The following is a 144,179-nucleotide window of genomic DNA, read 5'->3' on the forward strand; positions in this document are numbered from 1 at the left end:
CGAGTAATGGGCATGAATAATTGACTTATACTTGCTCCTGTTTCTTCTAGTTCTCGTCTCAATTGTCACTGCTGTTGATTCTGCCAAGGCTTTTCCGAAAGATAAAAGAAGTAAGTTATTGTCTATGTGTGCCTCTGTGTCATGCCATATGCCTTTTTCCTCTCCCGATCAACTTAACATTAGAACTTCTCAGGGTTAAGGTAGAAAAGACCAATTATTCCTGGAATTGTGGGGTTCAAAGTTTTCATATTTTTAGTGACTGTCTCTCATCTGTCAGCATATTATATATATACACCTGTATGTATACAGACACGATCAAATACTGGGCATGGACAATTGGCTAATACTGGGTTTCATTTCTTCTAGTTGTCAGTGCTGCCGACTCTACAACAGCTTCCCCAACAGAGGAAAGTGGTGAGTTTTGGTGTATGCCTGCCTTCACGTCATGCTGTAGCAATTTCTTCCCTCCTGATCAACTTAACTTTGAACTTCTCAGTCTTAAAGTAGAAAAGACCAGTTATTCCTGGAATTGTGGGGTTCATAATTTCCATATTTTTAATGTTGTCTCTCCTGTGTGTCAGCAGATTATACATATATTATAAATATATACATATTTGATATTGTCTGCATGCATATAGGTATATATATTATATACAATATATATACATTTGATCGTGTCTTCATAGAGATATCTATCTATCTATCTATCTATCTCTCTATCTCTCTATCTATGCAGACACGATCAAATACTGGGCATGGACAATTGGCTAATACTGGGTTTCATTTCTTCTAGTTGTCAGTGCTGCCGACTCTACAACAGCTTCCCAAACAGAGGAAAGTGGTGAGTTTTGGTGTATGCCTGCCTTCACGTCATGCTGTAGCAATTTCTTCCCTCCTGATCAACTTAACTTTGAACTTCTCAGTCTTAAAGTAGAAAAGACCAGTTATTCCTGGAATTGTGGGGTTCATAATTTCCATATTTTTAATGTTGTCTCTCCTGTGTGTCAGCAGATTATACATATATTATAAATATATACATATTTGATATTGTCTGCATGCATATAGGTATATATATTATATACAATATATATACATTTGATCGTGTCTTCATAGAGATATCTATCTATCTATCTATCTATCTCTCTATCTCTCTATCTATGCAGACACGATCAAATACTGGGCATGGACAATTGGCTAATACTGGGTTTCATTTCTTCTAGTTGTCAGTGCTGCCGACTCTACAACAGCTTCCCCAACAGAGGAAAGTGGTGAGTTTTGGTGTATGCCTGCCTTCACGTCATGCTGTAGCAATTTCTTCCCTCCTGATCAACTTAACCTTTGAACTTCTCAGTCTTAAATTAGAAAAGACCACTTATTCCTGGAATTGTTGGACTCATAATTTCCATATTTTTAATGCTTGTCTCTTCTGTCTGTCAGCAGATTATATACACATATATATAATGTATATATATATTTGATAGTGTCTGCGTACATATAGGTATATATATTATATATAATATATATATACATTTGATAGTGTCTCTATGCAGACACGATCAAATAATGGGCATGGACAATTGACTAATACTCAGTCTCATTTCTCCTAGTTGTCACTACTACTGATTCTATAGCAGCTTCTCTGACAGAGGAAAGCGGTGAGTTTGTGTATATGCCTGCCTTCATGACATGCTATAGGCCTGATGAATTTTTTCCCCCCGATCAATTACTTTTGAGCATCCTTGTTCATAGGAGACAAGCCCAATTATTCCTGGAATGGTTGGGGTCATATTTTTAATGATATCTCTCCTGTCTCTCTGTTGACAAATTTTACATACATATCTGTGTATATGTTGTACATGCGTGTATATCCCTTGTCAAGTAATAGACATGAACAATTGACTAATACTTTCTCTCATTTCTTCTAGAGGCCACAGATATTAATTCTACCAAAGCTTGTCTGAAAGATGAAAGCAGTAAGTTTTTGTAGGTTTCCCTCTATGTCACGCTATAGCAATATTTTCTTCCTGTTCAGATTTTGAGCGCCCCTTACATATGGTAGAAAACTAGAATGGCTGTATGTTGAAAAGGGGAATGAGTGATAGCTTAAATCAATCCATCATTTCCTAGGAGTCACTTTAAGATAGCAAATGTTGGTTTGCGGATGAGACAACTGTAAATTAGAGTGTGCAGTGATAGGCTCTTGGAATTATTTCAACAATGGACTTCACACGATTGTGCATCTTTTGTTTCTGATGACCGAGGAAGACGTCATATCAAGTTGCTTCCAGATTTCTTTTGTGTGTGTGTGAGGAAGACTGGCCCTGAGCTAACATCTGTTGTCAATCTTCCTCTATTTTATGTGGGATGCAGCCACAACATGGCTTGAGGAGCAGTGCTAGGTTCACACCCAGGATCTGAAACTGCGAACCCCAGGCCACAGAGGTGGAGCATGAACTTAATCAGTACGCCACCAGGCCAGGACCTAGATTTTTTTTTTTAAGTATTTGGTCCTTGCTAGTAGCTAATAACATGAACTGACATGTACTGAGAGCTTCCATTGTTCTGGGTTCTACATGCATTTTCTTGTTTAAATCTCAAAATACTCCTATGAGGTGATATAATAATTTTTTCCCATTTATAAGAGGTCAATGAGCTAAAATTAATTAAAATTCCCTTGCACCATGTCACACAACTGGATCTGGGGTTTCAACCTGGCCATCTGACTCAAGAGTTTATACACTTACTCACTTCTCTCTTCCTCCTCTAAGATATAGTCCTAGAGCAAGAAACCCCAAAACCAAGGCCCTGAGCCACGATGGATGCATGGTGGGTGGTGGACTAGAGCATAGGCTTCACGATATCCCAGACTGGACTTGAACCCCAGTTCTTTTAATGATTAGCAGCATCAATATAGGAAAGGTACTTACGTTTTGTAAGCCACACTTTCCTCAACTGTCAACCAGGAATAATTAGACCTAACTAAGTTATTAAAGAGATAAGGTCACCTGTGTGGAATGTCTAGCATGGGGTGTCTCATTTAGCTGGCACAGGATCAGTACTAGTTTCTGGCACTTTCTACCCACATGTGTACAAAGAACGTGACTAAAAGCATTGGCTCTAGCCTTGCTGATATTTCCTCCATTTCCAATATCAAGGGTGCTCTGGACCCCAGCTAACACCTTACCTGGCCAAGGGCAAGGAGTTATGAGCACATTACCTCTGAGATCCCTTTCCACAACAAGTGCTAATGATTCTGAAATTTTGACTTTATGAAGATAAAACATGTAAAAGGGAAATTTCCACAGGAAGAGACTCAGCCTTGTGATTCATTGACTAGAAAGTCTGGCTCACCATCATGGTCATTAATAATTTCTGGACAATATATATTTCTTGAAAAACTTCAAAAGGTGTTAAGTGTAAATATCCTATAACATCATATCCAGAATGAGGGACATTTAGGAAGGACAGGTGAGTGAGCCAAGAAATCCTAAAGTTTCAGAGACTTTGGATTAACCATTCTCTTCCTTTTTGTATAATGCTCTTTTCACTCAAACCTCCCACCCACCCCTCTGTGAGCATGAACAAATTTCCATGGATTGTACTCTTCTTAGGAATCTCATTGAATACACAACGAATATAACTCAGATTTTTTAAATCAGAATTCACCTTTACATTTACTCTTGACCTTTTGATGTCTGGGGTATTTATTGCACTGGAGACACAGAATTACACAGTACCTGTGAGTGTGTTCTTTGAAGTCATGTTGCTGGGATTAAAATTTTGTTTCTAGTACTTCCTAAATGCATGACATCAGACAAATTACTTCTCTCTGTCCTTAGATTATTTGAAAAATGGGAGCAACAATAATAGTTTCATAGGTTATTTTTAAACTCAAATAAGATTAAAGCTTTGCATGTAAAGCTCTCTAAACAAGTGTTTGGCATTTCGTTAGTGGTTGATGAATATTATTTATTATTATCACTTAGAGACATAGTGGGGTGAAGAAATGCTAAAAGGTGTTTATCACAAATACTTTATTCTGTTCAACACATTCATTAAAAATGCAACCTTACTTTTCATATTTTGGAATGGTCTAAGTGAATTTAGCAGAGGCTGTTGGTCACATGACCTGTGAACTGAATTCTGAGTCATCTTGTTGTCTGTGGTGGTGGAGGGGGTAGATGTTTATTTTTGAGTTTTGATGGGGGGGGTGTCACTGCAATGCAGGTCATCAGAAATAGAGAACTGTGACCACCCTCCATGAATATGTCCCATCCTTTCAAAAGAACAGGTGAAACTAACCAAATGACTTCTCTCAGACCCCCTGCAGCTGCAGCTCAGCAACACCTCTGCCTATTACACCTACCTCCTTCTCCTCCTCGCGAGTGCCGTCTACTTTGCCATCATCAACTTCCGTCTGTTTAGGAGAACAGCAGACTGTGGCAATGGAAAGAGTTCGTAACAGATTTTGGCACAAAGAAGTCAACTTTACTCCATTGTTTAGTCTCCAAAAAGCGTCATGTTACTATAGCTGGGCTTTCTCTGGGTGTGGGTTATTTCAGTTCACATGTGTATTTTTCTGTTATGTCAGTATAAAAAATGTTGTTTTAAGCCAGTGGGCAAACAAAATTTTACTCTGTAACAACAGTGGGTTCTTCCATTACTCGGGGCAGGGCTCTGAGGTCGTCCCTTAGCACTCTCTCTCCCTGATTTCCATCAGCTCCTCCAGGACCCAAAGAAGCATGCCTTCTGAGTACAGACAGCATGCAGCTATAGTCATGTCCCTTAGGGCCATTTAACCAGAACTGCCTTGAAGCCTTCCATTTTTCACACCCTGAAGCAATTTCATTTTTACTGGAATTCTGTATGTTGTTTTTCATAATAGGCACAATAAAAAAAATCAAAAGTCTACAATTGTTTCTGTGTACTTTCATTTGATGAAATCTAAATGGAAGTCCAAGGTAAGAAACAGCATGACTCCTGAGCCATCAAATCCAGCATTGGCTGTGATGATGGTCAATACACAGTTCTAATTCTTTCCCTAAGACAGTGGTCATGATGCTGTCCTTGGGGCACTGGCTCCAAGAGGAGCCACAGTCACATGAAGGCACCCAGGTTACTTCTTTTTCAAAGGTCACCAGATTCACACTCATTTGGTTTGGGACATTCTGATGGTGTCAGTATAAGATCTAGCATGACTTGCACTGTGTGTGCTCAACTCTACACTAGTGTTTCACAAGCACCATGTTGCCTGGCCCTCACATGAACCCTCTGAGACCTGCACTCACACCAAGAGGCATCATGGTGGAAGGGTTGAGCCCCTGGACTCTGAACCATGAGCACCTGGATTAGAATCCTGGGTCTAGTATTAGCATCTGTGCTGCCTCAGGCAAGCTATTTGAACTCTCTGTGCCATAACTTCCTCATCTGTAGAATGGAGTTACAGCGCCCTGTCTCCTGGAGTTGTGCGGATTTAGATAAGTTAACAGTGCAACTCCTCAACAGCATTAGCATCCACTCTTGGCAGTTCTACTTTTGAATAGTAGATACTGCACAACACAGAAACACTGATAGTCCCCTCTAAACTTATTTCCCCACAGAGAGGTTAGATGTGAGTGGAATAGGGACTCTGAGTTTCGGCTATGAACCAGGCAACCTCCTAATTTTCTAGCAGCCCCCTGTAGGCAGGTACAATTATATACACAGTGTAGATATTGGAGAAATTACTTTCTTGCCTCAAGGTCACTATTTGGTAAATAATAGTCATTTAGAGTCGGATCTCTCTGAACTCAGAGCCAGTATTTTCTAACCTACAATCAGATGGCCTTTCCTTCACCCACTGTAAACTGGGAAAAACAAAACAAAGCAAAACCTACACTGCTTCTCTACTAAAGGCATCCTCCAAGGTGTCAGTGAGAATTTTCTTAAGGACTTGTGGGTGAATCTGTGTTTTCTCCTCATGCATATATTCTGTTATTACCATAATTGCTCCCTTTGTTATCAACACTATGGAAATCGTACTTTACCCTGTGAGTGTGTCCTAGATTTGCAACTGCTTTTTTGAGAACTGCTAATGAAACGGACTGAGGGTCTCAGGCAGAGCAGGCCCGTTGGTGGTGCTCTCTGGGCGCACCATTATGACACCCCAGCTCCTCCCCTAGACGGAATGGGCCTAGAGGTCCTCAGAGTCATCTGTGGAAGCCTCTGTTAGGTCCAGGTGCATTACTGAGGAAGGAGGTAGGTTATACATCCTTTTTGGTCATGTGCTTTCCCACCACAGCATGACTGCCATGTGGTGTGGTGAGAGAAACACTGGCCCAGAAGTCTCATTTCACACCCCATGCTTAGAGCATTGCCTCCTTGGTCTGGCTTTAAGTAGCCATGTCATTTGTTTTTAACCATGTCACATTGTCTAAATTTACCCAGTGTTAGGAGAAAGTGTTCAAGTTGTATCAGGTTTCTAGCGTGATTTAAAAATTCGATAACTAACATCTGAATGAAGTAATAATAGCAAATGCTGGGATAGTGTTTATGGTAGATTTCTAAGTACATGTTATTTATTTAACTCTCAAAAGAACCCTATGAGATATGTACGATTATCTCTTTTTTATAGATGGGGAAATGGAGGCAAAGAGAGGAAAAGAACGTCCCCTTAGTTAGATATCTAATAAGAAACAGAGCTGAGATTTGACCCCAAGCAGTCTGGCTGCACAAATTCTGCTCTTAAATTCTACCTTATTTGCTACTAGAGTAGAAACAGGCTACTTTAGTTTCAGTTAAAACAGGAAACTTTCTCTCTTTATTAGACTAAGAGCTGGTGGAGAGAACTGCCTCTTTGTCCACACTTCCTCTCCTTGCTTCTATGCTGTGCCCACAATTCGAGGGTCGTAGGCCAACCTGCCACAGAATTTGTCATGCTGGAAAGACTTTTATAGAATGAGCTCCACCCACCAACAGGACTTCTGTGATTAAACTCCACAGCACCTGGTTGGATAAAATGAATACCAGAAGAGCACGTTGCATCCGCAGGTGTGCAATGGAAAAACTAGGCAAAGATTTACACAATTCCATGTAAAAACACTCGAGTCTCAATGTCTTTATAGAGCTAGAGTCTCCATACACTTCTCAGCTGTAACAGAGGGAAACTTCAAGGCAAGAATTCTCAGAATTTCCCCGTTTGCATTGTCCCTAGTGTTTGGATTCTTTCCCGCAGAGACTTCATTTTTGAAGGCTTTCCATCAATCAAGCAGGTCACAATTAGCTAACATTGATCGTCCCTTCTATATTAATAAAAGTCCCATATAACTGCCAGTTAGAAAATCTGAGTAATGAGATAACCAGAGATGCTACAGCGACATGAGACAATTCATCCAAAAGGCTAGATATTCAACAAATTCATCAGCCATGAAATCTTATCTAGGTAAGTGCAAGATCTCTGTCATGTTCTGTTCTTCTATTTTTTGCTTGTTTGCTGTCTTTTGCTTTGTTTGAATAATGGCAAGCATCTACCACTTAGTGAGTATCAGGAATTCTGCTAGGCAGTTTGGGTGCCTTGTGTCTAATGCTCTCCGTGTGCTAGAGTATGGATATCACACTCATCTCACTGAAGAGAAGACTAGGTCCCAGAGAGGCTAAGAAATATGCCTGAGATTAAACATGGAGTAGTGTCCGAGTCCACATGAGTCCAGGTCTGCCTGACTTAAGACCTCCTTCTCTATCCATTATTCTAGTGTATCTCCTCCCGGGAGGCTTTAAAAACCACTGAGGCCCAGCCTTCCTCACAGGCCAGGCATTGGAGTTTCAAACCCCCCTTCAGTAATTCTGATGTGCACTGAGGTAGAGGTCATCATGTGACTGAAAGAGCTCCTGAGCTCCAAGGCTGCTGTCCCAAATCACACGCGGTGAGGTGCCATCACAGAGCCCATCAGACAATTGAGAACTTGTTGCCTCCAGGAAAGTGCTCTCACCATTCCTCCCATCGATTTCCTAAGGAAACAAAAAGTGTGTACTAAGATTTATGTGCAAGGATGTTCATTTACTGTGGCACCATTTATAGGAGCCCCAAGTTCACCAAATTCCCAATAAGAAACTAAAAAGTAAGCTAAGGGATGTCATATGATTGTCTACTATGCATCTTCAAAAAATGTAGATTGTTTAAAGAAGTAGAAAATTAATCAGAAAGCATTCTTGAGAAAATAATATGCATAACATGACCATATAAAAATTGTCAGATAATACCTTCACGTGGTTCAAATATCAAACACTCTAAAATATGCACTAAGACATTTTGCTTCAACCACTATCTCTCCCGCTCCCACTTCTACAGGTCATAGTCTTGTTTCTGGTGCATCCTTCCACTTTTTATATCTGAAAATATGAATGTACTTATATAAACATCTGTGCCTGTATATATATTCTCATTTCCTCCCTTCTTACACAGAGGTAGTAAACCATATACATTATTCTGCACTTCTCTTTTCCTTTAAACATGCTATAACTCTTTTCATGTCAGTGCAGATGGCTATATAATATTTCACTGGTGAATGCCAACACTTTATACAGTTGACTGTGATAGACTGTTGGCTCAATTTCAATCTTTTGCTACGATGAGAAACGCTGAAATTATAATAGTGCTTTCTGTCATCTTGTATGCAAGTGTTGGTCAATTTGATAGGTATTTCCAACTGGTCCATGATAGAGAGAGCACCATTTTGTACTTCTACCACAGTCTTAGTGAATGTCAAGAGTGTGTCTCAGGGGCCGGCCTGGTGGCGCAGCGGTTAAGTGTGCACGATCTGCTTCTCGGCGGCCCGGGGTTCGCCGGTTCTGATCCTGGGTGCAGACATGGCACCACTTGGCACGCTATGCTGTAGTAGGCGTCCCACATATAAAGTAGAGGAAGATGGGCACGGATGTTAGCTCAGGGCCAGGCTTCCTCCTCAAAAAAGAGGAGGACTGGCAGTAGTTAGCTCAGGGCTAATCTTCCTAAAAAAAAAAAAAACAAAAACAAAAACCACAAAAGAGTGTGCCTCAGGACTTTCTAATCTGACAGGGGAAAACAAATCTCATCACAGTTTTAATTTGTTTTTCTCTTACTATGAGTGATGAGAAGAATCTTTTCTTTTTTCTTTAAAGATTGGCACCTGAGCTAACATCTGTTGCCAGTCTTCTCTCTTTTTTTATTTCTTCTTCTTCTCCCAAAAGCCCGCAGAAGAATCTTTTCTTATATTGAAAGTCTATATTTCTTTTTCTGTGAAATATTTGTTTTCATCCTTTGACCATTTTTTTCTATTGAGTAATAATACCAACAGAAATGACACTCATTTGTATGTGTCTCTGTATTTCTACAATCGTAGGAATAAAACATCATGGTCAATGTACGATAGGAGGGGGAAAAATGATAAGAGATCGTATATTTTTCTATTTTCCCTAACTAATATTTTTTAAGGAAAATCATTTCAAAGTTAAAATTAAAAACTGTCTTGTTTAAAATTGGCAAAATTTTTGTTTGTTCTTTTATAATCAGCTTCAGTTTCTGTGAAGCATGTTTCTTTTGGAAACCAGGTAGACATTCCCATTTGGAAACAAAATAAGACCCACACGATACAGGAAAGATTAAATTTGATTTAGACTTTTCTCATTTATTCTTGTGAATTTGATCAGATTCTCTAGGCCCAATCCCTGGCTCTCTCCTTAGAGACCTGGAACTGTATCTACGTTGGGAAAGGATAGAGGCAAAGAGGGGAAACATACAAATCACTGAGAGCTTTGTGCAGGTGATGTCGCTGCCAGGCTCTATGAGGCAGTGTCTCCCGTGGTTTCCAACTTCTGAGCAACTTCCTTCCACACTGGGCCTGGGCTGCCCTGAACGAGGCGGCACAGAGAGGGAGAGCACAGGTGGTGGAGGGGACAGCCTGGGTGACAGGAGGGTGCTGGTGTGGCTGATGGTGTGTATTTTCTCAGCTTCTCTTGTGTACATACTCTGTCAAATGTGGTTGATTTGTGGAAATGCTCACAGTTAAACCAACCTGTATAGGTTTTGGTTGTGCAAACAGTGACTGGGGTGTCGTAAGATAAATTAAGGGCAGTTAAACCATAGCCAGTTTTACTCATTTTCAAAAGACCATAGCTAATGGGAGGAAAATATCCATCTACACACCTGTGATTGCTATCAAACACACTCTTAGGCTGTGGTCGGGTGTTCCGTCCTTTTTATACACAGAGTTTACTCCGGTTAGCTACAGTGTGAGTTGGGAATCTAATGCCCAGGACTGTTCAGATCCTTCATATTGGTCCACTCTCATGACCGTGTTCTGAAGGAAAGAGCAGAGAGGAAAATTTGGAGCATTGAGACAATCCTAACATTGCAAGTATCTGTGCTCTTCCATGGTATTTGACTTACTGAGGCTGGTATGTTTGGTTTCATTTTCTCAGTGTAGACAGCATGTTACAAGTCTGTGCTCATGAACCTGGTAGCATGGATGGACTGTAGATGTGGGCAACAGTGATGTGCTTTTTACCTCACAAGAACACAGACACACAGAGGCCCTGAGTTCAACCGTGTAATTGAATGTCATTTCCTGAATCATATAAATCCCTCTAACGAGTCAGTCAACCTGAGCAGGGCTCAATAGAGGACATTAACATCAGACAAAACGTGACTAGGATCAATTAGAAGAGGGTTCTTCAGAAACGTGAGCATAAAGAGCAAATGTCCCCACCCCCTCCCACCCCAGCATGATAGAGAGTGGGTTCCCAGGACCACGGACTCAATCTGTCTGTCCCCAGGGAAGTAAAGCTCTATTGTTGAGATCAAGGCTTTAGGCTTTCACAGCCTGACTTCATGGCACATTCAAATCATTCACTGCATTCTTCTTGGTCTGTGCTTTGAGAGCCAACTTATGGGTGAGTCTTGGCTTCTCCTGAGGATGGGCTGCATCTGCTGGTTGAGCCCAGCATGTGTGGATGAAACTCTTTCTCAGGTTAAATTAATACCCTGATTCCAGCTTAAGCATCATCTGTGGGCTTTGTGTATATGTGACTCATGAGTCCCGGCTCTGCCACTTCCTCTGTGTGTGACCGTGGACAAGTCACTCACCCACTCTAGAGTCACTTGCCTCAAGTGTGTGTGGAGACAATAATAGGACGACATCTCTTAGGACTGGAACCCTCACAGCACATGTAAGTTACGGTTTGTAAATAAAGAACGTCTGGCACAGAGACATTCTGCCCAAATCTACAATAATGGACTCATGCTCACTCTTTAGAACTTTTGGACTCTGAGATAGTTTTCATACTTCACAAATTCATAGCTTTGAAGAAAATGTTTAGAAATATAACATTAACAAAATGTAACTGATAAATTTGTGTAAATAGGACAAACCTGGCTATTCACTCACACTAACTTTTTTTTTTAATTTTACTTGAAATCTACTCAAAGAAAATGCTCCATGTTTAACTACTTTGTTGCTGCAGTTTCATTTTCAGACTTACTTTAACAAATCTAGCTCTCACAGTCACAAAAGTGGTTTTTCACTGTCCTGCTTTCCTTCAGCTTCTTCAGATCCTACACGGTAGGGAAGGGGGAGGAGAAAAAGCAACACACTCCACTGGAGTAATGAACGATTTCTTCAAAATTACAACATACATGCACAGCATTTTAAATGAGAGATGCATATGTTTAATCCTCAAGAGATTTATATTGAGAAGCTGTTACTGTAAAATAAAGTTTCACTTTATTTCTTGGTTGAGGAAGCTTTCAAATAGGACCTATCACTCACACTAAACTGCCAAAAGGAATTCACATAGGTACTTCTAAACGCATACAGATAAGAATTATGATCAACTGCTGTTTCTCCTCTACCACTTTACTGACAAGCTTGCATACACTATACAAGTGCAGATAAATTAGAGATTTGGTCCAAGTAATTTAATCTACGTTTTTCAGAAATTGCTGTCCCCAGTGACTGAGAGAGCTACAAGGGCTTCCTAATGCAAAGGGCGATGCCCCATGGTCACTCTCGTATGCTGTTGCCAGTGACCATTGCTACAACCACTGAGGGCCAATGTCCTGAGAGCCTTATCTTACTAATGCTTTTGACCCAGTCTTTCCGCTCTGTAATTATTTCCTTAGGACATATCCCTGTGGAAATAATACTGGTTTTATATTTTGTAGATTTTCCCTCTAAAAATTAGATACAAATCTAAATGTTTGAGAGTAGAAGAAAAGTAAAATGATTATATTATTTCCATGAAATGTCTTACATCCACTTAAAATTAAATTTATAGTTTAGAAGAACATGGAAAATGCATGTGGTATAAGGTAAAAGGAAATACGCAATAAATAAAACTGTGTGAGATAATATCTTAATTGATAAAAATAAAAAATATATATATATGAATGTTCAAATCAGAAAGACTAGAAGAAAATAAACAAGTGGCTTACATACATTTCTAGAGATTCCAAAATTTCTACAATAAACTGGATCTCACCTTTTAAATTTTAGACAGGGCATAAATAATATGGGCGGTTTGACCACAATTGGCTTAATTACAATCACAAACTAGAAGGAAAGAAACTAAACTGTCACACTGATGTTGCTGAGTCATATGAAAGACAGGGGATCTTTTATTTTTGTCTTTCAAAATTTTTACAATAAGCTTGCGGTACTCTCACAATCAGGGAAGGGAATAAAAAGGAGTGGTGAGAAGACCCAGGCAGAAGGTCAGGGATGTGACCTCCTCACACTCAGAAGCAGCCTGCCTCCCGTGCTGTCCTCGAGTCACATAACACATTTCAAGAGGGACGTGTTTTCTTATGAGAATGTCTACCCAGACTATAGTGAAGAGCAAACATGGTACAGGAGAAAGAACGACTGAGGATCCTAAGAGAAGATCCTGTCCCACATCTTGACCTCATCAATGTCACACAGTCCAGTTTACATTTGTGGTGAAATAAATAGAGAAAGATGTAGGGGTTGGAAGACTTCACTTTCCAGCCATTAAACTGCAGTAAACTGGAGAAACACTGGGGTGGTTTAACCGCCTTCTCCCTTTGAAAGGAGTCTGAGGAAGATGGTCAGACCAAATGTTCCTGTTTCTGGGCTCACTTTCCACCTGTCAGGCTAACGGCGTTGGAGCCACAATGAGCTGACACGTCTTCAAATTATTTGTGAGTCCTAAATAAAGCCAAACTTTTAATTAAAACATAATAATATGTATGCTTTATGTACCATAAAAGCAAATGATAGGAAGGCCTTCTGGCTCTGGTCAAGTGAGGAGGTCAGTAAACTCTCTTTTTGGAAAGCAATTATAACAGTGGACTAGATGAACAATCTCAGCACTGAGGAAATGACCACAGGTATACAGCAGTCTGAGAAGTGCTTATGCTTGAAAAACTGCAGAGTTCAGGCAACAACAGTGGTGTTCTTGCTTAGAGCTGCTAGTTTCATCCCCCACCTCCCAACACCCAGCTCGATGAGCACAAAGGTGCTTTGAGTTAGGGTAGGCCATGAGGACTGGGAGAAAAATTACACAGTTGAAGGGACCTCACATAATCTGGGGTGGGAAGTTATGTGATGGTGACCCGACAAACTCAGCAGTGTGCAAGCAGGAAGGGCCAGAGGCTCTGCAGGTTTGAAGTTGTGGTTCTGGCTGCAGCAAGCACATGCTTGGCTGAAGCTGTGGGCATGCTGAGCAGAGACCCAAAGAGCATGAACTAGCCAAACACTCTTGGTCAACTCTGAGAATGTGAGCACATGCAGAGGAGATGTGAACAGATGCATAAAATGTGCAACTGGGGGAAAACCCAAAATAGCCTGAAATTTGACTGGCTACCCAATTCACACACATATCAACTTGGCAGATCTTGGGAGCCTTAATCGACATGATTGAGCACAATCTCTGTCCAATCGCTGGTCACCACTAAGCCATGTAGACACAGGGCTGATTCCTAGGAAGTTAGTTAAAAATGTAAGTGAATTAAATAGAAAAAAAAAAAGAGACAAAGCTGACAAGAGATATGAGCTGCCAAATACCACAAAGGATATAATTTCACAGATTTAGCTCAGGTAATTTTCTATGCAAATAAAAAGCAATAACAGCAACCTTACAAGGGAAAAATCAGAATCTAGAGTTGCTACAATACATTTTCAACAAATTAATTTCAATAAAAAGACAGGTAACGAATCAGAAAAGCGAAAACCAAACAGAAACTACAATACAATACAAACCGTCTCTGAGTGTATCAAGTTATTTTCTTTAGCAAAGACTTCAAAGCAGGTATTAAAAATATGTTCAAAGAAATGTGGAAAACTGTGTTTCAAGAATGAAAGCAAAGTATGACAACAATACATCAACACATAGGGATTCTCTGGAGGGAGACAAATTGCAAAATGAAAAAATTAAAAAAAAGAAAATCCAGAGTAGAAAATTATAATAACTGAAGGAAAATATTCACTAGAGGTGGTTAAGAGAACATTTAACTTGGCAGACGACACAACCTGTAAACTTGAACAGAGAGCCGTAGAAGTTCCCCAAGCTGAATAATAGCGAGATGAAGAATGAAAAATAGTTGAACAGAGCTCAGAGACCTATGAGAGAACTTCAAACGTACCAACATATGTGTATCACAGACCGGACTTGAACCTCAGATATTTTAATGATTAGTTGCAACAACATAGGAAAATGACTTACCTTTTCTGAGCAACATTTTCCTCATCTGCCAACAGGGAATACATACACCTAACTCAGTTATTGAAGAGATAATGTCACCCATGCTGAATGTCTAGCATAAAGTATCTCATTTAGCTGGCACACAATTCATACTAGTTTCTGGCCCTTTCTCCCAAAATATGTACAAAGAAATTGCCTAGTAGCATTGGCTCTAGCCATGCTGATCTTTCCCCCATTTCCAATATCAAGGGGGCTCTGACCTCAGCTAACACCTTACCTGATCAAAGACAAGGAGTTAAGAGCACATCACTTTGAGATCCCTTTCCACACCAACTGCTAATGATTCTGGAGCATGTAAAAGGGAAAACTTCACAGGAAGAGACTCAGCCTGTGGTTCATTGAATAGCTAGTTTGACTCACCATCATTGTCCTTAATTATTTCTTCACACCATATATTTCTTCCAAAACTTCAAAGGATATTAAGTGCAATTATCCTATAACATCATAGCCACAATGAGAGACATTTAGGAAGGACAGGTGAGTGAGTCATGAACTCCTGAAGTTTCAGGGAATTTGGATTAACCACTCTCTTCCAATTTATATAATGCCCTTTTACTAAAACCTCTCACCCATCGCATTACACACACCACCAAATATCCGTGGATTGTACCCTTAGTAGTAATCTCATTGTATGCACAACATGTAATGGTTTAGATGATTCTAAATCAGAATTCAGCTTTATCTTTATGCTTAACCTTTTCATGTCTGGGGTATTTATTGCACTGGAGATGCAGAATTACAGGGTACCTAAGCGTGTGTTCTTTAAAGTCATGGTGCTGGGATTAAAGTCTGGTTGCTGGTGCTTCCTAAATGCATGATATCAGGCAAATTACTTCTCTCCGTCCTTGGGTGATTTTTAAAGTGGAAATTACAATAATAATCTCATAGTTTATTGGAAAAATTAAATTAGCTTAAAGGTTTGTATGCAAAACTCTCAGAACAAGTGTTTGGCATTTGGTTAGCGGTTAACAAGTATTTGCTATTATTATTACCTAGAGGCATGGTGGGAGTGAGAAAATGCTAAAAGCTATTTATCACAAATACTTTCACCCATTGGACTCATTCACTGAATATGAAACATTATTCTTGTTATTTTGGAACATTCTAAGTGAATTTAGCAGAGGTTGTTGATTGACATGACCTGTAAACTGAGTTCTGAGCCGACTTCTTGTTGTCTCTGGTTGGGGGGTTAGATGTCTATGTCTTGGTTTTGGTGGTGCAGGTATGTCACTGCAATGAAGTTCATCAGAAATGGATAACTGTGACCACACTCCATTAAGATGTCCTATTCTTTCAAAAGAACCGATGAAGCTAATCAAACAACTTCTCTGAGACACGTTGAAGCTGTAGACACCAACACCTTTGCTTGTTGTACGTCCTCCTCCTCCTCAAGAGCGCCATCTCCTTTGCCATCATCACCTTCTGTCTATTTAGGAGAACAACAGACTCTGACAACAGAAACAGTTTGTAGCTGTTGGTGACAGAACGAAGTCAACTTGTCTTCATCATTTGTTTTCCCTAAAAGTATCTGCTGTGGATCTAGCTGGGCTTTTTCTCTGCATTTGGGTTATTTCAGTTCACATGCGTACTTTTCTGTTATGTCATTATTGTGTAATGGTTTTTCAGACCACTAGGCAAATGGAAAATCTTAATCTATAACAAAATGAATTCAGCCGTTACTCAAGGGCAGGGCCACAGCGTAGTCCTTTAGTACCACTCTCTCCGTGATCTCCATCAGTTCCTCCAGAAACCCGAATGACCATGCCTTTAGAGCACAGACAGCACGCAGCTCTAGTCACATCCCTTAGGGCCATTTAACAAGAACTGCCTTGAAGCCTTCCATTTTACACATCCTGAACCCAACATCTTTGCTACTTGACTACTGTGCTTAGCTTTTCATAATAAGCACAATGAAAAAAAATAAAAATTCTACACTTATCTGTGTGTACTTAATTTGATGAAATCTAACTGAAAGTCCAGGGTAAGAAACAGCCTGACACCTGAGCCATCAAATCCAGCTTGGGCTGTGATGAGAGTCAATACTATACTTCTAATTATTTCCCTGACTTAGTGGTCATGATTCTTTCTTTGGGGCACTGGCTCCACAAGGAGCCACAGTCAAATGAAGGCACCCAGGTTTCTTCTCTTTCAAAGGTCACCAGGTTCACAGTCTTTTGGTTTGGGACATTCTGATGGTGTCAGTATAACATCTAGCATGACCTGCACAGTGTGTGTTCACCTCTGCAGTAGTGTTTCATGAGCATCCTGTTTCCTTCTCCTCAGAATAATCCCATGAGACTTGGGCTAACTTTAGGAGGCATTATGGTGGAAGGGTGAAGCCCCTGGACTCTGAGCCCCGAGTCACTGGGTTTGAATCCTGGGTCTAGTATCAGCATTTACGTGATATCAGGCAAGCTATTTGAACTCTCTGTGCCATAACTCCCTCATCTGTAGAATGGAGTTAGAGTGCCCTACCTCCTGGAGATGTGTGGATTAGATGAGTTAATAATGCCTGTTATGTGCAGGTCCTCAACAACATTAGTATCCACTCTTGGCAGATCTACTTTCGAAAAGTAGACACTACGCAACACAAAAACACTGACAGTCATCTTTAATCTTATTTCCCTGTAGAGAGATTATATATGGATGGAACAGGGACTCAGTGACTTTACTCTCTGCTCCAGGTAACCCCGTTAATCCTCTAAGAACCCCCTGAGGTCGGTTTAATTATAGTTCACAGTGTATTGATTGGAAAGATTAATTTCCAAGCTCAATGTCACTATTTTGTAAGTGATAGTCGTTGAAACTGAGTCTCTATGAACTCAGACTCAGTATTTTGTTATCCAATATCATGTGGCGTTCCTTTCAGCCAGTTTCCTTTGGGAAAAACAAAACAAATGAAACTTCCATTGCTTCTTTACTAAAGGCATCATCCAAGGGGTCAGTGAGAATTTTCCTAAGGACTTGTGGGTGCATCTGTGTTTTCTCCTCACGCATATACTGTTATTACCATAATTGCGCCCTTTGTTGTCAACACTATGGAAATCCTACTTTGTTCTGTGACTGTGTGTCCTGGATTAGTAACTGCTATTTTGGGGGCTGCTAATGAAATGGACTGAGAGTCTCAGGCTGAGCAGGCCCATTGGTAGTGCTCTCTGGGTGCACCATTCTGACACCCCATGTCCTCCCCTAGATGGAATGGGCCCAGAGGTCCTCAGAATCTCCTGTGGAAGCCCCTGGTAGGTCCATGTGCATTTCTGATTTAGGAGTAGATTATACCTCCTTTTTGGTCTGATACTTTTCCACCACAGCATGACTGCCATGAGGCATGGAAGGAGAAACACTGGCCCAGAGGTCATACTTCATACCTCATAGTTAGAGCCTCGCTCCTTGATCTGGTTCTAACTAGCTGTGTCATTTGTTCTTGACCATGTCACATTGCCTAAGTTTACCCAGTTTTAGAGGAAAGCGCTCCAATTAAATAATTTCAGGATTCTAGTGCAATTTACAAATTCAGTCATTACCATCCTGTTGAAATAATAATAGCAAATGCTGATATGGTGCTTCCTGGTACTGGTCTTAGTACATGTTGACTTATTTTACTCTCAGAAGACTCCTGTGAGATATGTACAATTATCTCTGTTTTATAGATGGAGAAACAAGCAGAGGGGGTAAAGATGTTCCCTTAGTTAGACGACTGATAAGAAACAGAGCTGGGATTTGAAACCAGCAGCCTGGCTTCAGGAGCTCTGCTCTTAACTTCTATATTATTTGCTACTAGAGTAGAAACAGGTTACTTTAGTTTCATTTAAAACAGGAAAATTTCCCTCCTTATTAGGACAAGAGCTGGTGGAGAAAACTGCCTCTTCAGCTGTCCACACCTCCTCTCCTTTCCCCGATGTGGTTGGGACAATTTGAGGGTCATAGGCCAACCTGACACACAATTTTTATGCTGGGAGGACTTTTATACACTGACTTCTATCCATCCATTGGACTTCTGTGATTAAAGTCCACGGCACTGTGTTGGATAAAATGAATACCAGAATAACAGCTTACATCTGCAAGTGTGCAATGGAAAACTACGCAAAGATTTACACAATTCCACATGAAAACACTCGTGTCTCAATAGTCTTCATAGAGCTAGAGTCTCCATCCACTTCTCAACTGTAACCAATGGAAACCTCAAGGCAGCCACTCTAAAAATTTCCTGACAATGAATTCTCTCTACAGTTTGGAATTCTTTTCCTCAGAGACTTCATTTTTGAAGGCTGTCTTACTGTCAAACAAGCCACAATTAAGTACTATTTGATTTGCCCCTTTATATTACAAGGAGGCCTATGTAACTGCCAGTTAGAAATTTGACTAATAAGAGATAGCCAGAGATACGCTAGCAACATGCTACAATCCACACAAAGAGTAGAAACTCAATATTTTCATTAGTCATGAAATCTTATGTCAGTACATGCAGGGTCTCCCTCACGTTCTGTTATTCTTTTTGGCTTGTTTGCGGTCTTTGCTTTTGTTGAATAGTGGTGACCACCTGGCACTTAGTGAGCATCAGGAATTCTGCTAGGCAGTTTGGGTGCTTTATCTCTAATGCTGTCACTGTACCAAATACGGGTATTATGCTCATGTCACTGATGAGAAGACTAGGTCCCAGAGAGGCTAAGAAGTATGCCCAATGTTAAGCCTTGTAGTGCATGAGTCCACCTGAGTGGAGCTCTGCCTGAATTTAGACCTGCAGCTCTACCCGTTATACCAGAGAAGAGAAGGCTCTTCTCTTGCGAGCCTTAAAAATCCCCTGAGGCCCAGACTTCATCACAGGCCAGGCACTGGACTTTAAAAACCTCCTTCAGTAATTCTAATGTGCACCAGGGTGGAGGCCAGCAAGTGACGGAAAGAGCTCCTGAGCTCCAGCACTGCTGTCCCAGATCACACGTGGTAAGGAGCTGTCACAAAGCCCAGCACACAAGGGAGAACTTGTGGAAACTGGAAAGTGTTCTTATCATTAGACACACCAATATTCTAAGGAAATGAATGGTATGTACTAAGATTTATATGCAAGGATTAACATTTACTGTAGCATCATTTATAGCAGCTGCAAGTTAAACAAATGTCCAATAAGAAACTCAAATTAAACTAAAGGATGCCACATGACTGTATTATATACATATCCAAAATGTGTACAATGTTTAAAGAAATGTAAAATCAATCAGAAAGTGTTGTTGAAAAAATAATATGCATAGCATGACCTTATAAAGACGGTCAGATAATACTTTCACGTGGTTCATAAATCAAAACACTCTAAAAAAATGCAATAAGAGATCTTGCTTCAAACACTGTGCCTACCTCCCCCACTTGCAGATTGTACTTGTCTTTCTTGTGCATCCTTCCAGTTTTTATTTTGCAAATATGAATGCACATATATAAATACATATGCCTGTCTATATGTTCTCATTTCCTCCCTTCTTACAGAGAGGTAGTAAATAATACACATTATTCAACACTTCTCTTTTCTCTTAAACATCTTAGAGCTCTTTTCATGACAGGTTAGAGGGACACAGACGGCTGCATGAAATGTCACTGCTGAATGGACAACACTTTATAAAGTCACTTCCCTGTGATAGACCATTGGTCCGTTTCCAATCTTCTGCTCTTATAAGAAATGCTGAAATTATAACATTGTCTTCTCTCATTTTGAATGTGTGTGTTGGGTATTTTGATAGCTATTTCCAAGTCACCCATGATAGAGAGAGCACTATTTTGTGCTTCTACCACAGTGTCAGTGAATGCCAACAGTGTGCCTCAGGACTTTCTGATCTAACAGGTGAAAAATATTCTCTCATACAGTTTTAATTTGCTTGTCTCTTACTATGAGTGAGAAGCATATTTTCATACATTGAAAGTCTATATTTCTTTTTCTGCAAAACATTTGCTCGTGGCCTTTGAGCATTTCTTCTACTGAGTTATAATATCAACAGTCATGACACTCATTTATATGCGTCTCTGTACTTCTAGAATCATAGGCATAAAACAACATGCCGAATGTATGGTAGGAGAGTATAAAAATGATGAGAGATCCTATATTTTTCTGTTTTCGCTAATTAATCTCTTTAAAGTTAAAATTATTTTACATTAAATTTAAAACAATGTCTTGTTCAAACGTTTTGTTTCTTTCCTGACAATCAGCTTCAGTTTCTGTGAAATGCATTTTTTTGGAAAGCAAGTAGAAGTTCCCCTTTGGAAATAAATGAGACCTACCAGATCCAACAAAGATTAAATTTAATTGGATCTACTCCTTGATTCTTATGAATTTTATCAGATTCTCTAGTCCAAATCCCTGGCCCTCTCCTTAGACACCTGGAACGATATCTACGTTGGGAAAGAGTAGAAGCAAAGAGGGGAAACTTGTAAATCACTGAAAGCTTTGTGCAGCTGACGTCACTGCCAGGCACTACTAGGCAGTGTCTCCTGTGGTTTCCAACTTCTTAGCTACTTCTTTCTGCACTGGGCCTGGGCTGCCCTGAACGAGGCGGCACAGAGAGGGAGAGCACGGGTGGTGGTGGTGGCAACAGCCTGGGGTGGCGGGAGGGCACTAGTGTGGCTGATGGTGTGTTATTTTCTCAGGTTTCTTTTGTGTACATGCTCTGTCACATGTGGTTGATTCCGGGAAAATGCTCACACTCAAACCGACCCCTGCTGTTTGGGGTTTTGCAAGCAGTGGCTAGGGTGTCATAAAATAAATTAAAGACAGTTAAACCACAACCAACCATGCTCACTTTCAAAAGTCCACAGCTACTGGGAGGAAAATATCAATCTACACACACATGTGATTGCTGTCAAACATACTCTTAGGCTGTGGTCAGGGGTTCCCTGCTTTTTATATATAAAGTCAACTCCAATTAACTAAAGTGTGAATTGGCAATCTTATGCCCAGGGCTGTTCAGATACTGCATCTCAGTCCACTCTCACAACCCCATTCTGAAGGAAAAATCAGACAGGACACCTTGGAGCACTAAGATCATCCTAACAGTCCACCAGGCAACCATGCTCTTCCATGGTATTTGATTTACTGAGGCAGGTACTTTTGGTTTCATTTTCTCAGTGTGGACAGGGTGACACAGATCTGTGCTTGTGAAGCCAGTAGCATGGATGAATTTTAGATGTGGGCAGCAGTGATGTGCTTTTTCCCTCATAAGAACATAGAGATACAGAGGCCATGAGTTCAACGGTTTAATTGATTGTCATATACTGAATCATATAAATCCCTCTAATGAGTCAGAGTCAACCTCACCAAGACATAATAGAGGATATTAATATCAGATAGAAATGTGATTGGGCTCAATTAGAAGATGCTCTTCAGCAATGGGAGCTTAAAGAGCAAATGTCCTCACCAACACCCACCAAAGCATAGTAGAGAGTGGGTGCCCAGACCCACGGACTCAAACTGTCCATCCCAGGGGAAGTAGAGCTCTATTGTTGAGATCAATGCTTTAGGCTTTCACAGCCTGACCTCATAGAACATTAAAATCTTACACTTTACTCCTCTTGGTCTGTACTCTGAGAAAAAACTTCCAGGTGAGCCTTGGCTTCCTATGAGGATTGGCTGTGCCTGCTCATTGAGTCCAGCATGTCTGGATGAGAGCTTTTCCTCAGGTTAAATTAATACTCTGATGTCCAGCATAGGCATCGTCTGTGGGCATTATGTTATGCAATTCCACTCCTGAGACAGGACAGTCTCACTGAGATAACACCATTGAATTCCTGAGGTTTTACTCCCAATGGAGATCCTGGAGCTTCTCCAAGTCCCTTTCTCCTCCATGGGAAGCTCTTCTGGTTAGGACCCAGCCTCTCAGTGAAACTCCCAGTTGTATTTCTCTCATTTGGCCCATTCTTAGTCAAACACAGATACAGTTGATGTGATTGGCACAAATGACCATTTTCCACCCAAACCAGCACCATTCCCACTACACACAATTGAGTTTTTCTTGAATGAGTCAACGAATAATGAAAGAAAACTAAGAGACAAGTTGCTTTCCTATGAAGCATTGAGGTGAATATTCACGTTTGAAAAAGTAATTCACCATATGATTTAGTTCATTTTAATTCAAATTAGCTTAACACAAAGGGAAAATGGGCAAGGATTTCATAGGTAGGTTCAAAATAGGAGTACTCAGACTGTTTCAGAACCACACTTTGGGCTAAAGATACTATTTCATGATAGAAAATGCCTGGTGACATTTACATGTATTCAGAACCCCGCTTGCCCTCCTTTTGTAATTCTGCCTCTTTTGGCCAGACATACAATGCAAAAAATGAAAAATAAAGGTAATATTTTTGATATGTTTGATTTTATTATTTTCAGATTGTACAAAGAGTGCATGTCTATGAGTTAAAAAAAAAAGAGAAATGCATGGTGTTGAAAACTAAATACAGAAGAAATCTGAGACATGAAACAAAAATATGCCATTCTATGACTCAAAATAAAAAGATACATTGCTTAGTAAAACAGTTTTACTCCAATATATTAGGGAGTCTTTTGATTAGGAATGAAGTACAAGTCTTTTCTGCAATGATTCATTAACAGATTAGACTCAGTCTCACTGAATACAAGAGGGATCATTCTTTTATCTTACTAGCCACAGGCAGGCTACTAAATGTATGAGGATATGGTGCAGTGTATGTGAAGTATTACAATAAATAAATTCTTTATTATCTGTTCAGTGAAGACAGCAGTGGATGTCACCATGTCCACCTTGAATAGGGAGACCCCATCTCCTGTCCCTTTTTTCCATTGGTGACGTTCAACTAGGGTTTTTCACACTCAGGAAGAGAGAACACAAAATATCTGAGATGTAGTATAAAGGGAAAATGCTACATTGGAGAACCTAGAAAACATTTTAGGAAGGAATATTAAATCCACAGGAAAATATTAGGAAATTGAATTCAGAAACATACACAATGTATTATAAATATGACCAATTGCGATTTATCCTACACATCAACAGTTGATTTAGCATGCAAAAATCAATAAATGTCATATGCCATATTAACTGAACATAGGATAACAACCAGATGATCATCTCAACAGATACATACAAAGAATTTGAAAAATTCAATTTCTATTCATGATAAAAACTGTCCACACACTAGGACTAAAATGGAACTTCCTCAACCTGATAGAGGGCATCTGTGAAAACCCACAGCTACCATCACACTGCATGTTGAAAGACTGACTGCTTTTGCCTAACTACCAGGCACAAGACAAGGATGTCTGCTCTTGCCACTTCTGTTCAACATTGTATTGGAGGATCTACATTCTGCAACAAGAAAAAAATGAAACTAAAGGTATCCAGTGATTGTAAAAGAAAAGGTAAAATATTCTTTGTCCACGCACAAGTTGATCCTGTAGGTAGAAAATTCCATGGAATCCACACACGTGTAAAACCAAAACTCGAACTAATAAGCAAGTTTAGTAAAGCCACTCCTTCTAGTTTTCTCTATGTGGGATGCAGCCTCAGCATGGCTTGATGAGCAGTGCTAGTTCCATGCCCAGGATCCAAACCTGTGAAACCCCAAGACACTGAAGGAGAGTGCATGAACTTAACCACTTGTCCATGGGGCCAGCCCCTAGAAACTCAGTTTTGAATGTTGACAGCATGAAATACAATTTACTTTCATAAGACAATAGATGGTTGTGGATTTTGTCCCCCAAAGTAATGTTTTCTTAATGGTGAATATCTAGGAACATGTGCAACCAGAAGGACCTACAGCTAGAATATACAACTATGCACTGTGGGGCTTTAGGGAGAAGAAAAAACAAATTTGGCAATAGAGAAAAATAGAAAGACAACAGTTCACCAGATTTCTCACTACCAAATTGTTCACTGTTTATATTGAGTCTCTTTTCCCCTGTCCTTTTGCCTTGCAGATGTCACCACAGTTGTCACTTTGTTTCCACTTAACATTTACCAAAGCTTTGTTAGACACCTGCAGAAGGTATAACTGATAGCCCTGGAATGCTCTTTTAGCAAAGAATTCTATTGCTTTATATTGGCCAACACCTCATCAACTCAGCACACCCAAAAAACCTGTGATGGGGTTCAGTGCGGAACTCCCCAAGATGTTCCACTCTGGCATGGGGAATATTTTGAGTTGAAGATAGTCAAGGCTCAGAAGACTCAGAAAGAATATTTGGCCTTCCCCCAAAGTGCCTAAAAGAATTTAAGATAGAAGGGTCTGTTCCAGGAAGGAGCTAATACCATAGATATTTCTAGGTGTAGAAGACAAGAGGGCATCCAGCAAGGGTCCTTTTATCAAAAGACATCTTTGGGACCCCATTGGTTACTAAGTGTTAACTCTTTTCATCTTCCTGTAAATTGTCTTCTCCCCATTTGAAGTCTCAGGCTCCTATCTCTCTCTCCTTACTCCAGAAAGACATATACACCTCATTTTGTGTGATTGTCTTTGGAATTCTTCATGCTTATGTGAATTCCCTGTGTACACATATTAAACTTTGTTGGATGTTCTCCTGTTACCCTGTCTTATGTAATTTTAATTATTTGATTATGTGACCAGCCAAAGAAACCAGAAGGGGAAAAAGGCAGTAGGGGAGGGGTTCTTCCTCTCCCCTCACACAAGCATGTTGAGACACTTGAGCCTTGAGTGTTGGTTATAGATGAGCAGGTCTGACTTTTAGTTTTTACTATAGAAGAGGAGCTCAGGAACTGGTACTAGGTGTGGAAGGGCCCACAACTTCATTCCCCATCCAAAATACATTTTCCTCTTGGCCATCAGGGTATAATTAACATAACTAATGAGCATAATAATATCCAGGAGGCCCTGGTTATAATTAGCATAACTGGAAAGGAGCCTTCCTTGAAGTTGGAAGTCTAGGCTACTTCTGTTTCTCAAAGGTTCATTTCAGATGCGTTCCTCAGCTGATCCTTCACAATGTCCTCTCTTACAATTTCTGAGGATTTGGTTCTGAAACAGGAGCACCTGATCCTGCCCTCTGGCTCTCCCTGCCCCGTGGTTGAATTTAGGCTTTGGCCACACACACAGACATACACAAGTAAACATACACCCATGATTGTCCAAAACTGTAATATTATGTATAATTTCTACTTTATGTGGACCCCACAGATCATCTATTGCAATTTATCCAGTTTCAAGTTGAAAAAATAATCCCACCATGTCCTGAACATTTCTGTGCATCTGGGACTGGGCTACAAGATTTGCTCTCATCATCCTGTTTACTCTCCAGGCAACCCCCTGAAGTCCCTTTTTACAGATGAGGAAAAGGAGATGACATAACTCACCAAGACTACAGAGTTTTCATGTTATTTTAAGGCGTTTAAAATCCCCTTCTGATGGGACTCCTGGGTGAAATGCTCCAAGGCTGGCTCAGATAGTGGGTGTGGGTTTCTGGCAGGGATTGCTGTTCTGTGCTTGTCTCTCCCTCCCAAGCAAGCAGTACACTCATTGCTCTATTAGTGTCAAGAGATTAATGATGAGAGTGAGATCAGCAATGTGGAGGAGTGAACTCTTCCTCGCGCTTCTCCCCTTTTTGAACTACAACTAAACAGACATACGTTGACCAACAGAGGAATCCCACACAGTACAGCAGGACATCTGAGACTCACATAGAGCTATACCTCTGAGGGTGGATTGACTAGCCTTCTTAGAAGTGGTGGTGATAGGTGAGCACTCCCTGCCCTCCCCCAAAAGCCCTGTGCATGTGCACAAATGCTTTCCAGTCTGGTGTGAGCACCCCAAAAGTGAAACATGACCCAGGATGACTTTAGGAAGAGGTGGTGGCAGTCCTTTGCCTGCTCATAAAAACCTTCTGAGCAGAGGAGGGAGAGACCACCATGCCACTGTGGCCCCAAGGAGTGGTTCTAGTGTCTTGGTCCAGTGAGGAAGCCCTGCCCACCAAGACATTGGCTGGTGGGATCACAAGTAGAGACAGTAGCAGATCCACAAGCCAGGGCAAACGCAATCCAGATGTGCACTAGTACCCGTAGTACTGCTGAACCCCAAAGAGAGATTATGCCCAGGCTGACCATAGGAAGCAGTGGTAACAACCCTCAGCCCCCTTCTGATTGCTTTCTTGGTGGTGTGGGAATACACTATGCTCCCGAGGCCCCAAGGAGCAGCTCTGGCTCAGACCCTACCAGGAAGGCATGATGACAGAGCACAGTCCACACAAGCACCTGAACACTCTCCAGGCTGATTCAAGTTCCCATAGTACTCCCACAGCTTCCAGCATACCAGGTGGGACCAGAAAGTCTGCTCCTGCTTCCGCATAGTAGTAGCAGGTGGAATCTTCAACTTAATACTACCACAAATACTCTATCAAAAGATGAGTTCATAAAACACTATAAGAAACTGCAGGTACAACTCAGACCAGAAGGAAAATGACAATTTTCCAGAAACCAACAAGAAGGCACGCATATTTACATGTTAAAGGACAGAGAATTCAAAATAGCTGTCATAAAGTTACAAGAGAACACAGAAAGTCAGGACAATGAGCTCAGGAATAAAATGAATCTTTGCACCAAAGAGGTTGAAACTATGAAAAAACTAAAGCAGAAATTCTGGATATGTAAAACACAATTAATGAAATAAAAAATAATCTAGAATCTTTAAGAAATAGAGTTGATGTTATGGAGGAAGGAATTAGTGATTTAGAGGATAAAAAATATAGACATTCTTAACCATTAGTGCTGGTTGTTATTATTTGTGCCCTGGGCCCTGTGTAAAGAGGGTGTAGATAAGACACAGAGAGGAGGCCACTATGATGCGTTTTCCTGCCAGGAGACTCTTGGAGCTCAGAAGTTTGAAAGACCAAACCACAGTCTTGGCTGAGATGGCCACATTATGCTCTGCTTCCTCTATGGCTGCAGGGAGGAACTGGCATGGCCTGAGGCCTGTTTTTAGTGAGAAATCTGGTATTCAGAGAGAGACTGTAGCATCCAAGATCACATAGCCATTGCTAGCAGCAGAGGAGGGATTTGAAGCCGACTATAAATGTCCTTAAAACTTATGTTTTTCTCACCATACCACACAGATCCAGGAAGAACAGGAATAAAGGAAAAAAAAGAGGAGAGAAGGGACAGGCTGCTCTGTATATTCAGGAAGATGAAGAATATGTTCCTAAAAATGTACCCAAGAGGGAATTCGGTCCTGTACAAAAAGGGTTGAAACAGAGAATTCTAATTTATTGGATGAAACATCATTAATCAATCAAACAGAATATTTGAGTAAATAATGATTGGACTAGCATTATGCTATTTGCTATGTATGAACCTCAAAGGAAATAAAACATTAAACTAAAGATTCCTTGATTTCATGAAATGTATTGTGTTCTGAGAAGTAGAAATTAATGGATCATTGAGAAAGCTTCATGGAACCAGAAGATTCAAGTAAAGATATTGCCAAATAAGAGAAGGAGAAATTCTACTTTTGTCATATACAGCCTTGTTGAAACAGTGAGAAGGATTAGTAAAATACCTTTTGTAATCAAGTTTTCTGACAGTGAAAGGACATATCTTGGGAAAAATGGCACCCCAAAATTTCAAATATGTTGTTATTTATAGATCTCTATTATGTTTTTATTGTTATTTTGAAGATTGGCACTTGAGCTAACATCTGTTGTCAATCTTTTTTTTTCTTCCTTTTTTCTCCAAAGCTCCCAAGTACATAGTTGTATTCTAGTTGTAGGTCCTTCCAGTTGTGGTACGTGGGATGCCGCCTCAGCATGGCTTAATGAGTCATGCTATGTCCACATCCAGAATCCGAACCGGCGAAAGCGTGGGCCCCCGAAGCAGAGCGCATGAACTTAACCACTTGGCCATGGGGCCAGCCTCGGATCTTGATTATTTTTTGAATTAAACTCTCCCATCATTAATTTTCACTAATACTTTGGGTACAGGAAAAATAGGCCATTTGTAGCCAGTTCCCTCCTTGCCCATGTTTGCCGTGAGTGGGGATGTGGGGGATCTCTCTGAAGGAGGGATGAGTGTGGCTGCTTCACAGCCTTGGTCATGCAGCTCCACCCCACAGAGCATCTTCTAGGAGGGCAGGGTTGAGACCCCATAGCACCTCATGCTGGGGAGTTCTTCAATCTGGAGATGCCATTGATATCATTCAAGTCAAGGAACTAAGAGCATACCCCAAATCCCAAATAGGCCTCCCAACAGCAGATCTGTGCTCAGCCTGCTTCAACAGAGGCAGAGAGGAGAGGAAAGAGGTGAAGGTCATGGGTCCACTGAACTCTGGCGTCACGCCAGTGGTTGTACTATGTACCTTCCTTAAACTGATGCTGAGAGATAGGCTAGCTTATTTCATTTACATAGTTGAAGAAGCTAAGTGTTAAATGGCAAATAAATCAAGGTGATAACGAGCAGAATTGGAATGAAAAGCAGCACTGAATGATTTCTATAGCACACTGTGTGGGTTTGATATAAAAGAAATAAGTCTGAGTTCTAGTTCTACCATTTTGTACCTGAGAGGGCTTACTTTACACCCTCATGCCCTCTGGGACTTGCTTCCTGCCTCAAAATATCATCATTTAGCTAAAGTAAGGTAATAGATGTAAATGATTTGGAAATTGTAGACATTATATGAAAGTGAAGAATTATAGTTTTGGGACCGGCCCCGTGGCTGAGTGGTTAAGTTCGCGCGCTCCACTGCAGGCGGCCCACGGTTTCGCTGGTTCAGATCCTGGGCGCGGACATGGCGCCGCTCATCAAGCCATGCGGAGGCGGCATCCCACATGCCACAACTAGAGGGACCCACAACTAAGAATATACAACTATGTACTGGGGGCTTTGGGGAGAAAAAGGAGAAAAAAAAATTAAAAAAAAAGAATTATAGTTTCATTTTAACGTCTTTCATCCATTCCAATGAGATCTATAATATGAATTATCTCAATGATAACCAATATTTAAGGAGCACTCATGTAGGGAATGTACCACGCTTTATGCCATAGGGGAATCACACAATGACTAAAACATGTGGCTGGTGTAGAAGAATGAAATTTAGCACAGAATATATGAAAGTAACAGGTAGCAACTGGTCAAGCAAGGCAGCAGTGCCAGCTGCTAACTAAGTGATAGTTAGTTGCTGTTTTATGGACTCAGATGAGGGAGAGAAATCCCTAAGACAAGAAAAAATGCTAAAGACATTAAATGATATTGCTCAGGAGTGAATAGAATTTCTGTGTTCTGGATGTTTAATGAGTGTTTCATTTTGCCCCAATCTTGGCTGAGCCCAAAGTGTTAGGCAATAGTCATAATGTGTGCCTGCATGCATAACAGAAGGGACCAGATCAGTGATTCTTGCTGGGAGCAATCCTCCCTCCAGGGGATGTTTGCAATGTCTGAAGACATTTCATTGTCATTATGGGTTGGGGGTGCTACTGGTATCTAGTGAGTAGAGGACAGGGATGCTGATGAATATCCTACAAAGCACAGGAGCCCCCCAAGTCAAAGAAGTATTGAGCCCAAAATGTCAGTAATATCAAAATTGAAAAACACGGGGCTAGCTGAAAAGACTTTTCTGAAAGATTTGCTGTAAGGTGGCCAGAATGGATAACTCCAAACTTTGGTCATGAACTACATCCAGCCTGGATCCAAAAGGAGTTTAGAGCATCCTTGAGGACACTGATTCTGCACAGACTTTCTCTAAAGAGAGCTGTTGGAAGTGTCACGGTAACCTCTTTCTTCTCCCAAGGAGGAGGTGAGCAGGCAGCTCTCCCACGTCCACACCAAGCAAGGGGACTCCCCAGGCCCTGGGCCACTGTGAGTCCAGAGCAGAGGTCTGTGCAAGGGGTCATGGAGATGTTTGACCTGTGTCCTGAGGGCTGGTGGGCAGACAGACCAGTGATGACTCTCACCTGGAAAAGTCAAAAGGTGTCTTTCAGGTCACAGCAGACTGGGTAACTTGGACCAACTTTCCTAGTGAAATCAACAAAATAATCTTGATGAAATAGTGATAATAATAAGGAATCTTCCTAAAAGGTTCTAAGACCTAATAATACAAAAAAGCATGAATAACTTTTAGCTTAGTAAATGGAGTGCTTATTTTGTTGTCATATAGTTATGGGTCAAACTTCCAAATGGTGCTGATCAATTAGCAACCTCAGAAATGGCTGATCAGGGCTGAGGGCTCTAAGCCACACATTTCCTCTGCTACCACTTTGGAAGTCTCCCTCCTTCTCCTGTTCCAGCTTCCCTATCTCTTCAGTCTTCTTTTTGGGCACACAGCCTGGGCAGACAGGATGTTGTGGCTAAAAATATTTATCTTATTTTCACTCCTTGAATGTAAAGTTGTTCTTCTGTTTCTCAGATTGGTTGAAGGGTTTAAAAATGTAGTGTTTTATTTCTTGAAAATTTTGGTTTTGGCGGAAATGTTATTCTTTTGTTTACAGTTCAATTTGGATAGATAAAATTGAAGCACCTGAAAATATTTATTTCAATAGTGGAAAGAAAGAGCTTTTATAACTCCAGGTACAACTTTTCATACACACAGAGGTGCTGACAAACACCAAACCAGGCTTTTGAAAATCAAATATTTACTGGAAGAAAAACCCCATGTTTAAGGTCAGTTACAGGCAAAGAACTGCAATAATGAGGTGCAAAAAATTCTGTCTGCTCCTCTTTAGTCTTTAATATAAAATTCACAGAAGAAGACATGATGACCTAATATATTGGGCCCTGGGAGCCTACAGTATCATTGGAGCCAAGATAACAAGCACACACACCCCTTATCATGACTGTGACCAAATCCTTCCCAACATACAAGCTCAGTCCTGAGTCAAGACCTCAGCCCTGGCTAAAAATCAGCATCAGCCTTCAGTGGTTCCTGTGTTTCTCATGCTGATCTCAGTATCAGAGGAATGAGGAAGGGGACTCTAATGGCCATCAATGGTACCTCCGCAGATGCCAATAACTGTACCCCCAAATGTCTGGTTTGACATAATTTCCTATTGCTGTGGGCCCCTACTTAAAGACTTTTTATGTTGAAATGGCCTGATTATCTCAGAGAGAAGGTAACATCCATTATTTCATTTCCTAGGGATTTCCAGTAATTGTCAAAAGCTCCGGCTGAAGGTGCTGGCAATGAATAAATTGGAATTCATATGCATTTAGCTCCCAGTGGCTGTGAAACAATGTGCTAAATATTGTATGTGTTCAGAAGCCCACGTGATCATTATCAAAACTCTGCAAATAAACTGATTTCATGGAAGACAGAATTGATGCTTAGAGAGGGCCAGTCATCTGTCTAAACAAAAAGTCCATGTTGTTTCAATTATACTTTTGGGCCACTTTGAATACCCTTAGTGTTTATTAACTTTATGAGAATACACTCTGGCATCTGTGGACAAAGATGGGTTTTGTAGACCTGCTGCCCAGCCCTGCAGATCCTGGTCAGGACCAAATGAATAGTTACACAAGAACGGCGTAATGGTCACCTTAGACACACATCTGGTAGAGTTCTCTTTCTGGACCATCTGCCCTAGAAGCCTTGTCCCTAGTGGAGGGGAAAGGCTATGAAAATCGCCTATCTTCTCTGTTTTGTGAACTTGCTTTAGCAGGAAATATCATGGGTGGGGCACACCACTGGGAGGCCTTGAAACCTCATGGCCTGGACTTAAGTAGACTATCAAAATGTGCAATGAGCACAATGCTTTTGAAATTTGTAGCCAGCATATTTTTATTCTTCCACATGTCGTGTCCCGTGTAGCCCTTCCTCCACTTAGGCAAACTATGAGATTTACCACCCGTGGGAGGAGATGGTGGCTGTGCCCAGAACAAGCTCACTTTTTGACTTAATCATGTGATCATAGGCTTGAAAGACAATTTAGCCAAAAAAGGAAGGGATGTTCTAAATTTCCAAATTTCCTGTGTGTAGGTCAAAAGGAAAGCCTCACAAACTAGGAACAAAAATGTTACTAGTGGTGCTATACACAGAAAACTAGGGGTGTGATGTCAGCAAATTTAGCATCCACCCCAAGAGTGAGGGGTAGCACTTCTGGCTGTGATTTGTTGTGAGATGGTGGGGAGACAGCAGCTGAAGGGACTTCTGGTTGCTTTGTCTCTGAAGGTCTTAATCAAGAAGTTTAGAAACTTCAACAGAAACCGAAAACAAATGGAGGGAGAATCTGCGAACATCTGGCTGATATTGGTTTTCCCCAATATTGCCATGGTAGAACAATGGAAGGTATTTGCAAAGATGAGCCTGAGTCAGCTCTGATTTTCCCCACAGGCTTCACATGTAGGAGATGCAAAGGCCTCTCAGGGTCTCTAAGAAGGTGAGAGATGCTGAGGCGACCAGTGCACGCAGTGGACACAGGATGGGGATGAGAAGCTGCAGGGTGGGAACTTCATATCCCAAGGCATGGTGTCACTGGTGGTGGTTCAGGTCTGGTTATTGCACCAGCCAATTCAGAGGAAGAGGCCAAATCTCAGAGACCAGCAGGGTAAAGGGCTGGAAGTCAGTGAGGACCCAGAGGGTGGCAGAGTGAGACCACAAGAACTAACCCTCCTCCCATGTGTAGTGACGTTATCTGGGGATGAGAGGAGGAAGAGAGGAACAGAAAAGATGAAGGTTGTATCAAAGAGACTGAGCTAGCCAGAAAGAGACTGTTCCAAATTGGAAGAAACCATTTTAAATCTGTAAGTTTAGCGCCTCCTTCCAATGTCAGAATGAGGAAGAGATGAGATGTATCATTTACATATAGTCACGACACTCCCCTGCAGCACACACTGAGTTGTAGCGTGTGTCTGTTCTACCACGTGCCCTGCTCAAGGGTGCCTGGGTGAGGGGGCACCAGTGGGGACAAAAATCCCATCCCTTGCCCACTGCCTTCTACGCTCGGGAGCAGGGCTGAGGCAGCCTAGAGAAAGAGTGCCTTTTTCTAATTATTCTGCCTTGGGGTGTGTCTTTTTTAATCAGTAAAAAGGCGTCTTATGTGCTATGTGAAGCCGTATTTAGGAGGTAATAAGTACATATAGTTATGTAGACAAGATACAGGGTTTTAAGTAAATTGAATCCATGAAGCTTCTTGGCCCTAAAGAAAGACAGAACTAGTCTAGATAAAGAGAATGATCAAAGAACCAAGAAAAATAGTATTGTTTGAATCCAGTAATTAGACTTTAAAATCCAGAGCCTTGAGAGAAACTGACAATCATGACATGTATATGGGGGAAAAAAGGCCATTCCATAGACCACAAAATCAAGGAGGCCAAACTCTGGAGTCAGAGGACAGGAGTGGACTTGAGCGTCTCCAGCAACGTGAGACCCACTCCAGTGACTGTTGTGAGAATTATGAGATGATGATTCAAAAATGCTTAGCATCAAGACTCGAATAGAGTAAGGACTCAGTGAGATTAATTATTAGTACCTGTAATTAAATTTCACTTTTGTCTTTATCCCCTTGTATGAAATAATTGGGACAATTAGTCAAGAAAAGCCTTCCTTCAAGGACATTGCCAATGTTGCTCTCTCCACTAGATACACCTATCTCTATCTCTGTGTCTCTCTCTGTCTCCCTCCACATCTCCATTGCCATCTCCATCTCCGTCACTATATCTATTTCTACCTGTCTGTCTATTTATCCAAATATCTGGAAATGAACTTGCTGTTTTGTTGTTGCGTAAGCTGACAAATGTTCTCCAGATAAACCATGCACCTCAGAAATGTCATGGATGGTGACTTCTGTTTGACCCACTTATTTCCTTCCCTGAAACCAACAGACACACACATGTCACTGACCTGAGGCTTCTGGCCATCAGCATCCTGAATTCTCTACCTCATCCTTGGAGGCAAAGCCTGGGTAGACAAGATGTCCAGTTACAAGCAATCATCTGCCCTTTTCTCTGGGCTAGTGAGTTTGTCCGTCCTTCTGTTCAGATTATGTGAGAACCTAAACAAATTGTTTAATGCTGCCTCTGAGTATTTCAGAGAAAAATCTGTTTTATTCTCTCTCTCTTTCTAGTTAACAGTCAAAATGGTACTACTAGAAATATCTGTCGACGGTAGAAAAAAGGGTAAATATATTCATGTACAGTACTCAACATTGCATGTGTTACCTTAGTCATACATCGATGCCAACAAAATGAACCAGGCTCTGGAGCATCTGATAAACATTTCGTCTATTAAAACACCTGCTCATAAGCATTGACCCAGGGTGAGCATCAGTACACGTCCCCTCCTCCTTCTGCTGCCCCTGTGCAGAGGAAGTTCTGGTTCTTCTAGTTTCAGGGTCACTGCCCTCTGCTCCTCGACATTCAGTTTCTCAGTGTTGATCACCTCAGAAATGGTGTTTGTTGGAAAAGAGGGAAAATAGGGCAGCTGCCTCTGGGAAGAACCCAGCCACCGAGTCAGCTTCTTTCTCTCTTTTCTCCTCAGGAGAACCCAAGCCAGTCTGTGTTCACGTTGATCCCACACGATATGTGACAGAGCTGGACATAAGTTTTGGGGAAGAGCCCTGCCAAGGCTTAAAGGAGCTCTAACACACACAAGTTTTTCCAGAGAAAACCATATGGAAATCATAAAAGGCAAGTGAAGAAACTTAGCTGAAGGAAGGTAAAAAGAAAAATAGGTAAAAAATTCTCTAAATGTGGAAAAATGAAATGCTAATAATATTTGACTGCTTTCTAAGGTTTCTAATTCCAAATGGTCACCAAAGCATTTAACAATGAAAGCTGGGGAAACATGAAATGGTTGACAGCATGGGGAAGTTAAATTAAAAAAATGTTGTTAGCAGTGATAATATCTAACAATTACTGAAAATTTGTTATATGCTAGAGAGTATACTAGATACTTCAGGTGACTTAATCTTCACAAACTTTTGAGATGGGTATAATTATTGCATCCATTTTCAGATGAAGGATTTGAGGCACAAAGATTAATAAATTTGCACAGAGTCGGGCAGCTTCTAAGTGATAGAGATGAATAGGGAATAGCAGCATTAAAAAAATGCTTCAAAGATGTGGGAAATTTCTCAGAATATAGTATGAACTGAAAGAAGAATAATGCAAAATGCTATACGTATTGCACATGTAATTTATAAATATATTTACAGTCAACAGAATCATATTAATATCCATATATATACAAAGAAGAGATCTAGAAGTTAAATATCATAATGATAATAGTTGTGGGTCTTAGTGACATGATCATGAGTATATTTATTTTCATCTTTATCCTGTTTCTCTGAGTTTCTTCAATGAGTAACTTCACCAGTATCCCCCACCTATAACCTATGTGACTTTCATTGAGTGACATCACTCCTCTGTACCTTATTTTCCTGATCTATAAAACGAAAACTACAAATATTCCTATCATATGATTGCTTTGAAGATTAAAAAAGTACAAAACATTTTCTTTTAGAAAAACAGCCTAACAGATAGAAAATGCTCGTTAAATGTTTGAGATTATAAAAGTTAATATTTATTAAACAAGCGATGTTTTAAAATATGCTGAGAAAAAGTGCTCATAAAAATAGCTCTTAGACAAGTAGAAACCCTTCCCATTTCCACAGCAATAAATCCGCCTCCATGGCCACCTCACCTTCACCCCAAGAGCCCTAAGGAGACCATTAGCCCATTCCTGAGATCAGCAGGGCATGAGGCCCACAGAAATCAGTAACCTCAGGCCTGCAGCCAGCACTAAAGGCCAAGGTCCCATCTGACCCACCACTTCCTTCCCCCTCCCCAGTTCAGGCCACGCCCACTTGCCACTGACCTGAGGCATCCAGTCATCAGGTCCCCACTTTCCTGCCTTCTCCTTGAGGACACAGCCTGGCAGACAGGATGTCACTGCTGGAAGCATTCACCTTCTTGTCCTTCTGGGCTGGTGAGTCACATTCCCTGACCATTGCATTCTACGTGAGTGAGCAAAGAAATTCTTTAACGTTTCTTATATTGTCGGAAGTTCACTGGAAATTCTCTTCTTCTGCTTACAGTTGGACTTGGGTTAACAAAAGTGGAGCAGTCCCAGATATCCATTTCCGCAGAAGTAAAGAAAAGTATCAACATACATTGCAAGATAACGAGCTCAGATTTTGCAGGGGAATACATTCACTGGTACCGGCAGAAACCTAACGAGGCTTTGGAGCATCTGATTACTGTGAGCTCGACAAAATCCCCAGCTCGAGCTAACCTAGGTGGGAAGAAAAATAAACTTGAAGCAAGGAAGGATTCTCAAACTTCCACTGCAATCCTTACGGTAAATTTCATAGAAAAAGAAGATGTGGCCATTTACTACTGTGCAGGATGGGCACCACAGTACTAGATCTGTTGAGAAAACCCACACAAGATCCCCTCCTTGGGTCTGTGCCCAACCACATCCTTCCCAACTGTGGCAACCACAACCAGGCCCAGCTGAGCTCCTGGCCTCAGCCGCTCCTTCTCTGCAGCACTTCCGGAGCTTTCCAGGAAGCCATTTGGATTAGGCTTGCTCATTAGCTTCCAGCTGACCCCAGGAATTGTGCCTCCAAAGCTTTATTTAACACTATTTCCCAACAAATTAAAGTCCTGTCTGGGGACTGAGAGCAAGACGGCTGTGCCACTGTCCATCATCTCACCACCCAGAGACTCTCCGTAAGTGGCAAGGTTCAGACTGAGAGAGGAAATCCTCATGAGCCGTTATTAGCATATATTCACGAGACAATCTCTCTGCAATAGAACTATTATTGGTCCATTTTACGACTAAAGAAATTAAAGCTTAGAGAATTGAGGCTTAGACAAGAAGTCCGTGCTTTTTGAACTGGACTGTGAGAGCATACTGAATAGTTTAAGGATTGCAGTTCTGTAGGTGAACACTAGGGGATCTGGGGTAAATTAGAGATGCAGCAAAGCCCTTTTTCAGGGAGGTGTGGTGAGAAGGATTATGCCCATATAATGTCATCAGAACAGAGCTCAAATTCATTGAGACCCTTAGATGAGCCCACAATATTGTGCGACCCTTGATCTGCCCGTGAAAGAGGAGAAAGACTCTCCCAAGACCAGAAGAACTAGCACTGTGTGTGCGTGTGTGTGTGTGCGTGTGTGTGTGTGTGTGTGTGTGTGTGTGTGTGTGTGTAAGTCCTCTATCCAAGGTCTCAATTCCTTGAATATATCAGCTCCTTTAACCCTCACTACCTACAAGGTCTGTTCCATTGTCATCAATCATATTTGACTCACGAGGTAAGTGGGCACCAAGTGGTTCAGTCACTCGTCAAGTCACACAGCTGGCACGTGGCTAGTTGGGAGAGTAGGGTAGGGACCCAGATAATCTGGCTCTTCTTGCCTCTCACACTAACCACTTCTTTACTGCAGGACAATAAGGGAAACAATGCCCTCTTCCCCTCTCCACAGAGGAGAGAAAACTAACTATTATGGAACATTAACTGATAAAAATTATTATTACGTGCTGGAGCACATGCCCAGGATTTGAATGTTTGGGCATCTTCACAGAATGAATAAAATGCCACTAAATTGTCACTGACTTTTCAATATAAAACAATAGTAAGGTCCTTGTTTTCTATTTCTAACAGTGGTATCTCAGTGGGGTTTTGGTAGGAATATAGATATCTCCTTGCAAGTTTCCTATATGTAGTGTACACCTTAATTAAAAATTCTCCAAATAACACCACATATTTATGCTCTCTAGCCCATATTTCAAGGATCCATATTCTATTGTTCAAATGTGAGATGTATTAGAAGAAAAAAGGAGGCATTTCTAGGTCACGCTGACACGCGAGATGGAATTAGACATATGATCCTTCAGACCTTCTTCTCCCACCTCTGGTGGCTCATATTTCTTTGATTTACATACTGTCTTACACTCTTTATGACCATGATGGTTTCTTAGTGGGGGGACAATTGTCTTTTTGAGGTGAAACACAACCTTCCTAGTCTCCTATATTTTTTATGTAAGCAAATTAGAGACCAGAACCTGAGTGGAACACATCAATTGTGAGAAGAGGAGCCTTTTCCAGAAGGAATGCATGGAAAGTGTGCATTAAGCTTGTCAAAATATCTTTGCTGAATTATTTGTCTAGATTTTCTCGTATACTGTACGGAAGAGCAGTGGACCTGGTGATATAGTGTCTTCAGAGGAACAGAACTCAGGAGACGAAAGTGATGTCAGCTTTTCCACATGACTCCTAAAAAATTAGTGACAAATTCAATGATGAACAAAGGGAAAAAAAAGCAAATTTATGTTGCACTCAAATGATAGAATATTAATGAATCTATTAAAATGACATTTTTGAAGATTTATTAACAAAAGTGAAAAAGTTTACATTCAAATATTGAAAAGTCACATAAAGTATGAATGAGTATATATTAAATCTCAAATATATAAATGTGTACGTTGGTAGAGAAACAAAATAAAAGGAAATATTTGAGTTTTATGATAATATTTTTTCTGATAGAGTGGATAGGTTATTTTCTTGTTTATACTTTTAATGATTTTCTAAATTTTCAAAAAATGGACTACATAAATTTTTACAAATTAAATATTATTTAACAAGACAATTTCCACTTGTTTTTCAATGATAATAACAGTATAAATCGAAAACATCGTAAAGGGCTTATTTTGTGTCAAGCACTATTACTGCTACTTTATTTTCATTATTATTTTAAGTGGGATAATGTAACTTCCTCAAGGCTATGAAAGATATTGATTTAAGCAGTTATAGATGTAGAAACTGAGACACAGAGATTATATAACTCAGCCAACCTCAGAAGGGGTAGGTATGTAGTATAGGAGGATGGTTATCTTAAACGTTCATTGATAATGAAATTCATGTAAACTTTTTTAGGGACCTGAGATATTTTCAAAAATATAAATTTAGCTAAAAGAACAGACTAAGAAACTGTGTGTGTAAAGCCCATTTAAAATTAAAAGAACTGTGTGTGTATTGATCTAAGCAAACATGCTCCTATGTATAAATGTGTGGCAATAACATTTAAAAGTAAATGATGTTGCGTTTTATTGTGTCACTTCATAACACCTTTACTCAGATTTTCTTCAAGGAGCATCTGTTACTTATCCAAGCTCCCACATCTACCAGCTTTGTGGCTTGGGATCAGTCACCTTTGCCCCATGTTCTCGTCTGCTGAAGGGAGACAATAGTACCACTTACTCTCAAGATTGAGAAGTGTAAGTGAAAGAAGGCAGGAAAACACTTAGAACAGTGCTAGCACATCCTCAATACATATTAGACTTAATACTAATTTTAAAGGCTAATTGTTACATGTAAAAATGAACACTAATTAAAAATAACCCTCTCTGTGACATAATGTTCAAGAGACATTTCCACGGAGCAAGTCTAGTGGTCGCCGGTCCCATTCCCATGGATTATCTGATATTCCTTTAAGCAATTTCAATCCCAGCTCTTTTTGAAGGGCACCCAGATTTCAAGTGAAATTTGATTTCTCTGTGTTATAATCTGTACAGTGATTTCCCAAATAATCATAAAACAAAATGCCCCATTGTATTTCAAAGCAAAATGTGTATGGCTTTTAAAATGAGGTATGAACAATGTCAATTTGAAACTTTGGTGTGCCTTTTATTTATAGTGTAAAATACTGTCCATGTTTCATACTCCTGACTGCGGAATCCAAAGAAATTAGTAACGGAACTAATTGTAATTTTTTGACTCAAAAGCCATATCCTCACATCACTGGAGTAATGTTTCTGTGTGTGAAAATTAAGGAGGCAAGAGGAAAGTTTGAAATTATTAGGTCAACTCCAGAACTGCCTCCATTTGCCTCACAGACACATTCCTATCCAGATGGTGAACCCTATTCCCCATCAGTGGACCACCAGTGGGTCAACAGAACTGCCAAATATGCTCAGGTCTGTAGCAGGTCCTGAAGGGCCCCCTAGGACCACCTAACCCCCCACTTCCTCCTCTTACACCACGTCACACCTCACCCTCCTCTCACTGACCTGGCCCCTCCGAGGACCAGGGTCCTCACTTTCCTGTCTTCTCCTTGGTGACACGGTCTGGAAGATTGGAGGACAGTGCTGGAAATATTCATAATTTTATCCCTCTGGGCTTCTGAGTTGCTCCTCCATTATTCCAACATAGATGAGAGATGAAAGAGATTCTTTATTGTTTTCTTTTTCTGTGTTAGGTGTTTATGGGAATTTCCCTATTTTGTTCCCAGTTGGACAAGGGCCATTAAAGGTGGAGCAACCTGAAATGTCAACCTCCAGCCGACGGAGAGAGAGCTCACATGTCTTGTATGGTGCCCACAGCAGACACTGAAAATACAGTTATAAACTGGTATGGGCAGAAACCAAACCTAATTGTGGCATGTCCCACATCTATCACCTCAGTAAAAAACCCAGCTCCAGTTCACTTAAGTGAGAGAAATGGCAGTGAAAGACTCAGGCTCATGGAGAGAATCATTGTGCACCAGCACTCCTAGATACAGTACATATATATTGCCACATATAATTATCACAACACCCCTGCAATATAACTATTACTTGCCCATTTTATAGATAAAGAAATTATGGCTCAGAGAGTCAAAATGTTTGGTCCATTAAATGGGCCATGATGCTACCCTGAAAATTGAAAGATCATAATTCTACAATATACAGAATACTTGAGGTAAATTTGGGACGGAGCAAGTGTCCTTTTTCTGAGGGAGGAGGAAGACGGTTCCTGACTTCAGATTCAGGCAGTGCCAGCACGATGTCATCAGAATAGAATTCTGAGTTGCTGGGGCCATTAGGTGAGCCCACCATATTGTGAATAACCCTTGGTTCCGTCTGTGGAAGAAGAGAGAGAGTGGACCAAGAGAAGAACAGCTAACAATTTTGCATGTGAGCGAGTTCTCTGCTAGTGTTCTCAACTCTTTGTGCATATGAGCTCCTTTAACCCTCATAGTGACCTCTGAGGTCACTTCTGTTATCATGAAGCCCATGTGACCTGTGAGGAGAGTGACATACTGTGAGTCTGAGGAACGTGTTGAAGTCACACAGCAGAAATGGGTTGGACCCAGGTAATCGAGCTCCAGAGCCTGTCTTTTTGATCATTGAGGAGAGAAAAAAGTGCTATGCATTGTTCCTCCCCCACGGATAAAAGAAACCTAAACTTTCTGGAACATTCACTGTCACAATTTATCATTTTGTACTAAATAATGTGACCAGAATTTGAGTAATTAAGAGTCTTCACAGAATACGTGAAATGCCAATAAATTAGCAATATTTACTTTCCAAAATATAAAATAATAAACATTCTATTGTTTATGATGCCACCTCTGAAATAATTGTGAAATAAATGAAGATTACCTTTTAATCCATGCATCCTTCTCATACAGCTCATCCTGAGTACCTCATGGAAGAATATTCCCTTGCATCTGTGTCACACATATTCCCTCATTTGTTCAGTAATTTCCAAGGTCGTGGCAACATACTCATCCCCATCATCCCCTCCTCTAAGGACCCTGATTCTATTTCTCAATTCAAGGAGGTCATTGAAAGAAAGGAAGGAGAGTCACAGGAAAGGGGGACATAGAGTCAGTCTGTCTACCTTTCTCCTCTGACGCTCGCAAGCTCCTTTGATTGCATCTGTCCCTGTAATTCCTGGTGACAGTTGGTTTCTCGAACCCATATAGGAACTTACTAGTTACCGAGACTTTTAATAGAATCTCGGGTGGAGAGCGAGACCTGAGAGAAAGGCAAATAATCTGAGAACGTGAGCCCTGTCCAGACAGGAGGGCACAGACAAGCTTGTCAATATACCTCTGCTACCCTCCCTACATAGCTGTCACATCTGGACTCAGAAGAGCCTCACAGAGCAGTAATGCATGTCCACAGTGAGACACCTGTGCTCAGAGGAAAACACTCTGGCAGCTTTTTATGTATCAGACTAAACGATGACTAACAGGGAAAGAGACACCTGATGTATATTGTATGCAAAGGATAGAATACAATGCAGACATTGAAAACAGTGTTCTGTGGATTTATTACTGAAATGTAAAAATATTCACAATACGTAGAAAGAAAAATTCATTAGTATATAATAACCTATTAAAATATAAATGCTTATATTGATAGGAAAATTTTAAAAAAGGGGGAAGGGAATTGTTTAAAATTTTAGCAACGGATAATCCCGAAGGAACACATGGTTTTATTTCTTCCATGTGCTTTGATGAACTTGACATATTTTCCTATATTGGGTACTATAGTTTTACTGTAAAAAATATTTAACAATGTAATTTTCTCATTTGATAATCATAGTAATAAAAAGACTTCATAACATTATTGAAGACTCATGATGCACCAGGTACTAATATCTGAGCATTGTGTGCATTACCTTCATGAAATCTAATAACACAAGACTCTTAATACCTCTAAAAGATATATATGTAGGCGAGGTACACATGTGGAAAGCGAGGCACAAGAAGCTTAAATAACTCAGCCAGTGTCAGATGGGGTTAGGTGACATAGGAAGGTGTCATTGATCATTAAAAATAATATTCACATAGATTACTTAAAGACCTGAATATTTCTCATAATAACCAAAAGCAGGCAAATAAAGCCACATATGCAAACCTCATTAAAAATTGTATATGCACATGTATATATATGCACATATGTGTAACTAGGCAATCCTATTTCTATCTGTAAATATAAAAAGAAAATTTCAAAGTAAAAATAAATACTGACTGTCTTTCATTGTCATTTTTCATACCTCATTTTACTCTGATTCTCTTTAATGAACACCTGTTACTTATCTGTGTTGTCACATGTATTGGCTCTGTGTCTTTGAATGAGTCACTTCTCATTGTCACTATCCTCATTTTTCAAATGGAGATTTATCATAATGGCTACGTAAAGACATCTACAGATGCAGTGCAATCCCTGTCAAAGTTCCAGCCCCATTTTTCACAGAAATAGAACAAATAATCCTAAAATTTATGTAGAACAACAAAAGACCCTGAATAGCCAAAGCAAAACCTAAGAGAAAATGAACAAAGCTGGAGGTATCACTCTCCCTGATATCAAAATATACTACAAAGCTATACTAATCAAAACAACATGGTATTGGCAGAAAAACAGACTCACTGATCAATGGAACAGAATCGAGAGCCCAGAAATGAACCCTCACATCTATGAAAGCTAATTTTCAACAAGGGAGACAAGAACATACAACGGAGAAAGGAAAATCTCTTCAATAAACTGTGTTGGTAAAACTGGACAGCCACATGTAAAAGAATGAAAGTAGACCGTTATCTTATACCATACACAAAAATTAACTGAAACTGGACTAAAAACTTAAATGTGAGACCTGAAACTATAAAAGTCCCAGAAGAAAACATAAGCAGTACTCTTGTTGACATGGATCTTAGCAGCATATTTTCAAATATAGTGTCTGACGAGGTAAGGGAAGCAAAACAAAAAATAAACAAATAGGTCTACAACAAACTCAAAATCTCCTGTGCAGCAAAGATAATCATCAACGAAATGAGAAGACAACCTAACAATTAGGAGCGTATATTTGAAAATCATGTATCTGATAAGGAGTTAATATCCAAAATTTTTAAAGAACTCACACATCTCAACAAGAAACAAACAACTCAATTAAAAAACGGGTGAAAGATCTGAATAGACATTTTTCTAAAGAAGATATGCAGATGGCCAAAAGGCACATGAAAAGATGTTCAACATCGTTGATTATTAGGGAAATGCAAATAAAAACTACAATGAGATATCACCTCTCACACATCAGAAGGCCTATAATTACCAAGACAGGGAAAAAATGTGTCGGAGAGGACGTGGGGAAAAGGGAACTCTCATACCCTGATGGTGGGAATGCAAGTTGGAGCAGCCACTATAGAAAACAGTATGGAGATTCCTCAAAAAATTAAGAATAGAACTCCCATATAATCCAGCTTTTCTACTGCTGGGTATTTATCCAACAAACATGAATGAGTACAGACACATGCACTCCTATGTTCATTGTGGCATTATTCACAACAGCCAAGACTTGGAAACAACCGAAGTACCCATCTTGGATGAATGGATAAAGAAGACGTGGTATATATGCACAATGAAATACTACTCATCTATAAAAAATCATGAAATCTTGCCATTTGAGACAACATGGATGGGCCTTGTGGGTATTATGCTAAGTGAAATAAGTCAGATGGAGAAAGTCAAATACTGTATCATCTCACTCATAAGTAGAAGATAGAAACAACAACAATAAGCAAACACATAGATACAGAGATTAGATTGGTGGTTACCAGGGGGGAATTGGGGAGGGAGGAGGGTGAAAGAGGTGACACGGGCCATGTGTATGGTGATGGATGCTAATTAGTCTTTGGGTGGTGACCATGATGTAGTCTATATAGAAACTGAAATACAATGATGTACGCCTGAAATTTATGTAATGTTATAAACCATTGTTACCTCAATAAAAAAATTGTAAATAAAATGATATAAGAATACGTTTAGAATAATGCCTGACAAATAGCAAGTTCTCAATGGATATTAGATAGTATATTAATTTTAAAGCTTATGCTTACATAGTAAACCTAGCATGCTTTGAAAACATTCCTGCCTGTGGCGTAATGCTCAGGAGTCAGCTCCACGTTCCAGGTGAGCAGAAGCTGACTCCCACAGGTTGCTCTGTCTCATATATCAGCCAGCATCACAGTCTAGTCCCTTCTTGAGGCACCCAGATTATAAATGAATTTAAAAAAACACAAAAATATTCCAGTATCAGTACATATGGCATACATATTAAATAGTGTTGATGAGATGTTTCAGTGTCTGATTGTTGTTTTGTTTTGTTGTTTTACAGAGAAATAAAGGTCAGGTTTCATAGTCGAGTCCTGAATCAACAGCAAATCACAGAAAGATAGACGTAGGATCTGAATACAGCACTCATGCCTTAATATTTCTGGAGCAATGTGTCTCCAGTATGGAATTCCAGGGGGGATGGCTGTGTGGGTATGAGAACCGTCCCTGCCCCGACTCCCAGTTGGACACATTCATCCCAGGATTTCTTTCCAGACCAGGAACCCTGCTACTGGACTCGTGCAGTGGTCATGGGGAGCAGGAAGCCCCGGAACTGCTCATTTCCCCAGCAGTTCAGGAAGAACCCAGGGAACCGTCTGACCCACCACTTCTCCTGAGACACCAGAACCAGCCCTGCCCTGATGCCACTGGCCTGAGACCTCCTGCCGACAGGAGTCTGAGCGTGGAAAGAATCCCAGAGGCTTTTGTTCTCTAAGTGAGACCTCCTGCTGCAGCTTGGCCCTGAATCAGGGAGCCATCTAGTCGGAGGGACCTTTCTAAAGCTTGTCCAGTTCAGTGTTTCTGAAGCATTCAGAGGAGGATCTGTGCTGCTAAATCCAGCAGCTACCAGCCACATGAGGCTAATGAGACTTGAAATGCAGCCAAGCTGAGATGGACTGCATGTGTAAAATACAAACTATATTTTGAAGTTAAGATAAGAAAAGTGAAATATCCCATTAAGAATTTTTGTATTGATTGAATGTTGAAATGATATTTTGAATATCTTGGACTAAATGAAAAAATCCTAAACTTATTTTTACCTGTTTCTTTTCCTGCTTTTTTTTATAAATGGTTTTCATGGGGTTTTTTGGTTTGGAAGATGCACTCTGAGCTAACAGCTGTGCCAATCTTCCTCTTTTTGGTACTTGGGTCCCTACAGCATGGCTTGATGAGTGGCGTAGGTCCAAGCCTGAGATCTGAAATTGCAAACCTGGGACACTAAAGCAGAGTGTGCTGAGCTTAACCACTATACCACAGGGATGGCCCTTTTGTAATTTCTTTTAATGCAGCAGCTAAAAATAATAATTTGCAAATTGAATTTTTGAACACACTTATTACCATTGGATAGCACACTTACTGAGGAACAATTTAAGAACCTGACCATCTCCCATGGAGAATGCCTAAATGAAATATTTTGCAAATAATTTCAGGGGTAAAGGACTCTGGAGATTGACCACAAAATGATTGAAAGGTGAAACTGGAAGTCAATTCCTAACTCCAGTTTCTAACTTGCTGCCCCACCATCCATCAATCATTCTGCAGCAGAGGAGTCAGCATTTGGATGCACAGGAGAAAACACTGCCGCCTTCTTGGCGCCCTGGTCCGTTAGCAGTCCTGCCACTCAGATGGTGGTGGTAGATGACAATCCTCACGCAGGGCGATGCAGTCAGCCCCGGGGAGTCATTGGGCCCTCCACCTTCCACTTCTCCCCTAACGCCACCCCATATGGGAATTTGCATGGATCTCCAGCTGCTCTGCACCTCTGTTCTCTCAGCTGTAAAATGATGTGGTTTAACTGCGGAAATTATGTGATTCTGATTTGTGTATTAAAGCAAAATGATAAAAAAGATCTAACTATATTTACTGCTTTCTTATAAGGACAGTAAACTTCTTGAAAAGGAAAGAAAGGAAAAGAAAACCTGTGCTACTCATCCTCCAGCCCCAAACAGGAAACTTCTCTGCAGATAAATGTGTTGGAAAAAAAAATTTTTTTGAGATCAAGGTTTAATTAATACATTTTCAATTGAAAAATCAAAGTTTATGTACAGTTTAGTGGCATTGTTAAAAGTGATTAATGAAAGGCAAGACCAAATGATCTGAAGAAAATTGGTCCCTCAGATTATTAACTCAGCGTCTATCTCTCTCAGCTTCTCTTTTTGTGATTAGAAATTTATCATTAAGTTCTGCCTGCGTGAGAAAGAGCCCAGCACCCCCATCTTCTACTGAAGGGCTGGGTCATAACTAAGACCTCCCAGTATGTACAAGCAAGGGTCGGGGCAGAGAGGGTTGGAACTTACTGTTGCTCTCTTTTCAAGTTGTTCCTTCATTTCCTCTTCCCCATTGTCCCAATAACACAGAACCCTTTCTTCTTTCTGCCCCTACCTCAGTGCCTGACTCCATGACGAGTGAGCTCTGTGAACTGATGTTAATGAGGGTGTGGCCAACAGGGGAACAAGCTCCTCACTCATCTCCTTACAGAACAGCATCATCTACATTCCCCAGAGGAGCTGCCCAGTGCTCTGCTGTGAACCTCCACACCACCCTACGCCCCATCATCCCTCACAGACTCTTCCTTTGCCCTTTACAAGCTCTGTTACCTTGAGCAAGGTCTTAACTCTTCTTAAAGGGCAGAATTGAGGCTGACACTCATGTTCCTGGCTTGAACAAAGTGGGTATCAAAGCCCTTCATTGACACAGGAAGAAGAGGTGGGTTGGAGAGAGGTAATGAGTTCACCCTGGGCCATGTACAATGTCACTTTGAGCTCCTACATCACACATATTTGAGCATGCCCAGTAGTCAGCTGGATATGTGTGTATGGAGCTCAGAAGAAGGTGTGGGATGGAGATGGACCTGTAATTTCCTCCTATCATCACTTTATTCATTCCTTCAAGATAATTAAAGCCAAGAATGGGAAAATATCCCTCAGGAGGAGTAGGTAAAGTGAGAAGAGAAATGTGGAAAACAACAAGTTTTGGTGGATTGGGGAAGTGCAATCTGTAAATATATCCTAAGACAGATGGAATGTCTTGGGTTAGAGAAAGAAAAACAGACAAAAAGGAAACTCAGAAGTCCAGAAAGAGGAAGCCCAGTTTCATAGAGGAGAAGCTGGGGTTTAGTAGAGATATATCTTTCAGATGGTTGGTGACAGGCTATAAACCTGAACCTTAAACAGAAGCCAAGAAAACAGAACAGAGTTTTCAACCTCTGAAGCTGGCCAGTACCACTCTAAGCTTCAGGGTGTGTGGGTAGCTGAGTAGATGGAAGCAGACTGAGGAAATAAACCCTCTCCAGCTGGTTGCAGAACTTTTCTGTGGGCCCAGTGATGCAGAACATGGCAGAGACCACCCTTTCTTTTTCCCACCAACTCTGGTCTGACAACTCAGTGGAGTTATTGATGATTTATTCCATGAAATGCTGTTGGAGAAATGAGAGGAGACCAACACCATAGCATTAAGTCATAGTGCTCTCCCCTTAGACAGCTCTCCAAGGTTAGGTGCTGTATCATTGCATCTTTATTACACCCAAAGAACTTAACATGATGCCTTGCTCATAGTGGGAGCTTCATGAATACTGTTGGGACTGAGTCCTCTCAGAGTTCTGTGGTGGCTGTCTGTACCATGTGGTCTGATCTAAGGTGGAGGACCTTGCTCTGCTGTCTTCACATAGAGTGGATGTGCTAACAATGGTGAGGACGCTCCTTCACAATGAGGCTGGGGAGCTGTGTTCACCCTCCCCAATGGGAGGTTTGACTTGGTGGACTCAGCCAAGCCACATGGTCTGAGACTATTCTCAGCAGGGGTTGCAGGCTGCCCTGGAGGAGAGGGCAGTTCATCTAGACATGCTGTCACTCTTCCAAGCATTACCTCTCCCAGTCCTTGGAGCTTTTAAGTTGTTTTCCTCCATCACTTCCCTTTGACAGATATTTGCTATTTTTGTAATTTTTAAAAATTTTAAATTTTGCTCATTAGTCTCCTCTCTCCCTTGTTTTTCAGTGTGTGTGTATGGTGCAGGGCATCTAGAGCAACCTCAACTTTCCAGTACTGACAAGCTGTCAAAAACAGCCCCCTGGATTGTGTGGTATCTGGTGTAACAATTTCCACGACGTCCCTATATTGGTATCAGGAAAGCCCTGGTCAATCCCTGCAGCCCCTGCAGCACCTTCCATCTGACAACACAGTCAGGATGGAGTCAGGTGTTCCAATGGGCAAATTTGAGGTAGACAAGATACCTGAACCGTCTACGTCTACCCACACCATTCACAATGTAGGGAAAGAAGACTCGGACGCCTACCGTTGTGCCTTCTGGGAGGTGCACAGAGGCAAACATTAGAGCCACGTCAGTCAGTAAATGTTCAGTGGTTCTTCATTCACTGTTATGACCTAGGGAAGCACAGTGACCACCTGTATGCTCTCATGCAGTTTTCTAGATAAATGATGATACAGGCAACCGTGTACGAAGTTGCCAAACTGTGTATTTTATCAAAGGTGAAGCTTTGCATGAATAGGTGCAAATGATCACCCTACTCTTTTAAGGAATCTCCTCTCTCCCCAACAGGCTTTCCCATGGCACCTGTGTTGATTCATCTGGATCAACCTCCCCCACTCACTTTATTTTATTTTATGCCGAGATATGTGTGTCACATCATATCTGTAACTTCTTTTGTACTAATCATTTTACATTACATTAGCTTTTTCTGATCCACCTATATCCTTTGATTAAAAAAATAGATATTGGGTTAAAAGCATTCATTTTTCTAGAGGCTAAAATGTAACAAACACAGCATAATCTTACCACAAGCAGGGCAGGCAGAATGATAATATATCAGACTCATGCCCTGGGGTGGCAATATTTGATTTTGCACAAAACTTATAAACACTGCTACTTAATGAGTCTTAATCAATGTCTACTTTGGATCAGAGTTTGAGGAGTAGTTCATTGTGTGCCTTAAGATTCCATTCCTCCAACAGTAATTGTTTGACTGACTCCTCTGAGCCAGCACTGTCACAGCAGACATTGCAAATCTCATCTGCTCTGTCAAGGCTGCAGGTTGCTCCTGCAGAGCCTCTTTCTCCTGCTGCGCCGCCATTATCTGGCTACACATATGGTAAAGAAAAGTAGTTAGGACCCAGGCCTCTGGTATAGAGAGCTCCAGGTCTGACCCGGGCTCTGACACTTACTAGCTGTGTGTCAGGCCGATAGCTTCTCTAGCCCATCTCCTCATCTGTAAAACAGAGGTCCTGTAGTTGCCTCGTGGGTTGTTCTGAGGGTTCCTGAGATGGTGCAGAGTAAGGGCTTGGTCCAGTGCATGGCACACTGTGAGAGCTCAGTAATGTTAGCTGATAAAAAACAAACAAAACAACAACTAGCATACACGTATACACGGGAACACACACACACAGGACCCATACTCCTTTGTATACCAGGGCTTAGCACCACATCTGTCGTAGTGTGGCTGACTATTATAGTTTAGTTAAAGAGAGATTAGCTAGATATGAGGAGACTCTCATGAGTAGTCATCTCAAATCAATTTAAATCTAAGATTTCAATCATGGTTCGATAGTCCCTTTGTCTTACACACTTTGGTGAGGACAGTGGCCTTGGGCTTAGAGAAAATCACCTTTATTGGGGGAAAAACAGGTCCCTGTTTGGAGTCACTTCCTCCTCCTGCCTTTCTCCTTGAGGCTGAGGTAGCTTCCCCAAGGACACTTTGACCACACACACCAAAGGCAAACCAGCCAGAGGAAACCAGCCCCGTCATAAGTGAATGTTTGCCAGTTGAATGGTGGTTTAAATTGCTGATTCATAGAAACACTGAAAGCATCTACTAGAATGTACAACACCAGGTAATATCTGTGGAGTTGAGATGAATATGTTGATTATTATTGTGGTGCTCACATTACCCAGTGGGTGGGGATTTGTGTACTTGGATGCCTGACAGATCCTGATGATTTTGGCTCAACTTATTTTCCTTCAGACCTGAGGTGGGTGAGACACAATGACTCTGAATAATAGAAGCAGCCTTATATGATCTAATGAATGCTGCAGAAAATCCAAGAAATTCTTCTGAATCACTATTTTCACATATCATATCTATCACCCACCTCCCCACACATCCTAGTACTGTGGGGAACTCCTGTTTGTATCCCAGGAGTCGTCTTTTAAAAATCACAATTCAAACAATTGCAAGACCCCCTGAAATCCATGTTGACTGCTTTGTCTTGGGGGCTCTTATTTCAGCCTTGAGAACGGGTTCAGAGGAAAGGTCATAGCTCTGGAGTGGTCATCTCTGGACCTTAGGGTCACGGATATTCTTTTCTGTCATTTCTGTAGTCCTAAAATTGTCTAATAGAATACATATATGACTTTTGAATTTTGTTTTAGAAATGGAATCACATATTTCAAAATTTAAAACTGTCTGCATGCTATCCAGCACTTAGAGACCACATGCGAAATTTTGCGACTAAAAAGGCTTGTAATGGGCTCTGTCTTGACTACTTTTTCTCCCCTTTTCTTTAAGAATTTTTTCCTTCTTTACAAAGCAAATCTGTTTTCTCTCCTGATTCCTACTGATCCCATCTGCAAGTTAGTGACAAAGTTCATGCTTTGGTGCTCAGGGTGGCTTATTGGGCTTGAAAATCTGTTTTTTCCCTAGGTTGTAGAGATATGTGGTATTATGAAAAGCAGTAAAAATACTCAGTTATTTTTTTGTTTTGGCCGTTTACTGAGATTAATTTATTTTTATGTTCATTATTTTATTGAGGTCACATTGGTTTATAACTGTATAAATTTCAGCTGCACATCATTATATTTCAGCTTTTACATAGACTGAATCGCATTCATCCCCAAACATTTAGTTTTCATCTGTCACTGTAGTTATGTGCCCCTTAACCCCTTTTGCCCTTTCCCCCACCCATTCTCCTCTGGTAACCACCAATCTGTTCTTCTTATCTACTTCTTTGTTTGCTTATCTTGAACTTATGAGTGAAATCATACAGTGTTTGTCTTTCTCTGACTTACTTCACTTAGGATAATACCCTCAAGGTACATCCATTTTGTCACAAGTGGCATGATTTCATCCTTTTTGGGGCCGAATACTATCCCATTGTATATATATGTATGTATATGTATATATATATAGATGTCTATATACATACGCATATATATGCACCACATCTTCTTTATCCATTCATCTGTTGATGGGCATTTGGGTTGCTTCTAAGTCTTGGCTATTGTAAATAATGCTGCAGTGAACATAGGGATGCATATATCTTCTTCAATTAGTGTTTCTGTGTTCTTTGGATAAATAGTCAAAAGTGGAATAGATGACTCATGGGGTATTTTTATTTTTAATTTTTTAGAAAACTCCATACTGTATTCAGAACTGACTGCCCCAGTTTACATTCTCTCCGGCAGTTTATGAGGGTTTCCTTTGTCCACATCCCCTTCAAAACTTATCTGTTGTGATTTTAATAGCCATTCTGGTGAGTGTGAGATTATATCACATTGCAGGTTTGATTTGCATTTCCCTAATAATTAGTAATGTTAAACATGTTTTAATGTGCCTATTGGCCATCTGTAAATTTTGTTTGGAAAAATGTTTGTTCATATCCTCAGCCCAGTTTTTTTTTTTTTTTGAGGAAGATTAGCCCTGAGCCAACATCCACTGCCAATCTCCTCTTTTTGCTGAGGAAGACTGGCCCTGAGCTAACATCCGTGCCCGTCTTCCTCTACTCTTTACATAGATGCATGGCTTGATGAGTGGTGCAGTTGCATGTGGTTGTCCAGTTTCCTCAATTCCACATATTGAAGAGACTTTCCTTTCTCCATTGTATGTTCCTGGCTTGTTTGTTGAAGATTAGCTCTCCATTGATATGTTGTTTTATTTTTGGGCTTCAAATTCTATTCCACTGATCTGTGTATCTGTTTTTCTGCCAGTACATTATTGTTATGATTACTATATCTTTGTAATATATTTTGAATTCAGGAGTGTGATACATCCAGTTTTGCTCTTTTTTCTCAGAATTGCTTTCCCTACTCGGGGTCTTTTTTCATTCCATATAAGTTTTAGGATTCTTTGTTTTATTTCCATGAAAAAAGTCACTGGGATTCTAATTGAGATTGCACTGAATCCATAGACTGCTTTAGATAATATGGACATTTGGAGTATGTTAATTCTCCAATGCATGAGCACAGAATATCTTGCCATTTCTTTGTGCCTTCCTCAATTTCTTTCAACATTGTCTTACAGTATTCAACGTACAGGTCTTTCACCCCCTTGGTTAAATTTATTCCTAGGTCTTTTAATCTTTTTGTTGAAGTTATAAATAGAATTGTATTCTTGATTTCTGTCTGCTAGTTCTTTGTTAGTGTATAGAAACACAACTGATTTTTATATGTTGAGTTTGTACCCTACAACTTTGCTCTTTTCATTTATTGTTTCTGATAGTTTTCTAGTGGATTCTTTAGAGCTTTTTATATAGAAAATGATGTTATTCAGAAATAGTGACAATTTTACTTCTTCCTTTCCAATTTGGATACCACTTATTTCTTTTTCTTGCCTAATCATTCTTGCTAGGATTTCTAATACCATGATGAATAAGAGTGACAAAAGTGTGCATCTTGTCCTCCTCCTGTGCTTGGGGAATAGTTTTCAGTTTTTCACGAATGACTGTGGGTTTTACTTATATGGCCTTTATTATATTGAGGTATTTTCTTTCTATACCCATTTAACTGAGAGTTTTTATCACAAATGGATGCTGAATCTTGTCAAATGATTTCTCTGTATCTATTGAGATGATCATGTGATTTCGTTCTTCATTTAGTTAATGTGGTGTAACACACTGATTGATTTATGGATGTTGAACCATACTTGCAACTCTGGAAGAAATCCCAGATTTCTTGTATTGTTGTATCCAACTTGCTAAAATTCTGTTGAGAATTTTTGCGTCTATGTTTATCAGCGATATCGGCCTGTAATTTTCTTTTTTTGTGTCTTTGTTTCTGGTATCAGGGTCATGTTGAACTTGTAAAATGAGTCAGAAAATGTCCACTTCTCTTCAATACTTTGGAAAAGTTTGAGCAAGATGAGTGTTAAATCTTCTTTGAATGTTTGGTAGAATTCACCAGAGAAGTCATCTGGTCCTGGAGTTTTATACTTTCTGAGGTTTTTGATAATGGTATTAGTTTTCTTGCAAATGATTGGTCTATTCAGATTATTTGTTTCATCTTGATTCAATTTGGGAATGTTGTATGATTCTAGGAATTTATCCACTTCTTCTAGTTTATCCAATCTGTGTGCATACGTTTTTTCACAGTATTCTCTTGTAATCCTTTGTAGTTCTGTGATATTTGATGTAATTTCTCCTCTTTCATTTTTGATTTTGTTTATTTAAACCTTCTCTTTTTTTTCTTAGAGCCTAGTAAAGTTTTATCCATTTTGTTTATCTTTTCAAAGAACCAGCTTCGTTTCATTGATCCTTTCCATTTTCATTTTAGTCTCTATTTCATTAACTTCCAGTGGGATTTTTATCATATCCTTCCTTCTACTGATTTTGGGCTTCATTTATGTTTCTTTTTCTAGTTCCTTTAGGTATAACGTTAAAGCATTTATTTGAGATTTTTCTTGTTTTTAGAAATACGCCTGTATTACTATAAACATTCCTCTTAGTAGCACATTTACTCCATCCCATATATTTTGGTATGTTGAGTTTCATATTCATTTTCATTTAGATTTTTTTAAATTTCTGTTTTGATTTCTTCCTTGATCCAATAGTTATTCAGTATCATATTTGTGACTGTGACAGCTTTCTTCTCTAGTTGATTTCTTGTTTCACATCATGTGAGCAGAAAAGATGCTTGGTGTCATTTCAAATTTACGTTCAAATAGAGAATCTAATATTTCATAGGACATAAAAGTATATAAATTTCTTCTTTTATTCGAGGAAAAGTAATGTCATCACAGAAATCAATTTCATATTTGGCATTGCTGGGTAAGGAATCATATTGACACATGGTAAACGTGGCTTTACTAAAAATGAAGAAATTTGTTCACATTTCTCAAGTATATTTGTATTGGCGTATTTTCATTTCAGTTACTGAAGAGTTTCTTCCTTTTAGAAATACATCCCCAAATGGCTAACAAAGCAACCCTAGTGTTTGTTAGAATAAAAGGGCCTTTCCTTTGATGTAATGTCTGAGCAGTTTCAACACAATTGAACACCTGAAAATTAAAAAGAACATCTTAATTCTCTGAATGCGTTTCCTAATGATTTAGAAAAGCAGTTGGTTGACCAGCTGGGCCTGATCTCTTGTTTTTCTTCTGTTATTCTTTCCATTTTCTATCAATGATTTTCAATGATTAATCCCTTGGTGGAAAACAGATGTTTGGGTTGACTTATCTGGGGAAAACTTATGAAATATCTGACACCGCAAAACTTGTATTCAAGGGCTTCCAAAGGAACCCAGAAGATGAAATTGCCAGGACACAGTTTTTTAATTGTCAGTTACATCATGAAACTTAGGAAGAGGTTGAGTTTTTGTAGAAGCTGTAAGCAGTGTGATGGCTCAGGTTGGATCAAGAAATTTGGAGAAGGGACTAAGCTCATCGTGATTCCCTCTGGTAAGTAACTTTTCTCTATTTTTCCCCTAGTAATGAACAACTGATAGATACTTTTTAGAAAACACAAGTTAGAATCACCCTTATCCGACTGCCACATACTTGACCTCAGCATATGAACAACAAGTTTGTGGTTACTGGTCACTGTATAGGAAAACAAAACTACTCTGTAAATGGTTTGTTCATGTCCCTGCTTGTAAGCTCATTGAGATTCTACTTTTAGAATGCACACTCAAAAAGTGATAGACTCAGGCTAGCAATTTAAAAGTTTTTTGGACCATATCTCTAAACCATTGTTATAAGTTATTGGTGCAAGACAATTTTCTTGTAGACCAATTTTTCAGTGAGAGACACTTTTATTAATTAACTCTTCTCTATAGTTTGGGATAAAACATGGTGCTTCTTTCTCACAATAACCTGCAAAACCTGTTATTAGTTTTCATCTCATCCCTAACAGCAGTGCAAAACGTTAATTCTTAATGTAAATGACTAGAGAACATCAAGAAATCTCACTTGATATTACTGTAGCTTCTTAGAGGGGGGCTGAGATCAGTCAAAATTTATGTTATCACAACTCTTGTCGAATTAGCTAGAGATGGCCCATTTTAAGGGAATTTGTAAGCTCAATAAGCCGTTTCATCTCCAAAGTCCATGAAAAGGTCTACATGCTTTTACATCTCATTTGCTCATTCATTCTGTCAGCAAACACGCATTGAAAACAGTTTTGGTGTCTATTACTGGAGATAAATTGGGGAAGAAGATAAAGCCACAAAAAGTCCCAATATTCCAAAAACTTTTAGTCTAGTGGGTAAATATTCTAATTCCAATCAGGTCCTTGGACTCTGCTCTTGGCCTGATGTACCAAGGAGGACATTAACAAGGAGTTAAGTAGTTAGAACAATTGTGAGTCCCTAAGAGGTGGAGATGTGAGGTCCATGTGGTATTTCTGTATTGAAACATTTGTACTGAAGTTTACATATTTTATTTATTTGATATTTTATTCCCAAGCAATATTACCAAATTTGAGTTCAATTTATTTATTTTCTTTCACCAGTGTTAGCTCCAAAACTAGCATTAATTGAGCTCATTTGAGGTGGAGATCTTCTCCAAGTAGTATTTTTTGTTCACAGTAGAGTATTAGAAGAGTATTTTTTAATATGAGAGGTTGCACAAGGACTTAAACATGAGGCGACTTCTGTTTTGCAATGGATTGTTTGGGCAAAGAGAGCTTCACCTTGTGTTCTAGCACTTTCAGTCTGTTTGAATTCTGCCTGTTTTGTGTCTATATCACTGAGCTAGGATCTGTAAACATATTCTCCCAACTCTCATGTCATATTTGAGTTAGACCTTACTAGACTATCAACCACAGGGGCAGAAAAAGAAATAAGTTATAATGCACAAACTATTCATGATCTATTTCAAGTGTCTATTTCCAAAATCTATTTGAGAAGAGCGAAAATAAATCCACAAGCACAGACATACCTTATTTTATTGCACTCTGCTTTATTGCACTTCACAGATATTGCATTTTATAAAAATTGAAGGTGTGTTGCAACTCTGAGGCAAGCTAGTGTATCAGCACCATTTTTCCAACAGCATTGGCCCTCTTCATTTCTCTCATCACATTTTGGAAATTCTCACAATATTTCACATCTTTTCATTGTTATTACATTTGTTGTGGTGATCTATGATCACTGATCTCTGATCACTGATGTTACAATTGTAATTGTTTTGGGGCACCATAAATCAGGCCCATATAAGATAGTGAAGTTAATTGTTAAATGTTTGTCTTCCGAATGTTCCACTGACTCCCCCCATCTCTCTCCCTCTCCTTGGGCTTCCCTGTTCCCTGAGATCCAACAACATGGAAAATGGCCAGCTAATAACCCTACAATGGCCTCTAAGTGTTCAAGTGAAAGAAAGAGCTGCATGTATCTCATTTTAAATTAAAGGCTAGAAACGAACAAGCCTACTGAGGAAGGCATACCGAAAACTGACATAAGCCAAAAGATAGGCCTCTTGTGCCAGTTACCCAAGTTGTGACTGCAAAGGAAAAGTTCTTGAAGGAAATGAAAAGTGCTACTCCAGTGAACACAGACATGAGAAGAAAGGAAAACAGCCTTACTGCTGATATGGATTAAATTTTAGCAGTCTGGATAGATCAAAACAGCTATAACATCCCCTTAACTCAAAGGCTAATCCAGATCAAGCCCCTGACTCTCTTTAATTCTATGAAAGATGAGAGAAGTGACGAAGCTACAGTGGAAACATTTGATGCTAAGAGAGGTTGATTCATTTGGTTTGAGGAAAGAAGCCATCTCCATAACATAAAAGTGCAAAATGAAGCAGAAAGTGCTGACGTAGAAAGTGTAGAAAGTTATCCAGAAGGTCTAGCTAAGGTAATTCCTGAAGGTGGCTACACTACATGACACACTTTCAATGTAGATGCAACAGCTTTATGTTGGAAGAAGATGCCATCTTGGACATTCATAACTAGAGAGGAGAATTCAATGCCGGGCTTCAAGTTTCAAAGGACAGGCTGACTCTCTGGTTAGGAGTTAATGCAGCTGATGACTTTATGTTGAGGCCAACATTCACTTACCACTCTGAAAATCCTAGGGCCCTTAAGAATTATGCACTAAATCTACTCTCCCTTTGCTTCCTAAATGAAATAGCAAAACTTGGGTGACAGCACATCTGTTTACATCATGGTTTAATGAATATTTTAAGCCCACACTTGAGACCTACTGTTCAGAACAGAACATCTCTTTGAAAGTATTAGTGCTCATTGATGGTACACCTGGTCACCCAAGAGCTCTGATGGAGATGCACAACGAGATTCATGTTGTTTTCATTCCTGCTAACATAACATACATTCGGCAGTCCATGGATCAAGGAGGAACTTTGAATTCCAAGTCATTATTTAAGACTTATTTAAGACATTATTTATTTTATTTTATTTATTATTTATTATTATTATTTAAGACATTATCTTTCATAAGGCTATAGCTGCCATAGATAATGATTCCTCTGATGGATCTGGGCAAAGTAAATTGAAAACCTTCTAGAAAGGATTCACCATTCTAGATGTTATTAAGAACATTCATGATTCATTGAAAGTGGTCAAATATCAACTTTAAGAGAAGTTTGGAAGAGGTTGTTTCCAACCGTCATGGATGACTTTGAGGGGTTCAAGACTTCAGTGGAGGAAGTGCCTGCAGATGTGGTGGAAATAGAGAACAAGAATTAGAAGTGGAGCCTGAATTGTGACTGAATTGCTGAAATCTCTGACAAAGTTTAATGATTGAGGAGTTGCTTCTTATGGAGGATCAAAGAAACTGGTTTCTTGAGATGGAATCTCTTCCTGGGGAAGACACCGGAGACCGTGAAATGACAACGAGCATTTAAAACATTACATAAACTTAGTTGATAAAGCAGCAGCAGGGTTGAGAGAATTGACTCTAATTTTGAAAGAAGAACTACTGTGGGTAAAATTCTATTAAACAGCATCACGTGCTACAGAGAAATTGTCTGTAAAAGGAGGAGTCAACCAGAATATGACAAAGTGTTATTTGGGCCAAAGAGCATAAATAACAAAATTCATGGGATGGGAAAAGGGAAGTACTTTAGCAAGGACCAGACATTCTCACGTGTAGAGAGATCATCAAAGTTACTTGATCTCCTCCCCCATTCCCGCCACCTACCCAGTCACCTTCAAAACATCCTCCACAGTGATGGAACAAAAGAGAATTAGAAAAATACATGTGTTCATCAATGTTAGAAGCTTTGGCATGGGACAGCTAAAAGTCATACCCTATTTTAGCATGTGGAGAAAGAATAAAGGCCAAGTTGAGATCCAGGCTCTGCCAAAAATCAGCCATGACGTCAGGCAAGTTACATGACCTCTGGAACCTCTTTCCCCACTGAAAATAACAATAAATACCTCCCAGTCTATGGTGGATGAAAGGCCATGGTAAGCACTAATTTAAGGGCAGCTTTTCCTCCTTTTACTATGCTCTGGGTTGTTCCTAACCACACAGTGTTTGCGCTTTTCTGATGATTCTCTTTCATTGCTGTTCCATTTTCCTGCACAGATATACATCTTCCTGTAGACATTTTCCCCAAACCAATTGTTTTTTTTCCTTCCATTGCTGAGATAAACCTCCATAAGACTGGGACATATTTTTGTCTTCTTGATAAATTCTTCCCTGATGTTATCAAGGTATATTGGAAAGAAAAGAATGGCAATACAATTCTGGTTTCCCAGCAGGGAAATACCATGAAGACTAATGACACGTATATGAAATTCAGCTGGCTGACTGTAACCGAAAATTCAATGGACAAAGAACACAAATGTATCATCAAACATGAGAACAATAAAGGAGGGGTTGACCAAGAGATTCTTTTTCCTTCAGTGATTCAAGGTGTGTATATGTAAGTGTAACCTCCAAGAACAATTTTTTGCAAAGGTAAGCTTCCCAGCTTCTCTCTCAAGTATTAATGAAAAATGAAGAAATATAAATGTTTCCTAAATCTTGTTCCATGTATTGGTAGCATAAACGTCCCTCTACTTCCCCATAGAATTAAAATAGTTAAAGCTTTGGAACATAAAAGAGTAAAAGAAAACTTTCCTTAACTTTTCTCAACCTCAGTTTAATAAACCAAAATATTAAGGTCTCAGTGGTATTTTTTTAGGGTAGTTGGAAGGATTAAATGAAACAAGATATGTGAAAGCACCTAAGAAGTCAGAACACAAGAAATTCTCAAACGAGATTCCCCTTTTGATGATCTTATTTGATCAGGAAATAAGTACAATTATATGTCTTTCAGGAATATTCTCCTCAGCTTTCATCTTGCTATACTCAGAGTACAAACTCAAAATATAGCTATTATGTGAAAAAATGGTGTCCATTTGATGGAGCCAATTCGTGGCTCAACAGAAAGTCAAGTAATTTGGTGATTGCAGGTTTATTATGGTCTTAGTGTTTCCAGATATGTATTTTATATACCATTGCGAAGTAATGTTTAATAATTAGAGATTGAGTGAGGCTAATATGTACATACATTCTTCCATTCTATACAATGAATGTTATTTCTTGCCATTGGTAAATGCAGCTCAAAAAACATTTATTGGACAACTGGCCTGTGGAGGCCTGGAGCGGATGTGTGGATTAGCACACTGGAATGACTTACTGTCCCAAGGAGGATGCACTCTTGTAAGAGAATGCATTCTTTTCCTAATCACTCAGGGTCATTCATGAGTCAGGCATGATGTCCAAAGGAGTCCCTTTGAGGCAGATGCTGTACATATTTAGACAGTGTGGGCAGAGAGCTGAATGGGCCTTGTTCCAGACAGTGGTCCAGTAAGTCTCTAGATCCAGGATATAAGGTCTAAATACGATCACAACAGACCAAAGGCCTCAGAGCACCTATAAATAAGAAGGAATCAGTTTGTACTTTTCCCTGTGGTTAACAAGCCCTTTGGAAGCAGTGGGGAACAAGCACGGAACAAAATGTGTAAAGACCATTCCTGTGTACCAGTCCGAATTTCTGAAGTCAGTCTTCATCTCTCAGATCTGTAGTTTCATCAGTGGCCAAATTATGTTCAAACACTTGCGTTGACTTTCTCCTGGTGCCATGAAGAAGAGCAAATGAAATAATGTCAGTGGAAACACTTGCTTTTGAAAACCTAACATGGGTGTGTTTATTTATGTATTTATAGCATTTTTTAATATCCTTTCCCCAAACTCACTAATGTAAGATTTTAAAAACAGCCCTGATTTACTATTTCTACAGCTAAGAAACAGAGGGGAAGAGGATATGCCAAGCACAAGTTTAATATATCCACTGAACAGAAGAGTCCTGTTAGGTTGTGATTTTTCTAGTGATCAGGGGAAAATGAGAAGTACGGTAAGTTCCGTGGTGATGATTATCATAGAGAAGTTCCAGTTCAGAATGTGTTTACTTGGTGCCTAATTTCTGAAGCAAATGTCTTCCATTTGCTTCTCAGGGCAACAAAGCTGATGAGGACATTTCTGTTAATGCCATCCTATGGCAAATTTCTAATGCAATTTCTTGGAAATTTTTGTTTTTGCTAAGAACTAAGAATATAACTTGGAATCGTAAATCAATAAAGGAATTTTGAAGAACATAAAACTAGTCTGGTCCAAGATTTTAACCAAGCTTGGTTGACAGAGAGAACTTAGGATACATACATAGATTTTATTATGAAAAAGTGTTATTTTATTGTTTTACCTCAATCAATGCATGGTGATGAAAGAGTTTTATTTATCTTTTGATGAATAAGTCACCCTTGAGGAAAAGGAGGAGAATTTTAAGACACATTAAATTCAGTCCTTGAAGAAATTTTAACACCTAAACATGATTATGTTAGCATTTTCCTTCTTGGAATTTATTCCAAATCTTAGACCTCAAACCCATTTTTCTAGCCTCAAAGAAATGAGCTCATTGAGTGCATAAAATTTCATACCAGAACCCTATTCATATAGGTAACAACACATCAGTTAGAAAAAGGATAAACCAAAACAGTTCTTTCAACTCTATTTTCTTCCATCCAACAGTCAATTATCTTTAAAATAATTTTATCTTTGCATATTTGCCTTCTTGGTTCTTTTTACATTGTACATAAGTTTCACCTCGTGTTTTATATAATATGACTTGGCCTATCCTTCTACCTTAGGAAAGAATTACACTTCAATGCTGAGCTCATGTAATACAAAAGGTCATTTTCTAAGAATAATCGAGATATTGGGAAGGGAAGACGTTTTTCGTGTCCACAATGGTGGAATTATGTTGTTTCTATATAGATTATGTTCTATTTCTATGGCTTATTATTTATTTCTTATTTTTGCAGGGAAAAATTCTCCCTGAGCTAACATCTGTTGCCAGTCTTCTTCTTTTTTTTTTTTTGCCTCTCCAAAGCCCCAGTAAATAGTTGTATATGCTAGTTGTAAGTTGTTCTAGTTCTTCTGTGTCAGCCACGGCCACCTCACGGCAACTGTCCCACAGGTGATATGGTTCCTTGGCCAGGAAGTGAAGCTGGGCTGCCAGAGCCCTGAGCACTGAACTTTAACCGCTAGGCCATCAGGGCTGACCCTCTATGGTTTATTTTTACAAAGTAATTTCCACATGCTCTATCTCACTTGATTCTCCACAGGATCCTTTGAATGTTGGCTCTGCCATCACGGGGATGACTCTCGGCAAGTCAGTTACATTCTCAAACTTATTCCCTCCTTTGTGACAAGGAGGCCTCCAAAATAAAACTCACTTCAACGTGACTGCAGCGTTAAACGAGGTAATGTGTGTGAAGCATTTAACTCAGTGCCTGGCACAGTAATAATCACTCAATAGCTATTAGCTCTTATTTACATTGTTGTCACGTCCATAGACATCACAACTGCAGAAAATCATGTGCATGAGTTGGAAATATGGGGATAGGCATGCTTGGAAAGCTGTGGATGCTTTCCATGGTTTCAATGGGATATTTGCCCAAACCCGATTCTTGCAACCATGAGATTCTGTTGCCGATTCTAAGATTTGATGAATTGATTTTGGTAGCCACTCTTCATGTCAGCAGCATGTGCTGAAGACAGCCGTGTAGCCACATTTTCTGTTTATTTTTCCATCTGACAAGTGTTTCTTCAACACCTCCTTTATAGGAGGCACAGTGCTAGGAGCTTTGAACTCAGAAAGAAAATAGTCTTGGATATTACCTTCCAGTTGTGATAAAGCAGAAACGGAACATGTTCTTCATGGAGGTCAACATATTCCTGTGCAGAAACGTAATACATGAATCAGATCTACTGAATTATGTAGAAGCAGATGAACTATTCCTGGAATCGTAGGGCTCATATATTTAAGGATGGTCTCTCTGTCAGTGGATTGTGTGTGTGTGTGTGTGTGTGGGTCTGTGTGGGTTTGTGCATTAACACATACTCATCTAAACAGATGCGCACACTGTTGAATAATGGGCATGAATAATTGACTAATACATGTTCCTGTTTCTTCTACTTCTTGTCTCAACTGTCACTGCTATTGAGTTGGCCAAGGCTTTCCGGAAAGATAGAAGAAACTTACTGTCAATGTGTGCCTCTATGTCATGCCATAGGTCATTTCCCCCTCCTGATCAACTTAACATTAGAACTTCTCAGGCTTAAGGTAGAAAAGACCAATTATTCCTGGAATTGTGGGGCTCATAGTTTTCATATTTTTAGTGACTGTCTCTCATCTGTCAGCATATTATATATATACACCTGTATGTATACAGACACCATCAAATATTGGGCATGAACAACTGACTAATATTTGCTCTCATTTCCTCTAGTTGTCACTGCTTCTGATTCTACAACAGCTTCCCCAACAGAGGGAAGTGGTGAGTTTTGGTGTATGCCTGCCTTCACGTCATGCTGTAGCAATTTCTTTCCTCCTGATCAACTTAACTTTGAACTTCTCAGTCTTAATGTAGAAAAGATCAGCTATTCCTGCAATTGTGGGGCTCATAATTTTCATATTTTTAATGCTTGTCTCTTCTGTCAGCAGATTACACATATATGTATATTATATATATTATATATATATATACACATTTGATAGTGTCTGCATACATATAGGTATATATATATTATATGTAATATATACAGATTTGATAGTGTCTGCATAGATATGTGTCTATATCTATGCAGACACTATGAAATAATGGACATGGAGAATTGACTAATATTCGCTCTCATTTCTCCTAGTTGTCACTGCTTCTGATTCCACAACAGCTTCCCCAACAGAGGAAAGTGGTGAGTTTTGTTATATGCCTGCCTTCACATCATGCTACAGCAATTTTTTCCCTCCTGATCAACTCAACCTTTAAACTTCTCAGTCTTAACGTAGAAAAGATTAGTTATTCCTGGAATTGTGGAGCTCATAATTATCATATTTTTAATGCTTGTCTCTTATGTCTGTCAGCAGTTTATATATATATATACACACATATATATATTTGATAGTGTCTGCGTACATATAGGTATATATATATTATATATAACATGTATACATTTGATAGTGTCTGCATAGATATGTATCTATATCTATGCAGACACTATGAAATAATGGACACGGAGAATTGACTAATATTTGCTCTCATTTCCTCTAGTTGTCAGTGCTTCTGATTCTACAACAGCTTCCCCAACAGAGGAAAGTGGTGGGTTTTGGTGTATGCCTGCCTTCACGTCATGCTGTAGCAAGTTTTTCCCCTCCTGCTCAACTTAACGTTTGAACTTCTCAGTCTTAAAGTAGAAAAGACCAGTGATTCCTTGAATTGTGGGGCTCATAATTTTCCTATTTTAATGCTTGTCTCTCCTGTCTCTCAGCAGGTTATACATATATTATATATACATATACATATTTGATATTGTCTGGGTACATATAGGTATATATTATATACTGTATATGCATTTGATCGTGTCTGCATAGATATGTATAGATATGTATATATCTATGCAGACATGATCAAATAATGGTCATGGACAATTGACTAATACTCGGTTTCATTTCTCCTAGTGGTCAGTACTAATGGTTCTACGACAGCTTCCCCAACAGAGGAAAGTGGTGAGTTTTGGTGTATGCCTGCCTTCACATCACGCTGTAGCAATTTCTTCCCTCCTGATCAACTTAACCTTTGAACTTCTCAGTCTTAAAGTAGAAAAGACCAGTTATTCCTGGAATTGTAGGGCTCACAATTTTCATATTTTTAATGCTTGTCTCTTCTGTCTGTCAGATTATATATATATACATATATAATATATATATTATATATATGTTTGATAGTGTCTGCTTACATATAGGTATATATACATATGCAGACACTATCAAATAATGGGCATAGACAATGGACTAATATTTGACTCATTTCTTCTAGTTTCACTGCTTCTGATTCCACAACAGCTTCCCCAACAGAGGAAAGTGGTGAGTTTTGGTGTATGCCTGCCTTCACATCATGCTATGACAAATTTTTCCCTCCTGGTCAACTCAACTTTTGAACTTCTCAGTCTTAATGTAGAAAGACCAGTTATTCCCAGATTTGTGGGGCTCATAATTTTCATATTTTATGCTTGTCTCTTCTGTCTGTCAGAAGATTATACATATATTATATATATATATATATATACATATATATATATGTTAGATAGCGTCTGCGTACATATAGGTATATATATCTATGCAGACACTATGAAATAATGGCCATGGAGAGTTGACTAATATTTGCTCTCATTTCTTCTAGTTGTCACTGCTTCTGATTCTACAGCAGCTTCCCCAACAGGGGAAAATGGTAAGTTTGTGTATATGCCTGCCTTTATGTTGTGCTATAGAGATTTTTCCCTCCTGGTCAAATTACCTTTTGGACATCCTGGTTCATAGGAGACAAGCCCAATTATTCCTGGAATGGTTGGGGTCATATTTTTAATGATATCTCTCCTGTCTCTCTGTTGACAAATTTTACATACATATCTGTGTATATGTTGTACATGCGTGTATATCCCTTGTCAAATAATAGACATGAACAATTGACTAATACTTTCTCTCATTTCTTCTAGAGGCCACAGATATTAATTCTACCAAAGCTTGTCTGAAAGATGAAAGCAGTAAGTTTTTGTAGGTTTCCCTCTATGTCACGCTATAGCAATATTTTCTTCCTGTTCAGATTTTGAGCGCCCCTTACATATGGTAGAAAACTAGAATGGCTGCATGTTGAAGAGTAGAATGAGTGATAGCTTAAATCAATCCATCATTTCCTAGGAGTCACTTTAAGATAGCAAATGGTGATTTGCGGATGACATGACTGTAAATTAGAGTGTACCATGATAGGCTCTCTGAATTATTTCAACAATGGACTTCATGCGTTTGTGCATCTTTTGTTTCTGATGACCGAGGAAGACGTCATATCAAAGTGCTTACAGATTTTTTCTATGTGTGTGTGAGGAAGACTGGCCCTGAGCTAACATCTGTTGTCAATCTTCCTCTATTTTATGTGGGATGCAGCCACAACATGGCTTGAGGAGCAGTGCTAGGTCCGCACCCAGGATCTGAAACTGCGAACCCCAGGCCACAGAGGTGGAGCATGAACTTAATCAGTACGCCACCAGGCCAGGACCTGGATTTTTTTTTTTTTTAAGTATTTGGTCCTTGCTAGTAGCCAATAACATGAACTGACATGTACTGAGAGCTTCCATTGTTCTGGGTTCTACATGCATTTTCTTGTTTAAATCTCAAAATACTCCTATGAGGTGATATAATATTTTCCCCCATTTATAAGAGGTCAGTGAGCTAAAATTAATTAAGTGCCTTGCACCATGTCACACAACTGGATCTGGGGTTTCAACCTGGCCATCTGACTCAAGACTTTATACACTTACTCACTTCTCTCTTCCTCATCTAAGATACAGTCCTAGAGCAAGAAACCCCAAAACCAAGGCCCTGAGCCACGATGGACGCATGGTGGGTGGTGGATAAGAGCATAGGCTTCACGATATCCCAGGCTGGACTTGACCCCAGTTCTTTTAATGATTAGTAGCATCGATATAGGAAAGTTACTTATGTTTTACAAGGCACACTTTCCTCAACTGCCAACCAGGAATAATTAGACCTAACTCAGTTATTAAAGAGATAAGGTCACCTATGTGGAATTTCTAGCATGGGGTGTCTCATTTAGCTGGCACAGGATCAGTACTAGTTTCTGGCACTTTCTCCTACATGTGTACAAAGAACGTGACTAGAAGCTTTGCCTCTAGCCCTGATGATATTTCCTCCATTTCCAATATCAAGGGTGCTCTGGATCCCAGCTAACACCTTACCTGGCCAAGGGCAAGGAGTTATGAGCACATTGCCTCTGGGATCCCTTTCCACAACAAGTGCTAATGATTCTGAAATTTTGACTTTATGAAAATAAAACGTATAAAAGGGAAATTTCCACTGGAAGAGACTCAGCCTTGTGGTTCATTGAATTGCACGTCTGGCTCACCATCACGGTCTTTAATTATTTCTGGACAATATATATTTCTTGCAAAACTTCAAAAGGTGTTAAGTGTAAATATCCTATAACATCATATCCAGAATGAGGGACATTTAGGAAGGACAGGTGAGTGAGCCAAGAAATCCTAAAGTTTCAGAGACTTTAGATTACCCACTCTCTTCCTTTTTATGTAATGCTGTTTTTACTCAAACCTCCCACCCACCCCTCTGTGAGCATGAACAAATTTTCATGGATTGTACTCTTCTTAGGAATCTCATTGAATACACAACGAATATAACTCAGATTTTTCTAAATCAGAATTCACCTTTACATTTACTCTTGACCTTTTGATGTCTGGGGTATTTATTGCACTGGAGACACAGAATTACACAGTACCTGTGAGTGTGTTCTTTAAAGTGAGATTGTTGGGATTGACAGTAATAATCTCATAGGTTATATTTAAACTTAAATAAAATTAAAACTTTCCATGTAAATTTCTCTGAACAAGTGTTTGGCATTTTGTTAGTGGTTAATGAATATTAGTTATTATCATCACTTAGACACATAATGGGAGTGAAGAAAGGCTAAAAGCTACTTATCACAAATAATTTATTCCTGTTGGACACATTCTTTAAAAACGCAACCTTACTTTTCATATTTTGGAATGATGTGAGTGAATTTAGCAGAGGCTGTTGGTCACGTGACCTGTGAACTGGATTCTGAGTCGTCTTGTTGTCGTCTGTGGTGGTGGAGGGGGTAGATGTTTACTTTTGGGTTTTGATGGGGGGATGTCACTGCAATGTAGGTCATCAGAAATAGAGAACTGTGACAGCCCTCCATGAATATGTCCCATCCTTTCAAAAGACCAGGTGAAACTAACCAAATGACTTCTCTCAGACCCCCTGCAGCTGCAGCTCACCAGCACCTCTGCCTATTACACCTACCTCCTTCTCCTCGCGAGTGCCGTGTGCTTTACCATCATCAACTTCCGTCTGTGTAGGAGAACAGTGGACTGTGGCAATGGAAAGAGTTCGTAACAGATTTTGGCATAAAGAAGTCAACTTTTCTCCATTGTTTATTCTCCCAAAAGTGTCGTGTGAATATAGCTGGGCTTTCTCTCTGGGTTTGGGTTATTTCAATTCACACGTGTATTTTTCTATATCAGTAATAAAAAATGTCTTTTTAAGCCACTGGACAAACAGAAAATTTTGCTCTGTAACAACGAGTTCTTCCATTGTTCAGGGACAGGGCTGTGGGGTCATCCTTTAGCACTCTCTCTCCATGATCTCCATCAGCTCCTCCAAGACCCAAAGAAGCATGCCTTCTTAGTACAGGCAGCATACAGCTCTGTTCATGTCTATTAGGGCCATTTAACCGGAACTGCCTTGAAGGCTTCCAGTTTTCACACCCTGAAGCAATTTCATTTTTACTGGAATTCTGTATGTTGTTTTTCATAATAGGCACAATGAAAAAATCAAAAGTCTACATTGTCTCTGTGTATTTTAATTTGATGAAATCTAACTGGAAGTCCAAGGTAAGGAACAGAATGACACCTGAGCCATGAAATCCAGCATTGGCTGTGATGATGGTCAATACACAGTTCTAATTCTTTCCCTGAGACAGTGGTTATGATGCTGTTCTTGGGGCACTGGCTCCAAGAGGAGCCACAGTCACATGATGGCACCCAGGTTACTTCTCCTTCAAAAGTCACTAGATTCACATTCATTTAGTTTGGGACATTCTGATGGCATCAATATAAGATCTAACATGACTTACACTGTGTGTGCTCAGCTCTACACTAGCGTTTACAAGCACCATGTTTCCTGGTCCTCACACTAACCCCATAAGACCTGCACTCACACCAAGAGGCATCATGGTGGAAGGGTTGAGCCCCTGGACTCTGAACCATGAGCACCTGGATTGGAATCATGGGTCTAGTATTAACATCTGCGCTGCCTCAGGCAAGCTATTTGAACTCGCTGTGCCATAACTTCCTCTTTCATAGAATGGAGTTACAGCGCCCTGTCTCCTGGAGTTGTGTGGATTTAGATAACAGTGCAACTCCTCAACAGCATTAGCATCCACTCTCGGCAGTTCCACCTTTGAATAGTAGATACTGCACAACACAGAAACACTGACAGTCCCCTCTAACCTTATTTCCCCACAGAGAGGTTAGGTGTGGGTGGAATACGGACTCTGGGTTTCGGCTATGAACCAGGCAACCTCCTTAATTCTCTAGGAGCCCCCTGTAGGTAGGCACAATTATAGTATACAGTGTAGATATTGGAGAAATTACTTTCTTGCCTCAAGGTCCCTATTTTGTAAATAATAGTCATTTAGAGTCAGGTCTCTCTGAACTCACAGCCAGTATTTTCTAACCTACAATCAGGTGGCCTTTCCTTCACCCACTGTCAACTGGGAAAAACAAAACAAAGCAAAACCTACACTGCTTCTCTACTAAAGGCCTCCTCCAAGGCGTCAGTGAGAATTTTCTTAAGGACCTGTGGGTGCATCTGTCTTTTCTCCTCATGTATGGACTCTGTTATTCCCATAGTTGCTCCCTTTGTTATCAACACTATGGAAATTGTACTTTACCCTGTGAGTGTGTCCTAGATTTGCAACTGCTTTTTTGAGGTCTGCTAATGCACTGAGAGTCTTGGGCAGAGCAGGCCCGTTGGTGGTGCTCTCTGGGGGCACCATTCTGACACCCCAGCTCCTCCCCTAGACAGAATGGGCCTGAGGGTCCCCAGAGTCACCTGTGGAATCCTCTGTTAGAGCCAGGTGCATTTCTGAGGAAGGAGGTAGGTTATACATTCTTTTTTCGTCGTGTGCTTTTCCTCCACAGCATGTCTGCCATGTGGTGTGGTGAGAGAAACACTGTCCCAGAAGTCTCATTTCACTCCCCATAGTTAGAGCATTGCCTCCTTGGTCTGGCTTTAAGTAGCTGTGACGTTTGTTCTTAACCATGTCACATTGTCTAAATTTACCCAGTGTTAGAAGAAAGCATTCAAGTTGTATCAGGTTTCTAGCGTGATTTAAAAATTCCGTAACTAACATCTGAATGAAGTAATAATAGCAAATGCTGGGATAGTGTTTATGGTAGATTTCTAAGTACATGTTATTTATTTAACTCTCAAAAGAACCCTATGAGATATGTACGATTGTCTCTTTTTTATAGATGGGGAAATGGAGGCAAAGAGAGGAAAAGAACGTCCCCTGAGTTAGATATCTAATAAGAAACAGAGCTGAGGTTTGAACCCAATCAGCCTGGCTGCACAAGTTCTGCTCTCACTTTCTACATTATTTGCTACTAGAGTACAAACAGGTTACTTTAGCTTCAATTAAAACAGGAAACTTTCTCTCATTATTAGACTAAGAGCTGGTGGAGGGAACTGCCTCTTCGCCTGTCCACACTTACTCTCCTTGCTCCTATGCTGCTCCCACAATTCGAGGGTCGTAGGCCAACATGTGACATAATTTTTCATGCTGGAAAGACTTTTATAGAATGAGCTCCACCCACCAACAGGACTTCTGTGGTTAAAGTCCACAGCATCTGGTTGGATAAATGAATATCAGAACAACAGGTTGCATCTACAGGTGTGCAATGGAAAAACTAGGCAAATATTTACACAATTCCACATAAAACACTCGAGTCTCAATATACTTATAGAGCTAGAGTCTCCATAAACTTCTCAACTGTAACAAAGGGAAACCTCAGGGCAAGAATTCTCAGAATTTCCCCGTTTGAATTGTCCCTAGTGTTTGGATTCTTTCCCTCAGAGACTTCATTTTTGAAGGCTTTCCGTCACTCAAGCAGGTCACAATTAAGTAATATTTGATTGTTCCTTCTATATTAATACAAATCCCATATAACTGCCTATTAGAAAATCTGAGTAATGAGATAACCAGAGATGCTACACCGACATGAGACAATTCATCCAAAATGCTAGATATTCAACATATTCATTGGCCGTGAAATCTTATCTAGGTAAGTGCATGGTCTCTATCAGGCTCTGTTCTTTTATTTTTTGCTTGTTTGCTGTCTTTTGCTTTGTTTGAATAATAGCAAGCATCTACCACTTAGTGAGCATCAGGAATTCTGCTAGGCAGTTTGGGTGCCTTGTGTCTAATGCTCTCAGTGTGCTACAGTATGGATATCACACTCATCTCACTGATGAGAAGACTAGGTCCTAGAGAGGCTAAGAAATATGCCTGATATTAGACATGGAGTAGTGCCCGAGCCCACATGACTCCAGGTCTGCCTGACTTAAGACCTCCTTCTCTATCCATTACTCTAGTGGCTGTGCTCCTGGGAGCCTTTAAAAGCCACTGAGGCCCAGCCTACCTCATAGGCCAGACATTGGACTTTCAAAAAACTCCTTCAGCAATTCTCATGCGCACTGGGGTGGAAGCCAGCAAGTGACTGAAAGAGCTCCTGAGCTCCAGCGCTGCTGTCCCAGATCTCACACAGTGAGGAGCCATCACAGAGCCCAGCACACAAGTGAGAATGTGCTGCAGCCAGGAAAGTTTTCTCACTATTCCACCCATCGATTCCTAAGGAAACGAAAAGAACGTACTAAGATTTATGTGCAAGGATGTTCATTAGCCCTGCAGCATTCATTTATAGCACCCCCTGGTTAACCCAAATTCCCGAGAAGAAACTAAAAAGTAAGCTAAAGGATGTCATATGATTGTCTACTATGCAATTCAAAAAATGTAGGTTGTTTAAAGAAGTGGAAAATTAATCAGAAATCATTGTTGAGAAAATAATATGCATAGCATGACCCTATAACAATTGTCAGGTAATGCCTTCATGTGGTTCAAATATCAAGTACTCTAAAATATGCATGAAGACACTTTGCTTCAACCACTGTCTCTCCCGCTCCCACTTCTACAGGTCAGACTCTTGTTTCTGGGGCATCCTTCCACTTTTTATATCTGCAAATATGAATGTACTTACATAAACATCTGTGCCTGTATATATTCTCATTTCCTCCCTTCTTACACAGAGGTAGTAAACCATATACATTATTCTGCATGGCTCTTTTCCCCTAAATATCCTATAACTCTTTCCTTGTCAGTGTAGAGGGACACTTACATGGCTGTATGATATTTCACTGGTGAATGTAGAACACTTTATAACATCAGTTTGCTGTCATAGACCAGTGGCTCATTTTCAATCTTTTGCTACTATGAGAAATGCTGAAATATATTACAATAGTGTTTTCCGTCATTTTGTATGCAAGTGTTGGTGAATTTGATAGGTATTTCCAACTCGTCCACGACAGAGAGCACCATTTTGCACTTCTACCACAGTGTCAGTGAATGTCAAGAGTGTGCCTCAGGACTTTCTAATCTGACAGGTGAAAAAGAACCTCATCACACTTTTAATGTGTTTTCCTCTTACTATGAGTGATGAGAAGAATCTTTTCTTTTTTCTTTAAAGATTGGCACCTGAGCTAACATCTGTTGCCAATCTTCTCTCTTTTTTATTTCTTCTTCTTCTCCCCGAAGCCTGCAGAAGAATTTTTCTTATATTGAAAGTCTATATTTCCTTTTTCTGTGAAATATTTGTTTACATCCTTTGACCATTTTTTCTATTGAGTAATAATACCAACAGATATGACACTCGTTTACATGTGTCTCTGTATTTCTACAATCGTAGGAATAAAACATCGTGGTCAATGTATGGTAGGAGGGTGCAAAAATGGTAAGAGATCGTATATTTTTCTATTTTCCCTAACTAATATTTTTTAAGTAAAATCATTTTAAAATTAAAATTAAAAAGTATCTTGTTTAAAATTGGCAAAATTTTTGTTCGTTCTCTTATAATCAGCTTCAGTTTCTGTGAAGCATGTTTCTTTTGGAAACCAGGTAGACATTCCCATTTGAAAACAAAATAAGACCCACATGATACAGGAAAGATTAAATTTGATTTAGACTTTTCTCATTTATTCTTGTGAATTCGATCAGATTCTCTAGGCCCAATCCCTGGCCCTCTCCTTGGAGACCTGGAACTATATCTACGTTGGAAAGAGTAGAAGCAAAGAGGGGAAGATTGTAAATCACTGAAAGCATTGCACAGCTGACATCACCACCAGGCACTACTTGGCAGTGTCTCCTGTGACTTCCAACTTCTTGGCAACTCCCTTCCTCACTGGGCCTGGGCTGCCCTGAAGGAGGTGGCACAGAGAGGGAGAGCGCAGGTGGTGGAGGGGACAGCCTGGGTGACAGGAGGGGGCTGGTGTGGCTGATCGCCTGTTATTTTCTCAGGGTTCTTTTGTGTACATGATCTATCTAATGTGGTTGATTCGTGGAAATGCTCAAAGTTAAACCAACCCCTATAGGTTGTGTTGTGCAAGCAGTGACTAGGGTGTCGTAAGATAAATTGAGGGCAGTTAAACCATAGCCAGTTTTACTCATTTTCAAAAGACCATAGCTAATGGGAGGAAAATATCCATCTACACAGTCCTGTGATTGCTATCAAACATACTCTTAGGCTGTGGTGGGGGCTTCCCTGCTTTTTATATACAGAGTTTACTCCGATTAGCTACAGAGTGAGATGGGAATCCAATGCACAGGACTGTTCAGATGCTACAAATCGGTCCACTCTAGTGACCCTATTCTGAAGGAAAGAGCAGACAGGAAAACTTGGAGCACTGAGACGATCTTAACATTGCAAGTATCTGTGCTCTTCCATGGTATTTGACTTACTGAGGCTGGTATGTTTGGTTTCATTCTCTCAGTGTAGACAGCATGTTACAAATCTGTGCTCATGAACCTGGTAGCATGGATGGACTGTCGACGTGGGCAACAGTGATGTGCTTTGTACCTCACAAGAACACAGAGACACAGAGGCCCTGAGTTCAACCACGTAATTGAATGTCATTTCCTGAATCATATAAACCCCTCTAATGAGTCAGTCAACCTGAGCAAGGCTCAATAGAGGACATTAACATCAGAAAAAAGTGCGACTAGGATCAATTAGAAGAGGGCTGTTCAGAAACGTGAGCATAAAGAGCAAACGTCCCCACCCCCTCCCACTCAAGCATGATAGAGAGTGGGTGCCCAGGACCACGGACTCAATCTGTCCGTCCCCAGGGAAGTAAAGCTCTATTGTTGAGGTCAATGCTTTAGGCTTTCACAGCCTGACTTCATGGCACAGTCAAATCATTCACTTCATTTTTCTTGGTCTGTGCTCTGAGAGTCAACTTATGGGTGAGCCTTGGCTTCCTCTGAGGATGGGCTGCATCCTGCTGGTTGAGCCCAGCATGTGTGGATGAAACTCTTTCTCAGGTTAAATTAATACCCTGATCCCGGCTTAAGCATCATCTGTGGGCTTTGTGTATATTCGACTCATGAGTCCTGGCTCTGCCACTTCCTCCCTGTGTGACCGTGGACAAGTCACTCACTCACTCTAGAGTCACTTGCCTCAAGTGTGTGTGGAGACAATAACAGGACGACATCTCATAGGACTGGAACCCTCACAGCACATGTAGGTTACGGTTTGTAAATAAAGAATATCTGGCACAGAGACATTCTGCCTGAATCTACAATAATGGACTCATGCTCGTTCTTTAGAAATTTTGGACTCTGCGATAGTTTTCATACTTCACAAATTCATACCTTTGCAGAAAATATTTAGAAATATAACATTAACAAAATGTGACTGATAAATTCGTGTAAAAAGGACAAATCTGGCTATTCACTGACACTTGTATTCTTTGAATTCTACTTGGAATCTACTCAAAGAAAATGCTCCGTGTTTCACTGCTTTGTTGTTACAGTTTCATTTTCAAAGACTCACTTTAAAAAAAGTAGTGCTCATAGTCATAAAAGTGGTTTTTCACTGTCCTGCTTCTCTTCAGCTTCTTCAGATCCTGCACGGTAGGGAAAGGGGAGGAGAAAAAGCAAGACACTCCACTGAAGTAAAGAAAGGTTTCTTCAAAATTACAACATACATACACAACATTTTAAATGAGAGATGCATATGTTTAATCCTCAAGTGATTTAGGTTAAGAAGCTGTAACTGTGAAATAAAGTTTTACTTGATTTCTTGGTCGAGAAAAGCCTTTCAAATAGGACCTATCACCCACAGTAATCTGACAAAGGGAATTCACATAGGTACTTCTAAACACATTCACATAGATCAAGAATTATGATCAACTGCTATTTCTCCTCTACCACTTTACTGACAAGCTTGCAAACACAATACAAGCGCAGATAAACTACAGATCTGGTACAAGTAATTTAATCTATATTTTTCAGAAATTGCTGTCTCCAGTGACTGAGAGGGCTTCCTAATGCAAAGGGTATTGCCCCATGGTCACTCTCGTATGCTGTTGCCAGTGACCACTGCTACAGCCACTGAGGGCCAATGTCCTGAGAGCCTTATCTTATTAGTGCTTTTGACCCAGTCATTCCACTCTGTAATTATTTCCTGAGGATATATCCCTGTGGAAATAATATTGGTTTTATATTTTGTAGATTTTCCCTCTAAAAATTAGACACAAATCTAAATGTTTGAGAGTAGAAGAAAAGTAAAATGATTATATTATTTCCATGAGATGACTTATATCCACTTAAAATTAAATTTATAGTTTTTAACAACATGGAAAATGCATGTGGTATAAGGTAAAAGGAAATATGCAATAAATAAAACTGTATGAGGTAAGACCTTAACTGATAAAAATAAAAAAATATATATATATAAATGTTCAAATCAGAAAGACTAGAAGAAAATAAACAGGTGGGGCTTACATACATTTCTAGAGATTCCAAAATTTCTACAATAAACTGGATCTCATCTTTTAAATTTTAGATGGGGCATAAATAATATAGACAGTTTGACCACAATTGGCTTAATTACAAACACAAACTAGAAAGAAAGAAACTCAACTGTCACACTGATGTTGCTGAGTCATATGAAAGACAGGGGATCTTTTATTTTTGTCTTTCAAAATTTTTATAAAAAGCTTGCATTACTCTCACAATCAGAGAAGTGAATAAGAAGGAGCGGTAAGAAGACCCAGGCAGCATGTCAGGGATGTGACCTCCTCACACTCAGAAGCAGCCTACCTCCCATGCTTTCCTTGTGTCAGAGAACACACTTCAAGAGGGACATGTTTTCTTATGAGAATGTCTACTTGGATTACACCCAAGAACAAACCTGCTACAGGAGAAAGAATGGCTGAGGATCCTAAGAAGATCCTGTCCCACATCTTACCTCATCAATGTCACACAGTTCAGGTTACATTTGTGGTGAAATAAATAGAGAAAGGTATAGGGGTTGGAAGGCTCCACGTCCCAGCCTGTTAAACTGCAGTAAATTGTAGAGACATTGGGGTGGTTTAACTGCCTTTTCACTTTGAAAGAAGTCTGAGGAAAACAGTCAGACCAAGTGTTCCTGTTTCTGGGCTCACTTTCCACCTGTCAGGCTAACGGCATTAGAGCCACAATGAGCTGACATGTCTTGGAATTATTTGTAGGTCCTAAATAAAGCCAATTTTTTAATTAAAACATTATAATATATATCCTTTACGTACCATAAAAGCAAATGCTAGGAAGGCCTTCTGGCTCTGGTCAAGTGAGGAGGTCAGTAAACTCTCTTCTTGGAAAGCAATTATAACACCAGACTAGATCGAAAACTAACCATTTCAGCCCTAAGGAAATGATCAGAGGCATACAACATTCTGAGAAGTGCTTATGTTGAAAAACTGCAGAATTCAGGCAACAACAGTGGTTTTCTTGCTTGGAGCTGTTGCTTTTATCCCCCCCCCGCCCCCCAACACCCAGCTCAATGAGCACGAAGGTGCTTTGAGTTAGGGTAGGCCATGAGGACTGGGAGAAAAAGTACACAATTGAAGGGACCTCATATAATCTGGGGTGGGAAGTTATGTGATGGTGACCTGACAAACTCAGCAGTGTGCAAGCAGGAAGGGCCAGAGGCTCTGCAGGTTTGAAGTTGTGGTTGCGGCTGCAGCAAGCACATGCTTGGCTGAAGCTGTGGGCATGCTGAGCAGAGACCCAAAGAGCATGAACTAGCCAAACACTCTTGGTCAACCCTGAGAATATGAGCATATGCAGAGGAGACGTGAACAGATGCACAAAATGTACAATTGGGGGAAAACCCAAAATAGCCTGAAATTTGACTGGCTACCCAATACATACGCATATCAACTTGGCAGATCTTGGGAGCCTTAATCGTGGTGATTGAGCACAATCTCTGTCCAATCACTGGCTACCACTAAGCTATGTAGACACAGGGGTGATTCCTAGGAAGTTAGTTAAAAATAAGTGAATTAAATAGAAAAAGAAAAAGAGACAACACTGACAAGAGATATGAGCTGCCACATACCACAAAGGACATAATTTCACAGATTTAGCTCAGGTAATTTTCTAAGCAAACAAAAAGCAATAACAGCAACCTTATGGGGGAAAATCAGAATCTAGAGTTGCTACAATACATTTTCAACAAAATAATTTCAATAAAAAGACAGGTAACGAATCAGAAAAGTGAAAACCAAACAGAAACTACAATACAATACAAACTGTCTCTGAGTGTATCAAATTATTTTATTTAGCAAAGACTTCAAAGCAGGTATTAAAAATATGTTCAAAGAAATGTGGAAAAGTGTGTTTAAAGAATGAAAGGAAAGTATGACAACAATAAATCAACACATGGGGTTTCTCTGGAGGAAGACAAATTACAAAATGAAAACATGAAAAAAATAAAATCTGGAGTAGAAAAATATAATAACCGAAGGGAACTATTCACTAGAGGAGGTTAAGAGAACATTTAAGTTGGCAGACGACACAACCTGTAAACTTGAACAGAGAGCAGTAGAAGTTCCCCAAGCTGAATAATAGCGAGATGAAGAATGAAAAATAATTGAACAGAGCTCAGAGACCTATGAAATTACTTCAAATGCACCAGCATACATGTAACAAGACTCCCAGAATAAGAGAAGAGGAAAAAAAGAATATGGAAAAATGCTTGGAGAAATAATGGTCAAAACTCCCCAAATTTATTGAGAATTATTAATCTACAATCTAATAAGCTAGATAAACACTTATTAGGATATATAAAAAGAGATCCGCATGTAGACACATCATAGGCAATCTACTGAAAACCAAGGAATTCATGAAAACACAATACTTCAAAATTTATAAGATGTCACTAAAGCAATACCTAGGGGAAATTTTATGGCTTTACCTGTCTGTATAAAAAGGAAAAAAGATATAAAATCCATCATGAAAAAGAAAAACAAGCTAAACCCAGTCTAAGCAGAGTAAGAGAAATAATACAGATTCAAATTGAAATAGTTGAAATGGAAATCAGAAAGCCAGAGAGAAAAAACAATGAAAACAAAGATAAGTTCCCTGAATATATCAACAAATTTGACAAACCTCAAGCTGGAATTACCAAGAAGAAATGAGAGAAGATTCAATTTATCAAAATCAAGAAAATAGGAAGAACATTATTCTGGAAGAACATACCAATCTTACAGAAATTATAAAAGATTATAAGGAGATAGAATAAATAATTTATGTCAACAAACTAGGTAACCTAGAAAAAATAGACGAATTCCCAGAAAGGCATAAATTACCAAAATGGACACAAAAAGAACCATAAAATCTGAAAAGACCTATATATAGTTAGTAGAGGAATTGAATTAGTAAAGTCTTCTCACAAGGAAAATTCCTGGCCCTGATGGTTTCATAGGAAATGTATCAAACATTTAAAGAAGGAATAACATTGATCTTTCACAAAAAGGATTCTTTCTGAAAGTAGAGGAGTTGGGAACAATTCTCAATGGATTTATGAGGCAACACTCTGTAATATTGAAGTCAAAGACATGATAAAAAATCCACAGACCAGTAGGTATAAAAATTATGAACATAGGTAGAAAAATCTTAAAGAAAATATTATCAAATTGAATGCAGAAATGTTCACAATAGATTATAAACATGACCAAGTGGGATTTATCCCAGATATAAACAGTTGATTTCACATCCAAAAAGCAATTAATATCATAACCATATTAAATGAACATAGGATAAAAACCATATGATCATTTTGTTAGATATGTACAGAGCATTTGAAAAATCCAATGCCCATTCATGATAAAAACTCTCCACACACTAGGAATAAAATGGAAATTCCTCAACCCGCTAGAGGGCATGTGTGAAACCCCACAGCTACCATCACACTTCATGTTGAAAGACTGAATGCTTTTCCCCCAAGACCGGAAACAAAACAAGGATGGCTGCTGTTGCCACTTCTGTTCAACGTTGTGTTGGAAGTTATAGATACCACTACAAGAAAAAAAAAAAAAAACACTAAAGATATCCAGCAGATTAAAAAGGAAAAAGTAAAACAGTCAGTATCCACAGATGACATGATCCTGTGTGTAGAAAATTCCATGGTATTTACACACACATAAAACCAAACTCAAACTAATAAACAAGTTTAGCAAAGAGACAAGCTACGAATATTTGATATACAAAACACTAGATTTTTCTAAATATGCGAGCAGTAAACAATTTGAAAACGGAAGTAAAAGAACAATCACATTCACGATAAGGCCAAAAAAGCATAAAACACTTAGGAATTAGTTTAGCAAAAGAAGAAAAACACTTGTATGCTGAAAATTACAAAACAATGCCAGGAAACATTAAAGAACATCTAAATAAATGCAGAGAGAGTCCTTGTTCAAGGATTAGAAGATTCAGTGTTGTCATGATGCCAGTTCTTCCCAAGGGGCTCTATAAATTCAATGCGGCAGGTTTTTAGGGCAAAAATTAACAAGCTCATCCTAAAACTGAAATGAAAACCCGAAAGACTTAGAATAGCCAAAATAATTTTGACAAAGAACAAAGTTGGAGGACTGTTATGGTCACCCTGCAAAAGCAGAGCGGGGAGGGAGCCCACAAAATGTGATTTGAATGTTGAAACTGATTATGACTTTTTTGATGATTACAGAAAAAGTAATTTTTTTTCATAACTTGGAAAATTGAGCTCTCTGGGGACAGCAAGGAAAGCCTTCATGCAAGGCTTTACAGTACTTGATGTCAAAATTACATAAAAATAAAATCACACTCATCAGATTGGTGTGCTCCTGTGAAAAGGACAGAACACAGGTCAATGGAGACAACTGAGAGTCCAGAAATAAACCATTTTACAGACAACAGATTTTTGAGAAATGTGCCCATTTAATTCAATGGGAAAAGGATAATCTTTTGAACAGATGGTGCTGCGACAACTGGACATCCATGTACAAAAGAAGAAATTTAGCTCCTTGCCTCCTCCATACACAAAAATGAATTCAAAACAGCCCAGAGAGGGTGCTAGAAGGTAGTGTAAGTAACTAAATGCAATCAAAATACTGTACTTTTTAAGCAGAAAGCAGGGAATTGAAAACAAATAGGAAGTTATAACAACTCACGTTTTGCATTCAAATGCAATGGCCAAATGAAGACAGAAATTAATCTCTGAATCACAAACAGTCAAGCGGGTTACTTAGGGCACAGGCCCTGGAGATGGGCAGGCTTGGTTTGAATTCTTGGTGTGCTCTTTATTAGCTAGACAATCACAAGTTAAGTTGCTTAACCTCCCTAATCCTCTCTTTCATCTGAAAAATGGGGATAGGTAACACTTACTTTATGCTTGCAAGGAGGGAATAAATGTGTACAATATTTGACATTCAGTAAGGGTATATGTTATTATAACTCAACTCAAAGGAAGTAGAGCTAGAAGAAATTTCTACTACCTTTTGAGGTCCACCACTGTTAATTTAATGACTGCTCTTCAAAAGTATCTTATGCTCTTTGCGTACTGGCATGTAAGAGTTATTCTTGAGTTTCTGCAATCTTTCTGGAATTTTCTTCATGGTCCGTTACACTTTATACTTCGAAAAGATTCTATATACAAATATTGGATTCTATATGTATTGAATGGACAGTGGCATGGGGTTTGGAATTTCTTAGATGTGGGTTTGAATCCAGGCTCAATGACTTGCTTCTTGAGTGATCCTGAGCAAGTGAAACTTTTTAAGATTCTGATGATCTCACCTGTCAAAGGTGGTTGATTATAAATACTTTGAAGTGTTATTATAAGAATTAAACTATTATAAGGATTAAATTGTTCTCAATTTACATAGTACATATTTTTAAAACAAATAACTTAGCACAATCCCTGGCACATGGTGGATGACAAATCCAGAGGAAGCTTTATTATTCCCACTTACAGAGACTTTCCCAAGACATATCCTACAAGTGGCCATGCTCGGACTGGAGCTGTCATGCTGTCTTTTTCAAAGCAATACATCCTCACAGAATGAGAAGGTCTCACATCAAGTTCTCCAAGGCGACACTTCTTTGCAGCTCTGTCTTGAGAAGGACCACTGCCCCTCAACTCACTGTATTGATTACATCATCAGCTACCCAGGGAGCTGGGCTCCCAGGCTGAGCCCCATGAGTGGACCATTCACGGGGAAAGGAACTCTGGAAGGCTGGCACCACATGGGTTGGATCAGAACCTGCAGTTCCCTGAAGATCGCATGCACCTGGCAGTCACAGAGCCTGTGGGAAGAGCAGGCAGGATGCGAAGCTTTGGTTGAGGTTTCTGGGATAATCAGCTTCCCTGGAAACTGTGCCTGCCCAGCCCTGCCCCAGCACTGGCAGGAGATGCTGCTGCTTTCTGGGAAGCTCCAGGGTGGCGTAGAGCAGTACAGGGCCCAGGAACAGGAACTGGGCCCCTTTGCCCATCTATTGTGACTTCCTCTCTTCTCCACTGTTAACTCTATTTTTAGTGCTGTGTGATGATGAATGATTTGCATTAGAGTCAATAATTTCCGTCTATGTCCTAGCCTGACTGATATGACAATGTTCACCAGCAGCTTCTTTTAATCTTCTATGGAAAGAACATACAATGTATAATTTAGTGTCACTGGCACTCTTATAAGAATCTTCCAGAACACACACATGGTACTTTTTCCCATAAATATATATTAAATACCCAGACTTTTCTCCAAATGCTCTTGATACAGAGGTATGTGTGCTTATGACACTCATTGCAAACACTATTGACCTGCCTCACTATGGTCACAAAAGAGTATAGAGAGGACAGACATCCATTCAAGATCAGGAAATTATAGGAAACTCTAATAATTTGTGATAAACTATTATTATAGACTATTTCGCATATTGTTGCTAGATAACACCTCATGGCCCGCTAAAACAGGAATATAAGTGATAGTCTATATGCTATACCCTTCTCCCCGAGGTGGCCAGGTTTTGACAGCTCTTCTATTATCACCATAATAATTCTGATCTCTTGATACATGACAGATACAATTATCAGCAGAAGCCCACGCAGTAAATTTATATTTGTGAGCTTGAACTCATTCTCCCATAATAGCGTGCTGACTGGACCCACTGCCTACATGCTACAGGACTCCAGGATACAAGAGAAGAGGAAGAGTTAGAAAGAAAGGAAAAGAAGGAAGAGAGTGGTCAATATGAGAGAGGGGGAGGGAGCTATAGAGACACTGATAGCACAGAGATTAGTGATAGAAGCCTAGAGAAGGAGGGATGCAGAGGTGAGAGGGAGCAAAAGAAAAAGAGAGAATGACTGAGACAGTAGAACACAGAGATAAAAAGAGTAAGTGACAGAGAGAGAACTATACACAGAGAAGGACAGATCGCTGTAATGGTCAGAGACACATAATAACTGAGAGACACAGAAATGAAAAGACAGAGAGGGAGAGCAACAGGCACAGAGGGATGTAGGATGCAAGTAGAGAGAGGCAGAGAGGGAGGGAAGATGGATATAAAGTAAAAAAGAACAGAGAGTAGAGATAGATTTTGATACAAATATAGTGATAGAGAAGAAGAGAAAGAGGGGTAGACATACAGAGACAGAGATAGAGAAATAGGGAAAGATAGAGTAAGAGAGAATTAGAGATAGAGGGAGAGAGAGAGAATGACAGAGCTATAGAGATAAAGAATATATGTGGCCATATCAAGTGCAATAGAGTTAGGAAGACCAAGATAGATATACTGAAACAGAGGTAGATATTGACAGAGAAAATTAGAGGTATATGCACATTTATATACATATTGTTATAAATTTTATGTTTATATATTGTTATACATTTATTTATAGATGTATATATATTTTATATATCATATAAATCTCTAACTTTCTTTTTCTCTTATATATTATTCTCCTTATATTTGCCTATATCTACCTATCTCTTTGTCTATGTTAAGAAGAAGGACCCAGCCACTTACTTCGAAAAACTTGGCCATGAAAACCTTATGAATAGCAGAGGAAGATTGTCTGATATAGTGCTGGAAGATGAGAGGATGACACAAAAGGACCCAGCAGGGTTCTACTCAGCTGTACACAGGATCCCTAGGAATTGGAATTGGCTCCAAGGTACCATCAATAAACATATCTATCTATCTATCTATCTACCTATCTATCATAGATCGATCGATTGATCTATCTACCTACCTATACAGTTCCACAAAATTGCTGTATAGCAAACACCTCAAAACAACATGGCTTCAAACAAAATTACTTATTGTTTCTCACAAGCCCATTGATCAGCTAGGCTTTTCTGCTGATCTGGGTCAGGCTCAGTTGATCTCTGGTGGAATGGGTCACATGTTAGTCAGCCGATGGGTTGGGTGGGGGCTGGCTGGTCAAGGCGGCCTGGACTGGAATGAACCAGCTATATCCCATGCAGTATTTCATCCTCCAGCAGTCAAGCATGAACTTGTTCTCACGACAATGATGAAGATCCAAGAGACCCAGCTGAAGTGCATTAGGACTCTTGAGGCCTAGATTCAGAACTGGAACCTCATAGTTTGCTCCCATATTCACAAATGGGAAAATAGGGCCAACTTGATGTCAGGGTGGTTAAGTTCAACACGCCCCAATTCGGTGGCCTGGGTTCACAGGTTCAGATCCTGGGTGTGGACCTAAACCACTAATCAGCCATGGTGTGGTGGTGACTCACATGTAAATTAGAGGAAGATTGGCACAGATGTTAGCTCAAGGCTAATATTCCTCAGCAAAAAATAAAATTAAAAAAATATATATATAGTTTGGATTCTCTGGGGTTGAGGGGAAGAAAAGGAGAATAAACTGCACCTTTTGATTGAGGAGCTGTGATTTCATATTGCAAGCAGTGAGCTCCAAGACTGGAAAATTTGCAGTGAGCACATTAGGCCCTGTGTCTCTCATTGAATGCAACTATAGCCTCTGCTCTGAGGACTCTGAGCATGGAAAGAATCCTAGTGGCTTTTCTCCTCTCTTTATTCTCTCCCTGCTTGGCCCTGAAGACAGACACAGTTTCAGGAAATGCACAGCAGAGCAAGAATGCTAAAGCCCCACTTATCTGGCCAGAGGAGGGGAAGGGGGCGCCTGTGAATTGGAAAGTGTTGTAGAGATTGCAGAGAGGAGAGAGTTTGAGAAAGAAATCTCATATGATGGTGTTTGAACAACTGGGTTTACCCCTAGCCTCACAGGCGTAGATATGACCCTACAGAGTCTGCTATTGGTTTTGCAAACTGATCTAGGGGTAAACCATGACCCAGGTCCTAGACTGGCCACTGGGAGGCGCTCACACAGGACCGATCTGAGTAGCACTGCAAAGGCTTTGAAACCTGCAGTGATTGGAACTGCCCACCGAAAGTAGGTGGGAACTTGCAACCCTTAACTGGGTAAATGGCCTGCAAATAAAACACTCAGCATCTCCATAGTATGTAAGCACTGCCTAGAGCCCCTAACATAATATTCAAAATGTGCAGGATACGATCCAAAATTATTCAGTACATGGAGAACCAGGAAGATCTCAACATCTCACAATGAAAAAGTCATTAATAGATGTCAATCCTGAAATATCACAGATCTTGGGATAACAGAAAATTTAAAGTAGCTGTTATGACCATGGGAGGAAGTGGAAAGAGAAGTAGAGATGGAGAGCGAATGTAACATACATAAGAGAGATCTAAATAGCGAATTAGAAAAAGAAAGATAGGTGGTAGAGATAGGTATACAGAGAGATACTGAGAGACAAATATAAAGAGATAAGGAACGAGATAGTGAGAAAGAAGAGAGATCAAGAAAAGTAGAGAAGAATAGGGAGACAGAGCTGGAAAGGGAGATAGAAAAGCAGAGAGGGATGGAGAACCACAGGAAAGAGAGAAAAAGAGAGTGTGGACCTAGAGATGGGGAGATGGAGGGATACGAAGAGTGATGGAGACAGCAGGGGGGAGACAGAGACATAGAATGGTGGAGAGAGAGCCAGTGCAGGAGGCAGAGCTGTACGGCCATTGATGGTGGTCGTCTAGTCCAGGACATCGTTAGGGTTGCAGGATGGTAATTGCCTAATTTAATACTTCTGCATTTATTGGTTTAATACTGCCCTAAATTTAAAGTTTCATTCAAAAGCTCTGTGGTATCCTGAAGTACAGTTTGTACAGAAATGGCAATGTAAATGTATGAGTCATTTTTCATTTCTGTTTTATTGTTTTATTTCCGTTCTTTTAGTGAGAAATGGTATTTGATTCCACAATATGGATTCTAAGAGAGCTCATTAGGTTTGGCTTCTTATTACTTTCTATTTTTTCGGTAGATAGTTAACAAAACAAGTATTTTTTTAGAAAAAAACAGATTCAAATTATAGACCATAGGATTTACAGTAAAATTCCAAAATTTTATGTTTTTATTTTCCCTCATACTAAAAACTTGATTCTATTAGGAATCAAGCAAGATATCAACATAAATATACAAAAACATAAAGGTATACATATTATAATTACCACTAACAACAGTACACCCAGAAAATGCAACTGGAGATCTTTTTTCATTTTTCTTTCTCCCTTCCTTCCTTTCTTTCTTTCTCTTTCTCTCGGGATAGGTTATGTTCCATGAATATATTCTTGTGCCGGTAGTGCACTCTTTCCATTACTGTAGCTCTAAATTTTTTACATGCTGGTCGAGTAATATTCTCTTATTACTTTTAAAAATATTCTATTCACTCTAGTGTGATGGCATTTTCTCCTCTCTTAGCTGTAAACCACGATTCTGTCCAGCAGGGCTGTGCTGGGACTCTGTGGCACTGAACTGCTTCCTGCATAGTGACCTGGAATGGTTTCTTGCAGAGCTGCTGCTGCGACACCTCATGTCCCTGCACGTGTGGTCCCGGAGGCAGAAGGAAGAGCAGCCTGAGTCCCCTCTCTTCCTCCTTTCCTAACTGTCCGTCAGGATGGCAGAAACGAACCACCTGAGAGAGAGGCCAGAACAATGATGGAGAGGGTATTTTCCTACATTCTACTGTGAATACTGTAAACATGTGTCCAAACACATTTATAAAAGTGAGTGTGAAAATCTGCGCACACCACTCAATTCTCCCATGAATTCACTCTTCTTCTTTGATCACCTATCTACCCATCTGTGGATCCAAGTAAATCGCAGATATGGGCACACTTCCTGAGGGGGGGGCTGCCTAATAATACACAGGATGCCCAAGGAAATCACTTGGAATTTCAGATGAACAACACACAAATTTTTAGTTTAAGTGTGCTGCACATATCGCCTAGCAATCAGCACATTTGTTTTTCGGTCCACTAAATCTGGCAACCCTATGTGAGGCGGCCTTTTTACTTGAGAATGAACAGAAATCCTCTACCAATTGTTTTGCTGCCCCCACAGAGATGTATACACACACACCCATTTAACTTTTAGGAGAGTCAAACATAGACCAACATAATTGATCCAATTTCTTTTACTAAAGCGGGTTCAGTGCTTATCAGCTTTGCTGTGGGTGCCTCACAGCTTGCTGACAGCTGTGAAAGGAAGGCGGTTCAGGGCGAGAATACAGAAGCTGTATCGCAGGACAAGCCCATGGCAGCAGCGTGAACACTGAACCCTGAGTTGCAGGGAAGTCCCCCAACTCAGGACCGCTCCCTGCACCAGGGGACATGGAGCTGCATCCATGGCTCTCCTGCCCCCTCCATGGGCTCAGGGGGTCCCTCCCTTTGCTCTGTGCTCTCAGGGCTCCTGGCTCCTCCTCTTCTGCAGAGGGCCTGCTCTCAGCCTGCCCCAGGAGGCTCTCAGGAAATTGGCTGAGCAGAGAGGCAGGGCTCCTCCCCAGGCATTCCCCAGTCCCACCCACTCTGGGTCATCAGCTGGGTGGTCTTCCAGGAGAGCCCCTCAGTCTCTGCCCACCTGTGACAGCTGTCCAGAGCTGGCTCTGACTCCCTCCTTGTGTCCTGGGCTCCCTGTCTTTGGAGCAGGTCTGGAGTGTGAGAGGGTGTCTGCCCCTCCTGTCATCTGTCCCTGTCCTTCTAAGGCCTGAGGAGGAAGGCATGCTGTGGGCTCTCGCCCTCCTTCTAGCTTTCCTGGCTCCTGGTAAGTGTGCTGCCTGGATGCTCCTGGGACTTTTCTTTTTTGTGTTAATGGGAGGCCACACTAAGGAATTAGTCACCTATTCTCTTTACTTTTTGTTGTTCCCCTTGCAGCCACTCAGGTATATTCTAACTTGGAAGGGCCACCGATATCAGTCACCAAGCGGGCTAGGTCATCTGTTGTAATCACTTGTGATATTAAGCAAAGCAGCGACTATGTCCACTGGTACCGATACCAGGAGGGGACGGCCCCACAACGCCTTCTCTACTACCAGTTCTCCAGTGCAAAGTTTGTGGTGGACTCAGGGATCAGTTCAGAGAAATACCATGCTTTTGAAGACACAGGGAGGACTTGTAAACTTTTCATCAAAATTCTGGAAGAAAGGGATTCTGCCGTGTATTACTGTGCTGCGTGGGAGAGGCACAGTGATTAAGACCTCCCCTATTCTGCACTAAAAATATTGCTTGTGGCTGCTAAGAGCAGTCTTGGCAAACAGGATATACCAGCCCCTGCGTCATTTCCTGCCCTGACTTGACTGTGCTCTGAACAAAGAGAGACCCTGAGCTCAGTGCCTAACCCCCAACCTCATATCCCACTGGCCTCCTCCTCCCCAATGGGTCATAGCAGGTTCCTAATGACCCAGCCCCCGTCTCCAGGTCCTAGACAAGCAGTTTGCAGACAGCACATTCTTTCAGCTCTCCTAGGAGCCTGTGGAGTCCATTCTATGTGCTTCCAGGGACAGACCGGGTCACCTAAAGTTGATGTCTTAGGGGAGACATTTAGCAGAGCAATATGGGAAGGCTAGTGGTACTTAATCATTTATGCAATCATTACACAGAGAAATGGCTGGGAAAGGAGCCCCTGCCATACTCAGGAGAATGAGAAATGATGGAGTGACGACCTTGGACTTCATGAAGACCTCAAGCTGTATCTGATTTATCTGTTGGACAAACTGATAGCTCCCTCACCATAATCAATAAGGGCGCTGTTGAGACAGTGAAAGTGTAGGACTAAAGTGATTGTTGTAGAGATGCCAATATTGTATTCTACTCACAGCTTCTTTTGATGTTGAGCCTCAGTTAGAACTGTTCTGTCTTAAACAAGTAAAGCCAAAGCTCCTTTCCAATCCTCCCCCAACATTGACAAGGCCAAGTCCTAAACTGGAATGAGTCTATCAGATTATTTTTTTCTCAATAATTAAAATTAAGGGACAGTTTGGGTGTACACAAATGCTAGATTCATGTGTGCATGGTCTCTTATGTACTGGATCCTTCAATTTTCTGCCAAACTCTCAATCTTGACTCTAGCTTAGACTTTAAGCTCCTGGAACAGTGTTTCTCAGACTGTGGTCCGTGGACCACCTGCATCATCTTTCTGAGAAGCTTTGAAGAAAAGTACAGGTTCTGGGTATCATCCCAAAAAATAAATCAGAATTTTAGTATGAAACATGTATGTACATTAATACATGTGTGTAATATACATTAGTATGAAAATGTGTATTTTTCAATGACCTCCACACTGATTCTTATTCCAATTGGTTTTTAAGTACTACTGTCCCAGCAGTACCAGATAGAGTGATCTTTCCCCCTCTGAAATCGTCCACTTCCCAGACTGACACAAGAATGCATTCTAGAAAGGTGATCCTGGGCTTCCTCCCAACACACAAATCCTTCCTACTTATCGTATCCTGGATGCTGCTGCTCTAACAGGTCATCACATTTCTCCATAATTCCACCAGAACCACAAGTGGAAATTTCAGTCCCTTCTCACTTCTGTGACCCCAGGCAAGAAGAATTCTATGCTACATGAACCAGCTTTAACTTGCTTACTGCACCAGGGACCATTATTTCAAGTATTTCTCAGCTTTACGAAAGTTTATCCCTTACCTTAAAATGTAAACATAACCTCATTTACATTTTTCTAATAGTGTTAAGGCTTTGTTCTGCACATTTATTTCTTTGATCTGCCTTTCAGTCAAATATTTGTGTATGGGGATAGGGTAGGAATCTGTGGAAATCCAGTTTCTTCCCCAAGTTACTGACTACTCTATCATTACTCCCACTGTTTTTCATCAACACCCCTGTGACAACTAAGATTTCAGAGGATCACACAGCCCTTCCTACTCTCTCTTTTCTTTTCACTGTATGTGTCCACTTACACGAGCCACTTTCTCTAAGGAAACAGCTAGAGGTGGAGTGACTGTGTATGCACAACTTCACCTTTACAAATGGGGTCAAATCTCAATTTTGCCTATTCCTGTACCAGGAACAGAGTATTCTAATTAGTATAGCTTTATAATAATTCCTGCTTTTGGTGAGCAAGTTTTTTTGCTTTCTTTTTTTCAAAATTTTCTCAGCTTTATTTTATGCATAAATAAACCCTCAATATGTGTACATGTATTTATTTATTAAGTAAAAAGTCACAGGAACTATGGAAGAAATGCATGTGTGTATTATAAAACATAAACAAAAACAGACAATTTGAAAATATGTGATAAAAAGAAACAGCAAGTGTAGTTCTAACACTTTCTTTCCACACACCAATGTATTGTCTTACGCACCCCACTTTGTAAACCACAGCATCACCAACACTGATGCCAATAACATATTTCATTCTAAATTCTTCCTATTTCCTGACATAGCACACATCCCTAAGACATCATACTCAATGTCTTCTTTTTTTCTCCAAACCAAATTCTCATAATCCCTTTATAATACACCTTTGTTTCATTCTCTGAAGTCTTTCTGGGCTTGCAAATGGACACTTGATGGTGTCTTTTAATGTTCTTGAAAAGGAGGTACCCCCAAACCTGATAAATCTTGGAGTTGGTCCACTCTTTAAAGAGACCTTTGTGAGGACCATCCAGGGAGGCTGACTGTTATCCTCTGTTGACTGAGAATACTAGCGTGGCCTTGAAGGGAAATGGAGTCACTATGGACAATTAGACCGGAGCAGTTTCCCCGGCAGACGTGACTCAGCGTGTCTGCTGCAGACAGTGCATGCACCAAACCGTGTATGTAAACATATATTTTGTGACCTGCATACTGGCTGTCTGCCACTTTTTTGTGGAAGTCATATAAAAGCTGATGGAGAAACCACAGGGGGCTCCATCCCCCGTTGGTTGAAGAGAATAAAGGATGTCTACATTGCCATCAGCTCCACACATCTTTTTTCATCTCCTAGAGCCCTGTGGTCCAGTCCTCAGCCATTCTCCTCCTGAATACGCTTGACATAGTGGGCAGGATTCCGAGGTGATGGACCTACAGCTCCTGAGGCAGACGGGACAGGCATGCGGCCACTCATTGCTATGTGGTTTCTGGTGGCGGAGGTCCTGTCGAATTGGGCTCCTGTGGAAGGGTGGGAGTCCATGGATGTTACCCCTGTCAGCATTGAGACGGCTCTGCATAGCCTGTGGGAGCAGGTGCCAGAAAAGGTCCAGCCCACCATGGGGTGGGAGGGTTCATTGTTTTTGACAGCCCTACTCCACAACATGGATTCTGTCCTCTGGGATGCAGCCCAAATAGGGGAGCCCAAGAAGGAAGCCCTGGAGGCGTGGATGCAGCAGTTGGAACACGACCTGCAAATGACACCTCTCAGTGAGATTGTGGAGGACGCTGAGGACGGGGATGTGGAGGAAGCACGCCCTCTCTATGGTTGGCTAGTAATCCAGCAAAAGATAAAGCATGAGCAGCCCCTGGGCCCAGGAGGTGTCATGCAGGGAGCCCCAATTGTGATAGAGTTCACAGTGTATACCCGCTATATGCCAACAGAAATGCGGTACCTCTGTAAGCAGTGCAGGCAATGGCTGAGTGAGCCCATACTGGCCTGGCTCCTGTGGCTATGGGATGAGGGGGCGAATAGTATAATCTGTACCCCCAAGGAGATGGAGAAGCTGGCCTCCATCACGTTGCATCCTTCCCTTCGGCAGGCAGCAGCTACAGAATAGCCGCGGCTAGCCCAAAGGCAGGGAAATCACTCCATGATGGAGCAGATGATGGCTGCCACCTTACCAGTGTGGGATAACGCTGGGGAGCTTCCAGAGACTGTAAGCCCGTGGCAGACCTATGTGGAACTGGTCCAAGTTAACCGTGAATTGGGAATGCGGCAAGCCATTTTTAACCTTCATACCTGGGGCCTGATGGTGAGTGTTTTACATCGGGGATGAAGGACCTGGTTCTTAACACAGCCCTGTATAATTCTTTTGGGTCCTTGGTGGCCATTTTGGCATCTTATGTGACGCGCTTGATGCATGAAGTAACTACTGCCATGGTCACATTCGGGGAAGAAGAAGGCAGAAGGAGGGAGAGAACTGTGCATGTAGCATGCAGGTGGTGCCCAAGCCAACAACAGGCTCTGCAGAGAAAGGGCCCAAGCCAGTCACCTGCATGCAGATGTGGATAGACCTGCTAGCCGCAGGCGTTGATCAGGTGAAAATAGACTGACAACCGAACGCTGTCTCAGCGGTACCGTGGCACCAGTTGAAGCCTGAGCAACAAGTCCAAAACACAGCAGGAGCGGGGAAGAATCCTGGTAAGAGCTGACAGGTGAGCCTCCAGGACTTCATGCAGCCCTCAGGAGGAAAGTCCGCATATCTCTTTGACTAGGGGGAAGGCCAAGGTGCCTGGCTTGGGGGATCCCCACAGGACCAGAGGCCACATGTGGAGCTTCCGATTTACTGGTCCCCCAACAATGTGCAGCGTGTGCTGGCACTGGTAGATACTGGAGCCAATTGCAGTTTGATTTAGGGCAACCCAGATAAGTTTCCAGGGAAGCCAGCATGTGTTGGTGGATATGGGGGCCATATGGTGAAGGTGAAACCAGTGTCCCTGCCCTTTGGTGTTGGTTGCTTGCCACCCCGGGTGTGTACAGTCTATGTGTCCCCTATGCCTGAGTATGTTCTGGGGGTGGACGTCTTGCAAGGACTGTGCCTACAGACCACCATGGACGAATTTCACTTGTGGGTGCGTGTCGTCAAGGCTCTTGTCTGGGGGCATATGCACTACCTGCTGCAGGTGCTGCTGGTGCCGTGGCCTGTGTTGGCCACCCAACAGTATCACGTTCCAGGTGGACATGAGGAGATCACACAGACCATTGCAAAACTAGAAGAGACTGGGATCATGCGACCCACCCACAGTCCCTATAACTCCCCCGTTTGGCCTGTGAGGAAGCCCAATGGCACATGACATATGACTGTGGACTACCAAGAATTGAACAAAGTGACTCCTCCGTTGCATGCTGCTGTACCCTCGGTACATGATAGAATGGATCAACTGACAGTCTGGCTGGGACAATACCACTATGTTGTGGACCTTGCTAATGCCTTCTTTTCTATCTACATTGCCACTGAAAGCCAAGGCCAGTTTGCTTTCACCTGGAATGGCAGACAATGGACTTTTGGCGTCTTGCCACAAGGATACCTACACAGTGCCACTATTTGTCATGGGGTTATTGCTTAGAACTTGGCTGCCTGCGCTCACAGTGATGCAGTGCTTGTATTTCACTACATTGATCATGTTATGTTAACCTCTGACTCTCTTGCAGATCTAGAGCAGACTGTTGACTCCCTGCAGAGACATCTGACAACATGTGGGTTGGCCGTAAATGACACCAAAGTCCTGGGGCCTGGCTTATCTGTCAAATTCTTAGGGGTTGTCTGGTAGGGTAAGACAAGGGTGATACCTGAAGCGATCATTGATAAAATACAGGCGTGCCCCCTTCCAATGACTGTAACCTAATGGCAAACATTTCTGGGCCTGCTGGGGTATTGGCGGGTGTTTATCCCTTATTTAGCACAGGTGGTATGCTATGGTAAAGAAAGGAGTCCCTTGGGACTGGACAGACACCTCGGACCAAGTATTTAAAGCTGCCAAGCGTGCTGTGCAGCAAGCACAAGCCTTACAGGTTGGGGACCCAGGATGACCATATGAATTGGAAGTCCATGTTACCCAAGAGGGTTATGGCTGGGTCCTATGGCAGTGGCATGACAGGATATGATCCCCTATTGGGTTTTGGTCCCAACTGTGGAAAGGGGCGGAAATACAATATTCTCTAGTGGAGAAACAGTTGGCAGCCACTTATGCTGCCCTAATAGCGTGTGAGACCATCATATGAATGGCTCAGCTTAGAAACACGTACCCTATTCAAGGATGGCTGTGGTCATGGGCTACCCATCCACGGTCTGGTACGGCCCAGACCCCTACCTTGTCAAAGTGGGGGGCTCATTTAGAACAAAGGAGCTTGGTGAGCTCCAGCCCCCTGAGTGTGGAGTTACAGTAAGTTTTAGAGCAGGTTGAGTTCCTTGCTGTGGGAGAAAAGACCCCAATGGCTCCTCTAGAGATAGAGCCCACACCCTCCAGACTCACCATGAGGGCTGAGAGGGAAGGCCCTGGCTGCTCCGTGTCCTGAACAAGAGTTTTCCTCAATTGTTTTTTAAACGTTTCTCTTTTGGATGAGTATAACCTTTCAGTGGCCCTGAGAGAGGAGGGCAGACACAGCACACCAGGAAGAGAAGTAGAGGAAAGGAGAACAAATGTCACCTGTTGAAATTACCTTCTAGTCAGAAGATGGAGCCATTCCTGCCCAGGGTGTCAGGTCAGCAGATCAGAACTTAGATAACTTTCCCGTGCCTGTAAATATTCTGCTTGTTCCGAAACACAGTGTATCCAGCCAGCCAGTCCCCACCTGCAAAGAATCTGTGATGATTTCCCTGTTGTAAATAAGGGCAGATACGCAAGCCCTGCCAATCACCTTAAACCAAACCCTCTTTCCTTATTCACTGATTGACCTGCTGGCCTTACAATGAAATCCTTGACCTCCTAGGTAATCCTGCCTGTGTCTGAATTGCTACTTCTAAGGCTCCATAGAGCTTCTCTTGCCCAGAATCGCTGGGCCGAGGGCTTCTCCACTTGTGAGGCGCTGTTCTTCCCGGTCCATGGATAGTGTTCCCTTGAATAAAGGCATCAATCATATTACTAAATTATATTATTTTTGTAATTTGACACTGTGAAAATGGTATATGGCTGGAGACTGGGACAGACTTCATTAAAATCTATGGCTGGTTATTGTCAACAGTTATTGAGCCTTAAATTTGAGCAGTAATTGAATAAAAATGTTTATAATAATTGAGAGAAATATAGTTTTTGATGTTGACAATGTGAAATAAAATTGTTTTTTCATGAACCAGTAAGTGGTTGTGGATTTTGTCCTCCAAAGCAATGTTTTCTTATTGTTGAAAATCTAGAATATATAGAAAAATAGAATGAAAACAGTTCATCCATTTTCTCACCACCCAGTTGCTCACTGACTATATTAAAACTCTGTCCACCTGTCCGTTTGCTATGCAGGTGTCACCACAATTGTCACTTTCTTTTCCACTTAACATTTTACCACAAATAGGCTAGTTATCAGCAGAAGGTATGAATAAGAGCCCTGGAATATTCTTTTACCGAAGTAGATTCTATTGCTTTACATTTGGCTGACATCTCACCAACTCAGCATGACCCAAAAGCCTACATCTGGGGACACTGGACACTTGACTGTTGGTTACAATTGAGGAGGTCTGATTCTCAGTTTTTACTGTAGAAGAGCAGCTCAGGAACTGGGTCTGGTGGTGTATGCTGAAGGACCCACAACTTCCCTCCCCAGGCCAAGTGCCCTTTCCAGTTGCTTTCTCTTCTTGGCCATCAGGGCATAATTAGCATAACTAATGCCTCTATTTCTGGAAGCTTCGTTTAAAATGCATCCCTCTCTGATCCTTCACAATGCCCTGTCTTGACATTTCTGAGGATATGGTGCTGCAACAAGAGGACCTGGTCCTGACCCCTGGCTCTCCCTGCCCCTTAGTTCAATCTAGGCTTCTTCCTTTGGCTACACACACACACACCCCTGATTTTCCAAAATGATAATATTCCCAATCATTTCTACTTTAAGTGGACCCCAGAGATCATCTACTGCAATCTCTCCAATTTCAAGGTGAACAATAATCCCACTGTGTCCTGGGCATTTCTGTTCACCTGGGACTGGGCTACACACTTTGCTCACATCTTCCTGTTCACTCTCCAGGCACCCTCATGCGCTCCCTTTTTACAGACGAGGAAAAGCTGGTGACATAACTTTCTAAGACTACAGAGCTATCACGCTATTTTAGGGCATTTAAAATCCTCTTTGATGGGACCTCTGGGTTGATAAATAAATGATAAGCAATACAATATATTGGACTATACTCAGAAGCCATTTGGTGTAAAAATAATTCTTCCTGACCTTGTTTTTCTAAAAGGGTCTGACATGGCTGTTGAGCACGCATTTTATATCTGCTTTAAGCATTTGCTACGTCCCAAAGACAAGAACACTTAAGATGCAACTTCTCCCACATTGGCATTTCCTTAAGGATACGCATCTCTTCCTAGGCTGGGAAGTGATTTCTGGGCCCACCCTGTGACCACCCAGGAGACAAGAGACCTGCTACCTGCTTTGTGAATCACTGTGCCAGCTAGCCAATCGAGTGACTATTGTAAAAGGGACCTTCCAATCATATGTTATACATGCACTTTGATGATATATTCTCACTCTATATGCCCCACTTCTTAGGTGCCCTTCCTCCCTTAAAAGGAAGAAAGCTCTGAGCTAGTCCTCAGATCTGGCTCATAATTAACTCACCCCAATTTTGATTAATAGATTGGTTACGGATTATTTGCATCGGCAGGGTGAAATGCTCCAATGCAGTGAGGGGGTATACATGTTCTTCCTGGTAGGGATTGCTCTTCTTTGCTTGTCCCTCCCTCCCATGCAAGCAGCACACACATTGATTTATTGCTATCGACAGGTAAATGAAGTATGACATTTGTCTCTAGGCAGACCTGGCTCCATATACCCACCTCATTCTCTGTAGGTGTTTTCAACCTATAAAAATAAAAACGAGTTTGAGTGCAAAGGCTTTATTTGGGATCAAAAATGGCAATTCAGGGAACGCAGAGTTATGCAGAAACCCAAATAGTGCCCCATTTACAGGAGAGGGGCTCAAAGTTTTTAAAGGAACAAGGGAGGAAGATGAGGTAAGTTGTATTAAAGAAGAGTTCATTGGTGCTAGATGAGGCAAGGTTAAGATTGTATTTCATAGATTGGTTTGAGATTCTATCATCAGGCAAAATCCTAGACTTGTGCTTCATTGATTGGCTAACAATTCAGTCATCAGCAAAGTCCAATTTCATCAGTTCTTACAAACAGGACTTTTTGGTTCTTACTGACTACTTGGAATGTCAGCAGTTTGGTCCAAATTGGAAAATAAAGAAAAGAAGATGAGCAAGGCAATTCCTCTGAAATGACAGCTCTAGCTCTGTTTTAATACAACTCCACTCATGTCGTCTTTCACAGTGTGCAGCTTTTGGAAAGTGATGTAAAATACCAGCCCCAGTTTCCCTATTTCTAAGCAGAGTCTAATAACATTTCTCCCACAGGGCTATTTTCAGGATTTAATGAAACAATGAACATAAACCAATTAGTGCAGTGCCAGAGCGGAGTCAATGTCCAATCAAAGACTGCTTTTATTGCTGTTATCATTCCACCAACATTCTCTAGGCTTCTCAGAACTCTCAGCATTCATCATCCCCCCTTTCACCTTGTGTTCAGACTTCTGTCTCTTCTCTCTAGACCCCTCCCTCCCTCATTTCCCTCACCACTCACCTCCTTGTGCCACCAGGGTAGTTGCAGCATAGGCCCTAACCTGGCCTCCACCATCCACCAAGGTGTGGCTCCTCTCTCAAGGTCACTCTGGGATTCTTTCCACAAGGGCAGCACGCAGGGCCATGCTGGGCTCCTGGCCATCCTGTGGACTCTCCTGTTCCTGGTAAGTCCGACCCCTTTTCTGGTGTGGGGTGCATACGAAGATTCTAAGGTTCTTGCCACCCCTACTTCACTGCTGTCTTGCTCACAGGTGAAGAGGCAGCAGTCAGGCTGGAGCAGCTGGCCTCAGTGGTAGTGTGCACGATCACCCAGGCTCAGCCAGGCCATTGTGCCATGCATGCCCACACCACGGTCAGCTCCATCCAGCTGGTACCACTGCTACTGAACCAAAATGAGTTCACTCCCTGGTGAGTTAAAATCAGACTGTCTACCAGAAGTAGTTGACACACAAAGTAAAGTATGTTTGCAGCAAATAGGAGACCGTGCAGAAACATTTCCAAAGTCCTGGTGCTCCCCAAGCAAATGGAAGCGGGTCTTTTTATTTTGGGTGAGGAATGAATATTTAAAAGGGAAGTTTGTCATTACATGTAGAGATGGGTATTAGCCGGCAGGGGTGCAGTGGATAACATGCTTTCAATACATTGCATGTTATGCTACTGAGCCTAAGCTCCTCCTACAGTGGAGATTATAGTATTAAGATTCGGAAGAAGAGCATTTTCTAGTCATGTTCGTGTCATTTGCCAGGCACTCCTCTTGCCGTGGGGATCAATCTGTGTCAGGAAAGATGACCCTGGTATCTCCTCCATGGTAGCTATAAAAAACATCCTTGAGGGAGTGTTAAGCACCTTTAAATTTCCTTCACTTGCTTAGGGAATGCACCTGTGACTCCGCAGTCACTGGATGGCAGGAACCCTGAGAGACTCCTCGGACTGGCCATGTTCAGACAGATGTGCAGTGAGATTCAGTCCTAAAAGCAGATAAAGTCACCACGATGGAGGTCAAGGATAGCATCAGCCATATCCTGTTGATGCTGAGGGGAGAGAAGCACGATGCAGGCATGGGCTACTGCGCTGCCTGGAATCAGCACAGCTAATTGAGCCACCCTGACCCCGTGCAACAAACACACGATCTCTGTACTCTGTCCTGGCCTGGCAACTTCCACTACCTCTGTGTCCCTTTGCTTACCCTGGGGTCAACCCTCATCTTCCTGGACTCTCCTGGATAGCACATTTACAAGTCCACTGCAGGTAACGGATAGAAAAAGAGCTGCTAGTTCACAGGCTGATGCAGACTCAGGGAGTCCTCTAGTCAGAAGGGGCCTTTCTAAAGGTCACCCAGTTCAGTGTTTCTGAGTAGTTGGAGGAGGATCGGGCTGGTAAATCCAGTAGCCACCAGCCACATGTGGCTATTGAGCACTTGAAATGTAGCCAGACCAATACTCCAAGCTAAGATGGACCAGATGTGTAAAATATAAACCATATTTTGAAGTTAAGGAAAGTGAAATATCTCATTAATATTTTCTATATTGATTACATGTTGAAATGACATTTTGGATACCTTGGACTACATAAAAATAGTCCTATAATTAATTTTGCCTATTTCTTTTCACTTTTTTAAATGCAGTAGCTGAAAAAAAATTAATTTGTGGCTTTAATTGGTCACTCACATTTATTTCTATTGCACTGTTACAGACTAACAATTTAAGAATTTGACCATCTCCCCTGAAGAATGCACAAATAAAATATTTTGCAAGGAATCTCAAGGGTGAAGGACTGTCTGGAGATTTACCACAAAATGGCTAAAAGCTGAGACTAGAAGTCAATTCTTAAATCCAGTTTCTAAGTTGCTGCCCCACCATCCATCAATCACTTTGTAGCAGAGGAGTCAGCGGTTAGATGCACAGGAGACAATATTGCCACTTTCTCAGCGCCCTCGTCCCTTAGCAGGGCCACCGCTCAGATCATGCTGGTAGATAGCAATCCTCATGCAAGGTGATGCAGTCAGCCCTGGGGAGACATCGGGCCCTCCGCCTTCCACTTCCCCCTAGCGCCAGCCCATATGAGAATTAGGGTGGCTCTCCAGCTGCTCTGGATCTCTGTTCTCTCATCTGTAAGATGATGTCATTTAGCTCCAGAAATTATGTGGCTCCAATATATATTATAACACACAGTCATAAGAAAAGATATAACTATATTCAGTACTTTGTCATAAAGCCAGTCAAATTCTTGAAAATAAAAGAATAGGAAAGAAAGGAAAACAGAAGTAAAGCAAAGAAAACTTGTGTTACTGATCCTCCAGCCGAAAACAGGAAACTCCATTGGTGCCATATGTTGGGGGACAAAAAGCTCTTTGAGATCTAAGCTGAACTGATGCATTTTCAACTGAAAATTCAAAGTTTATGTACAGTTTAATAGCATTGCTACAAATGATTAATGAAAGGAAAGTCTAAATGATCTGAAGGAAATCACTTCCTCAGATTTATTAACTCGTTGTCTGTCTCCCTTAGCTTCTGTTTTTATGGTTAGAAATTTATAACTAAGACATGCCTCTTGTGAAACAGCCAGCACCCGCACCCTGTACTGAGGGCCTAGGTCAAGGCTAAGATCTCCCAGTATGTGTGAGACGGGGTCGAGTTAAGGGGCTGAAACTTAATTTCAATCTGTTTTCAGGTTGTTACTTCATTTCGTCTTCCCCATTGTCCTAATAACACAGAACCCTTTCTTCCTATCTCTTCCTGCCCCTATCTAGGTGCCTGACACCATGGAGGAGGGAGCTCCGTGAACTGCTGATAATGAGGGGTGTGGTCAACAGGGGGAACAAGATCCTCACTCATCTCCTTACAGAACAGGATCATCCACATTCCCCAGAGGAGCTGCCCAGTGCCTTGCTGTGAGCCTCCACACCGCCCTACACCCCATCTTCACCCCTCACTGACTCCTGCTTTGCCATTTCTGAGCTCCGTGACTATGAGTGAGGTCTTAACTCTGCTTAAAGGAGAGAACTGAGGCTGACACTCAGGTTCCTGGCTTGGACAAAGTGGGTAGCAAAGACCTTCACTGAGACAAGAAGAGATGGGTTGGGGGAGGGGATGCGTTCACCCTGGGCCGTGTACAATGTCAGTTTGAGCTCTTATGTCAGACATGCTTGAACATGCCCAGTAGTCAGCTGGATATTTGTGTATGGAGCTCAGGAGAAGGTGTGGGATGGAGATGGAACTGTAATTTCCTCCTATGATTCCATCACCTGTTCCTTCAAGACAATTAAAGCCAAGAATGGGAAGAGACCCCTCAGGTAGAGAGGTAAAGAGAGAAGAGAAATGTGGAAAACAGCAACTTTTGGTGGATTGGGGAAAGGCAGTCTGTAAAAACACCCTAGGATAGGTGGAATGTCTTGGGTTAGAAAAAGACAAACAGAACAAAAGGAAACTCAGCAATCCAGAAAGTGGAAACCCAGTTTCATAGAGGGGAAGCTGGTGTTTAGTACAGAATGTATTGCTGAGGTGGCTGAGAGAGAGGATATAAACCTGAACATCAAACAGAAGTGAACAAAGCAGTATGGATAATTCAGACCCTTGAATGTGGACAGTACCACTCTAACCTGTAGGGTATGTGAGTGGCTGTAAAGATGGAAGGAGATTGAGGAACAAAACTCTCCATCTGGTGTCAGAAGTTCTCTGTGGGCTTAATGATGTCTAACACAGCCCAGGCCACCCTCCTTTCTTCTCACCAACTGTGGCCTGACAACTCTCTGGGGTTATTGAGGATTTATCCTGTGACAGGCAGTGGGAAAATGGAGAGAAGACCAAGATCACAGCATTACCTCATAGCCATCTCTCCATTAGACAGCTCTCCACACTCAGTGCCATATCATTGCACCTTTATTACACCAAAAGAATTTAGCACAATGTTCCCACATAGTGGGAGCTTCATGAATACTGTCTGGTTAAATGAGTCCTCTCAGAGTTCTGTGGTGGCTGTCTATACTATGTGGTCTGATCTAAGGTGGAGGGCCTTGAGCTCCTGTCTTCACATAGAGTGGACGTTCTAACAGGTGGTGAGGACACTCATTCACAATGAGGCAAGGGAGCCATGTTCTCCCTCCCTAATGGGAGGTTTGACTTGATGGACTCAGCCAAGCCACACGGTCTGAGACTCTTCTCAGCAGGGGTTGCACAGTTCATTCAGACATGCTGTCACTCTTCTAAGCATTACCTCTCACAGTTCTTGGAGCTTGTATGTTGTTTTCCTCAAAATTCCATTTGACAGATATTCTCTAATTTGGTAATTTTCTAAAATTTCTAAGTTTTTGCTCACTAATCTTCTCCTTCCCTTGTATTTCAGTGTGTGCATGGTGCAGGTCATCTAAAACAACCTAGAGTTGCCAGTACTGAAGAGCTGTCAAAAAGAGCCCCCTGGAATGTGTGGTCTCTGGTGTAACAATTTCTGTGACGACCATATCTTGATATCAGGCAAGATCTGGTCAAGCCCTATAGCCCCTTGCAGCACGTTGCATCTGACAACACGGTTAGGATGGAGTCAGGCATTCCGTTGGGCAAATTCAAGGTAGACAAGATACCTGAAACTTCTCTGTCTATCCTCTCCATTCACAATGTAGGGAAAGAAGACTCGTCCACCTACTGTTGTCCCTCCTGGGAGGTGCACAGTGGCAGACATTAGAGCCACATCAGTCAGTTAAAGTTCATTGGTTCTTCATTTACTACTATGACCTGGGAAAGCACAGTGACCACCTGTGTGCTTTTATGCAGTTTTCTAGATAAACATTTATGTGGGACACTGTGTATGGAGTTACCAAATTCTTTATTTCCTCCAAGAGGAAACTTTGCACAAGCAGTGGCAAATGATCTGTGTGCTCTTTTCTGGAATCTACTCTCTCCCCAACAGGCTTCCGTGGCACCCATGTTTATTCATCAGGGTTATCCTCCCCCACTTGCTCTATTTCATTTTCTACCAAGATAGGTATACCACATCATTTCTGTGACTTCTTTCATCCTACTTAATTTGCATAAAATTAGTTTTTTTCTGATTCACCTTTCTACTTTGATTAAAAAACTGGATATTAAATTCAATGCTGTTAATTTTTAGAGGCTAAAATCTAACAAACTCAGAATGATCTAACCACAAGCAGAGCCAAATGAAATGGGAATATATCAGATGCATGCCCCGGAGTGGTGATATTTGATTTTCACAAACTTATTACCACTGCTACTTGATAAGTCCACATAAATGTCTACTTTAGGTTGGAGTTTGAGGAGCAGCTTATTTTCTGGCTGAATATTCCATTCACCCAACAGTGAGCGTTTGACTGACTCCTCTGAGCCAGGCACTGAGCTCAGCAGACATTGCAAATCTCATCTGCTCTGTCAAGGCTACAGGTTGCTCCTGCAGAGCCCCTTTCTCCTGCTGGGCTGCCATTATCTGGCTACTCATATGGTAAAGCAAAGTGGTTAGGACCCAGGCCTCTTGTACAGAGAGCTCCAGGTCTGACCTGGGCTCTGACACTTACTAGCTGTGTGTCAGGCCAATAGCTTCTCTAGCCCATTTCCACATCTGTACAACAGAGGTCCTGTAGTTACCTCATGGGTTGATGTGAGGGTTCCTGAGATGATGCACAGTAAGCATTTGCTCCAGTGTGTAACACATTGTGAGAGCTCAGTAATATTAACTGATAACAAACAAACAAAACAACAGCTAGCATATACACGCCTGCAGGAACAAACACACACACATGCACACAGACACAAGACCCACACACATTTGTATACCAGGGCTTAGTACCACATCTGTCATAGAGTGTCTGACTATTACAGTTTAAAGAGAGATTAGCTAGCTATGAGGAGACTCTTGCAAGTAGTCATCCCAAATCACTTCAAACCTAAATTTCCCATCATGATTCTATAGTCTGTTTGACTTACACACATTGGTGAGGACAAGGACCTTGGGCTTGGAGCAAACCACCTCTATTGAGGGAAAAACAAGTCCATGTTTGGAGTCACTTCCTCCTCCTGCCCTTCTCCTTTAGGCTGAGGTAGCTTCCCCAAGGACACTTTGACCACACCCACCAAAGGCAAACCAGCCAGAGGAAACCAGCCCCATCCTAAGTGAGCATTTGCTGATTCAATGGTGGGTTAAACTTCTGATTCATAGAAACACTGAAAGCTTCTACTAGAATGTACAGCACCGAATACAGTGGGGACTCAGGCAATGTCCGATGAACTGAGATGAATATGTTGATTATTACTGTGGTTCTCACACTGCCCAATGGATAGGGGATTTTTGTATACTTGGATGCCTGAAAGACCCTAACGATTTTCACTCAACTTATTGTCCTTAATATGTGAAGTGGGTGAGACACAATGACTCTGAGTAACAGAAGCAGCGTTATATTATCTAATGAATGCTCAAGAAATCCAAGAATATTTTCAAAATCACTGATTTCATATATCGTATCTATACTCCAACTCTCCATATATCCTAGTACTGTGGGAATGTGATGTCTGTAACCCAGGAGTCATCTTGTAAAATCACAGTTCAAACAATTGTGAGGCCCCCTGAATTCCATGTTGACTATTTCGTCTTGAGGGTTCATGTTTTTCAGCTCTGAGAATGGGTTCAGAGGAATGGGCACAACTTTGGAGTGGTCATCTCTGGATGTTGGCATCCTGGTTATAATTTTCTATGTCATTTCTGTAGCCCTCAAATGGTCTAGTAGAAAACATTTATGACTTTTTAATTCTATCTCAAAATTTATTTGAAAAGGAACTAATGTTTCAAATGTTAAATCTATCAGCATATTATTATTCAGCACTTAGAGACAGACCACATGTGAAATTTGGCGATTAGAAACGTCTGCAATGCTCTCTGTCTTGACCTCATTTTCTCTAACAACATTTGCCTTTTGTAAAAACAAAATCTGTTTTCTCTCCTGATTCCTACTGATCCCATCTCCCAAGTTAGAGACGCAATTCATTCTTAGGGTGCTCATGGTGGCTTATTGGACTTGAAGGTCTCTTTTTCCCTGACTTGTACAGATAGGAAGTATTACCCATAGTGGTAACAATACTTAGTTACTTTTTTTTTTGCCATTTATTGAGATTTTAATTTTTTTTACTTACTTTTTATTATTTTCTTGAGGTCAGTTGGTTTATAACATTGGGTAAATTACAAGCATGCATCATTATTTTTTGGCTTTTGTGTAGACTGCATTGTGCTCACCACCAAAAGTCTAGTTTTTATTTGTGACCGTATATATGTGCCTCTTCACCCCATTTGCCCTCCTCTCTCTCCTTTCCCCTCTGGTAACCATCAATCTGTTCTTCTTCTTTATGTGTTTGTTTGTTTGTTTATATTCCACATATGAGTGAAATCATGCAGTATATGTCTGTCTCTGACTGACTTTGTTTAACATAATACCCTCAAGGTCCACCCATATTGTCACACATGGTATGATATCCTCCTCTTTATGGCTGAGTAGTATTTCACTGTCTATATATACCACTTTTTCCTTATCCATTCATCCATGGAGGGACACTTGACTGCTTCCAAGTCTTGGCTATTGTCAAAAACGTTGCAGTGAAAGCAGGGGTGCATATATCTTTTCAAATAATGTTTCTGGGTTTCTTGGTAAATACTCAGAAGTGAAATAGATGGATCATAGGATACTTCTATTTTTAATTTTTTGAGAAATCTCCATACTGTTTTCCATATTGGTTACCACAGTTTGAATTCTCTCCAGCAGTGTATGAGAGTTCCCTTTTCTCTACCTGCTCTCTAACACTTGTTATTTCTTGTATTCTTTTTTTTCAGGGAAAGATTCTCTCTGAGCTAACATCTGTTGCCAGTCTTCCTCTTTTCTTCCCTCCCCACAGCCCCAGTGCATGATTGTATATCCTAGTTGTAATTCATTCTAGTTCTTCTGTGTGAGCTTCTGCCACAGCGTGGCAACTGACAGATGGGTGGTGCAGTTCCACAACTGGAAAATGAAGCTGGCCCGCCCAAATGGTGAGTGCTGAACTTTAACTACCAAGCCATCAGGACTGGCTCTCATAGTAGTTTTGATTTTCATCTCCCTGATAATAAATGATGTTGAACATGTTTTCATGTACCTGTTGGCCATCTATATATCTTCTCTGGAAAAATGTCTTCTCATATCCTCTGTCCATTTGTTTTTTTAAAGATTGGCAACTGAGCTAACAACTGTTTCCCATCTTCTTCTTTCTTTTTTTTTCTGCTTTTCCTCCTCAAATCCCCCCAGTATATAGTTGTATATTTTAGTGTGGGTCCTTCTATTTGTGGCATGTGGGATGCTGCCTCAGTGTGGCCTGATGAGTGGTGCCATGTCCATGCCCAGGATCCTAACCAGTGAAACCCTGGGCCACCGAAGCGGAGCACACCATCTTAACTACTTGGCCACGGGGCCAGCACCCTCTGCCCATTTTTTGATCAGGTTTTTCTTTGTGCTGTTGTTGAATTTTATGAGTTTATGTGTTTTGGAAATTAACCCCTTATCTCATATATGATTTGCAAATATTTTCTTCCAGTTGGTGGGTTGTCTTTTCATTTTGTTGATGGTGTCTTTTATTATGAAGAAGTTCTTAGCTTGATGTAATCCTATTTCTTTGTTTGTTTTTTATTTTATTTATCTTGCCTAGAGGAGACATGGTATTCAAAAAGTTACTGCTGAGACTGATATCAAAACATGTACTGCCTGTGTTTACTTCTAGGTGCTTTATGGTTTCAGGTCTGACTTTCAAGTCTTTAATCCATTTTGAGTTCATTTTTGAGTATGGTGTATGATAATGGTCTGCTTTCATTCCTTTTCATGTGGCAGTTCAGTTTTCCCAACACCATTTACAGAAGAGACTTTCCTTTCTCCATGTACATTCTTGGCAACTTTGTCAAAGATTAGATGCCCGTAGATGTGTGGTTTTATTTCTGGGCTCTCAATTCTGTTCCATTGATCTATGTGTCTGTTTTTCTTCCAGTGCCATGCTGTTTTAAACAAAAGCTTTGTAGTAGATTTCAAATTCACAAGTGTGATACCTCCAGGTTTGTTCTTTTTTCTCAGAATTGCTTTGGCTATTTGTAGTCTTTTGTTGTTCCATAGAAATTTTAGGATTCTTTGTTCTGTTTCCTTGAAAACAGTCATTGAGATTCCAAATGAGATTGCATTGAATTTGCAGATTGCTTTAGGTAACGTGGACATTATAACTAAGTTAATTCTTCCAATCCATGAGCATGGAATATCTTTCCATTTCTTTCTGTCTTTGATTTCTTTCAACAGTGCCTTATAGTATTCAATGTATAGGTCTTCACCTCCTTTGCTAAATTTACTCCTCTGTATTTTATTCCTTTTGTTGCAATTTAAATGGAACTATGTTCTTTATTTCTCTTTCTGCTAGTTCATTGTTAGTGTATAGAAACACAACTTATTTTTATATTTGATTTTGTACTCTACAGCTCTACTGTTTTCATTTGATATTTCTAAGATTTTGGGGTGTACTTTTTAGAGTATTCTATATATAAAAACACGCCGTTCGCAAATAGTGACAATTTTACTTCTTCATTAGAATTTGGATACTTTTTATTTCCTTTTCTTGCCTGATTGCTCTGGTCAGGATTTCCAATACTATATTGAATAAGAGTGACAAAAGTGGGTATCCTTGTCTTGTTCCTCTTCTTGGGAGATAAGCTTCAGGTTATCTAACTGAGTATGATGTTAGCTGTGGCACGTCTAATATGGTGTTTATTATGTTGAGGTATTTTACTTCTATACCCATTTTATTGACAGGTTTTGTCATAAATGGATGCCAGATCTTGTGAAATGCTTTCACTGCATCTATTGAAATAGTCCTATAATTTTTATTCTTCATTTAGTTAATGTAGTATATCATGTTGGATGATTTGTTGGTGCTGAACCACACTTGTATCCCTGGAAGAAATCCCACTGGATAGTGATGCATGATCCTTTTAATGTATTGTATTCAATCCATTAATATATTGTTGAGAATTTTTGCATCTATGTTGCTCAGTGACATTGGCATGTAATTTTCTTTTTTTTGTCACCCTTGTGTGTTTTTGGAATCTGGGTAATGTTGAGATTGTAAAATGAGTTGGGAAGTGTCTCTTTCTCTTCAATGTTTTGGCAAAGTTTGAGAAGGATAGGTAATGAATATTCTTTGAATATTTGGTATTATTTACCAGAGAAGTTGTCTGGTCCTGGACTTTTGTATTTTGGGACATTTTTGGTTGCTCTTTCAACATCCTTTCAAGTGATTGCCCTATTCAGGTCCTCAGTTTGTCTTTGACTTAGTTTTGGAAGGTTGTACAATTCTGGGAATTTATCCATTTGTTCTAGGCTGTCTAATTTGTTTGCATATAGCTTTTCATAATATTCTATTATGATCCCTTGCATTTCTGTCATATCTGTTTTAATTTTTCCTCTTTCATTTTTGATTTTATTTATTTGAGCCTTCTCCCTTTATTCTTTTTTCCTTTTTTTGTGTTGAGGAAGATTGGCCCTGAGCTAGCTAGCATCTGAGCCCATCTTCCTCTATTTTATATGTGGGATACCTGCCAAAGTATGGCTTGATAAGTGGTGCATAGACCTGTGCCCAGTATCCGAACCCACAAACTTTTGGCTGCTGAAGAATGGTGTGGGAACTTAAACACTACATCACTGGGCTGGCCTCTTTCTCTTTTTTTCTTAGTGAGCCTACTAAAGATTTGTCAATTTTTTTACCTTTTCAACAAATCAACTCTTTGTTTCACTGATCATTTCCATTATCTTTTCAATCTCTATTTCATTTATTTCCACACTGATTTTTATTATTTCTTTCCTTCTACTGATTTTGGGCTTCATTTGTTCTTCTTTATCTAGTTCTTACAGGTATAATGTTACAGTGTTTATTTGAGATTTTTCTTATTTAGGAGATACGCCTATATTGCTAAAAACTTTCCTCTTAGCATCGCTTTTTGCTGCATCCCATAAATTTTGATATGTTGTATTTCATTTTCATTTGGATTTAACTTTGTTTTTTCTAAATATTGGCCCTGAGCTAACATCTATTACCAATCTTTTTTTTCATCTTCTTCCTCTCCCCAAAAGCCCCTGTACATAGTGGTATATTCTAGTTGTAGGTCCTTCTAGTTCTGCTATGTGGGATGTGCTCTCAACATGGATTGATGAGTGGTGCTATGTCCGCACCTAGGATCTGAATGGGTGAAACCCTGGGCCGCCAAAGCAGAGGGTACGAACTTCACTGCTTGGCCACAGGGCTGGCCCCTGAGTGTATTTAGGTATTTTTAAATTTCTCCTCTCATTTCATCATTGATCAAATGGTTATTCTGTAGTATATGTGACTTGTCAAGCTTTATTCTTATACTTGATTCTACTTCCACATTCTGTGATCAAAAAGAATACTTGATATGATTTGAAATTTAGTTCAAATAAAGAATCTATTATTTAATACAAGATAGAATTCTATAAATTTCTTCTTTTATACCATGAAAAGCAGTGTCATCACAGAAATTATTTTCTCATTTGGCATTGCTGGGTAAGCAATCCTATTACCAAATGGTAAAAGTGGCTTTATACAAAAGAAAGAAATTTGTTCACATTTCTCAAGTCTATTTTTATTGGCGTCATTCCATTTCAGTTACTGAAGAGTTTCTTCCTTTCAGAAATACATTTCCAGATTTCTAAGGAAACAGCCCTGGTGTTTGTGAGAACAAAAAGGCCTTCCCTTTGATGTGATCTCTGAGCAGTTTCAACACAATTGAACACCTGGAAACAAAAAAAACTCTTAATCCTGTGAATGCTTTTCCTAGTAACTTGATTGGTGGACCAGTTGGGCCTGATCTCTTCTTATTCTGCTCTTATTCTTTCCATTTCCACCAGTGCTTTTCAAGGATGAAACCCTCATTGGAAAAAAGACGCTGGTGTCAACTTACGTGAGGAAAACTTATAAAACATCTGATGTCACAAAACTTATATTCAAGGACTTCCAAAGGAACCCAGACGATCAATTTACCAGTACACAGTTTTTTGACCACAAGTACATCATGAAGTTTAGGAGGAGGCTGAGTGTTTGTAGAAGCTGTAACCAGTGTGACAGATCATACTAGATCAAGATATTTGGAAAAGGGACTAAGCTCATAGTAACTCCCTCTGGTAAGTAATTTTTTTTCTGTTTTTACTTTAGTAATGAAAAACTGATAGATATCTTTTACAAAAAAACAATTTAGGATGACTCTTGTCTGACTGCCACATACTTGACCTTAGCATATGAACAGCAAGTTTGCAACTACTAGCCATTTATACATGAAAACAAAACTACTTCATAAATGGTTTGTTCATATCCCTGATTGTAACCAGATTGAAATTCTTCTTTTGAAATACACACCCGAAAAATGATTGACTCAGGCTAGAAATTAAGATTTTTTTGGACTCTATCTGTTAACCATTCTTTAAATTATTGGCTCAAGAAACATTTCTTGTTAATAATACTTTAGATGAGGGATACTTTAGTTAAATACCTCTTATCTTTATATTGAGATACCACCTTGTATTCTTTTCTCCCAATAATCTACAAAACCTGTGTTATTGGTTTTCATCTTATCCCTGACAACAGTGCCAAACACCAATACTTAAAGTAACTGACCATATAAGATCGATAAATTTCACTTCTCATTAGTTTAGCTGCTTAGAAGTAGGCTAAGATCAGTCAAATTTATGCCATCACAACAATGGATGAATTTCCTAGAGAAGGGCCAGTTTACTGGAATTTGTAAGCTCAATAAGCCATTTCAGCTCCAAAGTCCATGAAAAGAGTCTGCATGGTTTTACCTCTCATTTCCTCATTGATTCTGTCAGGAAACAGTCATTGAAGACAATTTCTGAGCTGGACACTGGAGGTGAATGATGGAAGAAGAGAAAGATAGAACAATTCTCAATATTTCAAAGCTTCTAGCCTAGTGGATAAGTGTTCTAACTCCAACCAGGTCCTTGGAGACTGTTCTCTGCTTAGCATAGGAGGCATCCTAGCCATAGCTAGGAGGATATTAACAAGAATTTACCTAGTTAGATGAATTATGAGTCCCTAAGGTTGGAGATGTTAGGTCCATTGGCTATTTCTGTATGGAAAGATTTGTAATGAAGTTTAGATTTTTTATGTATTTGATTCCAAAAAGAACCAATGGGAAATTTGAAAAAACAAATATTATTTGGTGAGAGGGTGATTAACATCAAGTATTAAAATATTTATCTGGGCAACCGTGGTCAAGAATGTCACAAGATGAGTTTGTTTCCTCTAAGTTCAGTCCAGTAAATTTGTGCAGTCTTCCTTAGCCTTAAAGATGAAATTTTGCCTGAATGACAAAGAATATCCTTTCTTCTAGTTGTCTCTTCAAGTGTCTCTAGTATTCGTTCTGCACAGGCTATCCAAAAGACAAAAGCAATTAGTTATTTTGTATCTCTGCCTCTCTGTCATGCTATAGGCTTTTCCCCCTCCTTAACAACTTAACTTTTGTATTTCTAAGGCTTAAAATACAAAAGACCAATAATTCTTGCATTTGTGGAGCTCATAACTTTCGTATTTTTAGTGACTGTCTCTCTTGACTGTCAGCAGTATCGATAGGCAGATAGTAGGTAGATCATAGATAGAAAGATATACAGACACTATCAAACACTGGGCCCAGACAATTGACAAATCCTTGCTCTCATTTCTTCTAGCGGTCACTGCTACTGGGTCTATAAGAGATTCCCCAAGACGGCAAAGTGGTAAGTTTCTGTACATGCTTGCCTGCATGACATGCTATGGCATTATTTTTCCCTGATGATCAAATTACCCTTTGAAGATGACTGATTGTAGTAGACAAGACTAATTATGCCTGGAATTGTAGGGCACATATTTTTAATGATTATCTCTCCTGTGTCTCCTTGGCAGATTGTATACATATAGGAATAGATACATAAATATAGATGTATATATTTATATACAGTCACAGAAACACATACACATACAATACATATATATCAACTCTCAAGTAATAACCATGAATAATTAATATGTGCTCTCATTTCTTCTAAAGGTCACTGCTATTAATTCTGTGAAACCTAGTCTAAAAGAGAAAAGCTGCTAGGTTTTTATACATGTTTTCGTAGATGTCACGCTATAGCTATGTTTTGCTCTGGATCATCTTAACTTTTGAACTTTCCTGGCTTGAGATAGAAAAACTAGAATGGCTGGATGTTGCAGAATAGACTGAGTGACATTTGAAATCAAACTGTCATTTCCTAAGAGTCATCTTAACACAGTCAATGTGAGTTTGGGATGAGATGACTAAATTAGAGGGTGCAGGGATAGGCTCTGAATTATTTCAACAACGGACTTCCTTCATCTTCCCGGTTTTTGTTCCTAATGACTGGAGCATATGTGATATCAAGGTGCTTCAAGATTTCTTTTGAAGACCTTAGTCTTTGCTAGTAGCTAATTATTGAACCGACATGCACTGAGAGCTTCCTTTACAGAAGGCGTTGTTCTGGTTTTGCATTCCTTTTCTTGTTTAATTCCCCTAATACTCCTAGGAGGCGGTGCAATATTTTTTCCCCATTTTATAGATGAGGACAATGAGTTAAAATTAATTAAGTCCCTGGCACTATGCCACAAAGCTGCGTCTGGGGTTTCAACCCTGCCATTGGAATTAAGAGTTCATATACTTATTCTTCCTCTAAGTTATAGCCCTAGAGCAAGAAACCCCAAAACCAAGGCCCTGAGACATGTCAGACTCATGTTGGAGGGTGGGCAAGTGCATGATCTTTACCATATCACAGACTGGACTTGAACCACAGTTCTTTTAAGGATTATTTTCATTAATAACAGTAAATTACCTACATTTTCTGAGCAATGCTTTCCTCTTCTGACATCCATTAATAATTACATCTAACTCAGTTATTGAAGAGATAAGTTCACCTATGTGGATTTTCTAGAATAGGGTATCTCATTTAGCTGGCACAGAATCAGTGCTAGTTTGTGGCTCTTTCTCCCTACGTATGTACCAAGAAAGTGACTGGAAGCATTGGCTCTAGTCCTGCTGATCTTCCCTCCATTTCCAATATCAGGGAGGCTCTGGACCTCAGCTAACGCCTTACCTGACCAAGGGTAAGCAGTTATGAGCACATCACCTCTGACATCACTTTCCACAAGTGCTAATGATTCCGGAGGTCTGGCACTAGAAGATAAAAAATGTAATAGGGAAATGCTTTCCTTGGAAGAGTCTCAGTCTTGTGGTTCACTGAATAGCTAGTGTGGCTCACCATTATTATTGTTAATTAAACAAATATACATCTTTCTTAAACGTTTTTCCATTTATCGATAGCATAAATGTCTCTCTATTTCCCCATAGAATTAAAATAGCATAGGCTTTGAACATAACAAAGAAAAAGAAAACGTAAAATTTACTTGACCTTTCAAAGCCTGAGATTCAATCTCCAAAATATTATCACAGTGATGTTTTTTAGGGTTGTTGTATGGATTAAATGAAACAAGATATGTGATTGCACCTCGCACTTAGCATGCAAGAAATGATCAGAATGAAATTCCACTTTGGATGATCTTGCTTGATAAGGAAATAAGAAGAATTATATGTCTTCTAGGAATGTTCTAGTCAGCAAGAAAAGTCACTCTAACTTTCATCTTGCCATACACAAAGTATAACCCAACAACAATGTTATAAGGTGACAAAATGACGTTCATTTAAGGTAGCCAGATGGCAACTCGGCCAAAAATTGAATAATTATGCCTCTGAACTTTTTTTTGTGTTCTTACATTCTCCAGGTTTGTATTGTATATGCCACTGGAAGGTCAAGTTTCATAAGTAAAGATTGAGTGAGGCTAACGTGTACACACATGCTTTCATTCTACATAATTATTGTGGTTCTTGTCATTGATAATGCAGCTCAAGAAACATTTATTGCAGAGCTCGACTGTGTCATGCCTGGGGGGGATGTGTGGATGAGTACACTGCCATGGATTACTGACTCAAGGAGGATGCACTATTGTAGGAGAATAGATTCTCTTCCTAATCACTCAGGGTCACTGGTGATTCAGGCATGATGTCTCAAAGCGGTCCCTTTGATGCAGATGCTGCACATATTTAGACAGTGTTGGGGACAGAGGGCTGAATGTGCCTTTGTCCCTGCTTTGGTTCTGTAACTTAGACCTGAGTCTGAAAGCAATAGACCAGAGGCCCCAGAGCACCTATAAATAAGGAGGAATCAGTTTGTACTTTTCCCTGTGGTTAACAAACCTTTTTGAAGCAGTGAGGGAAAAGCACAGAACAAATCATGCGAAGACCTTTGCTGTGTACCAGTCTGAATTTCTGAAGTCAGTTTTTATCTTCTAGGATCCCTAGTTTCATCAGTGAAATTTGGTTAGAACGCTTGCCTTATATTTCTCCTGGGTCCGTGAGGAAGTGTAAATGAAATGTTGTCAGTGAAAATACTTGCTTATATAGATGCATTTATTTATACTTATTGTGTTTTTTAATATCCTTTCCTAAAACTCACTAAGGAAAGATTAATAAAATAAAAGAGTCCTGATTTACTATTTCTACAGCTAGGAAATAGAGGCGAAGCAATATATGCAAAGTACAAATTTAATATGACAACTGAGCTCAAGTGTCCGTTACATTGGGATTTTTCAAGGAATCAGCAAAAACGAAGTACAGTAAGCTCCATGGTGATGATTGTTATAGAGAAGTTCCAGTTCATAATGTGTTTTATTTGGCATCTGATTTCTGAAAAACATGTCTCCATGGGTTTCTCAGGGCAACAAAGCTAGTGTAAAGCAAAAGGGCTTGCTGCCACTCTACAGCAAATTTCTAATGTTGTTTCTTGGAAGTTTCTTTGTTTTTGATAAAAGCTAAGAATATTACTTGGAAGTAAAAATCAGCGAAGTGATTTGAAGAAGATAAAACTAGTCTAGTTCAAGTTTTTGGCCAACGTTGGTTGAGAAAGAGAATATAGGATACCTACACAGATTTTATTATGAAGTGTGTTAACTTTGTTTTTGCTTCAATCAATGCATGGTAATAAGAATTTGATTTATCTTTTGGTGAATAAGTCACTGTTAAGGAGAAGAAAGAGACTCTTAAGAAACATTAAAGTCAGTTCTTGAAAATATTTTAGCATCTAAACATTATTATGCTAACATTTTCATTCCTGGAATTTACTCCAAATCTTATCATTTACACCCGGTTTTAGAGCCACCAGAAAGAGATATCACTGAGTGCATAAAATTGCATACCAGAAGCACATCCATATGCACAAGAACATGTCTAGTAGAAAAAAGATAAACCAAAACCATGATTTCAACTCTGTTTTCCACCGTCCAACAGTCCATTATCTCAAAAAAAAATTATCTTTGTGTGGGTAGCCTGTCTTTTTCACACTGTAGATAAGTGTCAACTCAGGTTGTATATATTCTGAGATGCATAAATGTTACGTGGCATATCTTTCTAGCTTTGGCAAGAATTTCACTGAAATGCTGAGCTCCTGTAATGAAAAGCTCATTTGCTAAGAATATTTAACATCTTGGGAGAGAAGATGTTTTCTGTGTCCGCAGTGGTGGAATTATGTTGTTTCTACAGATTATTTCCTGTTTCTATGGATTATTTTTACAAACTACTTTCCACATGCTTTCTCTCACTGAAGCTGCTACAAGGATCCTTTGAATGCTGGCTCTGCCCTCACTGGTGTGACTCTTGACAAGTTACTTATAATCCAAAGCTTTTTTTTTTTTATTATTTGTAACAAGGAGTCCTCCAAAATACAACTCACTTCAGTGTGACAGGAGCATTAAATGAGATAAAGCATGTGAAGCATTTAACATAGTGCCTGGTACAGTAATAATCACTCAATAGCTATTAGCTTTATTCATTTCGTTGTCATGTCCACAAACACCACAACTCCAGAAAATCATGTGTATCAGTTGGGGATATGGGGATGTGCGTGATTTGGAAATGTGCCTGCTTTCATTTGTTTTGATGGGAAATCTGACTATTCTGTCTACGTTCAAACATGAGATTCTGTTGTGGATTCTAAGATTTGATGAATTGATTTTGGTAGCAACTCTTCACGTCAGCAGCGTGTGCTGAAGACTGTAGAGTAGCCGCATTTTCTATTTAATTTTCCATTCGACAAGTGTTTGTCCAAAACCTCCTTTGAGACAGGCACTGTGCTAGGAGCTGTGAATAGAGAAGGAAAGCAAGACAGTCTTGGGTATTACTGTCCAGTTGTGACAAAGAAGGACAAAATGTGTTCTTCGTGAAGGTCAACATCTTCGTGTGCAGAAACACAGTTCATGAATTAGATCCACTGAATTACATAGAATCACATGAACTGTGCCTGGAGTTGTGGGGCTCACAGTTTAAGGGACGATATCTCTGTCAGTGGATTATGTGTGTGTGTGTGTGTGTGCGGGCGCGCATACACACATACTCTTATAAACACATACCCAGACTATCAAGCAGTGGACATGAATAATTGACTAATCTTGCTCCCCTTTCTTCCAGTTGTCACCTCAATGACCACTATTATTGATTCTATAATAGCTTATCCAACAGAGGAAAGCAGGAAGTTGTTGTTAATGTTTCCCCCTCTGTCACACTTTAGGATTTTTCCCTCCTGACCAACTTAACTTTTCAACTTCACTAGCTTAAAGTAGCAAAGACAAATTATTCCTGGAATTGTGTGCCTCATATTTTTAATGAATATATTCCGTCTCTCTGTTAGAAGATTTTATATGTATATGTGTGTATTACATATGTATTTATACATATACAGACACAAAACGGGCAAATACATATATATCACCCTGTGAAATGATGGACATGAACAACTGACTAATGCTTGCTCTCATTTCTTCTAGAAGTCCCTGCTATCAATTCCACAAAAGCTTGTGTGAAAGATGAAATAGGTAAGTTTTTGTATGTTTGCCTTTAAGTCATGTGACAGCATTTTTTCCTCTGAATAAACTTAAGTTTTGAACCTCTGTGGTTTAATGTAGAAAAACCAGAAAGGCAGGGTATTGAAGACCAGACTGAGTGATACTTTAAATCAATCCATCATTTCCTAGGAGTTGTCTTAACACAGTAAATGCTGGCTTGGGGATGAGATGACTGTACTTTGGAACGTGCGGTGATGGTATCTGAATTATGTCAACAATGGACTTCTTTCATTTGTATGACATTTGTCTGTTATCACTGAGGAATATATGATATTAAGCTGCACCTCGTTTTTTTTTTTTTTAATCTCTGGTCCTTCCTAGCACCTAAAAACAGGAATTGACTGCACTGAGAGCTTCATATACAGAAGGCATAAGGCTGGGTTTTGCATGCATTTTCTTGTCTAATTCTCATAATACTCTTATGAATTGGTAGAATATTTTTCCCCCTTTTACAGATGAGGGCAATGAGCTAAAATTAACTAAGTCTCTGGCACCATGTCACACAACTAGATTGAGATTTTCAGACCAGCCGTTTGAATCCAGAGGTCATACACTTTCTCCGTTCGTTCTTCTTCCTCTAAGATATAGTCCTACTGCAAGAAACTCACAGCCATGTACTTGAGACACAATGGACACATGATGGGGGGTGGGTAAGAGCAAGGGCTTCACAGTATTACTGACTGGACTTGAACCCCAGTTCTTTTAATGAGTAGTTTTCATCAATATTGGAAAATCACTTACTTTTTCTGAGCAACATTTTCCTCCTCTGCCAACCATGAATAATTACACCTAACTCAGCTATTGAAGAGCTAAGGTCATCTATGTGGAATGTCTAGCATAGGGTATATCATTTGGCTGGCACAGAATCAGTACTTGCTTCTTGTTCTTTCTCCCTACATATGTACAAAGAAAGGGACCGGAAGCTTTGGCTCTAGCCTCGTTGATCTTCCCTCCATTTCCAATATCAAGGGGGCTCTGGACCTCAGCTAACATCTTACTTGAACAAGGGCAAGGAGTATGAGCACATTGCCTCTGAGATCTCTTTCCACCACAAGTACTAGATGCTGGAGCTTTGACTCTATGAAGATAAAACATGAAAAAGGGGAATTCCACAGGAAGAGTCTCAGAATGTGGTTCACTGAATAGCCAGTCTGGCTCACCATCATTATCATTAATTATTTCTTGACTTCATCCATTTCTTGTAAAACTTTAAAGGGTATTAAGGGTAAATATCCTATAACATAGCCACAATCAGGGACGTTTAGGAAGGACAGCTGAGTGAGCCACAACTTCCTAAAGTTTTAGAGAATTTGGATTAACCACTTTGTCTATTTTATATAATGCCCTCTTTAATCAAACCTCCCACCCACCCCACTGTGAACACCACCAAATTTCCATGGATTGTACTCTTAATAGGAATCTCATTGCATGCACAATGTCTGCTGGCTCAGTTGCGTCTAAATCAGAATTCCACTTTATAGTTATGCTTAACCTTTTGATGTCTGAGACATTTATTGCACTCAGAGATGCAGAATGACAGAATCGCTAAGAATGTGTTCTTTGAATTCATGGTGCTGGGATGAAAATTTGGTTTCTGGTACTTGCTAAACGCATGTCAGGAGGGAAATTACCTCTCTCTGTCATCAGATTCTTTGTAGAATGGGAATGAAAACAATAATATTATAAGTTATTATAAAAATTAAATAAGATTAAAGCTGTGCATCCAAAGCTCTAAGAATGAGTGTTTGGCATTTGGTTGGTGGTTAATGAATATTAGCTATTATTATTGCTTTGAGACATGGTGGGGTAAGGAAATACTAAAAGCTATTTATCACAAATATTTTTTTCCCATTGGACTCTTTTGTTAAATATGCAACCTTACTTTTTTATTATGGAATATTCTAAGTGAGTTTAGCAGAGGTTGTTGATTGACATGACCTGTAAATTGTATTCCGAGTTATCTTTTTCTTGTTATTAGTGGGGTGGTAAGGTAGATGTTTACTCTTGGGTTTGTTGGTGCAGGGTGTCAAGGCAATGTAGGTCATTAGAAGTAAATAACTGGCCACCCTCCCATTAATATATACCATCCTATAAAAGGACAGTTGAGACTAATCATATGACTTCTCTTAGACCCCCTGCAGCTGCAGCTCACCAACACGTCTGCGTATTATATCTACCTCCTCCTCCTCGTCAAGAGCACGGTCTACTCTGCCATCATGGCCGTCTGTCTGTTTAGCAGAACAGCAGTCTTTGGCGACTGAAAAGTTTGTAACAGATGGTGGCACAAAGAAGGCAAATTTCCTCCATTGTTTATTCTCCCTAAAACTGTCTGCTAAGGATCTAGCTGAGGTTTCTCTGAGGGTTTGGGTTATTTCAGTTCACAGGTGTATTTTTCTGCTATATTAATATTACAAAATAGTTTTCTAAGCCAGTGGGCAAACAGAAAATCTTATTCTGTAGCAACAATGAATTCACCATTACTCAGGGGCAGGGCGATGAGGTAGTCCTTTAGCACCACTCTCTCCACGATCTCCGTCAGCTCCTCCAGCAACCAGAATAATCATGCCTTCTGAGTACAGACATCATGCAGCTCTAGTCACATTCCTTAAGGCCATTGGACCAGATGACCTCCTTGAAGCCTTCCATTTTACACATCCTGAAGTTACCATTGTTGTTACTTGAATTGCGTATATTGTTTTTCGTAACAGGCACAATAAAACAAATCAAAAGTCTACTTCTGTCTATGTGTCCTTTAATTTGATGAAATTTAACTGAAATTCCAAGGTAAGAAACAGCCGGACACCTGAGCCATCAAATCCAGCGTTGCGTGTGATGATGGTCAATACAGAGCTCTAATTCTTTCCCTGAGATAGTGGTCATGATCCTTTCTTTGGGACACTGGCTCCAAGAGGAGCCACAGTCAAATGAAGGCACCCAGGCTACTTCTCTTTCAAAAGTGACCAATTGACACTCATTTGGTTTGGACATTCTGATGGCATGAGGAAAATGTCTAGAATGAATTGCACTGTATGTGCTCAGCTCTACACTAATGTTTCACAAGCACCATGTTTCCTCACCACATGAGACCTGCACTCACACTAAAAGGCATCACAGTGGAGCGGTTAAGCGCCTGGACTCTGAACCCCAAGCGCCTGTGTTGGAATCCTGGGTCTAGTATTAGCATCTGTGTGACCTCAGGCAAGCTATTTGAACTCTCTGTGTCATAACTTCCTCATCTGTAGAATGGAGTTACAGTGCCCTGTCTCCTGGAGTCATGTGGATTAGATGAGTTAATAATGCCTGGTACTGGCAAGTCCTCAACACCGTTAGCATCCACTGTTGGCAGTTCTGCTTTTGAATAGTAGATTACACACACACACAAACACTGACAGTCATCTGTAATACTTTCCCCCCCTTGTGGAGGTTTGCTGTGGGCAGAATGGGGTCTGTGTGTTTCAACTATGTAGGGAGAACCTCATTATTACTCTCATAGCCCCTGCAAGTGTGGTCCCCAGGGTTGCTACTGGATAAATTAAGTTCTCAGCTCCAGGGCACTACTCTGTAAGTAATAGTCATTTAAAGCTAGTTCTCTCTGAACTCAGAGCCAGTATTTTCTTACCTACCCTCAGGTGGCTTTCCCTTCAACCACTGTCACATGGGAAAAACAAAACAAAGCAAAACACGCACTGCTTCTTTACTAAAGCCATCCTACAAGGAGTCAGTGAGAATTTTCTTAAGACTTGTGGGTGCATCTCAGTTTCCTCTTCATGTATATACTCTGTTGTTACTGTAATTGCTCCCTTTGTTGTCAGCACTATGGAAATCCTACTTTATTCTGTGAGTGTGTGTCCTGGATTAGTAACTGCTCTTTCAGGGCCTGCTAATGAAATGGACTGAGAGTCTCGGCAGAGCAGGCCCATTGGTGGTGCTCTCTGGGTGCACCATCTTGACACCCCAGCTCCTCCCCTAGATGGAATGGGCCCGGGGGTCCTCAGAATCACCCGTGGAAGCCTCTGGTAGGTTCAGGTGAATTTCGGAGGTAGGAGGCTGTTCATACATCCTTTCTGCTCCAGTGCTTTTCCACCACAGCACGAACGCCACATGACTTGGTGGGAGAAACACTGGCCCAGAAGTCATACCTCACACACCATAGTTAGAGTCTGAGCTCCTTTCTCTGCCTCTAACTAGCCATGTCATTTGCTCTTGACCATGTCACGTTGCCTAAGTCACTCAGCTTTAGAAGAATGTGTTCGAATAAAATAATATCAGGTTTCTAGTGCAATTTATACGGCAAAAGATTAACCACCAAGTGAAGAAATAACAGCAAATGCTGTTATTGTGCTTAATGGTACTAGCAGTAATACACGTTAACTTATTTAAGTTTTACAAAAAAACCTATGAGATCTGTACAATTATGTCTGTTTTATAGATGGGGAAGTAGGTAGAGAGGGGATAAAGAATGTCCCCATAGTTAGCCAGCTAATAACAAACAGAAGTAAGATTTGAACCCGAGCAGCTTGGCTGCACAAGCTCTGCTCTTGACTTCTCCGTTATTTGCTACTAGAGTAGAAACAGGTTACTTTAGTTTCAGTTAAAACAGGAAAATTTCCTTCCTTATTAGGCTAAGAGCTAGTGAAAAGAACTGTCCAGACTTCCTCTCCTTGCTCCTATGCTGTTTGACAATTCAATGGTCATAGGCCAACCTGCCACACAATTTTTATGCTGGGAACAGTTTTATAGCTGACCTCCCACTCACCAACAGGACTTCTGTGATTGAAGTCCATGGCATCTGGTTGGATAAAATGAATACAGAAACAACAGGTTGCATCCAGAGGTGTGCATGGAAAACTAGGCAAAGATTTACACAATTCCACATAAAAACACTCGTGTCTCAATGTCTCTATAGAGCTAGTCTCCGTACACTTCTCAGCTGTAACAGAGGGAAGCCTCAAGGCAACAACTCTCAGAATTTCCCCACGATGAACTCCTCCTACTGTTTTGGAATTCTTGTCCTCATAAACTTCATTTTTGAAGGCTTTCTATCAATCAAGCAGATCACAAAAAAGTAATGTTTGATTTTCCCAGTTATATTAATCAAAGTCCCATATAACTACTGTTTAGAAATTCTGAATAACAAGAGATAAACAGATACTATGTCAACATGAAACAATTCAACCAAAAGGCTAGAAACTCAACGTTTTCTTTAGCCACGAAATCTTCTCTGGGTAAATACATGGTTTCTGTCATGTTCTGTTATTCTATTTTCTGCTTGCTTGCTGCCTTTGTTTGTTTGAATAACGGCAAGTAACTACCAACTAGTGAGCATCAGGAATTCAGCTAAGTAGTTTGAGCGCTTTATGTCTAATGCTTTCTCTGTACCACATACGGGTATCATACTCATCTTGCTGATGAGAAGACTAGGTCCCAGAGAGGCTAAGAAATATGCCCAAGAGTAAATATGGAGTAGTACCAGACTCCACATGACTCCAGGTCTGCCTGACTCAAGACCTGCTGCTCTATCCATTATCCCAGTGGCTGAACTCTTAGGAGCCTTTCAAAAACACTGAGGCCCAGTCTTCGGCACAAGCCAAGAGATTTTTCAAAACCTCCTTCAGTAATTCTAATGTGCACTGGAGTGGAGGCCAGCAAGTGACTGAAAGAGCTCCTGAGCTCCAGTGCTGCTGTCCTAGACCGCATGCAGTGAGGAACCGTCACAGAGCCCATCACACAAGGAAGAACTTGCTGCGACCTGGAAAGTGTTCCTACCATTCCACCCATCGATTTCCTGAGGAAACAAAAGATATATACTAAGATTTATATGCAAGCATGTTCATTCACTGTAGCACCATTTATAGCAGCTGCAAGTTAAACAAATGCCCAAAAAGAAGCTACAAAACAAACTGAAAGATATCATATGACTAAAATACATGTCTTAAAAATTGTAGATTGTTTAAAGAAATCTAAAATTAATCAGGAAGTGTTGTTGAAAAAATAATATGCATAGCACGACCTTATAGAATTATTGATAATGTCTTCACATGGTTCAAAAATCAAAACATTCTAAAAAATAAATCAAGAGATCTTACTTCAAACCCTGTCTCTACCTCCCTCACTTCTTACAGGTCTTACTTTTGTTTCTTGGGCATCCTTTCAGGTTTTATTTATGCAAATATGAATGTACACATATAAATATTTGTGCATGTATATATAGTTTCATTTCCTCCTTTCTCACACAGAGGTAGTGAATGGAATACATTATTCGGCACTTCTCTTTTCCTTTAAACCTCCTAGAGCTCTTTTCATGTCAGTGCAGAGGGCCACTTAGAGGCTGCATGATGTTTCATTGTGAATGTGCAACACTTTATACAATCAGCTCCCTGTCATAGACCTATGGCTCATTACCAATCTTTGCTCTCTTAAGAAATACTGAAATTGTAATAACATTTTCTGTCATTTGGAGTGTGTCTTTTGGGCATTTTGATAGGTATCGCTAGCTCGCGTATGATAGAGAGAGCATCATTTTGTGCTTCTACCATAGTGTCGGTGAATGCCAAGAGTGTGCCTCAGGACTTTCTAATCGGACAAGTGAAAAATAGTTTCTCATCATCATTTTAATTTGCTTTTCTCTTACTATGAGTGAGGAGAAACATCTTTTCATATATTGAAAATCTATATTTCTATCTCCGTGAAACATTTCTTCATGTCATTTGACTGTTCTTATACTGAGTTATAATACCAAAAGGTATCACCTGCCTTTATATGTGTCTCTCTATTTCCACAGGCATAGACGTAAAACAACAGGTTCAATGCATAGCAGGAGGGGGAAAAATGATAAGAGATTGTATATTTTTCTATTTTCTCTAACTAATCCATTTAAAGTAAAAAAAACACCTATTTATATATTAAAAATAAACAATGTCTCATTTAAAGTTGGGAAACCTTTTTTGTTTATTTCTTTACAATCAGCTTCAGTTTCTGTGAAATATGTTCTTTTGGAAATCAACTAAAGATTCCCATTTGGAAACAAAATGAGACTCACTAAACACAAGAATGGTTAAGTTTAACTAGATCTTCTCCTCTATTATAGTGAATTTCTCCAGATTCTCTAGGCCCAATCCCTGACCCTCTCCTTAGAGACCTGGAACTACTCCTACCTTGGGAAAGAGTAGAAGCAAAAAAGGGAAACTTGAAAATCACAGAAAGCTTTGTGCAGCTGACTTCACCGCCAGGCACTGCTAGGCAGTGTCTCCTGTGGCTTCCAACTTCGGAGCAGCTTCCTTCCGCACTGGGCCTGGGCTGCCCTGAACGAGATGGCACAGAGAGGGAGAGCACAGGTGGTGGAGGGGACACGCTGGGTGGCAGGAGGGGGCTGATGTGGCTGCTGGTGTGTTATTTTCTCAGGCTTCTTTTGTGTACATGCTCTGTCAAATGTGGTTGATTTCATGGAAAATGCTCAAACTTAAACCGACCCCTGCTGGTTGGGGTTGTGGGAGCAGTGGCTAAGGCGTAATGAGATAAAGTAAGGACAGTTAAACCACAACCAACCATGCTCACTTTCAAAGGGTCACAGCTGATGGCAGGAAAATACTCATCTACACACACACATGTGATTGCTGTCAAACATACGCTTAGGCTGAGGTCAGGGGTTCCTTGCTTTTTATCTACAGAGTTTACTCCAATTAGCCACAGTGTGAGTCTGGAATCTTACTCCCAGGACTGTTCAGATGCTGCATCTCAGTCCACTCTCATGACCCTGTTCTGAAGGAAAGAGCAGACGGGACTTCTTGGAGCACTAAGATCATCCTGACAGTCCACCAAGTGTCTGTGCTCTTCCATGGTGTTTGATTTACTGAGGCTGGTACTTTTTGGTTTCATTTAGTCAACGTAGATGAGGTGACACAGATCTGTGTCCCTGAACCCAGTAGCATGGATGGACTGTAGATGTGGGCAACAGTGATGTGCTTTTTCCCTCACAACAACACAGAGACACACAGACCCTGAGTTCAAGTGTAGTTGATTGGCATTTACTAAATCATATAAGTCCCTCCAAAATGAGTCAGAGTCAACCTGAACAAGGCTCAATAGAGGACATTAACATCAGATAAAAGTGTGAATGGGCTCAAGTAGAGGACGGCCGTTCAACAATGTGAGCATAAATAGCAAATGTCCCCACCCCACCGCCACAAACCCAATTTGGTAGAAAGAGGGTTCCCAAATCACGGACTCGATCTGTCCAGTCCCAGGGGGAAGTTGAGCTCTATTGTTGAGATCAATGCTTTAGACTTTCATAGTTTGACCTCATGGCACATTCAAATCATTCACTTCATTCTTCTTGGTCTGTGTTCTGAGGCCCAACTCCTGACTGCGCCTTGGCTTCCTATGAGAATGGGCTGCAACTGCTGATTGAGCCCAGCATGTCTGGAGGAGAGCTCTTTCCCAGGTTAAATTGATACACTGATGTCCAGCTTAGGCAATGTCTGTGGGGTGAGTAAATATGCGACTCCACTCCTGAGACAGTACCTTCTCACTGTGGTAACACCATTGAGTTCTTGAAGTTTCAGTCCTACAGCAGATCCCGGAGCTGTTCCTCATCCCTTTGTCCTCTCTAAGAAGCTCTTCTTTAGGACACAGCCTCTGAGTGAGACTCCCAGTTGCATTTCTGTCATTTTGCCCATTCTTAGAGCAAGCACAAATGGAGTTGAGGTGATCTGCACAAATGGCCAATTTCCACCCAAACCAGCACCATTCCTGCTACACACAATTGAGTTTTTCTTGAATGACTCAGTGGATAATGAAAATAAACTAATAGACAAGCTGCCTTCCTGTGAAGCATCGAGGTGTATAATCATGTTTGAAAATATAGTTCACCATATGATTTAGTTCATTTTAATTCAAATTAGGTAAACATAAAGGGAAAACAATGGCAATGATTTCATAGCGTAGCCTCAAAATAGGAGACTCAGGCTATTTCAGAACCATACCTCCAGGAGAAAGATACTATTTTATGATAAAAGTAATATGCAATGTCTGGTGACCTTTTATATGTATTCACTTTCTCTCCTTGTTCCTCTTTTGTAATTCCAACTCTTACAGCCAAATACATAATGCAAAACAAGAAAAATGAAATGAATCATTTTGACATGTTGGATTTTATTACTTATTAAAATTGTATGAAGAGAGCACGTGCATCAGTTAGAAAACACAAGGCAGACGTAGGTGTTAAAATAGACATATAAAAGCAATCTGAGACACGAAACAAAAAAATTCCATTCTGTGAATCAAAGTAACAAGATACTTTGCTTACTGTAACAGTGTTATTCCAATATGTTAAGTGTCTTGATTAGGAATACAGCACAAGCCCTTCCTGCCACAATTCATTAATAGATCAGAATTGGTCTCACTGAATGCAAGACGGATCATTGCTTTATTTTACCAGCCACAGGCAGGCCACTGAATGTATATAGATGTGGGACAGTGTCTGTGAGGTATGACAATAAATAAATTCTTTATTAGCCGTTCAGTGAAGTCAGCAGTGGATGTCACCATTTCAGCCTTCAATAGGGAGACCTCATCTCTAGTCCTTTTTTTCCTCAGGTGACATTCAATGAGGATTTTTCACACTAGAAAAGAGAGAACACAAAATATTTGAGATGTAGTGTAAAGGCAAAATGCCACATTGCCTTACGATTTTATAACAACGTCTGTGTCCTGAAGATGAGCTGTGCTACAGACACTTGGAGGACCCTGGGTGTGGCCACACGAGAGTTTATTTAAGGCATTTTAGAAGAAGATCTGCTATTCACATGCTCACGTTGTTGCTTCACGTCCAACCACTGCTGTGGAAAGAAAAAATATTGTAACAACCACAAACAACAGATAATGCAATTTAAGATTTTATTTTTCCTCTTTCTTTCTCCCCTCTGTCCTTTCTTCCTCCATTTCTCTCTCTCTCTCGCAATCTCTCAGGATACGTTATGCTCTGTGAATATATTCTGATGCCAACAGTGCCTTCTTTTCAGTACTGTAGCTCTATATTTCCTTTTACATTCTGGTGGAGCAGTTCTATTTTATTACTCTTTCAAGAATATTCTACTGACTCTAGTGTGAAGGCATTTTCTCCTCTCTTAGCTGTAAACCATGATTCTGTCCAGCAGGGATGTGCTGGGACTCTGCGGCACTGAGCTTGCTTCCTGCATAGTGACCTGGAACGTTCTCTTGCAGAGATGCTGCTCTGACACCTCATGTCCCTGCATGTGTGGTCCCCGAGGCAGAAGGAAGAGCAGCCCGAGTCCCCTCCCTTCCTCCTTTCCCAGCTGTCTCTTAGGACAGCAGAAATGAACCACCTGAGATAGAGGCCAAAACAATGATGGAGAGGGCATTTTTCTACATTCGACCATGTATACTGTAAACTTGCATCCAAACACATTATTAAAAGTGGGGGTGAAATCTCTGTATGTACCATTTCACTTCTCCCGTGATTTCACTATGCTTGTTTGATTGCTTATCTACCCATCTGTGAATCCAAGTAAATCGCAGATATGGGTACACTTCCTGAGGGGAGGGCTGCCTGATAAAACACAGGATGCCCAAGGAAGTCTGAATTTCAGATAAACAACACATAATTTTTTAGCTTAATTGTGTCAAAAATATTGACCAGCACCCTGCAAGTTTCTTTTCTTCTAAATTTGGCAACCCTATGTTGAATGGACGTATTACGTGAGGATGAACAGGAATCCTCTAACATACTGATTTGCTGCACACACACACACACACACACACACACACACACACATCCATTTGACTTTCAGGAATGTCAAATGTAGACCAACATAACTGATCCTAATTTCTGTTTTCTTTCTTTCTTTTCTTTTTTCTTTGCCTTGTTTTTGAGTGTGTGTGTGAGGAATACTGGCCCTGAGCTAACATCTGTGGCAATCTTCCTCTATTTTTTGTATGTGGGATGCCTTCACAGCATGGCATGAGGAGTGGCACAAAGGTCTGTGTCCCGGATCCAAACTTCAGGCCACCAAAGAGGAAGGCACTAAATTAACCACAACACCATTGGGCTGGTCTCTCTTGGTTTCTTTTACTAAAGTGGGTTCACTGCTTATCAGCTATGCTGGTGCTGCCTCAAAGTTTTCTGACAGCTGTGAAAGGAAAGTAGTTCAGGGCCAGAATACAGAAGCTGCATCACAGGACAAGCCCATGGCAGCAGCGTGAACACTGAACCCTGAGTCGCAGGGAAGTCACCCGACTCAGGACCGCTCCCTCCACCAGGGGACATGCAGCTCATCCATGGCTCTCCTGCCCCCTCCATGGGCTCAGGCTGTCCCTCCCTCTGCTCTGGGCTCTCAGGGCTCCTGGCTCCTCCTCTTCTGCAGAGGGCCTGCTCTCAGCCTGCCCCAGGAGGCTCTCAGGAAATGGGCTGAGCAGAGAGGCAGGGCTCCTCCCCAGGCCTCACCCAGCCCCACCCCCTCTGGGTCATCAGCTGGGTGGTCTTCTAGGAGAGCCCCTCAGTCTCTGCCCGCCTGTGACAGCTGTCCAGAGCCCGGCACTGACTCCTTCCTTGTGTCCTGGGGTCCTTGTCTTTCGAGCAGGACTGGAGTATCATCTGTCCTTTCCTTCTAAGGCCAGAGGAGGAAGACATGCTGTGGGCTCTCACCATCCTTCTAGCTTTCCTGGCTCCTGGTAAGTGTGCTGCCTCCATGCTCCTGGGATTTTTCTCTTTTTTGGTAATGGGAGGCCATACTGAGGGATTCCTATTATCTCTTCCTCATTACTTTTTGTTGTTCCCATTGCAGCCACTCAGGTATCTTCCAACTTGGAAGGGACACAGATCTCGGTCACCAGACAGGCTGGTTTAGCTGTTGAAATCACCTGTGATATTAAACAAAGCAGCGGCATCATCCACTGGTACCGATACCAGGAGGGGACAGCCCCACAACGCCTTCTCTACTACCAGTTCTCCAGCTCAAAGTTTGTGGTGGACTCGGGGTTCAGTTCACAGAAATACTATGCTTCTAAAGACACAGGGGGGACCTGTAAACTTTTAATCAAATCTCTGCAAGAGAGCGATTCTGGTGTGTATTGCTGTGCTGTCTGGGAGAGGCACAGTGATTCATATCTCCTCTATCCTGCACAGAAAATTTTGCTTGTGGTTGCCAAGAGCAGCCTTGACACCCAGGAAAGACCAGCCCCTTCCTCCCTTCCTGCCTTGATTTCACTGTGCTCTGAACATGAGAGACCCTGTGCTCAGCGACCAACCTCCACCCTTACAGCCCACTGGCCTGTCCCCAGCTTCAGTGAGTCATGGCACATTCTGAAAGATCCACCCCTAATCTCAAGGCCTTAGACAAGCAGTCTGAAGACACCATATTCTTTCAGCTCTCCTAGGAACTGGTGGAGTCCATTCAATCTGCTTCCTGGGACAGACAAGGTCACCTCTCTAGGTGATGTGCTCAGGGAGACATTTAGGAGAGCAGTATAGGAAGGCTAGTGGTACTGAATCATTTATCCAATCATTATCCAGAGAAAATGGCTGGGAAAGGAGCTCCTGCCGTACTGAGGAGAATGAGAATTGATGGAATGAAGACTTTGGACTTCATGAAGACCTCAAGCTGGTATTCGATTTATCTTTTGGACAAACTGATATTTCCCTCACCATAGTCAACCATGGCATTGTTGAGACAGTGAAAGTGTAGGAATAAAGTGATTATTGTAGAGATGCCAACCATTGTGCTCTCTTCAGCCTCACCCAGAACTGCTCTGTCTTAGGCAAGTAAAGCCAAAGCTCCCTTCACCCCTTCCCCAACAGTGACACGGCCAAGTCCTAAACCAGAATGAGTCCATCAGATTATTTTTTTCTAAATATTTAGAATTTGGGACATTTGCGGTGAAGACTCAGACATGAATGGTACATATTTGAACTCAAAATCCATATAGGAATGTGTTGTGGCTACCACATTGGTTCAAGTTTAAGGATGTAAAATTAACATTGAAGTACAGACAGGCTGCATCCACCTATGTATGCTCTCTTTTGTATTGGATGCTCCAACCTTCTGCCAAAACTCTTAGCCTTGGCTCTAGCTTAGAGTTTAAGCTCCTAGAATAGTGTTTCTCAAACTGTGGTCCGTGGACCACCTTCATCAAAAGCACCGGGGAGGTTTGAACAAAAGTGCAGGTTCTGGGTAACATTCAACAAAATATGTCAGAATCTTGGGATGAAAGCTGAAAATGTGTAGTTGTCAATGCCCTCTGCACTGGTTTTTATTCAGATTGATTTGTAGGAACTGCTGTCCCAGCGGGAAGAGATAGGGTGACCTGTCTCCCTCTCAAATGGGCAGGTTCCCAGCCTGACAGAAGAATGCATTCTAGAAAGGTGCCCCTGGGCTTCCTCCCAAGACACAAACCCCTCCTCTCTTATGGCACCTTGGATGCTGCTGCCCTAACAGGTCATCACATTTCTCCATTACAATCCCACCAGAACCACAAGTGGAAACTCCAGTTCCTTCGCACTGCTGTGACCCCAGGCAAGAAGAATTCTATGCACAATGAACCAGCTCTAAGTTGCTTACTGCATCAGGGACCATTATTTCAAGTATTTCTCAGTTTTATGAAAGTTTATCCCTTATCTTGAAGCATAAACAGATCCTCATTTATATTTTTCTAATAGTGTTAGGCTTTGTTCTGCACATTTATTTCTTTGATCTGCTTTGAATTGAATTTTCGTGTATGGGGGTAAGGTAGGAATCTGAATGTGGAGATCCAATTTCTCCCCCAAATTATTGACTCATCCATCATTTCTCCCCCGTTCTTCATCGCCACCCCTGTGATAACTAAGGGTCCAGAGGCTCACACAGCCCTTCCTGCTCCCTCTCTTCTTTTCACTGTATGTGTCCACTTACATGAGCCAGTTTCTCTAAGGAAAAAGCTGGAATCATTGTGTATGTACAACTTCACCTTTACAAATGGGGCCGAATCCCTATTTTGTCTAATCATGTGGCAGGAACACAGTATTCTAATTAGTATAGCTTTGTAATAATTCCTGCTTTTTGGCGAGCATGTTTTCTTGCTTTCATTTTCTTCAAAATTTTCTTGGCTTTATTTTATTGGTGAATAAACCGTCAATTTTTATACATGTATTTACTTATTAAGTAATGTCACAAGAACTATGGAAGAAATGCATTATATCTATTATAAAACATACACAAAAATAGACAATTTGAGAATATGAGATGAAAACAAAACGTACATCTAACACTTTCTTCCCACACACCAACGTATTGTCTTATGCACTCCACTTTGTAAACCACCCCACCACCAACACCAATGCCAAAAACACATTTCATTCTAAATTCTTTCTATTTCCTGACATAGCACACATCCCTAAGAAAAATCATGTTAAATGTCTTCTTTTTGTCTTCAAACCAAATTCTCATGAACCCTTTATAGTACACCTTTGGTTCATTCTCTGAACTACTGAGCTTGTTAATGGACATTTGATGATATCTTTTCAAGTCCTTTAAAAGATAGTGCCCCCAAACCTGATAACTCTTAGGCTTGGTCCACTCTTTAAAGAGAGTTCTGTGAGGAATGTCCAGGGAGCCCAACTGTCATCCTGTGGTGACTGAGAATACGAGTGTGGCCCCGAAGAGTTGCATTATCTTCACTGGTTGTAAACATGAGGTTAATGTGAAAGGGCCTGGCCCCACACCTGACACTTCCTGGGTGCTCTGGATGAAGTTGTCGAATTTGAAATGACAGCTTCACTCCATGAAAGGCACGCACACTAGAAAGCAGGGAGGGGTGTCCTGATTCTGCATCAGTGCTCACAGTCCTGTAACATTGAAGGGGTCACCTGCATTTTGGGAGCTGTTTTCTCATCTTTAAAAATGAGAAGCAATGAGGCTTCTGGTAAGAAGGGTTTCCCTTTCATCTTCAAGTGTCTAAGCCTCTAATTTCTTAGCAAACCTATGACTCGGTTTTAAAAATACTTACTAATTCTAACAGAAGACAAATGATTTTTCAAGAAAAAATATTTACTCAACACACAGTGTTATATGGTAAATTGGAGATGAAAGAAAGAAGATTGTATCCACAGTCCTCTCATCAAAATATGTCAATGGATTTCTTCGTTTTGGTTTTCCAGGCTTGTCCATTTCACTAATAATTGTCCTAATGTGAATATCTAATTGATTCCATGACCAAAATGAAGAAGTCAGATTAGATTAGCTCTAAGATTCTGTGATGGCCTGAAGAGCGCTGTCCAGGTCAGATAAAGTCTCCAGGGTCTCAGAGGTTAAATTAAAAGTGCAAACTTCAGTACCTGGGTCTCTGCTCACCCCTCTGCCTGAGTCTGATCTGCTCTCCTCACCCCCTGCTCCCAGGCTGGCTGAGCTCGGCTCCCTCAGAGCAGTGTCAGTCCTGGCAGCAGCAGGAAGACCCGGATGAGAGGAAGTCCTGCTCCCTCAAGCCACACCTGCCTCTCTTTTACTGAAGACCAGAGGGGTCTTGACTAGAATCCTCCAGACTCCACATGAGGGCGGAGAGGAAAAGCCCTGGATACTCTTTGACTGTGTGCTGAACAAGAGTTTTCCTCTATTGTTTTTTAAACATGTGTCTCTCAGACCAGTATAACATTTCAGTGCCTCTTAGAGAGGACACATCACAGCATGAAGAGAAGAGGAAAGGAAAACAAACATCACTTGTTGAAATTACCTTTTAGTCTGAAGATTGAGCTGCTCCTGTCCCGGGTGCCAGGTCAGCAAATCAGAACTCAGATAACTTTCCTGTCCCTATAAATGCTGCGCTGGACCAGAAACACAGTCTATCCAGCCAGCCAGGCCCCACCTGCCAGGAACCTGTGATGATTTCCCTGTTCTAAATAAGGTCAGATATGCAACCCCTGCCAATCACCTTAAGATAAATGCTCTCTCCTTATTCTCTGATTGACGTGCTGGCCTTATAAGGAAGTCACTGACCTCCTGGCTAATCCTGCTTGTTTCTGCATTGCTGCTCCTAAGGCTCCATAGAGCTCCATTGGCCCACAATCCCTGGGCAGAGGGCTCCACTGCCTGTGAGGCGCTGTGCTCCCCAGGCCATGGATTGTGTTCCCTTGAATAGAGGCATCAATCTCATTACTAAATTGCATTATTTTTGTAATTTGACATGCTGAAAAGAGTATTTGGCTGGGGGTTGGAACAGATTTCTTTAAAACTATGGCTGATTATCATCAACAGTTATTCAGTCTTAAATTTGAGCAGTAATTGAATAAAAATGGTTATAATAATTGAGAGAAACATAGTTTTGAATGTTGACAATGCGAAATAAAATTTTTTTTCATGAACCAATACATAGTTGTGGATTTTGTCCCCCAAAGCAATGTTTTCTTATTGTTGAAATGTAGAATATAGAGAAAAATAGAAAGAAAACAGTTTACCCAATTTCTCAACACCCAATTGCTCACTGACTATATTAAAACTCCTTTCACCTGTCTTTTTGCTATGCTGGTGTCATGACAATTGTCACTTTCTTTTCCACTTAACATTTTGCCAGAATGGGCTAAACATCAGCAGAAGGTATGAATAAGAGCCCTGGAATATTCTTTTACCGAAGTAGATTCTATTGTTTTACATTTGGCTGACACCTCACCAACTCAGCATGACCCAAAAGCCTACATCTGGGGACACTGGAGACTTGACTTTTGGTTACAGCTGAGCAGGTCTGATTCTCAGTTTTTACTGTAGAAGAGCAGCTCAGGAACAGGGTCTGGTGGTGCATGCTGGAGGACCCACAACTTCCCTCCCCAGGCCAAGTGCCCTTTCCAGTTGCTTTCTCTTCTTGGCCATCAGGATATAATTAGCATAACTAACTAGCATAACCATACCCAGGAGACCCTGTGTGTAATTAGCATAACTGGGAAGGAATCTTCCTTTCTGTTGGAAGTCAAGGTTACCTCTATTTCTGGAAGCTTCGTTTAAAATACATTCCTCTCTGATCCTTCACAATGCCCTGTCTTGACATTTCTGAGGATATGGTGCTGCAACAAGAGGACCTGGTCCTGACCCCTGGCTATCCCTGTCTCTTAGTTCAATCTAGGCTTCTTCCTTTGGCTACACACACACACATCCTTGATTCTCCAAAAAGGTAATATTCCCAATCATTTCTACTTTATGTGGACCCCAGAGATTATCTACTGCAATCTCTCCAATTTCAAGGTGAAACAGTAATCCCACCATGTTGTTGATGAAAATAATCCATAACCAATCTATAAATGAAAATTTGAGTGAGTTTATTCTGAGCTGAAATATGAAGACCATGGCCCGGGGCCTTTCTTCCCAAAGGAAGAAAGGGCACCAAAGAAGTGAGGTATACAAAGTGGTTATATACCTCCAAACAGGACGTTTCACATATGATTGAAATGTCCCTCCCACAATAGTCACAAGATTGCCCTGTCGGCACAGCACTTGATGGACACAGCAGGTAGTGGGTCTGCTATCTCAGAGGGCGTAGCAGGAGGCAAGTCTATTGTCTTGAGCTGGGTGGTCACAGCAATCAGTTTCTAGCCTAAGGAAAGATTCTTATCCTTAAAGAAATGCCAACGTTGGGAGGGGGAGGGAAGTTGCACCTTTATCTCAAGGGCCTTTGCTCTTGCCATAGGGAATATCTAAAGCAGATATACAATGCATGCTCAATAGCCAAGGTCAGGCCCTTTTGGAAAGACAAGGTCAGGCCAAATAAGGTTTACACAAAATGGCTTCCTCATATACTCCAATATATCCTATTACTTGCCATTTTTATTTGTCAACATCCTGGGCAGTTCTACGCATCTGGGACTGGGCTACACACTTTGCTCACATCATTCTGTTTACTCTACAGGCAATCTGATGAGCTGCACTTTTAGAGATGAGGAAAAGGAGGTGATGTAACTTTCCAGGACTACAGAGCTATCATGTTATTTTAGGGCATTTAAAATCCTCTTTGATGGGATCTCTGCGTTGATAAATAAATGGTTAGCAATACAATATATTGGACTATATTTGGAAGCCATTTGGTGTAAAACTAATTCCACCTGACCTTGTTTTTCCAAAAATGTCTGATGTGGCTGTTGAGCATACATTTTATATCTGCTTTAAGCTTTCGTTATGTTCCAAAGACAAGAACCCTGAAGATGCAACTTCTCCCACGTTGGCATTTCCTTAAGGATATGCATTACTCCCTAGGCTAGGAAGTGATTGCTGTGCTCACCCTGTGACCCCCCAGCTGGAGACAACAGACCTGTTACCCACTGTGTCCCTCAGGACAGTAGATCAGCTACCTGCTGTGTGTATCACTGTGCTGGCTAGCAAATTGCGTGACTGTTGTAAAAGGGACCTTCTAATCATATGTGATACATGCTCTTTGACCGTATATAACCACTCTGTACTCCCTGATGAGGATTTTTAGGCTGCTTAATTTTAAAACGGTTTATGATGAGGACTTTTAGGCTGGTTACTTTTAAAACTACAGATGAGAAGCAGGCTCCAAGGAGTGGAATTTGCTTGTTTGTCCCTTTGTTGGGAAAGATTTACATTTCTAAGGGAAACCTCTATCTGTAAAGATGCCTCCCTCTCTGTGCCAGGAAGAAGGGGGATGGCCTTATCTCTAGAAACTCTTAATGCCAGAGGCAAGAACTTAAGTTGGTTGCTGTCTGGCAATCTCATGTAACTGATTTAGGGTGGTGGCTTCTAACCTTTACTTAGTCCGATTTGATTCTTGTCTAAAAGTCATGGGATCACCCAATGAACAGACCCCGCCTGCACTGATACCATTTTAACTTTTTTTTCATGTTCTTTCCTTTGTCTTGTGAAGAAATGACTCACATACCCATGCCTTACAAAATTAGCCCTAACCCTCAACTCGGGGCAGCAGCAGGAGCTCTGACTGCCCTTGGGTCTTGTCCCCACGCACCAGCTCTGCCTGACCATGGGTCCTGTCCCCATGCCAGCGGGGGCAGCAGAAGCGGCAGCAGAAACTCTGACTGCCCATGGGTCCTGTCCCCATGCTATTCTATACTATTCTCTAAATAAAAGAGCACTACTGCCAGATCTTAAGAGTCTAAGAAATCTTTCTTTTGACTCCTCGGCTCACCGACCCCGCATCACTCCCCACTTCTTTGGTGCCCTTTAAGGAAGGAAGGTCCCAGGCTAGTTCATAATAAACTCACCCCAATTTTGATTTATAGATTAGTTATGGATTATTTGCATTGACAGTGTGAAATGCTCCAATGCACCTCAGATGGCGGGCATGTGTTTCTGGCAGGGATTGCTGTTCTGTGCTTGTCCCTCCCTCCCAAGCAAGCATCACACTCGTTGCTCTATTAGTGTCAAGAGGTAAATGAAGCATGAGATTTGTCTCCAGCCAGACCTGCCTCCACATCCCCACCTCATTCTCTGTGGGCGTTGTCAACCTATAAAAACAGAAACCAGTTTTGAGGGCAAAGCCTTTATTTGGGATCAAAAATTGCAGTTCAGGGAACACAGATTTATGTAGAAACCCAAATAGTGTTCCATTACAGGAGACGAGCTCAAGATTTTTAAGGGAAAAAGGGAGGAAGATGACATAAGTTGTATTAACGAAGAGTACATTGGTTCTAGATGGGGGAGGCTAGGATTGTACTTCCTAGACTGGCTTGATATTCTGGCATCAGGCAAAATCCTAGACTTGTACCTTATTGATTGGTTAGCAATTCAGTCATCAACAAAGTCCAATTTCATCAGTTCTCACAAACAGGGCATTCTTGTCCATACTGACTACTTAGAATGTCAGCAGTTTGGTCCAATTTGGAAAACAAAGAAAAGAAGATGAGCAAGGCAATTCCTCTGAAATGGCAGCTCTGGCTCTGATATGACTCCACTCATGTCATTTTTCACAGTGTGCAGCTTTGGGAAAGTGATTTAAAATACCAGGCCCACTTTCTCTTTTTCTAAACTGAGTCTGATAATACTTCTCCCACAAGGCTATTTTCAGGATTTAATAAAACAATGAATATAAACCATTTACTGCAGTGCTAGAGCGGAGTCAATGTCCAATCAAAGAATACTTTTATTGCCGTTATCATTCCACCAACTTTCTCTAAGCTTCTCAGAACTCTCACCATTCCTCATCTCGCCTTTCACCTCGTGGTCAGACTTCTGTCTCTTCTCTCCAGACCCCTCCCTCCCTCATTTCTCTCATCAGTTACCTCCTTGTGCCCCCAGGGAAGTTTTGACTCAGACCCCAACTTGGCCTCCACCACCCACCAGGGTGTGGCTCCTCTCTCAAGGTCACTCTGGGATTCTCTCCACAAGAGCAGGAAGCAGGGCCATGCTGGGCTCCTTGCCCTCTTGTGGACTCTCCTGTGTCTGGTAAGTCTGACACCCTTTCCCAGTGCAGGGTGCACAGGAAGATTCTAAGGTTCTTGCTGCCTCTGCTTCACTGCTGTCTCCATCTCAGGTGAAGAGACAGTGGTCAGGCTGGAGCAGCTGGCCTCAGTGGTGGTGTGCTCGATGACCCTGGCTCAGCTTGGCCATCCTGCTGTGCATGCCCACACCATGGTCAGCTACATCCACTTGGTACCACTGCTACCAAACTAAAATGAGTTCACTCCCTGGAGAGTTAAAATCAGACTCTCCACCAGAAGTAGTTGACACACAAAGCAAAGTATAATTGCAGCAAATAGGAGACCATGTGGCATCATTTACCAAGTCACAGCACTCCTCATACAAAGGAAAGCAGGCCCTTTTATTTCGGGTAGGCAATGAATATTTAAAAGGGAAGTTTGTCATCACATGTAGAGGTGGCTATTAGTGGGCAGGGGTTTAGTCAGAAAACATGCTCTCAATACATCACATGTTATGCTACTAGGCCTAAGCTCCTCCTAGGGTGGAGATTTTAGTATTAAGATGAGGAAAAGGAGCATTTGGGTCATCTGCCCAGGCACTGCTCTTGCAGTGGGCATTGATCTGGGTCAGGCCAGATGACCTTGGTATCCCCTCCATGGGAGGTCTAAAAAGCATCCTTGAAGGAGTGTTAGGCACTTTGAAACTTCCATCTGCTTAGGGAATGCACCTGTGTCACCACAGTCATGGAAATGCAGGAACCCTGAGAGCCTCCTCTGACCGGCCATGTTCAGACAGATGTGCAGTGGGATTCAATCCTAAAAGAAGATAAAGTCACCATGATGGAGGCCAAGGATGGTACCAGCCATATCCATTCATGCTGCAGGAAGAGAAGCACAATGCAGGAGTATACTACTGTACTGCCTGGAACAAGCATAGCTACTTGAGCAGCCCTGTGCCCTGGGCAAAAAGCACACGGACTCTCTACTTTGTCATGGCCTGGCAATTTCCATCACCTCTAGTCCCTGTGGTTATCCTGTGGTCATCCCTCATCATCCTGGACTCTCCTGGATGTCACTTCCACCAGCCCACTGCAGGCAATGGATGAGACTAAAGGGCTGCTAGTGCACAGGCTGACGCAACTCAGGGATCCCTCTAGTCAGAAGGGGCCTTTTTAAAGGTCACCCAGTTCAGTGTTCCTGAGCATTTGGAGGAGGATCTGGGCTGGTAAATCCAGTAGCCACCAGCCACATGTGGCTATTGAGCACTTGAAATGTAGCCAGACCAATAGACCGAGCTAAGATGGACTAGATGTGTAAAACACAAACCATATTTTGAAGTTAAGAAAAGTGAAATATCTCATTAATAATTTTTATATTGATTGCATGTTGAAATAATATTTTGGATATTTTGGACTAAATAGAAATAGTCCTAAAATTAATTTTGCTTATTCCTTTTTACTTTTTTAATGCAGCAGCTAAAGAAAAATTAGCTTGTGGCTTTAATTGGTCACTCATATTTATTTATACGGCATTGTTACAGACTAACAATTTAAGAACTTGACCATCTCCCCTAAGGAATGCACAAAGAAAGTATTTTGCAAGGAATCCCAAGGGTGAAAGACTCTCTGGAGATTGACCACAAAGTGGTTGAAAGCTGAGACTAGATGTCAATTCCTAACTCCAGTCTCTAAGCTGTTGCCCCACCAACTGTCAATCACATTGCAGCAGAGGAGTCAGCAGTTAGATGCACAGGAGACAATATTGCCACCTTCTCGGCACCCTCGTCCATTAGCAGGACCACCACTCAGATCATGGTGGTAGACGACAATCCTCATGCAGGGTGATGCAGTCAGTCCTGGGGAGACATCGGGCCCTCCGCCTTCCACTTCTCCCCTAACGCCACCTCATATGGGAACTTGGGTGGATCTCTAGCTGCTCTGCACCTCTGTTCTCTCATTTGTAAAATGATGTGGTTTAACTCCAGAAATTATGTGGCTGTGATACATACTATAAAGCACAATCATAAAAAGGATATAACTATAATCATTACTTTCTCATAAAGCCAGTCAAATTCTTGAAAATAAAACAAGAAAGAGAAAAAAAAAAACAGAAGTAAAGCAAAGAAAACAGTGCTACTGATCCTCAAGCCACAAACAGGAAGCACCATTGGTGCTATATGTGGGGGAGGGCGAGGCAAAGAAGCTCTTTGGGATCTAAGCTGAATTGACACTTTTTCAATTGAAGATTCAAAGTTTATGCACAGTTTAACAGCATTGGTATAAATGATTAATGAAAAGAAAGTCTAAATCACTTCCTCAGATTTATTAACTCATTGTCTCTCTCCCTCAGCTTCTATTATTTCAGTGAGAAAGTTATAATTAAGACATGGCTGACTGTGAAAGATTCCAGCACCCCCACACTCTCCTGAAGGCCTAGGTCAAGGCTAAGACCCCCCAGTATGTGTGATAAGAGGTCGGGTTAGAGAGGCTGAAAATTAATTTAGCTCTGTTTTCAGGTTGTTCCTTCATTTCATCTCCCCCGTTGTCCTAATAACACAGAACCCTTTCTCTTTCTTGCCCCCATCTCAGTGCCTGACTCCATGGAGGAGGGAGCTCTGTGAACAAGTCAAAATGAGGTGGCCAACAGGGCGAACAAGCTCCTCACTCATCTCCTTACAGAACAGCATTGGCCACATTCCCCAGAGGAGCTGCCCAGTGCTCTGCTGGGCAGCTCCGCCCTACACCCGGTCTTCACCCCTCACTGACTCCGGCTTTGCCCTTTATGAGCTCGACACCTTGAGCAAGGTCTTAATTCTTCTTAAAGGGGAGAATTGAGGATGACACTCAGGTTCCTGGCTTGAACAAAGTGGGTAGAAAATTCCTTCAAGGAGACAGGAAGAAGAGATGCGTTGGGGGAGGGAATGAGTTAAGCTTAGGCCATGTACAAAGTCAGTTTGAGCTCCTATGTCAGACACATGAACATGCCCAGTAGTTGGCTGGATGTGTGGGTCTGGAGCTCAGGAGAAGGTGTAGGATGGAGATGGTCCTGTAATTTCCTCCTGTCTTCCTTCACTCGTTCCCTCAAGATATTTAAGGCCAAGAATGGGAAGAGATCCCTCAGGCAGAGAGGTAAAGTGAGAAGAGAAATCTGGAAAAAGCAACTTTTGGTGGTTTGGGGAAGCGTAGTCTGTAAAAACACCCTAGGATAGATGGGATGCCTTGGGTTGGAAAAAGAAAAACATACCAAAAGGAAACTCAGGAATCCAGAAAGCAGAAATCCAGTTTCATAGCGAAGAAGCCGGGGTTTAGTGCAGATGTATTGTTGAGGTGGCTGAGGGAGAGAACATAAACCTGAACCTCAAACAGAAGTAAACAAACCAGAACGGATAGTTCAGACTCCTGGAGGTGCCAATACCACTCTAAACTGTAGGGTGCATGGGTAGCGGAAAAGAAGGAAGCAGATTGATGAACTAAACTTGCCAGCTGGTGTCAGAAGTTCTCTGTGGGCCTAATGATGTCTAACGCAGCCCAGACCACCCTCCTTTCTTCTCACCAACTCTGGCCTGACAACTCTCTGGGCTTATTGAGGATTTGTCCTGTGACAGGCAGTGGGAGAAATGAGAGAGCACCAAGATCACAGCATTACCTCATAGCCATCTCTCCCTTAGAAAGTTCTTCACGTTTGGTGCCATATCGTTGCATCTTTATTACATCCAAAGAAATTAACACAATGTTCCCACATAATGGGAGCCTCATGAACACTTTTTAGATAAATGAGTCCTCTCAGAGTTCTGTGGTGGCCGTCTGTACCGTGTGGTATGATCTAAGGTGGAGGACCTTGCCCTACTCTCTTCACATAGAGTGGAGGTGCTAACAGTGGTGAGGACGCTCCTTCACAATGAGGTAGGGGAGCCATGTTCACGTCCCCACTGGGAGGTTTGACTTGGTGGACTCAGCCAAGCCACAATGGTCTGAGACTATTTTCAGCAGGGGTTGCAGGCTGCCCTGGAGGAAAGCGAAGTTCTTTCAGATATGCTTTCACTGTTCCAAGCATTACCTCTCGCAGTCCTTGGAGCTTCTAAGTTGTTTTCCTCCAAATTCCATTAGACAGATATTCTCTAATATGCTAATTTTCTAAACTTTCTAAGTTTATGCTTGTTACTCTTCTCCTTCCCTTATCTTCCAGGGAGTGCATGGTGCAGGTCATCTAGAACAATTTCCAGTACTAAAGACCTGTCAAATCAACCAACCTGGAATGTGTGTTATCTGCTGTAACAATTTCTACAATGTCCGCATATTGGTATCAGGAAAGCCCTGGTCAAGCCCTGTAGTCCCTGCAGTGGGTTTCATCTGACAACACTGTCAGGATGGAGTCAGGTGTTCTGATGGGCAAATTTGAGGTAGACAAGATACCTGAAACTTCTACGTCTACCCTCACCATTCGCAATGTAGGGAAAGAAGACTCAGTCACCTACTGTTGTGCCTTCCGGGAGGTGCACAGAGGCAGACATTAGAGCCGTGTCAGTCAGTAAATGTTAAGTGTTTCTTCACCTGTATGCTTTTATGCAGTTTTCTAGATAAATGTTCCTGTGGGTCACTGTGTATGGAGTTGCCAAATTCTTTATTTCCTCCAAGAGGAAGCTGTGTACAAGTAGTTGCAAATGATCAGGCTGGTCTTTTCTGGAATCTACTCTCTCCCCAACAGGCTTTCCCATGGCACCCATGTTATTCATCTGGGTCAACCTCCCTCACTTGCTCTATTTTATTTTCTACCAAGATATGTACACCACATCATTTCTGTGACTTCTTTTGTTCTACTTAATTGGCATAACTTTGCTATTTTTATGATCTACCTTTCTGCTTGTATTAAAAAGCTGGATATTCAATTAAATGCCATTCATTCTCCTAGAGACTAAAATCTAACACAGCATAATCTAACCACTAGTATGGCCAACTGCAATAAGAATATATCAGATGCATGTCCTGGAGTGGTGATATTTCATTTTGCACAAAAGTGTTAAACACTGTTACTTCATGAGTTCACATAAAAGTCTACTTTGGGTTGGAGTTTGAGGAGTAGCTCATTTTCTGGCTTAAGATTCCATTCATCCAACAGCAAGCATTTCATTGACTCCTCTGAGCCAGCCACTGTCACAGCAGACATTGCAAATCTCACCTGTGCTGTTAAGGCTGCAGGTTGCTCCTGCAGAGCCCCCTTCTCCTGCTGTGCTGCTGTTATCTGACTACACATATGGTAAAGCAAAGTGGTTAGGACCCACACCTCTTGTATAGAGAGATCCGTGTCTGACCTGGGCTCTGACACTTAGTAGCTGTGTCTCTAGCCCATCTCCTCACGTGTAAAACAGAGGTCCCGTAGTTGCCTTATGAGTTGAGGAGGACAATGGGCTTAAGCTAGGAGCAAACCAACTCTATTGTGGGAAAAACAAGTCTGTGTTTGGAGTCATTTCCTCCTCCTGCCCTTCTCCTTTAGGCTGAGCTGAGCTTCCCCAAGGACACTGTGACCACACCTACCAAAGGCAACCAACCAGAGGAAACCAGCCCTGTCCTAAGTGACCTTTGCCAATCGAGTGGTGGTTTAAATTGCTGATTCATAGAAACACTGGAAGCATCTACTAGAATGTGCAGCACCGGATATAGTGAGGACTCAGGCAATGTCTGTGGTGTTGAGATGAATATTTTGATTACTTTTGTGGTGCTCACGTTACCTAGTGGGTGGGGATTTTTTTATACTTGGATGCCTGAAAGATCCTCTTGATTTTGGCCTAACTTATTGTCCTTAATATCTGAAGTGGGTGAGACACGATGACTCTGAGTAATAGAAGCACCATTGTATTATCTAACGAATGCTGAAGAAAATCCAAGAAAATCTTCAAAATCACTACTTTCACATATTGTACTTATCACCCAGCTCCCCACATGTCCTAGCACTGTGGGAAATTGATGTCTGTAACCTAGGAGTCATCTTGTAAAATCACAATTCAAACAATTGCCAGGCCCCCCTGAAATCCATGTTGACTCTTTTGTCTTGAGTGTGGTTGTTTTCCAGCTCTGAAAATGGGTTCAGAGGAGTGGGCAACTTTCAAGTGGTCATCTCTGGACACTGGATCCTCGATATGCTTTTCTATGTCATTTCTGAAGTCCTCCAATTGTCTAGTAGAAAACATTTGTGGCTTTTGAATTTTATTTTAAAATTTATTTGAGAAAGAATTCACATGTCAAAGTATTAAACCACCTGCATATTATTGAGTACTTAGGGACAGACCAGGTGAAATTTGGTGATCAGAAATGTCTGTAATGCTCTCTGTCTTGACCCCATTTTCTCTAACAACATTGCCTTTTTTAAAAACAAAATCTGTTTTCTCTCCTGATTCCTACTGATCCCATCTCCCAAGTTAGAGATGCAATTCATGCTTGGGGTGCCCACGGTGGCTTATTGGGCTTGAAGGTCTCTTTTTCTAACTTGTACAGATAGGAAGTATTACCCATAGTGGCGGCAATACCCAGTTCCTTTTTTTTTTTGCTATTTGCTGAGATTTATTTTTATTATTTATTTTTTACTTACTTTTTATTATTTTTATTATTTTTGGGGTCAATTTGGTTTATAACCTTGGGTAAATTACAAGTATACATCATTATTTTTTGGCTTTTGTATAGACTGCATTGTGGTCAACACCAAAAGTCTAGTTTCTATTTGTGACCATATATATGTGCCTCTTCACCCCTTTTGCCCTCCCCTCACTGCTTTTCCCTCTGGTAACCATC

The 144,179-nt window shown here is 40.8% G+C and overlaps 2 long non-coding RNA genes and 1 gene segment (V, D, J or C); 1 reads left to right on the forward strand and 2 right to left on the reverse strand.

Annotated features, from left to right (window-relative positions):
- Positions 1 to 5,014: 5,014 nt before the first annotated feature.
- Positions 5,015 to 15,553, reverse strand: LOC139044772 (uncharacterized). Its single transcript, XR_011501887.1, has 4 exons — positions 14,695 to 15,553; positions 11,494 to 11,566; positions 10,160 to 10,313; positions 5,015 to 7,986 (listed from the first exon to the last, which is right to left on the reverse strand). It is a non-coding gene; the product is annotated as an uncharacterized lncRNA (long non-coding RNA).
- Positions 15,554 to 22,978: 7,425 nt separating this feature from the next.
- On the reverse strand, positions 22,979 to 36,615 carry LOC123285833 (uncharacterized). The gene is made up of 3 exons (XR_011501906.1): positions 36,490 to 36,615; positions 34,516 to 34,572; positions 22,979 to 30,634 (listed from the first exon to the last, which is right to left on the reverse strand). It is a non-coding gene; the product is annotated as an uncharacterized lncRNA (long non-coding RNA).
- On the forward strand, positions 36,463 to 119,765 carry LOC106825209 (T cell receptor gamma constant 2-like). The segment is given in 9 exon segments: positions 36,463 to 36,600; positions 36,710 to 37,023; positions 55,856 to 55,895; positions 59,987 to 60,316; positions 63,032 to 63,081; positions 63,602 to 63,611; positions 66,497 to 66,544; positions 116,961 to 117,008; positions 119,169 to 119,765. Coding segments are annotated over 9 exon segments (1,014 nt in total).
- The last annotated feature ends 24,414 nt before the right edge of the window (positions 119,766 to 144,179 follow it).

The sequence above is a fragment of the Equus asinus genome, chromosome 1, assembly GCF_041296235.1.
Source record: "Equus asinus isolate D_3611 breed Donkey chromosome 1, EquAss-T2T_v2, whole genome shotgun sequence".
NCBI classification, from domain to species: domain Eukaryota; kingdom Metazoa; phylum Chordata; class Mammalia; order Perissodactyla; family Equidae; genus Equus; species Equus asinus.